Source organism: Salminus brasiliensis, chromosome 22 (assembly GCF_030463535.1).
Source record: "Salminus brasiliensis chromosome 22, fSalBra1.hap2, whole genome shotgun sequence".
Lineage (NCBI taxonomy): Eukaryota > Metazoa > Chordata > Actinopteri > Characiformes > Bryconidae > Salminus > Salminus brasiliensis.
Genome location: NC_132899.1, coordinates 18,456,769 through 18,594,601, shown reverse-complemented (window position 1 = coordinate 18,594,601; position 137,833 = coordinate 18,456,769). Strand labels below are relative to the sequence as shown.

At 40.0% G+C, this 137,833-nt stretch overlaps 18 protein-coding genes and 1 long non-coding RNA gene across 27 annotated transcripts in view; 11 read left to right on the top strand and 8 right to left on the bottom strand.

Annotated features, from left to right (window-relative positions):
* Positions 1-8,872, bottom strand: part of osbpl7 (oxysterol binding protein-like 7) — a 9,893-nt gene extending 1,021 nt beyond the window's left edge. The window contains exons 1-18 of the mRNA XM_072667188.1: positions 8,741-8,872; positions 8,258-8,401; positions 8,114-8,167; positions 7,897-8,010; positions 7,655-7,810; positions 7,252-7,387; positions 5,945-6,063; positions 5,759-5,845; positions 5,490-5,513; positions 4,575-4,725; positions 4,235-4,368; positions 2,124-2,286; positions 1,693-1,982; positions 1,424-1,561; positions 1,279-1,342; positions 461-539; positions 224-368; positions 1-124 (exon numbers count right to left, since the gene is read on the bottom strand). The exon at positions 1-124 is cut by the window's left edge and continues 27 nt beyond it. Coding sequence (XP_072523289.1) covers positions 1-124; positions 224-368; positions 461-539; positions 1,279-1,342; positions 1,424-1,561; positions 1,693-1,982; positions 2,124-2,286; positions 4,235-4,368; positions 4,575-4,725; positions 5,490-5,513; positions 5,759-5,845; positions 5,945-6,063; positions 7,252-7,387; positions 7,655-7,810; positions 7,897-8,010; positions 8,114-8,167; positions 8,258-8,401; positions 8,741-8,872 — 2,254 coding nt within the window. The remainder of the gene's footprint in view (positions 125-223; positions 369-460; positions 540-1,278; positions 1,343-1,423; positions 1,562-1,692; positions 1,983-2,123; positions 2,287-4,234; positions 4,369-4,574; positions 4,726-5,489; positions 5,514-5,758; positions 5,846-5,944; positions 6,064-7,251; positions 7,388-7,654; positions 7,811-7,896; positions 8,011-8,113; positions 8,168-8,257; positions 8,402-8,740) is intronic.
* A 3,262-nt stretch (positions 8,873-12,134) lies between these two features.
* On the bottom strand, positions 12,135-15,958 carry mrpl10 (mitochondrial ribosomal protein L10). The gene is made up of 5 exons (XM_072666998.1): positions 15,905-15,958; positions 14,806-14,975; positions 13,321-13,485; positions 13,077-13,221; positions 12,135-12,739 (listed from the first exon to the last, which is right to left on the bottom strand). Exons 1-5 carry the CDS (start codon positions 15,945-15,947, stop codon positions 12,519-12,521), a joined length of 744 nt encoding a protein of 247 aa, XP_072523099.1. The 5' UTR covers positions 15,948-15,958; the 3' UTR covers positions 12,135-12,518.
* A 108-nt stretch (positions 15,959-16,066) lies between these two features.
* pnpo (pyridoxamine 5'-phosphate oxidase) lies at positions 16,067-21,045 on the top strand. Its single transcript, XM_072666997.1, has 7 exons — positions 16,067-16,528; positions 17,775-17,899; positions 18,145-18,244; positions 18,633-18,686; positions 19,593-19,721; positions 19,826-19,896; positions 20,019-21,045. Exons 1-7 carry the CDS (start codon positions 16,340-16,342, stop codon positions 20,182-20,184), a joined length of 834 nt encoding a protein of 277 aa, XP_072523098.1. The 5' UTR covers positions 16,067-16,339; the 3' UTR covers positions 20,185-21,045.
* Positions 21,046-21,962: 917 nt separating this feature from the next.
* prr15lb (proline rich 15 like b) lies at positions 21,963-26,735 on the bottom strand. Its single transcript, XM_072667462.1, has 2 exons — positions 26,423-26,735; positions 21,963-22,784 (listed from the first exon to the last, which is right to left on the bottom strand). Exon 2 carries the CDS (start codon positions 22,747-22,749, stop codon positions 22,432-22,434), a length of 318 nt encoding a protein of 105 aa, XP_072523563.1. The 5' UTR covers positions 22,750-22,784; positions 26,423-26,735; the 3' UTR covers positions 21,963-22,431.
* Positions 26,736-30,245: 3,510 nt separating this feature from the next.
* On the top strand, positions 30,246-36,208 carry cdk5rap3 (CDK5 regulatory subunit associated protein 3). The gene is made up of 14 exons (XM_072667132.1): positions 30,246-30,362; positions 30,793-30,838; positions 30,987-31,118; positions 31,591-31,691; positions 31,769-31,817; positions 31,930-32,108; positions 32,712-32,848; positions 33,098-33,242; positions 33,356-33,463; positions 33,830-33,911; positions 34,023-34,111; positions 34,423-34,628; positions 35,067-35,238; positions 36,085-36,208. Exons 1-14 carry the CDS (start codon positions 30,357-30,359, stop codon positions 36,148-36,150), a joined length of 1,518 nt encoding a protein of 505 aa, XP_072523233.1. The 5' UTR covers positions 30,246-30,356; the 3' UTR covers positions 36,151-36,208.
* Positions 36,209-37,622: 1,414 nt separating this feature from the next.
* Positions 37,623-41,613, bottom strand: LOC140544005 (uncharacterized). 3 transcript variants are annotated; one of them, XM_072667352.1, is made up of 7 exons: positions 41,087-41,613; positions 40,861-40,959; positions 40,246-40,305; positions 40,004-40,112; positions 39,501-39,742; positions 39,084-39,270; positions 37,623-38,558 (listed from the first exon to the last, which is right to left on the bottom strand). In XM_072667352.1, the coding sequence occupies exons 1-7, from the start codon at positions 41,171-41,173 to the stop codon at positions 38,362-38,364; spliced, it is 981 nt and encodes a 326-aa protein (XP_072523453.1). In that variant the 5' UTR covers positions 41,174-41,613; the 3' UTR covers positions 37,623-38,361. The 3 variants fall into 3 exon arrangements, with proteins under 3 accessions (XP_072523453.1, XP_072523454.1, XP_072523455.1); XM_072667353.1 differs by having other exon boundaries at positions 40,004-40,109; XM_072667354.1 differs by having other exon boundaries at positions 40,861-40,994; positions 41,087-41,157.
* A 3,935-nt stretch (positions 41,614-45,548) lies between these two features.
* nfe2l1b (nfe2 like bZIP transcription factor 1b) lies at positions 45,549-53,232 on the top strand. Of its 3 annotated transcripts, none has more exons than XM_072667541.1 (6): positions 45,549-45,744; positions 46,549-47,397; positions 48,297-48,521; positions 49,004-49,093; positions 49,248-49,406; positions 49,484-53,232. In XM_072667541.1, exons 2-6 carry the CDS (start codon positions 46,846-46,848, stop codon positions 50,858-50,860), a joined length of 2,403 nt encoding a protein of 800 aa, XP_072523642.1. In that variant the 5' UTR covers positions 45,549-45,744; positions 46,549-46,845; the 3' UTR covers positions 50,861-53,232. The 3 variants fall into 3 exon arrangements, with proteins under 3 accessions (XP_072523642.1, XP_072523644.1, XP_072523645.1); XM_072667543.1 differs by lacking the exon at positions 45,549-45,744 and adding an exon at positions 46,208-46,325; XM_072667544.1 differs by lacking the exon at positions 45,549-45,744 and adding an exon at positions 46,208-46,367.
* Positions 53,233-53,714: 482 nt separating this feature from the next.
* On the bottom strand, positions 53,715-59,637 carry cbx1b (chromobox homolog 1b (HP1 beta homolog Drosophila)). Of its 2 annotated transcripts, none has more exons than XM_072667654.1 (6): positions 59,244-59,637; positions 58,166-58,235; positions 57,201-57,375; positions 56,862-57,021; positions 56,651-56,745; positions 53,715-56,485 (listed from the first exon to the last, which is right to left on the bottom strand). In XM_072667654.1, the coding sequence occupies exons 2-6, from the start codon at positions 58,212-58,214 to the stop codon at positions 56,341-56,343; spliced, it is 624 nt and encodes a 207-aa protein (XP_072523755.1). In that variant the 5' UTR covers positions 58,215-58,235; positions 59,244-59,637; the 3' UTR covers positions 53,715-56,340. The 2 variants fall into 2 exon arrangements, with proteins under 2 accessions (XP_072523755.1, XP_072523756.1); XM_072667655.1 differs by lacking the exon at positions 59,244-59,637 and adding an exon at positions 58,946-59,179.
* On the top strand, positions 58,680-65,096 carry phkg2 (phosphorylase kinase, gamma 2 (testis)). Its single transcript, XM_072667651.1, has 10 exons — positions 58,680-59,874; positions 60,593-60,695; positions 61,108-61,283; positions 61,396-61,450; positions 62,044-62,109; positions 62,394-62,557; positions 62,646-62,736; positions 62,970-63,123; positions 63,778-63,903; positions 64,066-65,096. Exons 2-10 carry the CDS (start codon positions 60,604-60,606, stop codon positions 64,309-64,311), a joined length of 1,170 nt encoding a protein of 389 aa, XP_072523752.1. The 5' UTR covers positions 58,680-59,874; positions 60,593-60,603; the 3' UTR covers positions 64,312-65,096.
* Positions 65,097-65,357: 261 nt separating this feature from the next.
* cfap119 (cilia and flagella associated protein 119) lies at positions 65,358-71,020 on the bottom strand. 2 transcript variants are annotated; one of them, XM_072667652.1, is made up of 10 exons: positions 70,845-71,020; positions 69,557-69,706; positions 69,412-69,446; positions 69,243-69,308; positions 68,984-69,147; positions 68,052-68,122; positions 67,844-67,960; positions 67,661-67,733; positions 67,459-67,569; positions 65,358-65,621 (listed from the first exon to the last, which is right to left on the bottom strand). In XM_072667652.1, exons 2-10 carry the CDS (start codon positions 69,572-69,574, stop codon positions 65,461-65,463), a joined length of 816 nt encoding a protein of 271 aa, XP_072523753.1. In that variant the 5' UTR covers positions 69,575-69,706; positions 70,845-71,020; the 3' UTR covers positions 65,358-65,460. The 2 variants fall into 2 exon arrangements, with proteins under 2 accessions (XP_072523753.1, XP_072523754.1); XM_072667653.1 differs by lacking the exons at positions 69,412-69,446; positions 69,557-69,706 and having other exon boundaries at positions 70,845-71,000.
* rnf40 (ring finger protein 40) lies at positions 70,132-83,699 on the top strand. Of its 2 annotated transcripts, none has more exons than XM_072667648.1 (20): positions 70,132-70,171; positions 70,895-71,035; positions 71,161-71,328; positions 72,981-73,302; positions 74,471-74,668; positions 76,492-76,613; positions 76,886-77,032; positions 77,551-77,625; positions 77,739-77,858; positions 78,189-78,368; positions 78,500-78,635; positions 78,933-79,054; positions 79,557-79,822; positions 79,971-80,088; positions 80,255-80,404; positions 80,668-80,880; positions 81,014-81,139; positions 81,332-81,472; positions 81,579-81,680; positions 81,839-83,699. In XM_072667648.1, exons 2-20 carry the CDS (start codon positions 70,901-70,903, stop codon positions 82,013-82,015), a joined length of 3,018 nt encoding a protein of 1,005 aa, XP_072523749.1. In that variant the 5' UTR covers positions 70,132-70,171; positions 70,895-70,900; the 3' UTR covers positions 82,016-83,699. The 2 variants fall into 2 exon arrangements, with proteins under 2 accessions (XP_072523749.1, XP_072523750.1); XM_072667649.1 differs by lacking the exon at positions 70,132-70,171 and adding an exon at positions 70,451-70,639.
* A 770-nt stretch (positions 83,700-84,469) lies between these two features.
* LOC140544135 (uncharacterized) lies at positions 84,470-92,021 on the top strand. The gene is made up of 5 exons (XR_011978220.1): positions 84,470-84,730; positions 89,082-89,183; positions 89,558-89,695; positions 89,839-89,891; positions 90,449-92,021. It is a non-coding gene; the product is annotated as an uncharacterized lncRNA (long non-coding RNA).
* Positions 92,022-92,140: 119 nt separating this feature from the next.
* On the bottom strand, positions 92,141-101,442 carry znf646 (zinc finger protein 646). Its single transcript, XM_072667002.1, has 5 exons — positions 100,527-101,442; positions 100,311-100,429; positions 96,179-99,126; positions 94,930-96,021; positions 92,141-94,713 (listed from the first exon to the last, which is right to left on the bottom strand). The coding sequence occupies exons 3-5, from the start codon at positions 98,893-98,895 to the stop codon at positions 93,813-93,815; spliced, it is 4,710 nt and encodes a 1,569-aa protein (XP_072523103.1). The 5' UTR covers positions 98,896-99,126; positions 100,311-100,429; positions 100,527-101,442; the 3' UTR covers positions 92,141-93,812.
* On the top strand, positions 100,470-104,044 carry znf668 (zinc finger protein 668). The gene is made up of 2 exons (XM_072667003.1): positions 100,470-101,019; positions 101,537-104,044. Exon 2 carries the CDS (start codon positions 101,544-101,546, stop codon positions 103,497-103,499), a length of 1,956 nt encoding a protein of 651 aa, XP_072523104.1. The 5' UTR covers positions 100,470-101,019; positions 101,537-101,543; the 3' UTR covers positions 103,500-104,044.
* A 270-nt stretch (positions 104,045-104,314) lies between these two features.
* LOC140544162 (gap junction beta-3 protein-like) lies at positions 104,315-107,076 on the top strand. The gene is made up of 2 exons (XM_072667567.1): positions 104,315-104,353; positions 105,212-107,076. Exon 2 carries the CDS (start codon positions 105,229-105,231, stop codon positions 105,952-105,954), a length of 726 nt encoding a protein of 241 aa, XP_072523668.1. The 5' UTR covers positions 104,315-104,353; positions 105,212-105,228; the 3' UTR covers positions 105,955-107,076.
* Positions 107,077-107,358: 282 nt separating this feature from the next.
* On the top strand, positions 107,359-109,605 carry LOC140544284 (gap junction beta-3 protein-like). Its single transcript, XM_072667748.1, has 2 exons — positions 107,359-107,385; positions 108,022-109,605. Exon 2 carries the CDS (start codon positions 108,039-108,041, stop codon positions 108,762-108,764), a length of 726 nt encoding a protein of 241 aa, XP_072523849.1. The 5' UTR covers positions 107,359-107,385; positions 108,022-108,038; the 3' UTR covers positions 108,765-109,605.
* A 94-nt stretch (positions 109,606-109,699) lies between these two features.
* cd37 (CD37 molecule) lies at positions 109,700-118,366 on the bottom strand. 2 transcript variants are annotated; one of them, XM_072667746.1, is made up of 12 exons: positions 118,267-118,366; positions 117,335-117,402; positions 116,855-116,918; positions 115,465-115,595; positions 115,030-115,104; positions 114,698-114,802; positions 113,707-113,865; positions 113,314-113,397; positions 111,230-112,167; positions 111,031-111,085; positions 110,081-110,212; positions 109,700-109,967 (listed from the first exon to the last, which is right to left on the bottom strand). In XM_072667746.1, the coding sequence occupies exons 2-9, from the start codon at positions 117,398-117,400 to the stop codon at positions 112,093-112,095; spliced, it is 759 nt and encodes a 252-aa protein (XP_072523847.1). In that variant the 5' UTR covers positions 117,401-117,402; positions 118,267-118,366; the 3' UTR covers positions 109,700-109,967; positions 110,081-110,212; positions 111,031-111,085; positions 111,230-112,092. The 2 variants fall into 2 exon arrangements, with proteins under 2 accessions (XP_072523847.1, XP_072523848.1); XM_072667747.1 differs by lacking the exon at positions 118,267-118,366 and having other exon boundaries at positions 117,336-117,374.
* Positions 118,367-121,155: 2,789 nt separating this feature from the next.
* On the top strand, positions 121,156-121,969 carry gall (galanin-like). Its single transcript, XM_072668075.1, has 5 exons — positions 121,156-121,239; positions 121,347-121,401; positions 121,499-121,600; positions 121,736-121,801; positions 121,914-121,969. The coding sequence occupies exons 1-5, from the start codon at positions 121,156-121,158 to the stop codon at positions 121,967-121,969; spliced, it is 363 nt and encodes a 120-aa protein (XP_072524176.1).
* A 14,526-nt stretch (positions 121,970-136,495) lies between these two features.
* The window catches only part of valopb (vertebrate ancient long opsin b), an 8,299-nt gene continuing 6,961 nt past the window's right edge, over positions 136,496-137,833 (top strand). The window contains exon 1 of the mRNA XM_072666886.1: positions 136,496-136,877. Coding sequence (XP_072522987.1) covers positions 136,496-136,877 — 382 coding nt within the window. The remainder of the gene's footprint in view (positions 136,878-137,833) is intronic.

Sequence of the window (137,833 nt, the reverse complement as noted above, 5' to 3'; positions counted from 1 at the left end):
GCAGCGTATCGCAGAAGATTCCCTCATTCCAAAATCCTCCAAATCTGTGCACCACATTCCCACTCTGGTCGAGCACTTGCCCTTGAACCTCATTTTTATTTGTATCTGAGCCCCAGTAGCGAGACTGAGGAGAAACCAATGGAGTGGATTACTTAATCAATACCGGAGTATGTGCGGTTTCTTCTTTTTATGCTCAAAATATGATCACATTCACAGGACGTACCTTGACAAATGTAATTTTACAGGTGCACACTGAGCTGTTGAGGTTGCGAATGATGACCTCCCCATAGTGCTCTAGATATCGCTGCTGACTGAGAACGTTGTGGATGCAGGTCACCACTTTATTCCATTCGTAGTGATCTCCATATCTAAATGTGCATCAAGAAGTTTTAGCCTTAGTCTTCTAGGAGTGTGAATGTTAAAATACCTTTACAACATAAAGGAAGATGGGTCTTCTCACTTTGATAAAGTCACATTGACCATTCCAGCTGGCATTATCTCCAAAGACTTTCCCCAGAACTTATTCTTCCACCTCTGGTCTGTACATAGAAAAGTTTAAAATCAGCACAAGTCATGTGTTGAATACAGATTTATTTATTTTATTTATTTATATATATATATATTTTTTTTTGGAGGCTGATGCTGATTTTGTCTTATTTTTATGAAAATACACTATATGGACCAAAGTATTGGAATATATGCTCCTTCCTTATTTCTTTCAAAATCAAGTGTATTAAAAATGTGTCTGTGCTCATTTGGATTTGATTTGAATTCAGTAACAAGAGCATTACTGAGGTCAGGATGATGGATGATCACCATCCCACATCATCCCCCAACTTCCCTACTTGTCCGTAAAGTATTCAATGGCTCATCGTCCTTCCAGAGAACACCGCTCCACTACTCTACAACGCACAACTCCACTCCAGAGAGTCCCATTCTTTTGGCAATACTTCTCTACCAGGACTTGACCCTGTGTGTGCATTTGCAGAGAGTGCAACCCAAAGCAGCTGAATGTATTAGAAGGGGTGTCTGCAAACATTTGAAGGGATAGTGTATATGCCAATACTGATGCCAATACAAACCGTTATTGGCACTGGGGAACTGGGACTACCTCCCAATGAAGTATTACAAGGAAAACTTATGCTTATCTGTAGATGATTTCAAATTATTGGGTATTTTAGTGCAGTAGTCCAGCAGCATCTAAACATTTATTATGATGACTGGTGTCCAGCAGAGCTTGGTGATTTTCTCTTCTTAGGAGTCTGGAATGTAACCTACCCTGCCAGAAGCAGAAGTTATTAGATGTAGCATGGCAAGCAGAGATGGGTGGATGGTGGCAAACCTGTGAACAGAGTTGTAGTGAATGAGAAATAGCCTAGTAGCACGTTTATCTGAGCTGAGATCAGTAACAACCATCACCTACTTGTTCGCTGATATAGCGAAAGCCTCTGTCCTCCCTTACACATTCAAACGTCTCACCCAGAACTGGATTAAAGGGCTTATACCGGTTGCGATATTGAGCTGTAGCATATCCAGAGATCGCAAAGGCAGCAATGTAAACCTAATGAGAGAGGAAAAACTTTATTTATTTATTTATTACCTGCAACACCATACCAACACCATTTCTGAAGATACCATAGCACTCAAGCACTCAATTCTAGTCATATCACTGAGCTGTAGAAAAATCATTACCATCCTTTGGTAGGGGTCATCAGTACGGTTGGCTATATCCAGTAGCTCTGAGTACTCCAGCTCCTCACATAGTCTCTGGAGCAGATTGATGGGCTCATTCAGGGCTGCTGGCATGGACACACGTGACAGGTCCTTGCCAATATTGTTATAAAGGATAGCCATGAGGCCTACATGGCTATTATCAGGGCAGACTGCAGGCAGAGTGGTCCGGCGGCCAGTGTTCTGCAGGACCCGCCTGGATTTGGAATGCGCCTTGGAAAGACTGGCGCGGTACTTCCGTGTTGCTGTTGCTGCAGATTTCATCAGGACAAAAAATGAGCTCAATTACAGCACAATAATTCACAGACATAATCATTCCTGCCTTATACACCCAAAGGAGAGCCTCATCATGACTAATCAAATACAAGATTCACAAGAGTACGATTACTAACCATGACCCTCGTCAGGCTCTGAGTTACTGGAGGCATCACTCAAACCTGACTCATCCGATGCTTCAGAGGAGCTTCCTCCAATGTCATCACATGCATCAAAGTACTCTGCCGCTGAGTCTGCTACTGAGGGTGGACGGCCAGAGGCACGCTGTCCAGACTCCGACTGAGAGAGAGGGATAAAGACAGAGCAGGATTAAGAGCCTGTGGTGCTCCTGGGCTTTAGAGTCATGGTGCCTCATCCCCATGAACTCTGTAAATTACACTAACTGTCATGCACACCTCTTATCCACTGATAATACCCTTGTGCTGATTTTTGCTAGAGACTTCTAATTCATTCTTCACACAGGGTATCTAAAGTGAACTAGCATTAGCTCCTCTGAGGCCTTGTCAAGATTGGCTAAGAACGCATTTAATTAAAATAACTTGGCCACTTTTTTTGAGCAATCTTTGGGTGGTCCGAGGCAGTCACCAATATGGTAGTTCTGGTCATGGATACGTATACAATGGTCAGTGTGAACTTTAAAGTCTTCGGATAAGGCTAGTAACATAGTAATGCAATCAACTGCTCAAGCAGATGAAGAACCAGAGGTGAAAGGAGAAGATCAAACAAGTATTAGCTTGCTTTTAGCTTGATAATAAACAACTTTCTCTGTTTCACAGTGTGGTAGGATTACTCCAAGGAGGCAGAGCACTCTGACCTTGCATGAAATTGTTTGACAGGACTGCACATCTGACTGAACATGCGCTTGCATAGAGTTTAGACAGTGAGGGATAACAAAAGATCTTGCAATTCACCACGTCATGATGAATGGACCAAAGGTAATTTGGTGATATTTCTTAATCCTAGAGAGTTTGCGAACCATGTTCAGGGTTTAGAACTGCAGTCATATTATTTGCAATATTTTTCAAATTGGAATGCTTGGTTAATGTTCTTAAAGTTATTAGTGGAATTGAGCATAGTTAGAACTTTGTTTTTTCAGGTGGCTCGTCTTACCCTATCAGCTGGATCAACTTACACTTAACATGGGGCAAGTTTAGTCACAAGACCACTTTTTTGGGACCCCATATTTTATTTTCTATATGAGTTAAGCCCAGTGCACAAGGTTCCAGATGATTGTCCATCACTAGGAACTTGTATTGTATGCATTCATTTTATTCATGTCTTATATTGTCTTGGTTGTAGATCAACTTCAGTAAAAAAAAAAAAAAGTCTCCTATTACCCCACACCCCACAGTGCATGTATCTGCACTGTTCAAAATCACAAAGGACATTTTCATGCTAAACATGTAATAAGTTCCATTTATTTTCTTGTCTACTTCTCCACAAGTTATTTCATTACTACACTTACATGAATACTTTTGTTTCCCCTTTTTATGTTACCAGAGTGCTCAATCTTTGAATGATTGCTTTAACATGGTCAATATTACAAATTTGTTTAGATTTTATACATTTACAGTTTCAAGTTTTTCAATGTGAAAATTCCAGATATTCAATGTGGTCCAAGACTTTTGGACCCCAGACCAAAAAAGTGTTACCATAAGTTGTAATGTAATGAACACCCTTTAACACTATGTTTGCTTTAGCGTTTACATCCTAGAAAAGTAACTTGACTGAAGTGAACTCATATCTAAGTAGTCAGTCTCTGCCAGCAGTAATCGTGAGATCATTACTGTAAGCTAGAATTTAGCCTACTTCACTTTTAAGCAATTGTGGTTCACTTAAAAGTTTACAATGTAGGCTGCCAGGACAAAGGTGAAATCATCACACCTCTATCTAGCATTAACTGGAAGAAGTCTGTGTATCTCTGTGTGGTTGAAGGCAGTTGTTCTTTGCCATAGGTTTTGATGAAATACTGAAATGCATTCCGGGGCAGCTCACATGCCTTCTTCCCATGAGTCAAGTCAAGGGTTCAGTAGGCTGTCAGTGGTAACATCCTATACAGAATACCAGGGTTTGTTGAGGGAGATGTCCCTCAACTGTTCTTTGAAAAACATTGCAGTTTTGGAAATTCTGTAGTAATCTCACTTCCTTTTTAGTTCTTGTTACAAAAGTATTCCTTAGCTGTTTGTTGGAAAACTTTGTTTTATTGATAAACCTCTGGCATGCTCACCTCAGTTAACGTGGAACATAGACTGCTGATCTGAGCAGAAGTGTTCTGACGGAGCTCCCCACTGGTCCATGCCTCTTGCAGCCGATGGCGCTCCTGAGATAGAGCATCATGCACTGACCTCAGAGAGGCATGCACTGTAAGGAAAAGAGGGCAAACCAATTCATTCCATTCTTGAGTTTAGGGATTACTTTTACTCTTTTGATGGGCTACACATTTCATATCTGACTATGATAGTTTTATGGAAACTCAAACTTTTTCAAACAGTAGGACGCTGTCAGTAGTCTTCACTGTCTAGAAGTCCATCCTATTCCATATTGGTTGGTGTCCTATTGTTCCTCACCTCTTTGAGAGACTGCACAAATGTCCTGGTGGAGCTTCCTGGTTTCAGGAGAGTTGTGGGCTGGGGGAGGAAGCTGTGAGTAGACATAGTCAGGGATGGAGGGCACTGAGGTGCCCAGATGGGATGAAACGCTCAAGTGGCTAGATGATAGCTAAAGAGGCAAAGATAACACAGAAAAGATTAAGTAAAGCATGCGTTCTCATTTCTGGGAAAAGGCTTCATCTTAAAAATAATTGTTTTTGAACACTTTGATTTCAGTGTTTGTTTTCTTTTGTAAAATTTTCCCAATTTGGTACTGCCAATTAACCCACCCGTTCCTAACTACCCCTAGCACTAACAATGCTGCCGACACTAGGAGAGTAAGGACTTAACACATGTCTTTTCAGATACATACAAAGCCAGCCATCACCTTTTTCCGGACTGCCGCCAATGCGGCATCACCAGGCAGCCGACACGCTTAGAAGAAAGATGCCAGATGCCCAGCTCTGCCGCACTAGCTAATGGACATGTGTGCTGGCTAACATTTGCTTTAAGAGTGATAAGGGAACCATCTACCCACCCGGAGAGAGCACAGCCAATTGTGCCCACTCTGACTCCGGCTGCTGATGGCAAAGCGACATGGCTAGGGATTTGAACTTGCAAACCCCAGGCCATAGTGGCAGCACATTAGACCTCTGAACCACTCAGAGTCCCACATTCAGATTGTTGAGGAAACATTTTCTAGAGTAATGTGAAAGCCATGCAGCGATCAGAGGCTACACTACAATCTATATAAGCATGTGCCTGTTAATTGAGAAAAGGAGGTATAAACCAGTGCTGTTGTTGATTCAGTTTCTGATCACTTTTACCACATTTATTTATGTGAAAGCAACATTTAGAGCTCTTAATCACAATCTCATACAAGTGTTGACTCACCGATTTAGTAATCCTACGCAGTGGCTTAATGTAAAAAAGGAATTCACTAAATTACTGAGAGGTCTACTTTTCTGCAGTAACTGACAAAACAAACAGGAAATGTTTCTACAGCAACTAACACAAAGTGGCACACACATTTAAAACCAAATTACATAAAGAATGATTATGCAATTCTCAACATAGCAAAATGTAGAATGCGCACAATGAAGATGATCCAGCAAATGTTAATTTTGATTCCCAGTATAAAGGCAATCATAGAGCAGCCTCACCATTCCAAGAGCCTCAACCCGAGAAAGCGTGCGAGAGTGGCCCCAGATCCTGCCACATTTCTTTTTGGGTTTTTCAAGTGAGAGATTCTGTGGGTTAAGCATTGCAGTGTAGTCACTTAAAAAAAAAAACTCAACTACCGGTCATAAAGACCGTGAATCCTGTGTAGGGTGTATTGCCCTTTTCACCTGCATGCTGATGATCCTCTGAAGCTCTCCATTGCTAAAAGCCTGGCCTGATTCCAGGCAGTGCAGCTTCTGGACTAGTCGATTCAGATCACTCAAGTCTATCTGACAGCGGTTCAGTTCTGGAAGTTAATAAAAAGTATAGCAAAGGAAATGAGCTCAACACATGTAGCCACAACCCAGATCCTGTTTTATTAAGTCAAGAGCTGTTGGCTCAAACACTAATGCTAATGTCTTAGGCCAGTGGTCTCCAAACCGGCTCTTGGAGAGCTATCTTCCTGCCAACTTTGGATCCAACCCTAATGGCCCCCACCTGATACGAACGAAGAGCTGCTTGATTAGCTGAATGGGGTGTTAGATGTGGGTTGGAGCTGGAACACTGCTGGAAAGAGGAGGTATGGAGACGACTGGGCCAATTTTCTTCATCTTGTCTAGGCTGTATCAATAATTTGTGTTCACTTTAGGATATTACTAATTTTGCCTTTTGTCATAGTTATAGGTTGCAGTCCATGAAATATAGGTAGACACAATGTTTCTATTTTTCTTCCAGAGGTAGCAAACTTCGGTCCTGGAGGGCCCTGGATTCCTGCATAGTTCTGTGGTCTTTCTGCTCAAGCACACTTGACTCAACTCCCCGTTAATTGCCAGGTTACGTATGCGTGATATAGCAGGGAATTAACAAATAAGGATATATTCTCTAAGAACTGTCTTCAACTGCTAGACGAACTAGACCACTAGAGCATTTAAATAAACTGGCACACCTGAAGATTGAACAGGCAGACCAGTCAGGCAGACCAGTGTAGGTTCAGAATGTCAGTTGTATGTCAGTGTCAGCCAAATGTCAGTGTTTAAACATCATTATTCAAATTCAATTGTTAAAGGGAGAGAGTGTAGTCAGGGGACTAACTGCTAACCTTACTAATAATATTTAATTTAATTTAGTTTTTTTTTTTTCATACAGGTTCTGCAATCAGTTTTCCCAATCAGGCATAATAAAGGCAAAGTCATATGGTACAATAAGGTTTATTAGAAACAAGAAAAACACCAAAATGTTAGGATCAGTGGTACTTTGGGACCAAAACTAAGAAATGCTGCTGTCAAAGAGGGAGGAAACTGATGGTAATTTCTTTATATTTAAAGACATTTAAAGATAGAAAATTTGTTTTATAGTAATGCTTTGATATCATTTTCTCTTGAATATGAAGAGTATGTGCATTTTTGTGCATATTTACAATCAGTGAAACATACACATGCAAGCACTGTCAATTTCAGAAGTTGAATTGAAAACCTGAGGGAAGACAACAGAATACCTTGAGTGTAGCTGTCAGGGTCCTGGGCCTGCTGGAGCCAAGCCGACACTTTCCCATTGATACCAGGGTTAGCAGAGGGCAGATCTGTACTCTGTGCTGCCATGTCAGTCACATATGAACCAGATATGCTTTGATACTGTGAAAATTCAGATTTTGCACACATTTTATAAAATCAAAGCTGTGTATTAATATTTTGACTATTTTCAAGATCTATTACAATCAGAACTAGATTTTATCTAGTTGTAATCAGTGTGCTTTTAGCATCTACTTTACTGAGGAGGAACTTGATAATAGTGTTTTTTGTACCAGTTTACAGTTCATATCAACAACAGATGAAGGCAGAACTGAATTGTATCTGTTTACAATAGAAATAAGGGAGTTAATATGTCTCAAACTGGCTCACCACATCTTGCACAGCTCCATTTCTCTGAGCTACGTTGCCGCCATGAGACAAGGCCTGCAGGAACCCATTGTGAACATGTGCTGCTTCATTCTTTTTATATATCCGATGAGCGCTCAGTTTGGTTACCCATATGTAGAACAGGTCGTGGCTCTTTGCCTTGATGAGAATCACAAGACACTTTGTGTTTTAACTGGCTTTAACACCGCATTGTAATATATATTTTACTAAACAATACAGCTTACCTTGATGTGATAGAGAATGTCTCCCGTATCTAGGTCTATACGTCTTGACTTTCTGTTCACTGACATCACTGCAAGACTGACCTCCATTGACCCACTTAATTTTCCCTTAGAACTCTGTTGGGAAGGTGTTATAAAATGAACTTGGATATGAAGTTTGTATGAAGCTTAAAAATGTCATAGGAAAAGGCACAGCTACAAAAATGACTAGCCTACTTACATCATATTGATTTCTTGAATACCTAAGGGTTCCTTTGTCCAACACAAAGTATCTCTGTAAAAGATATCGCAATCACCAATCAATTATCAAAACATAAAATAAATAAATAATAATTTAAAAAAGGTCAGCCCATGTTTTACTAACCTTGTGCCAGCCTTTAAGGGGCCATTTTCTTCTCTTCATCAGATAGCCTTCACAGATACCTGGAGGGCTCATGTCCTGCATGGGCTCTACACTGGGGCCCATTTCTGCCTGCAGATCATCCATTATCTCCCAGTCCTTTACATTCTGTTACACCATAGGAAAGACACTCACAACTACTGTATGCCTGTATCAGGAGGTTGAGAATGTTCTAATCTATTTTCTTTTTATTGTACAGATAGAACCACTCTAAAGCACGTGTGTATGCAGTAACAAAGAGCAAAGCGCATTTGTGGGACTCGTTAAGACTGGTTTGTCTTTAGACTTTTAATTGGAGATTTAGAAGTTGTCCAACAGGTTTACTACACCCCACGAGCCAGTACTTACTCGTCTTTACTCTTCAGTTCTAATGAAACCACTACATTGTAATGACAGAACAACTGGAAATCAGGGGTGGTTGTAGGTAAGGATGCAGCAGGAACACACCTGTCTTGAGTGGCGGGAAGATGCAGTGCTGCTGCTTCTGGAGTGTGTGGGCTTATGCCATCCGGCAGATGTCCTGTCAAGCCCACTGGTCTGTGATTGGTTGTGGTCTAACATGGATCCATAGGGCTCCATATTGAAAATGTACTCTTCTTCTGCACGCCTTAATTGAGTGTTGGCAAACTGTATGATTTGCTAGGTTTTTTTAGGACCATAGGAACACAAATCTGTAAAGCAGAAATGTTAGTGTTAATAACAATGACAATAACAACCCAAATTTGGGTGCTACTGATTGTTCAGGTTCTGTATGTAGATGCTACTGACCTAACAAAGAAGAGATATTTAGTTTTTTTTTTTTTGTGAACAAGATACATGAAGTACTCATGCTATTAACACACAGGCCTACAGTATCACTAGCTATTTAGCTAGAGCAATCTGCCGCCTTATTTGGCTTATTATTCGGCAACACAGCGGCACATTCCTGATTTGCACTGACAGTAACAATAAAAAAGTGTACATGTAAACAGTGCAAGCCCAAAGAAAACGCTTAATCTTGTTACCTAACACCAGAAAGCTCCTAGAGCCAGCATGGCTTAGGCAGAATCTAACCCTGCCACTCTCGTCTTCTTCTCACTGGCTCTTCACCTCATGTCCACTGGCCAAACCGCTTATTGAGTGAGACACCAAGTTCTTGTCCTATCCTGCCTTTTCATGAATGCAACTACTTTTAGAATCAAGATCACAACCCAAACAGACCAGTACTCTCTGAGGTCCAGAAAATGGCATTAAAATGTGTACTAAAACAATACTAAAATGAAACACTGAGCGTGAAACAATAAAAACAAAATTGATATCACAGCCATTTCTGAACATTTGTGTTTTTTAGGCAATTTTTTACTCATCGCTTCCTTTCATCACTACCTGACATGGAAGAATAAAGAGAATTAAAGCTTTATATATATTATATTGACAAGAACAGCATGTAATAGTATAACAGTAAATGCAGTAAAGCAATTCAGAACTACACGGAAAAGGAAACCGAACAAATGAGGTAAATTAAGTTACATTAAATACATACAGGTACCAAGTGTCATACTGATCATGGTCAACAACAAACTTCATTAGATATTTGTAGATCCCTTCAAGCTTGGGGTTCTAATTGCTTGTGTCCATATTTATCTTCTGGCAAAAAACAGATCTGAATTATCTGAATAGTTGCTTCTGATTATTTGTAGAAGCAGCTGGTATGCATGAAATAAATTATGGCTCAGTTGACTCTCTAGCCCATCATTGTAATACAAAAATGACTAAATATATTCAAAAAGTCCATAAAGGCATCAATTCTCATTCTTATAAAACATATTCATTCACTTCATACATTTTAATTGTCATGACATTTTGGTCCATATGGCTTTCATTTGTTTTTTGACATGCCTATACACCAAATAAACTACCTCTTAGGCTCCTTAATATTAGATAATTCATGATTTAAGGTCCACAAAAAGCACTAAATACCAATAACTGTTTATCTCTTAAATACCAGCATGTTCAGCAAGGTAACAGCGCTCCTACTACACCATCAGCTACAGGCCCGGGGTGGGAGGATTAACGCCATCATGGTAATTGGCTTTGAGCAGTCTTTTTTTAGCAGCCCGTTGCATGGATGGTCCAGGAACATGGAATAACAAGATCACAAGCCAAAGAAAACACAATGTCTGACTAGAAGATACAAGACTATAGCATTTGTTATTCTACTGCCTCAAACTAGAAAATATCCCAATGGAGATGAATTAACTTCTACTAAAATGATCAGATGTTTGGAGTGTTTACATCTTTTCTAGTTAGATTTTCTCTATGCCCATGCCAAGTCAGAGTTATGTAAAACCTGATCATTGAGGCAGGATTGACCTCAACGATAGGAGCACATGGTGGAAACAAGATAAAGAGATTTTAACAGTCGCCAAAGCTTTGCTCACTCAACAATGAAAAACACAGAATACTGGGCCATCACTTCAGAAGATGGCCATGCAAAACATAGAAAAGGAGGATGACCACAAAGATGACCACTGCTCTGTCCTTTGGGATGAAATTCAGAGATTCCCATTGGAAAGATACTGTTCCTGTTCCCTCACTGTTGAACATTGTCTCCTGTCGACCAGTCAGCAACTGACAACAAGATGGTTTGCAACACAGTTCACCACAGGGCAAACAACCTCTCGTCTTATCAACTAATGACCTTAACTTAGTGGCACAATCAATCTAAGTATCTTGTGACTGACACTCAGAAACCTTGTATCTCCATTTTTGTGGAGTTTCACTTTTTGACAATGTGAATCTGGCAGTTGTATTTTACATTGTGTCCGTTTCCTGGTGATTGAACCAACAGAAACGCTCAAATTACTTTTAGTAGTAATTTAATATTCATTTATTATTACAATTTATTATGTTTAATTTACTTTCATTGGTTCCTCTTTTGGAGATACAGCATTTTTGTGTGACAGCAATAATGTATATAAACAACTAGTAACATTCACCCCATAATATCATAAAAAATAAAATATTGCATTGTTAACACTGCTTAATAACAATTAATTAAATGGACAATTAAATGGAAGCAGTTCAGAAGTTCAACTATTTATAAAGGCAACATTTAAGTTTCCTTTTTTTGTTATACAAGCTTATAGCTTTAAAAATTCAGTTAGACTAAATTACACACTTATTTGCCAAGGGCTTGACTACATGCACTTTTTTTGTGTATTCTGTAGATAAAGCTGTCAGGCAATGTCCATAAAAAGCCATTAACCCTCAGTGTCCTAGAACCCTAATATGACAGACTTTTTCCTTTTATAAACAATGTACCCGCTTCTACAAAGCAAATCTCACGATAAAAAAGGGCTTAAGTAAGTACACCGTGTCTCCATCCAGAGACTATGGCTTATGTTCCTGTATCTTACCTGAGACTCCTATGTCCAACTGACCCCAGAGAAATCGCACAAGTAAAGTTTCCACGATCATTAGGCTTCCCCATTTGTGACAAAATATCGCTGATCAATGACCTCCAAAAAAGAAAGTAGTTCTTGTGCACACCTCCTCAAGCGTCTTCTACCAGCGAGTGGAATTAACTGCGCCAGGACCTGAAGTTCTCACCACAGTTCAGTCAAATCATTATCCGCATTAGTGACTAAGGAGCTATAGGAATTAGAGGTGCAGGCAGACTGGCTTTGAAGAGAAAGATATTATGCACTGGGCTACTGTAATTCAGTTGCTACTGTTTTCATCCGTTTTTAGAACTAGAAAAGACTAGCAAACCCAGATCCACAATACCACCATGTATTACTTTGAATCTTTACTTCCAAACAATCAGTATACTTGCCTTGAAACAAAGCAATAAACAAAGTGAATAGAGATATGACTTTATTGGCGTTATTGTTTGTTTGTTTTTTTATTCACATCTGCATCAAATGTTCTGCTGTACTGTAAATGTGATCAGTCAAATGTTGACTTGCGTATGAGAAAAGAAGAACCAGGTGAATTTTACATCTTGCATCAATTAAACAAGCATGAATATCTTCTTGTTATGTCAAACATAACATTTCACTGATAACTGCATACATACATGACATCTGCAGTGTCAAAAGAGCATTAATGTCCTTATCAAAAAATCCAAACACTGTACTTTAGACCTATTGACATAAAACTTTAAACAATTCATGCCAATCATGGAGCAGTGACATGAATAGATTTAGACAGCTGCCTCCTCTTCTGTCTTAGGGGTGGTCTCCTACATAGTAGACTCTGGGGTGTCTGCAGGCTGCATCTGTTTGATATACTGCTGGAGGAGAGCTGAGAGGTGGGCAGGGTGCCGCTGCAGCATTGACACAGTCTGTGAGGTCATTAAGGTCAGGCCTCCAACCAGCTCACCGTGGACAGTGGATATAGATGGCAGCTTGGAGTAGTTAAGTATTCCTTGTTGAGATAACAGCGTGTTTTCTATACAGCCTCCTAGAAGAGCAATGTAGAAGAAGCAATGCGATCAGTACCATTCAGAAGATACCACAGTGCTCGGGCATCTTTAATCTGTCTGCCGGATAGTGTGCATTTGATTACCACAGACAATCTGAAAACATCTGTGTGAAACATAATTTGCTTTATTATTATATATATATATATATATATATATATATATATATATATATATATATATATATATAACAGTAACAGTCAGAGTGTGTATAAGGGAATTAATGCAATTCTCTGTTATAAAGTCTTAACATTTCTTCAAGGAACTGTCTAGCGCATGTAATTCAGTCAAATAGCATAATAAGCATGGTAAACTCACCTAAGAGTATCATCTGAGGGCTACTCCTCAACACTCGTAACATTTCCTTAACTTTTGGCTCCTTACTGACAAACATAATAGTCTGTCCTATGAACAGAGGCAGCAGGTTCTTATATCGACTGTTGGGCAGAAAGGATCTCATTATCTGCAAAACACCACAAGTCATTGGTTAGCCACAATGAATAATGTATAGCTCTAGCTGTTTTATAGGGATGGTATGCTGTTTGCGGAAGCCTGACTTTACCTCATTGGGAAACCGTTTGATGCTGATATCATGTTTAAAAAGTCTGTGCCTCAGGAGAAGCATATCCTCAGAATTGGAGGCATTGTTCTGGACCACAGCAAGCATCTTACACTCTCTAAACGTGGTTTCCACCTCTTTCTTTAACAGCCTCTCCAAGCCACTTTCCTATTAAAAAGAAAACGGAACAGAATAAGCAATGTTTCAAAAAAAGGTTTGAGCACTCCTGGTAAAAAACTTTTTGCTCACATTTTCTACAGGGAACACACCTCAGCAAATTTAAAAGCTTATTTCCTGTTTAATTTATTTATTTAACATTTTGTTTTGTTGTTTTAAGATGTATTTAAATTCAGAAAATAGGAATTGTGCTCCAAAAGGCAGACTTAGATTTAAGGTTTTTCATAATTGGGATTTCTAACATATTTATTTTTTAATATATCATTAAAACAGGGGTTTCCTTAAGACTTTTGAATAAGACCGTACATGGAGATATTTTGGTCTTCTGGTAGATTAAACTATTAAACACAGTGCAGTTTCACCATCTTTTTTTTCTTATGCAGAGTGGATTTTACTGATTTACAAGCTTCCCACATGTGGTCACAGTATGATAATTTGTCATCTTTCACAACAGCAGATCAGAGATGCTCATGTAACTATAACAGTACATACAGCATCAGCACAGAGGTATGTGTGTGTGTTAGTTGTGGGTTTGTTTATTTGTGTAAATCATCCTAAAAAAATAATACACTAATACACTGATAAATACATGCATGTTTGCAGTCAAATGATCACATAATCAATCAAGATTTTTGGGAACTTTGGGACTTAGTTTTTATATAATATTTTTATGACTAAGCTAGATACTTTTATGTTCCATGCTTTTTGAGCACCTTCGCAGCTCTGTCTAAATGACCCTATTGTTCGATCAACTGAATTCTCAACTCAAATCCTGACCGTTGTACATGACCATTATTAGGGATGCACAGATAACACTTTTTCTCCCTTTCTGATTCCTGATTTTCAAGTATCTGCTGATACAGAGTACCACATTTGAAAATATTCAGAGCTACAAAAAATAAAATTGCCACAATGCAGACATGCAAATAAGGAAGCATAATCTTGCTAAGCTTCACCAAACAGCTTTTTAACTGGTGTTTAAAATTCACGTTTCAGAGCAGAGAAGAAAAACAAAAGTTCTCTTGCAGGAATTTTACATTTAAGGACCTTATGCCTTAAACTCAACTTTTGGTTTCACAAAAAAAAACACCATATGGAAACAAAAAGTGCTGTAAATAAAAGTTCCATTAAATGTCTTATGAAATCAAATGTTTAAACAACCAGTAAAAGCCAGTCAAAAAGTTACCATTAAACAAAGTACACAAACAAAAGTTTAATTACTTTCAATATGGCGTCTCTATAACCTATGATTTAAAAATCTATTTACAGAAACATCTGTGAGCATAATGGCAACCATAACGTAGCTCCTACCTGCTTGGCCTTCTTGGTAGGTGGAGCAAGAGCACCATGTGGAAAAGCCTGTTTGGGTGGATCGTACTCAGTAATAGCCAGCAACTTCTGCTTGAGAAAGTGCACAGGCTTTCGATGACGGGTGACCGCTTTGGAGCCATGACGGACACTCTGAGCCAAAGGCAGCCATCCTACAGGGATGACATATACAGATCAGCAAAGATTAAACATGGCCCTAATATAATAATATCCTTAATAGACTAATCCATTTTTTTAAAAATGTCATTTGTGTGTGGTTAAAGCATTTTTTTCTTTTTCTTGTTTTAGAAGGAACATTCAATGAAAGTCAATGTAAAATGATTTCATTTTGTAATTTTGGACCATTTCTATTGTCTAATTATCATGATACAGATTACATCCAAAAGTAGAAAAGGAGGAATACAATTAAAAAAAAAAAGACTTTTAAAAGGTTTTTGCATGACCGTATTAATGTACAGTACCATACAAAATGCTTTGGATATTTAAAACAGCAATATTTAAAGTCACTCATGAGTGTGTTAACTAATACTGAAACTATCCTCTGGGAAGCTCAGTATTTTCAAGGTAACATCTAATTTATCTAATCAATCCTTCATTAAAATAAATAAATAGATCATTTACAGTAAGTGGAATTCATAATTTACTGTCGTTATAATGCTTGATCATACACCAATCAATTCAATTACACATACGTGTATCATTTTAGCTTTTACCATATTTACCTAATGAAGGGCTTCATGATCGACTAACAAGGTAACATCTTAAACGACTGCACTGCTTCACGTTTTATTTAATTAGCTACTTCGCTCCCTGCTCCAGCTATACACTGTCACATGTATTCCCTGCTGTAAAAACAACGGATTTAGCTCCAGACCAAAACCCACATCAGGTTCATTACAGCAGAAAACCCCACAACTGTCCGACTGAGAGAAATGACACCGACACCCACAACTCGATAAAGTATTTTAAGATGTGCACTGATATATCAAACGTTCACATGCTCGTCAACTGTTTTACAAGGACTAAACCACTGCAGTGTCCCTTTATAACACATATTCAACCAGTTAATAAAGATTAATACCCGTTTTTGTTAGAAATATCCTGCTGCACAAGGTCGCTGCCATTTTGCGCCGGATGTGATGTAAAAAAGCGACGCGTTTCCGCGCAGATTACGCGAGCTTTAACTCATGTCCTCCACCGCTGGCCGCTGCGCATGATGTGGAAATCTGCACTTCAGACTCCTCGCATTGGACGAGGCATCGAAACCTAAAGCGCAGTGTTGTTAAATTAATCGGTGTTTATTCGCCGGTCGTTTAAGGGGAATAGCTTAGAAATGTTTACATTAATTAAACATGTTTGATAACTTCTCCGCATATCCTACAGATGTGCAGGTTTAGTCTTATGTAGGCCGATTCTACACACAACGCACAAACTCAGCGCTTCTGTTTTCGGTGATTTGCGTAACGATGTGGCGACGTGTTACGTCACGGCGAGGACTTTGCGTTGTGTTACAAGCATGAGACGTGTGTTGAGTTTCAGCACGTTGAGGTGCATCAGCAACGCTGCTCAGTTCGTCCCGTCCAGACCTTCTCTGTCACTTTATTACCGGTCGATATTATTCTCGTCTTTGTGCACGAAGTCGACGACTAACAACAAAGCGATGGACCTGAGTGACATGAGAAAGAAATACAAAGGCGACGAGGAGGTAACGTTAAAGACCCTTTCAGTCTAAGCCCACCTCGATCCAGACATTAGGCTGTGACAGCTGAACTGTAGCCTTGCGTTGCACTTTGACCATCCATCACGCATTACAGCCACCGCTCAACAGCCACGTTTCTGGTGGTGTCAGTTATGTGACCTCTGTTGGCTTTGGGGTTGGGGTGAGCTGTGCCCCTTAAGATCCACCAGCAACAGGACAGAGTCTTCAGTTATAACACTGATTTTCCTTGCTTAATAAATAAATAAATAAAAACAGCCTGGCCATCTCAAGCTAGGTAAAACTGATTGACCGGTTCATCTCTAGACCAGCATATGATATGTTTTGGTTTGAATTTGATGGTTTAACTGGTTAACCAGCATCACCAGCCTGAACAAACTGGTTAACCCGTATGACCAAGCTTGTTATCCAGTATGACTAAAGTGGTCAAGCAGCATGACCAAGGTGGTTGACCATCATGACCAAGCTGGTCCAACAGTATGACTAACTTAACCAGTCTTGTCAACCAGCTTTACCAAACTAGCCATCCAGCATGATCAGCTGGTTAACCAGCATAGGGTATGTTTTTGCCTGGATGACCAACTTTTCGATCACCTTGATCATCAAAGACCAGCTTAGACCATCTAAAACCGGTTACCAGCACAAGCTGGTCTTGTGCTGGATTTCTTTAGCAGGGTTGAAAGACCTGGTTCTTTGATTTTTGAAGACTAAAGTAAAAAGTATCAGTAAAGGAGAAGATGATCTAGATCATCTAAACATGATTCTGAAGGTTGTTCGGTAATTGTGTGGTTAAACCTATAAATTAAACTATATTTCATATGATTAAAAAATATATGCTGTAGATGTTCCATAATCTAAAGTGATGAATATGTAGTTAGTTTTTTTGTTTGTTTGTTTGTTTGTTTAAAATCATATATTCCATGTGATAAAGACTAGATTTAGTGGATTAATCCATTTTTTTTTTTTTTTTTTTTTTTTTTTTTTTTAACGATTTGTGTTCTGGCAAGTTCAGAACCCAAAGGCAATCTAATGCTTTAAACATGAACATTTAATTTGTTGATGAACCCTTTTAATCAAATGATAATAACAAACAAGCAAGATTATGAAACGTTTAAAATGACCTTAAGTAGTAATCAAAAATAGTACCAATTAGAGTATATCCTATCAGCCAATATAGAATGTATTTCTCTATGTAAACACATGTGATCTTAATCACATTTTCCTGGTCTTGCAGTGCTTTGAAGAGGATCACCTTGTTTCGCTTGACCCTATAAAGCAGTTTGGCGAGTGGTTTGATCAAGCTACCAAGTGTCCTGAAATCGGGGAGGCCAATGCCATGTGCATTGCAACAGCAACCAAGTAAAATTGTTGTGCACTATATCAGTGATGTAATTTTCTCAGAAGAACCGTTAATAGTAAGAAATCCTTCAGTTCTAGAAGCTAAAAACAATGACAATATAAAACTGTATCACTTATCACACTGTGGGGGTGGGGGTCAGCGCAGCTACAGACAAGACCGGCAAAGACCACTGGTTCACAAGCTAGACTGATAAAAAGGGCTGTTTGGTTTGACCCTGGCTTTTTATTCGCTATCTTGTCTAAAGGGACGGGAGGCCGTCTGCTCGTATGGTGCTGCTGAAAGGTTTCAGCAATGAGGGATTTCGCTTCTTCACAAACTACGAAAGCCGTAAAGGTAAAGAACTGGTGAGTCTTCAGCTAACAGCCTTCACATTTCATGTCTTCCTGTTTTGTTCCCCAGTTCAGCTAAGAAAAGCTTTGCTTAGGTGTGTTTCAAAGTCTGGGGTTCTGCAGGACCAGGGTTAGGGACCACTGCATCCACAGCATCCAATCACAAATTGGATATTAATTGGAGACATATATATGGTTGCAGGTTTTCTTTTCCGGTCTTTACAGATATTATTTGTGACCCCTTGCTCTTGAGTAGTGTTCGTCAAATTAGTCTTTAGGGGCCGCTAAGCAGTCCAGAGTTTTACTCGCAATACATTAGAATACAGCCAAAATACGACCCTTCAGTTGCAAAGATGTTTACTCGCATGTTCCTTACAAGGTCTTCTCCCATCTATTCCTATAGGAGAGCAACCCACATGCGTGCCTTGTGTTTTATTGGGAACCACTCAATAGGCAGGTGAGTTTTTTTTTTTTTTTTTGCATGAGGCCACTGACATTAAACACTCTCTGGCACCCTTGCATAAGCCACACTGGTCAAATAGAAGGAGTAAAATTGTACACTTGTTTACATCAGTGACCGAGCTGAGCTGAGCCCTTACTGCATTTTAATTAAAATGAGATGACAGAACCCTGGACAGCTACACTCCCACTGCCTTCTCCCTTTCTTACGGTCCATAATCATCTGTTACTCTTTTGTTTATGTATTTTATTTATTTATTTATTTTTGCAGCTGCATATTTCAATTACATGACTGGCTTTGTTTCTCTTCCTATTCGAACCATTTTCACTACAATGGAAAAGACCTTTTATGAAGTTTTAGTTTGCTACATACTTTTTTAAGTATGTAGCTAATTTGGCTAAGTGGTAGCTAAAACGTCTGCACACAGTAAGCTGACTTCATATTTTTTTCTATCTATATACACTATATGTCCAAATGTTTGTAGACACCTTCTCATGAATGCATTCAGCTACTTTAAGTTGCACACACACACACACACACACACACACATCTTGTCTAGTCCCTGTAGAGAAGTACTGCCAACAAATAGGACTCTCTGGAGCAGATGAACATGAACCTATTGGAATAAAAAAAAGAATAAACTCTTTTTTTTTTTTTTTTTTTTTTTCTAATACCCTTTTTTAGAAGAAATAATTAATGAGCATATGTATAGTGTGTGTGTGTGTGTGTGTGTGTGTGTGTGTGTGTGTGTGTGTGTGTGGAAAAGAAAGTCCACATTGTTTACATCCATGAAAGGATCTCCACAACCTCCTAAATCCAGATTAAGATCTGAGGTTCTAGAGAAGTCAGTTTCTTCTCAAAGGTGAAAACTTATGAGAGAATCTCAAAATTGTGTTCCCACAGGTTCGCATTGAAGGAACTGTAGAGAGAATTCCACATCAGAGTTCCTGCGAATACTTTCACTCAAGACCCAAGAGCAGTCAGATTGGTGCAGTGGTGAGCAGGCAGAGCACGGTGATACCCAACAGAGAGGTGAGTAGCTCCTGCTTATCCACTCAATTTGAATATTTGTTACATTCTAACAATTTGTCCTGAAGATGAAACCTGATTCCTCTGGAAATGTCCTCCATACACAGTACATAAGACAGAAGAATGCAGAGTTGGAGAAGAAATATGAGGACTCTGAGGTTCCCATGCCAGATTACTGGTAAATAGTAGCGCTGACCTAAATGACACGTTTTGGAATAATAAGTATGTATAATAAATCACGTGAGGAATCATTGCTGGCTTTATCCTAATGTGGTGTGCGTTCATGCCTGCTTTCTGTAGGGGCGGCTACATTGTGAAACCTTTGCTGATTGAGTTCTGGCAGGGCCAGACCAATAGGCTGCATGATCGCATCGTCTTCACAAAGCCCAAAGACGGAGTGCCTGAACTTGGGGAAATGCAACATTGGGCAGAAGGGGGCTGGGCGTACCACCGGTTAGCACCTTGACAGAGTGGATATGGTGAAGTTGGGTTCTTCATCAAACCTTAAAAAGATCACCACTGATGAAATGGACATACTTACGTTTCATTTTACAGTAACTGTCGGTTTCATTTTACAGTAACTGTCGGTCATTTTGGATGTTTGGAATAGATGAGAATGTTACTTTAAAAACACTGCTGATAAGCCATTTTATCTCTTAAATTCTTGACAAAGTCGTAGTTTTACTGGTTTTAAATGTGTAAGATGGTTTAAAATGTTCTAGTGTAAACTCCTTTCACATAGAATTATAATAATGGAAAAATATATATCAGTGTTGCACCTTCAACACCATAACCTCCATCTGAAAGCATAAGATTATTTTCAGTCACTTGGTGTGCCTGTAGGGTGCACTGTTAACAGAATACGATCTTTTTTGTGTTCTTCAGTTTGAAACTGTGGAGGAACCTCTCAAGGTGCGTTGAGGAACCTTCAAAAAGGGCTTGTAGAAGGAAAAAAGGACTTTGAAGATATCTCGAAGCACCTTAAGAGGTTCCTCCACAGTTTCCGACTGAAGAACCTCCAAAAGGTCCTCAACAATCTTGTACTTTTTAACAGGATCTTTGTTTTCTGTTAAAATGTTTTATTTTTGTTCGCATGCCTTTAACTGTCCTTACTTGAAATGTATTCTTTCAGCCTGTTAATGCAGCTACTAATAGTGTCTTGATTATAAGGGCACTTTTTAAATTGTGCCAAACTATCATTTTCTGTTCTGCCTGTTGCAGTAGTGAAATGGACATTGCCAGTAGTGGTATTTGTTAGTTTAAGAATAATGTGATGCAGAATAGTGGCTTAGTAAATCTATTTAATAAAAGTAACAACTCAGTGTAATATTTTGTCGCTGTGTCTTCATGGGTTTCCAGCAGATGGCAGTGTTATACCAGTTTGCCTCTTCAGCAGCAGGCGAGCAGTCCATCACCAGTACCTCTCATTCAACGTTTCCAGTCACGGATTTTTACGACGAACATTTTTACGGTTCACAAAGGTTTTTTATGCCGACTATGGAAACGGAGCCCGTTGGAAATGTCTTAAATTATGCATCGTTGGACATGCTGTTCGTTTTATTTTATTTCCAGTTTAGTCCTTAGTTGAGAGATCCCAACTCAGAGCTGATTGGGACCCTTTCTGTTTAGGGGTTCTCTCTCACTCTCACTCTCACTCTCACTCACTCTCACTCTCACTCTCACTCACTCTCACTCTCTAGTGAGCTATTTTTACTGTGCACTGTTAAGTGCGCTTATGTTCGGTTTGGGACGCAGCCAGTATGTTTGCTGGGAAAAGACCGTGTGGAAATGGGTCACATGACACTACACAGATGCCTATAAGTAATATTTTTGGCGGTAAAATATCGTTAAATATTACAAACTATATCCGTTTCCATAGCAACATCAGGTTAGAACATTTGTCTTTTGGATTTCTGGGTGGGAACTTTGCTCCTTTGGGACTTATTGTACAGTTAGGTCCAAATGTCAGAGACCGCATTAAAATTTGGGATTCTTTTTTTCAACCTAGAAAAAGCTTTTTTTTTTTTTATTACTATATTTTATTGTAGTATATATATATATATATATATATGTGTGTGTGTGTGTGTGTGTGTGTGTGTGTTTTCCAGGTAAACATTTAAAGGGTCAAGTGGGATTGTGCAAAGTACAATTACAGTACAAGTACAATGAAGCAAATGTCACTTAAAGTAAATATAATGTTAATATAATGTGTAGTGAAAAAACAGTAAAAACAGACATACAAGGTTTTGTGTGAAAGTGACAATATGCATATTTATCATTGTATAGTCGAACATTAAATATTGCTAGTACTGCAAATACATTATTTAATATTCACATTTCTCAACACATCACTGCTGACTGTTTTTTTGACATTTTGATTTTAACATGCACACAGTGAGCACCTAAAACCTACACTAAGCAATTTTTTGTTGATTAACTAACATTTAAAAGTACCAAATATACAAAAGGATGTGGGTTTTGAGGAGTAATGCTTGTGTGTGTGTGTGTGTGTGTGTGTGTGTGTGTATATATATGCTTCTAAAGTAGACCTGATTGGTCCTTAATCACTTTTTTGTATAAATGATAAGTCTCCTGATCTTGGAGCTGGATCAGGTGTATGTGTTGCAGCAACATTGTTCTAACCCATCATGCTAATTAACAAACCGGAGTGTATGTGTATGTTTTTATGTGTCTACTGATAGAAGAGTGGATGCTATTTCTCTACTACGTGGTTCTCGTCAGTCCTGTTGTACTCAGGGAAAATACTGGGATTTTCACCCAGGGTGGCTCGGATCTTCTTCTTCTCCTTGAAGCGGCCGGAGTGCGAGACTTTGACATGGCGACCTTTGTTGGCAGACTTATCCACAATCTTCTCCAGCCTGGCATCTAGCTGGCTGTCAGTGTTATCAGTGTAGGAGAGGTCTTTATTGCCAGTGTTACTTCCATATTCAGCAGGGATCTCATACAGGACCTTGGACTCTGATGACTTCTTCCTCAAGAAGGTAAGCTTCCACCAGGCAGGTTCAGCCATGACACGTGAAAATGGGCAAGAGGAATACCGTGGGCCTGCAATAGACACATGTGATTTATGGCTCAGGTTTTGATCAGCATGAGTTTTGATTGCTGTATGCCTTCATCAATGCCAAAGTCTTACGTAAAATCTCAGCTGAGACATGCTTGGTTGTCTAAAGTTTGCTCTTTTAGTCTTGCACTGGTGTTACAAAGCTAATGTAGCTAAAATGAAGTGGAAATGGAGGTCTAGGTGTTGTAGCATCAGTTTAAACCTAAAAAAGCAAAATGTAGACATGAAAAATGGCCCGGCTGGGCAAAATTGTCTAAATACCATTCAGCAAATCTTTAATGCTTGTTTTGAATGCCTTTTATCTACACTCTTTAAAAATGGTAAATTAACACACATGCAAAAATGGGTAGTCTAAACCCATGCTGAGGTTAATGAATTTGGTAAAATAATGGCAGTCAGGGGTAACTTGTAGAACTGCACTGAAACCTTTTAAGTGTATCCATCTGTGTCATTCTGTGCTGTCATTGATTTACTGTTGTTAAATTAAACAGAAAACAATGTATTAGTAACTCAATGTAGAATGTAGCCAAGTGTGTCTCATCAAGGAAAGCACCGTTTGTGTTACCTTCCATAACAGCCACTGGGTTGTCTTATTACCACACCTTATATGTGTGGTAATTACAGTCTGTGTCAGAGCTATACTGTGTTCTTGCTGCCTGACACAAAATGTGTTGTCATTCAGCACACCGTTCAGGTGGACAATGACTTAGCATGAAGTAGGTGACAATGAAGGCCACCTTCTTCGAATAGACCACCCGTATGCGGTAATACGGTCAGCCCTCTCCTCATTTCAGTGATTAGAAGAGAACAGAAGAGGACACTTGATTCTCTCGCTTAACTGTTGAATTAATGATCAGCACCAGTGGATCTTCTGTCTCTCCCTTGAGATCTGAGATGTGCTAAAAATACACACACAGTCTTGCATTTTCTGTGTTCACTGTCACAGTCATGCCCCTTTCAAATGTGAGGCAGGCCTTTACAGGTCAGGTCATTGTTAAGACTCCATGTATGCGTCTGTGTGATATTAACCAGTGTAAACATGGCAGGCTCACAAACACAGCCGTAGGATGGTAACAATAGCAGAGGACAGATAAAGGGATGGTTCTGCGTCTCCTTCTTTGCCAGAAACCAGGGTGTGTCTATGAGTCACTAAGCAACTTTCTGTCCGATAACATAATGCACTGAATGGTCATGGATTCATTATCAGTCGGACAGTTGGCCATCATGGTTTTTATTGGATGAGAGTTTAGATTATTTTCAATGTGCAGTAAAGAGCGGGCTGCCATGTGAATTTGTTGTATGGCAGTTTTGTTTAAGTACGTTTTTATATTGAGTTGGTTTCAAGCCTACTGTGTGGCTTGAGGAACAGAGCACCCCTCCCTTCAGTATAATGACCGATAACTAACCTCTAATAAATGAATGAGTGCAATAGACAATAACACAATACCATGTATCCCAGGTGAAAAAACAACTTCTAACTTGAGTAATTGGGCAAATTACCAAACAACAGCTAATCTCACATGGTATTGACATATGTAGAGGAGCAGTTATGGTTTTAGTCATCTATGAAAATGATATGCAAAGCCACATATCTGGGCTATCAGTGTAAAAAACACTGATATTGCAATAAATACAAAAACAATATACTATACCTTTCAGTGTAAGAGCATGTTAATCATTCCTAAAGCTCTCCTGCTGGAGCCTTAATATATACAGTTACCCTCCAATACCTAGTTTATCTCATTACACCTTCATTAAAGTAAATCAGGTGAGCTGCAGGTAGAACTCATCAAATGAATACAGTGGCTGGAGTTCACAGTGAAGCCAACAACCAATACTGTGTTCCTTTAACTGTGTTCTTCTACCTAACATATCAATTACTACACTACAAAGTGAAAAAGTCTTGTTATCTTTTCAGTATTTTTTCAGTATGTTTATTTGTATCTATTCTAGTGTTTAGTGTTCTAGTGTTCTTAAGTCAGTCATTCTCCAAATGTTTCATTTTTGTCCATCAAACACTGGCCGTTTATTTGCTCAGCCACATTGTCTTACGTCTGAATAGTTCCAAGTAATGACAAACGCATTGCGTAAGAGAGACACTCCACAACGCCATGCCACTGGTCTCCTGCCCTTACATAATGAGCAGGGCTCATTTACTTAATGCAACAGTTCTACTAGAACCAACACCTTCAAACAATTGCCTGTCCTTAATTGCACTTATTTCTGACCCACTAATCTTCGGATCTCCTGGAGAGTGTCTTCTTTCACTCAGAGAAGTCATTGGTTTTGTATTCCTGAGAAGGGCAACAAGTTCCTGACGTTGGCTGGAGTACAGTAAGCTGGCTAAAGAACAGTAACTAATGTGAGTGTGAGGAACACTCAGTGTAGATTACACTTGGTACATTGGTCGGTGATAGCCTCATGCATTTTTGGAATAAGCTGTTGGTTCTCTAGAATTATGTCTGCTAATACAACACTATTTAGTGTCTGATTAACCTATTAAACTGCTTCTGGACTTGTGCCTGACAACACATAACCAGCCCCTGCACTGACTCGTCCTCACACTTTGTTTAGTAAGTTATTCTATTTTGTCTGAGCAGCTTTAAAGATCACAGACAAGGTTCTCTGTGGCCTCTCTAAACTTTGACAATCAATAACCAAGTTCAAAGCCTGTCTGTGAAGCAGTGTTTGAACAGGAGAAAGGTTAGCCCAAGGGCAGCCGGGCCTAGCAATCTGCGGTGCGGTTAGAGTGGTGTTCTGTTTGCTCGAAGGGCTGAGCTTTTATGCCGCGTAACATCCCTCTCACCTGGGACTGGGGCAGAGATTGGCATGCTGGTGCTGTGCGTCCACACCGGAAGCCTATTGCATTTCTGTTTCTCTGACTAAGCTGTTCCATTCCTTTAAGAGCAAAGCGGTCATCCATGACCACTTTGCTACAACGGCTGGTGTCCCACGCTTCTCTTTTTCATTTGACTTAAAATGTTGATAGCATCTGGCTCTTCCTGCACAGCACAATCCACTGAAATGAAGATTTTAATCTACTCAAATAAAGATGGTCAGAACATAATCTACTCGTGTCAAAAGTTGAATAAATGTTGTGTTTTAATTCAGTTGAAGGTGGTTGCCTGCAACAACAGGAATGGAGCATCTACACAGTGCATAATTGAACAGGATAAGTGCAAAATTCAGTGAAAGGAAAGGACCATATCAAAAAATATACATATGTATAATATATATATCTATTATATGTATTTCTTTTGGCACATTAATTTAGCAGCGGCAATAGGTTATTCTTCATCTATAATGACAATGTATGTAATGCTAGCTATTAGTGATGTACACATGCAACAGCATGTCCTATATGCCATATATACACTTAAAATAATGCTTCTTATGCATTATTAGACAAAAATGGTCCCTTAAACTCATCGATAGAGTGTTTCTTCAGGGAACCAAAAGTGGTTCTTCTATGGGATTTTGGCACCTTCATTTTAAATAGTGTAGAAAATCTGATGGCCTACAACTAACTATATGTATATACCTCTAGATCCATCTATGCCTATATCTATATGACTATATAACTATATCTATTTAGAGTGGTTTTAATCGTTTTAAGATTTACCTGATTCAAAGGTAGTCCTGTTTCAGATGAATGGATGTCCACATAAAGTCAGAAGTTTGCTGCTGCCCTGATCATCTACCAGCTGTTTCCTGTCTTTTCTTTTCCAGTGCACGGTTTCTCTGTCAAGAACTTTGAAGGTTGTCTCTCTGTCTTCTTCTCCTTCCTTAATCAATCTCACTGTGATTGAATGCTTTCATTTGGTGCTCAAGTCCTGACATGATCTGCCAGATATACACTCACACACACACAAACACACACATGCACACAGACTAGCCTACGCAGCCTCACACAAGTGTTGCAGTCCAAGCTGAACATTAGGGACAGCCCTCAGCAACTTGAGTAAATGTTACAGCCATGTGAGTCAAAGGGGGAGGGCTGCATCCAACAAACTGAGCCAATCCTACGGGACTGTGATGTGGACTTCAGATTGGCATAGTAAATGAAAAGGGTGCTTAACCATGGGAATCCAAAGCACTTTTAAAAGTTTCTGTTGATTAACTGTCTGTCATCAGGTAGTCTGCACCGGGGGGTCTTACTTTGCACTTGCACTCAGGGTTGATTGGTTGCTGCTACGCTTATTTTTCTCCCTGCTCTGTCTCCAGCACCCAGAGAGAGGGGGAAAAAACCCCAACAACAACAGTGTAGTTCTTTGAACATAATTCTCCACTTTGGTCTGTTTTGAACTGTTTTGGTTGGAGTAAGTTTGACATCTCACATTACAGAAGAGACACAAAGCAGTGCAGACTTTAAAGGGCCTTCAAAGCAGCTGATGTGTGCAACGTATGTGCAAATACAGGTCTTGATCTCAACTGTGAGTTTTCCTACCAAGCTATGCAGCAACCGTTGTGCTTTTTCAGAAGCGTGTGAGGAGAGCAAACATTGCTTGAGCCACTCGATTCTTCAAACATAACCATAAAATGGAACAACATTTTTAATACCGTTTAAGGCTCATTTTGTGATTAAGAAGAAAATCTCATAAATATGCACCTCATATCATACGAAAAAAGGAAAGAAAGAAAAGAAAGGAAAATGCCAACTAACCACTTAAGACAAAGGCTGTTTGAGGATTATCATAAACCCCATTACTTTCTGCCAAAGCTCGTGAATAATTCAGCCTCATTCATGGTTTGTTTTGCGAGGCCTTCACAGTGCTGGCATGATGTGGGAGAAATCACAGGCAGATAATGGATCTCCAACTCTGATAAGAGAGTGTTTGCCTCCTCTCGCCTTCAAATGTATAGAAACAGAGCATCATTGGTTGCTCCGCTTAACTGTTCCAGCCCTTGTGCCTCATGAGACACAGTGAGAATTTCATCATTTTGGGATTCAAATTGTGATTTCTGCACTAAATACAATGCGTTAGGTCTCTGAACAGCTCTTTCACTCAGCTCATATTCAGAATAGACAGCAAAGTTCACCTCTACAGACAGCAGATGTATCAAAAGATTCAATACGCTAAATGTTGTACAGGTAAAACCACACCAACAAATAGGCTGGCAGGCACAGCACAGGAGACCAAATATCCCTTTGTGAGCTTGACATAATAAAGACAGGACATAGGTTTACACTGTGTCCCATGAGCGACAGTGTGTCTGCATGATTTGAATGGACTGAGTCAAACAAAACAATAAGGAAAGAAGAAAGAGGCAATGGATACTCCTGCACACGGCAAACCTAAGGGCCTGTTTAAATTCTTGACTACGCTAAGCTCATTAGCCTTGCACAAAGCCGTAATTAATACAGACAATACCAGAGTTCAAGCACAGACATGCCCAACATATCAAGGCTTCACAAAAATATTTACCACAGAAGGATTTTTGGAAGGAACTACACTTGCCAAATATACCCCCCTCATGCTATTCGCCATCGTTTAAACCCTTTCTGTTATTCATTCAGATTTTGGTCATTGTTTTTTTATCATTAATCAACCGATACATATTTATTCCATTTATCCGCTCTAGTGTTGATGTTTAGAGATATACTGTATCTGCAGAATAGAATCTGTATCTGTATCTATAGAATCTGATATGCCTTCTGACGGTCATGGGATTAGACCTCTGGAAATGCCTGTGGTTTCAAAAAAGCTGCAGCTACATTAAAAAATGCAAGCACACAAAAACCCAAAACACCAACCTCTCTCATTCAAACACAGGCTAAGAGAAAGCCAAGTATGTCATTTACAAACAAACAGTGTACAGTAAGAAGGGGATTATTCACTCTAAATGCAAAGACAAAAGAGTGAAGTTCACATTTACTTATTAAACTTGAGTCAAATATTAGAGGTTCAAGCCAACCATACTATTAGTACCTTTGATCACAAAGTGGCCTGTCTGTAATGATTTCCTAACAGCTTGTGTCACTGTCCAAAATGCTTGGAGGACGATGCCACCTTGTGGACAGTTTAGCTTGTAAAATAAGCAATTAGAACATTTCTCATTTCACAATCTGATATGTTAACTGCATTTCCTCCATTTGCAAAAAGATCACCACCACACATCATATCGGCACATCTCAAAGCAGCTGGCACACCATCCGACACATTGTACAACAGTTGGTACACCAACAGGGACCTCTCAAAGCAGCCGGCACACCAACCGGCACATCTTACAGCAAATGGCACATCATACCAACACATCCTTTCTGCCATATCTAACAGCAGCCGGCACATCTAGCAGCAGCCGGCACATCAACTGGCACGTCTTAAAGCAGCTGGCACACCATCCAGCACATCTTACTACAGCCTGCACAGCTGCCACTCTAACGGGCACATCTCAAACAAGCCGGCACACCAACTGCCACAACCTAAAGCAGCCGGCACATCAACCGGCACATCCTAAAGCAGTCAGCACATCAACCGGCACATCCTAAAGCAGCCGGCACAACAACCGGCACATCTCAAATAAGCCGGCACACCAACTGCCACATACCTAAGCAGCCGGCACATCATTTTTCAGCAGCCGGCTGAAACAGTGTGTTGTTTTCTGATTTATTTTGCATTTTTACGCACGGCGCGCGCTTGTACCCTAAAGTCCTAAAGCGCGTTTTGTGCGTTTTTAGGCGTTTTTACGTGCCTGGCTCATTTCGAGGCGTGAGGTAGGTTTTTATGTACCGTGCGCAAAACAAGGTAAAGACTGTCCATTTAATAATACAGGCTTCACCACCTATACGAAACTCTAGTAATGTAAATAATTCTATTATTTTAATGATAGAAGTACAATGCTTTAACTATGTATACACAGATATGTAAACTAGACATGTGTTTCAGTGTATTTTATAAACAAAACGATTATATATCTTTACAGAAACCAAAATGAGCTATGAATTTAAGCACAGTTCACATATCTGAAAAATTTGCAGATTAAAATTGTCAGAAAAAAAAACCCGGCAAAAATTGAGACACAATATATATTGTAAAAATAACAAAAAAAAAACAGCTTATTAAGTGTAACGGGTCAAGTTTGCCAATCAGACTGCTAGTCTGTAAATGCAAATAATATAACTAGCCAATAAAACCCCAGGGGGGAATTCAGCTAGCAGTCCCCCAGTACTATTAGACTATATTTAAAATGACCCTTTAGGAACTAAACATGCGTTGTGGTGAGAGCATTTTTTTTTTTTTTATCTTTATTTATTCATCCGAACTATTATTTTGTGGCAAAATATAATAGTCTTTTATTTTGACAAGTGTAAGGAACTGCACCAGACCACCTCTGACTTCGCTCACAGCGGAGACCCCCTCAGTATCGCTGTTGCCCATTGGTGTATTGTAGAAAGGGACGTATGAAGTCGCTCTCTGATTGGCTACATGTGGAAGACGTGTCAGTAGCAATGTAAACGAAAGCTGCGTTTATATCAGGTCTTAAGAACGTGATGGACATGTAGCTTATTTTACAGCTGTTATTAAAAAACAGAAATACAAGAAACCAAGGATATCATGGAGGTAACGTGCGAATAAGTTCACTTTGTGTCTGTACATTTTATTTTTTCTATATAGCTGTTTGCGAGCCTCACAAAGCTCAAACAACTTGTCTGCAGGCCAAACGCAGGGGTCTAAGTAGCTAGCGAACTGAGTTCATGGTTAACAGTTAGTCCTGTAAAAAAGATCAGAGACTATTGCATTGATGAATACTCAGTCTGACCCCTCTGTCTCCATCTGGCTCATACACGATCATCCATATTCAGTCCAGTTCTGTTAATGACAGCCTGCTGTCATCCCTGCATAGGTGTCAGTAACAAACCCTCTGTCATTTACACTGACAGATTTAGATTTACACTAAATGCTGAGGACTTCTATTTATTTGTACAGCACAGAGTCTTATTTAATCTTATATTTCAGTGTAAACACAGTTTCTTGTCATTGATACTTGCAGAATATCCAGAGTCTCCCTATTGACATTCAAACCAGTAAACTTTTGGGTAAGATCTCAACTTTTTTTATTTGTAAATTAAAAATTATTGTAAACGTATGAACCTGTTCTCTAATCCAGTAGAAAACACATGCAATCTGTGAAAACTAGTAGATTTTTAATGTGCTGCTGCTGGGTTGCTCCCTTCGACTTTTCAGACTGGTTGGTGGATAGGAGACACTCTTCTCTGAAATGGCAGAGTTCAGTAATGGCCATCAGAGAGAAGATTAATGCTGCTATCCAGGATATGCCAGAGAATGAGGAGATCAGACAGCTGCTCTCAGGTTCATGTAAGTGACATTCATGCTTGATTTGTCCTTTTTGTTTAAACTGTTGGTTTTAGGGATGGAAGAGATGGGATGTGTCCATCTTCCATGTGTCGATCATTAAACTATGGAAATGTATATACAATGGGAATTAGGACTATGTCTAAATGAATTAGCATTATAAAAATATTTTTAGGGGATTACAAAAGCAGGAAGATAAATAAAATGTATCTTTAGTACAGTGGTCAAGCATCACCTAAAAAATCTACTCTTTCTGTGTTGAAATGTAATTGTAATCGGAGTAAAAATGTTATTAATACATTTTTAAAATATCAGTCAAATGTTACTAATATGTTTATGATGTATTCTGTTATACCTAATGTTAGCCAGTAAGCCTTAAATGCCATGTGATAAAAAAAAAATGTTAGTGACTCAAATCTGCATTTGAATAAATGTCTTCTGTGTTTTAATGCTTTCGGTTTTTTTTCTCATCCAGATATTCACTATTATCACTGTCTAAGGATAGTTGAAATACTGAAAGGAACAGAAGCCTCTTCAAAAAATATTTTTGGCAGATATTCATCACAAAGGATGAAGGTGACTATGTGGTTCTCGCTGCACATGTATGTATAAACTTTTTATTATGCTAATTTTGTCTTTGGCATTGTCAACAGGACTGGCAGGAAATAATATCCCTGTATGAGAAAGACAATGCTTATCTAGGTAGGACATGATTAAGGGAATTGTCCCATATTTGACATTTTCTAGGCATACTTTGAGAACTGGTGTAAACAATCATTTTTATGTGACATGATATGTTGCTCTGTGTGTCCAGCGGAACTAGCCAGCCTGTTAAGCCGCAATGTGAGTTATGAGGGTCCTGCTCTGAGGAAGCAAGTGGCTAAAGCCCAACAGCTGCAGCAGGAGCTGAGCAGACGAGAGCTGGAGTGCCAGAGTGGGGCTGCAGACATGAGGGAGCGCTATTATGCGGCCTGCAAGCAGTATGGCATTGCGGTGAGCATCCACTAGATGTACTTTTGTCTGAGAAACTGTAGAATAGCAGCAGGTAAGCGCAAAGGCAGGCATGGATAAGGGACATTCTGCTGGGTTTAAGCATTTGTTTTCATGTGATGTTTAGGTGTCCAGTTTCAAGGAGCATGTAAATCTGCACAATAACAAAAATGGCTCTGTTTAATTGCTATGTAATTGAATACAAAACACACGGTTGCATAGTTGATCGCTTTTTATGAACGATAGCAGGCTAATTGGCTTCGCTGAGCCTTCTTCAGGGTAAGAGGCTGAGAAAAGCACAGTAATAACCAAAGACAGGAACGACTTGTCTTCAGTCTGTTTGAGCTTCAAGTATGGCTTGGCTTTTAATTTTCAAGATTAAAAGTGTCATTGACTTTAATTTCTGGAGGAGTGGTGTTGAGTACAGGTTATTTTATGCGTGTTACACAGCCATAGACAGTTATAACGAATTGTCAGATGCTAGATATTTTCAGGTTTAATAGGGGTGTTGGATCAGGTAAATGACCAAACTGTGCTGAGCTCTAATCTTCCAAGACCAGAGCTAATGACTCCTTGCTATGCATTGACCTGAGTATTTTTTTTCAGGGGGAAAATGTGGCAAGAGAGTTGCAGGCACTGGTTAAGGATTTACCCACAGTACTGGAGAATACCGGCAGACAGGCCCTCTGTCTGGAGGGAGCCATACAGCTGTACACAGCTTTCACAAACTTTGTCTGTGACTGGTGAGTTCCATAGCTAGGACCCTTGAGAATGAACACTCAACGCAAACCATGCATGTATAAACCATGCATTTTCTAACAGTTTTTTTTCTTGGTACATGAACTGCTTGGTCCTCACGTTGGCTATCATAATGATTTTACTCAACGAACACAAGGATAGCGCTAAAAACAATGGTTCTAGTGGCAGGTCAGTGTTTACTCACTACAACAAACCATCATAAGAAGCAATATAGTGTGCTTGTATGTCCTCAGGTCTGAGCCAGTTTTACCTATGTTGTCGTTCGTTCAACGGAAAGGAAACACAACAGTGTACGAATGGAGGACAGGAAGTGCACCAACGGTTATTGAGAGACCTGTGGTGGAGGAACTGCCATCTGACACAGTCACAGAGGAAACAGTGAGTTAGGCATTAAAGATTTGCTTTTGAACTGAAGTACCGAAGTCTATTACTTGTAATCCAAAATAAATGTGTGTTCAGACATTTGTGTGTGTAACTTATGCTCAATACAGATTGACTGGGGTGACTTGAGCAGTGGGGCAGGTGCTGAAGAGGTGAATTTTGGGATCACAGTAGAGGACGGTGTGGACTGGGGCATCAGCCTTGAGTCTGGGAAAGAGGTAAGAATACAAATAAGTGTAAGCACCTACCTATTTTCCTCCATTTGTTTAGTCCTTGATGAAGATCAGTTTAGGGTGTATTTTAACACCTGCACTTTTTGCGATCAGACGTACTGCATGTACTGCACAGAAATTTAGTCCAGAACTAGTCTGGAACGCAGGACCTTCTTCCTGTGTTTACTTTCATGCTCCCAACCACAGCAGGTCTGACCAATAAGTGGAGAGAACACATGGTTTATTGTAAGGCATTTTGGTGCGTTTTTGCATGTGAAAATAAACCAAACCAGGGGGAAAATGTTCCAAGTTTACAAACTCGTTGATCGAAGATATTGTTTTGAAGATTTTTCTTTTATTGATCAATTTAAGGACACAGGTGCTGGTGGCATTGACTGGGGAGAATCGGATACTGCCACCGTGGAAATCGAAGTTGTTGATGCAGGCACCAACTGTAAATAAGGCATTTATGTATTTAATAGTTACATAATGTTGATGCCATCTTTATTTTTTTCATCCTTCTCATGTTGTAATGAGACACTAATCACCCTGCTTGGATTTGCAGGCCCTGAAGGTGTTGCCAGAGGTGAGGATGCACTCTCTCTGCTTGAGAATCCAGAGACGCGCAGCCAGTTTATTGATGAATTAATGGAGGTACTTTAGCTTTGAATACTATGAAACCATTTGATCTCTAAAATTTAACAGTTTTGAATTTCTTACCATTTTGTACATACATCTGAAATTTAAATAATTAAAATGATGACATTTTTATTATTTTTGTTGCAGCCACAGTAACTCATTTTTGGCTGCATTGCTTGGTCTCTGTTAAAATTATGACTTGTGAATCCCTTCAGACGGTGAAACTTGTGAATCGCTTCCTCTCTGCTGGAACTGTAGAGACAGTTGTATTTGAGTGTGTCTGTCTTGGAGTCTGACTCCTCTTGTGTCTGTGCTCGGCTGGCTAGTTGGAGTTGTTCCTGTGCCAGAGGCTGAGTGAGATGAGTGAGGAGGGGGATATGGTGGCCATGAGCCAGTTCCAGCTGGCTCCCTCTGTCATCCAGGCACAGACAACCCAGCGTGTGCAGGCCACACTGGCAGATGTGCGCCGCCTCCTGGAAGGGCTGACCTCGCTTCGCATGCAGCATCTGTTCATGATCCAGGCGTCGCCACGGTGACTGCTCATATACATGCTTACAATTTCTCTCTTCCCTTAGAAATCTGCTTGGTCACCTGTTTAGACTTTGGATGATAACATGAGGACAGAATGCAAATAGGAAATCTGATCAAATGGTTTTCCCCTGTCAGTCATGGGGAAATGGGATTGGTTTTCTGGTTTCAGTCACAGAGAACCACTAGCAGTGGTTAAAATGTGTTTTTCCAGTTCTGATTCACCTGGGGCAACTCTTTAGCTAACTAGAATTCCCCTCATGAATGGAATCAGGTGTGTTGGAGCTGACAAAACGTGAATCTGTGCTGGGTAATGAATTTCCACATCTGGAATTTAGAAGCACTGATCTAGCAAGTGGTAGTTTTGTTTCATATAAGTGTGCATGTAGGATTGTCAGCAATAAGTCTTGCTGAAAGATAATGAAAAATGGCTGTGTTTCAGCTATGTGGAGCGTGTGTCTGACATGCTGAGGCAGAAGCTGAAACAGGCTGATATCCTGGTTCTGAAATGTGCTTCTCTGGCTGAGCGGAGGCAGGAAGCTCTGGAGGAACAGGCCAAGCTGGAGCCACGCATCGACCTGCTGGCTGCTCGAACGAAAGAACTACAAAAACTGGTACTGTGACCTATAAACTAATAAGACTTTAGGTGGCCTTTTTAGATCTAGTAATATAGGGTGACCATACGTCGTCCTTTTGGGATCTAAAAAATGAATTTACTTTACCACTCATTCAGTGTACAGATTACACATGTCTTTAAGATGGCCTGTACCTACATTTACATGCAGCCACTGACCCAGCTGCTTCCCACCACAGCGTACTGACCACAGCCTAAAATGCCTAAATACAAATGTAAATAAGCATAGATTCTTGGAAAAAAAAATCAGCAAGTGTACCAAATATTCGCAAATTTCTAAAGTTTTCAAATCAATGTCACACACACACACACACACACACACACACACACACACACACACACACACACACACACACACACACACACAGTTAAATCGGACTGAAAATGTTCAGTGAAAGTGTATTTTGTTTTGGCAATTGAATATTTTGAATATGTACTTATTGACATATTGGCATGACATTTTAACTTTTTCGCTTTATTAATTTTACTTGTCAGAAACGTAATGCTTTAGAATACATTTATGTAATTTATTAGGCTTGATTAATAAATACATTTATTGTAATGTTCATTACCATAGTACCTGGGCCACGCCAGCCACAATATCTCAACCATGGTGGATACCCGTGTCTCCAATATCCTCAATTTTAAAAACTAAAATATGCTCACCCTAGCCTATATGAGTGAATCACAGAGTTACCTTCATTTGTGTGACATATCAGCATAACATAGACAAAGTAGAGACTACAAGTGCTTGTGCCCTGACAGCTATCCATACAAGAAACATGACATGTACATGTTAACATTTGTGGGGTTTTTTTCCTCACAGATTGAAGCCGACCTCTCAAAACGATATAACCAGCGCCCGGTCAACCTCATGGGTGTTCATGTGTAAACTACCAGTTCCTGAACAGCATCACTTTATGAATAAATGTTTTATTTCATTTAAGCAATTTGTGTAATTATTACTCATCAAAGCTTGTTGACCAGTTTGAATCATGTGGTACCAGCAAGCAGTGTGGCATTTGCGATCTGGCAGCAGACTTGATCAATTTTCATTCCCCTGGTTCAGATACGCGTCGCCATTGTGGATTTCACATTTTTCACAGAACACAAGTTCATAAATTTTAATATCACTTAAATGTTTTCTGTATTAAAAATGACCAACCACGCATTCAGCTGTTAATCAAATCCGGGGTTGGTGCGGGTCTTACTTCATATACATATACTGGAAAGTATTGCTGTGCTCACAGTAAACAAAGTAACAGGCAGAAGGGGTCATCTCCTGCCCATATTCTATTTAAGCAACACTCCTCCCTCAGAGCTGTGTAAAATCTCCCAGCAGCCTTTGGTGCTCCATCACTGTGTCATCTCTCTCTTGCCCCAGGGCAGGCAGAGTAATCACATGTCTGAAACACATTATGCTCACAAGATTGAGGACCTAATGGCCATTATCTTGCTGCTGTGGCGCATCCCCCCTGCATACTAGCCAAGGAATTTGCGTGAGAGTAAAGGGCACTTTCAGATTAAGGCTTGAAAATGCTCGTTGCAAATAATGCCAGTGTTGTTTTCTGCATGAAGTTTTGGTTATGTGACTCCTCCGGTCTTATCTAGGTCACATTCAACAAAAACATATTTATTAGCCTTAACCTCTCATCTGCTATTTCACTGTTATTCCTCTAGCTTTTGACACGCACAGATGTCTGTCCCCTCTCTTTGTCTACCGCCCCCCCTCTCTCCCCCACTCTGATGAGGCTTATGATAAGCAGAGGGGCAGAGCTCTGCCCAGTCATTGTCTGAGCTATCCATCAGGCCAGACTCACCAAAGCTCAACAGCAGCCACAGCAAACACTTTGTTTCTCCACCAGACAAGAGCAGAATAACAAGACAAAGGGCCAGATATTAATCAAAACAGCCCGTCACGCAAGCATCCTAATCTTGATTACAAATTAACTGCCTACTCCTCATTGGATGACGGACCTAATTTCTTCAGGTCCCTCAAAGTCTTTGCGTTCTGCGTTTCATTCTTTATTTGTTTGCCGCAATTCCCCTTGTCCCTGTAGTGGGCAGATGCTCTGAGGCACTGGCCAGGGTAAGACCCAGACTGCTGTGGCCCAGAAGGCTGGGGTTGCCAAGACAACTGGCTCAGCACCCCTGCTGTTGTCACTCTGCTTGTGTCGCTCAGTCATTGATTACCTCCATCTCACCAGCTCTCCACATGCAGCACACATTGTTCTCCATAGCCCACATTCACAAGGGTTTTACACACTAATACACCCAGTATCTCTTGCATTTCTCTCGCTCATGAACGTCCACACTCGCAATCAAGGGGGGGACACACTACAAAAACCCAAAAAGAACATCTAATTGGCTTGCTTTTCAATGATTTAATAACAAAAGAATACATACATAAAGCTACGTTTGAGTCATAGGGACCATAATAGAGTAAGAAATACATTTAAAATACAAGGAAAATAATGTTCACACCTTCTGACATTGTGCAGTGTAGCAACTGCATATCTGTTAAATACAAAACATAAAAAAAAGTTTACAGTTAAAGTTTACAGACTCACATTGTAATTTCTAATCCTATTGACTGTGCTCTTAGGAGACCTTGGTGAATGCAACATCTGAACTCGATTTCATTTTTTTAATTTGCATTTTGACATCAATACTGTCACAACGATCAGCATCCAAACAACTATTGCAAGTGATCGTGACTTTCTTAAGAACAACCCAAACATAACTGGAGATAAATATATTATTTATAGTTGCTGTCACACAAAAAAAGAACTTTGTATCTCCATTTCTGACATTATTGACTTGACATAATTTGAATCTGTTGTTCATTACATTGTGTCAAGATTACATCATGAATGGACCAATAGAAATGGTCCAAAATGATATTGGAAATTAGAAATAAAGGTTTTCTCATCCTCCTGTAAAGTTGTCATTTCGGAAACACAAGGTTTTTGTGTGACGGCAAGAATTATACATATATCATCTCTTATCAATTTTGTATGAGTCAAGAACCTTTGATCTCCTGACCATATTTAACACTGAATTAGGCTATCTCATCAGACGACACACAACTGTTGACTACTAATCAAACATTTGACTTTTGTCCAATCAATTCCAAGTGAGGAGCACTCGATCTTGGGCCAGGCAGATTCAGAGCTCTAGATTCTGGGCCGGAGAGTGGAGGCTTTTTCCTCAATCGTTTCGCCTCATTTTGTAGTTTCTGACGGATGTAGCCCTTAATCTCTGCGTCAGTCTTCCCAGGAAAGAAATACTGGACAGTTCCTGTAAGAGATTATTACATAGATAACACGCCATGAATAGCAAACCTGCATAATCTAAATGATGATCTACTGAATAGTGTTTCTGAGCTTCCACAGAGGAGAATCTTTCAACGTTTTCATCTAAATACAGTCAAAATGCCAAACTTCTCCAGTTTTATTTATTTAACTTCAAAAAGGATGGCTCACTGGCACTTCAATTCTCAGAGTGGCAGTGCTTACCTAGCATTAGGTCGACCTTCCACATCCTACCAAATACTACATGTTCAAGGTCAGCATGGCCAACTCAGCTATTTTAGCCACGCACAGTTATTTTTATAATCGTAATCCAGTGGTCATCAACCTACCTCATGGAGTTCTACCTTTCTGCACCTTGCAACCACACCTCATTTACCTTACAGGCAGGTCCGGTGGGGTCCATTAGGATTGGAGCTAAGTCTGCATGAAGATGATCTCCAGGAGCAGCATGGTTGATGAGCACTGTTCTAAGCAGTGTATAAGCAGTGAGGCAAACAGTGAGGATTCTTACTCAGGATGGCCTGGACCTCTTCAGTGGGCAGGGCAGGTTTGGGCTGACCTCTCTTGTTGTATACAACACCGGAGATGGAGTGAGACGCCAGGCAGTCTCTTTCATAAAGTCCACGGAGTAGATCATTGGTCAGCTTCTGGGCAGTGGTTCCTGTGTTACATCTCTCCAAAAGTTCAGGAGTGATAAACTGAAATAAAGCAATGTATAAATAAAATATAAATAAATAAATAATGTTTTAATGAACTGTACAACACCAAAAATGTCCAGTCTTCCAAATATACCAAATGACATATTTGGTGTCCAGAACTTTTGCAGTAGATTTTGGGTCACCATGATATTGACGTGTGTGACACTGGCTGTTATAACCATTAAGGCTACATTAGCTTCGGTAAAAATAAATGTGAATAAATGCACTACCTCTGAGAAGAGCTCGTCCCTGTGGGAGGTCTCATTAGGTTTCTGTGTCACAGTCTCCTGCTTGACCCACTGCCCATTCAGAACAGTTGGGGCACACAGCATAGTTGGCATCAAAGCATCCATTTCCACAGGCACTCTCACTGGGCTGGGGGAGACGGCGAGAGAGGGCTTCTTATCCCCATTAGGCCACATCTGGGTCTTCTCGATCAGGGCCTCAAGGTTTTTGGCCAGCTTTCCGCATGCTGGTGTTGAAAAATCCAACAAGAAAGCAAATCATTCCAGACATTTTATATTGCAGATGAAATGTTGCTTTACAGCCTGCAATGTTCAGTTCTGGTTTTGCAGACCCAGAGTCATCTTAAGTCATTTCAAAGGCGAAAGACCATCGAAAACGACTATTTGATTCTGACCTCCTCTGCACTTAAAACATACGGTATGTTGTGAAACATACAAAAAAATCACAAACCACTTCACACATCCAAAAACACAGCCATGTGACTCACCTGTAAGGCACCGAAGTTGCTCCTTCAAGCTCTCCATTTCTCTCTGCATGCATAGGACCATGGCAATTAGCTCCATCTTCGAATAAGACTGCAAATAGTCGGCCTCCTGCTACACACACACACACACACACACACACACACACACACACACACACACACACAGCAGAGGGCTGTCAGTCAGGGGCTGCAGATCCTGAGAAGGTCGAGTGCTGAGCGCACCTGTGCTGCAGGTTTCATCTCACCTCGGAAGTGGAGTGAGTGTCGCTGAAGTTGTCTGCAGGAGAGCAGTCGAACTCGTAAGCCTGTCAGAACAAGGCAAACACTGAAATCAAAAAAAGACAAGACCTGCAGAATGCAAGAGCCTCACAAGAAGACAGGGCATCTAGTACTGAAACTTTCTAAAGTAACTTCCTAAAATCATAGCCCTGCTTGGTCCGACCATAGCAAAGCAGTTAAAAGATCGTCTAAAAGCTTTTTGTTTTATGTGTTTTAGTGAAGATGTCTGCCGGGCTGTTGATGGTTTGCTGTGTACTTGATGTACACCATGCTTTACCCTATTGTTCTCCATTAGCACGCAGGCATGGCTGCCTGCCCTGCCTCACACCACTGCTGCTGGAGATTGCTGCGATTGCTTTCACTGGGGTTTACACGGGTGCAAGAAAAGTACAAGAGCGAACAATAAATACTCCATAAGAGACCACAGTTCTGCCTGGGCTCGCCTACAGACCCCTCAAGCCTCATAGAAAGTGCGGTCTCAGTCCGTACATTTCAATTGGCCAGATTACTCCCCAAATACAAACCAGCAGCAAACACCAATATTAGTTTAAAAGAAAAAAGAAAAAGAAAAAAGCTCAAACCCTCATGTCCAACTTCTGGCGAGCCGTGGCTGATGATGGATTCTCCTCTGCTCGCTCTTTGGCAGGATACATTTGTTTTCTTCGTTTCTGCAGCCCGTGCTGTTGGACAGTCGATTGGTGTGATTCTAATTATTCTTTTGAGAGCAAATTATTCCAAATAACAGCAACAAACCGAAAGAAGAGCGGCCATAAAAGACGCTCAGAAAACGTCTTCATCATATCTTACATGGAATTCGTCCGCTTTTTGTTCTTCTTCCTCGTCCTCTTCATTTTCGTAGTCAGGAATTCGCTTGGCTTTTGTTTTCCTTCTCATTTCTCTCCCATTATTTTATTTGCGCTCAGAGAAACTGTGCCCCCTCTGCATGATGCACAAAGCTCCCTCAGCGAATCGTAAAAAAAAAAAAATTAAAAAAAAAAAAAAAACACACACACAGCAAGCCCCGTTTTCTCCTTAGGGTTTCACACTCGGTAATGACACGGTTCCTGAGGAGAAAACTATGTGTGTCCTCGATTTTTCTACTTTAGTTGGAGCACTTGGCTGCTCAGAGAGACGGCGCTCAGCTCACGCGGAGGAGAAATCACAGGGCACGCGCTGGAGCAAATGCACCGTAGCGTAACGTGGCACAGGCTCGGCTCCATCTCTTTAAAGAGCTCTGATGAGATCCTCAGCGATCAACAGGACGTGGACGTGATCTTACCCTCCGCAGGCTCGGCAAAACCGCTCGCCCAGCTTTAAAGTGCCAGTGGCGCCCGTTTCTACACGGATTCCCCCCCCCTGTTTTCTATCCCGGGGTATCCGTGTTAGGGTGCACTTCTACCTGCAGCTTGGGGAAGTTAGATTCGCCAGAAACGTGAACTCAAAAGCCTTCAGGGCGTCGACAGAAATGATTAGTGGCCCACGCAGGCCCACTCACACACCCTGAGTTTCCACGGGATCCCTCTGCATGCCCTGTACTGGTGTATTCTAGTTAACTGCTTCAGCCCATTAAACCGACTTGCACTGTGATCACTGCATGGTGTCGTGTACTCGAATCTCAGTTTGTAGTCTTGTTCGGCAAGCAGGTTGTTCCACATGCCCAAGGCCTTTGAAGAATCATTGAACTTAAAAGTACTCCAGGGTATTTTCAGGGGTATGCCCAGGGACGTTCTGGGCATGATTTGTTTCATTTTTACACTTTGTTTCCTTTCAGTTCATTAGCCTGCCATGAACTTCCACATGCACATCATTGAGACAGATGAGACAGGCCCACTCTCACACCCTGAGCTTCCACAGGATCGCTCTGCATGCCTTTTACACTGTGTTTTAAGTGAGACTATTATAGCTTCAACTGCTTCAACCCATTAAATCGACTTGCACAGCGATCAGGGTATGGTGTCATGTACTCTAATCTCAGTTTGTAGGCTATTTCAGCATGCAGGTTATTCCACACGTTCAAGGCCTTGTCAAGTACCAGTCGATCTATTCACTGTTTACAAAATGGTGAATATCTTTAGGGGAACGCCCAGTGACATCTTGGGTGTGTTATTAAAATGTTAACACATTTCATTAGCTTGCCACACACTTGTAATGTAATGGAGACAGATGACACCTACCAACTTTTGAAGAAGAGAGCCTGACGGAAGTAGTTGATATGAATTTACCGTACTTTCACTGTTGCTTGCATGGTATCCTATCTTGCAAATTGGGCTGTTAATACGTAACTGCCTATGTTATTTCCCCATTCACACACAGTCTAATCTTCTTTTTCTTTTCTCTCCCTGTTTTTTTGTTCATATTTGTCTATCCACATGCTTTTTTTAGGTGTTTTTAGACTTGTAATACTGTTTCACCGTCTATATTTACTCTGATAAAGACTTCTCGACTTTGACACAGATATTTCTCCCATGGGGAGGGTGTTCTCAATCTGGCCAATTGTTGTCAAAGGTATTTCATCAAGGAAATAATTCATTCTTATGTCATTTAAAAGTTGTTTTCTGGGATCTTTTGGGCCTTTAGGTGTTTCCGAGCTCACCAGTGTGTTTGTTCTGTTTAAGACTGTAGCAAACAGGCTCAAACTCACTGTTATTGCTGCCTCTGGTGGGTTTTGTTTGGATTTTTAGCGTAAGACTCTTTGGACTTTATATTGAGAGCAAACAGATCCAGATACCATATTTGAAATCAACTCTAGACCTTTACGGTAAAACAATAGGGGAATGACATACATTTAACTTTGTAGCTTTTGGCTGAATTGTATTACATAGGTAGGCAAATATAGCATTAGGACCCTTACTGGTGTAGTGTGCTATCCCAGCCGGGGACTCGAATCCTAGTCTGCCACAAGGAAAGCGTTTGTTTTGTTTACAAACCACTATCTGCACTATAATTATTCAACCCCCATTGCAAAATAGGTTTTTTAGCATTTTACAAACTCATGGGCTATATTGGTTGAATAAGGTGTGCTTGAGATAAAACACATCAAATACCTGTACTGGCTGGGGGTTTGTTGACATAAGTCTTGTGATTTTGTTCTGTGGAGTGATGAAACAAAACTACTCATGCTTTGCTTTATCTGGCTCTGGAAATCTGCAGTGTGGGGAGGGCATTTAATGATGGATTTTATCAAGTATCAGGGAAGTGTAGAAGAAAACGTCATGCCTTCTGTGAGAAAACTGAAGCTTGGGTGTCATTGGGCCTTTCAACAGGACAATGATCCCAAGCATACTTCAGAGTCCACCGAGGCTTGGTTTCAGAAGAAGTCCTGGAAGATTCTGGAGTGGTCGTCACAGTCACCTGACTTGAACCCCATCGAAAATACTTGGTGGGATTTGAAAAAGGTGGTTGCAGCAGCAAATCCAATAATATTAGTGAACCCAAGGCTGTTGTCCATGAGGAATGGGCTAAGACTCCTCAGGAATGCTGCCAGATGCTGGTGTCTGGCTTTGCACCATGTTTACAGCAGGCCATAACAGCAGAAGATGCACTACTATGTACTAAAGGCACTTTTCATGAAGGAGTTGAATAATTCTGAGACTTCAGTAGTTATTGAAAGTCTCATTGAGTGTTGACCATGATGTTCTTTAAACTCCTTTATGAAAAAACAACACCTTTATTGATGCCCAAATATTTATGGACTTGTGTATGTGTGTATGTATGAAGCTTGTAGGGGCACAAAGCATGTCCAATGAGGTATAGAACTGTAAAAAAAAATAATAAAAGGTTTGGGACCACTGGGACCAGTATTAATGGAAACTTAAATTAAGTGCATGCTAGCCTCCAGATCTAAACCTATTTTATCTATGTGACCTTCAGCAAAGCCTACAGTGATCCTGATCAGAAAGTGTTTGCTGTTTAATGTTATATCCACATGATGACTTTTTCTTTTTAATGCACTAGACATGAATGAATAAAGAAATGTGCTTCTTAGAAGAAAGAAAAGGACCATGGCCAAACACAATCACGCTAATTCTGTTTTCCCGGAAATTCAGTTGTTAACAGATGTCCTTGGAAGAGGGAGATATTTCTGTGAAATGTTGTGAAGCAGATACGGAGATAACCTTAGGCAAGTCTGATGTCTGTGGTGCAGCAGATCATCCATGGTCTCATACCGGATTATAGCTCAAACCTCAGTGATGCCACAGCTCTGGGCAACTCAGCTTTTAAAGATCTTAAATGGGAGTTCTTGTGAAAGTGATCAGTGCTCCCTTCTTTTAGTTCAACACCTTTTTCTAAATGTGAAACAATGGCAATAACATTTAATCACTCACAGTGTTTCATGTATTTACAGTGGTGTTTTGTTGAGCTTCTTTTGCACTCTTGTACACCAACCCATCAGTGCCATCTGGTGGCAGCTATTCTAGAAGCACACTATAGATCAGTAACAGGGCAGGTCATATTTTCGCTTCACGTAAGACAAATCATTGGTTAATCAATCAAGTTCGTATTAAACCACATAAAAGAGCAAGAAAACAAGAGTGCAGGTGGATACAGCACTGGTTTTACTAACAATGTAATAAAGGGCCACTCATAAGAACACTCGTTAGCTATTGCTCACTCAGGTAAGGCCTGAGTCTGTAAATAAAGAATAAATTAAATAAATAAATAAATAAAATAAATAAAAAAAAGTAAATAAATTTTTTTTAGCAAGGTTTTGAAAAGTAATGACTGACCGAAGTCACTATTTACACCACAGTATTCGCAAACATTTACAATTTTGATATAAACATGGATTTGGTTTATGCATTTATGCTTTTCATGCAATAATATTCATTAATTGGACCAAATTATAAGCAATAAATAAACAGTAAACAAGTTGAAATGTTTAAAACTAGTTTATTGTAGTGTAGAAAAACGCTCCATATTTTAAAATTGTTTATAAATTTTAAAATATGGATTTTAATATAAATTTTGCTAATATTTTTAATAGTTGTTTATAATTAGGTTTGGAAATGTTTTATTTTAGTAGATCATTCTGAAACGCGCATCTCATAGAGTTTTGGATTGATAACTTCTTTCAATTAAAAATAAATAAATAAACAAAGCTTTAAAATGAAGTTAAGGGAAGACCCTCTCCCACGTGTAATAATTCGACAGCTACAGGAGAAGAGTGTTTTGTCAGGAGGGGCGGACACGGTGTTTGTGTATTTTTCCTGATTAATGATCTCACTCAGACCTGCGCCCTGGAATATTCTACGCATGCGCTCTACTCAAACGTGCTCCTCCAGCAGGGAACTTGTCGGCGAGGGGGGAAATTTTGCAAGTCATGGTGGGCCATCTAAGACGAGTGGACTATGACAACATTGGGAAAATCTGTGGACAATAAGTTTCTTTTTTACAGAAGTGATTGACGAACGCTGCCAGTGATTGACGTCCAGGCTCTGACATCTTTTAATGAGTGAAGTGTTCCAGTAAGTATGAGAGAGGAGGCAGGCGCGGCATCCGTTAGCCGGTTAGCCTCACAGACGGAGAGCTGTCTGAGCAGCTAGCTAGGCTAGGTGCTGTCAAAAAGCGAGCGCGTGATTGATAGCAGGGCGATGTTATATGAGCATTTCTCTGCTTTGTCTGAATTAGAATAAGCGTTGTCTGTGAGTGTGGTCGGGTCTGCACGTAATCGACACACTAATGTTTATGATAGTTGAAGTTGTTTTCATTTATTCAGCGGCCCCGGTAGAATGCCCTTTGTAAAGCCCGCCTCCGGTGCGATTCTATTGGCTGAGGGGTGAGGCCGACGCTGGCGTGGCTGCTCTGATTGGTCCGTGGGAACCTCCAGAACCAATCAGTCACCGCTGCGCCACTTGTTGCTAACGTTGTTGCCGAGTCCTCTTAGCGGAAGTGAGTGAAAGAGCGCTTCCTGGATGTTGGGCAAAATAAATCGTGCCTTGTGATTTTTTTTTTTTTTTGGAAAGAGTGAAGAGGCTCGTGGGTAGCGGCCATTGAGCAGGAAGCGATGTGTAACTTGCTCTTTGTTCATAGCGGACGTGGAAAAGTCGTACGTGTGTTGTTGTGGTTGCTGGTGCTCAGTGGGAGGCTGGTGGGTGTGATGATGAGGGTCGCGTTAACGCCGCTAGATTACCAGCCTTCATAACTTCCAGCTAGTGATAATCCTGCCTTCATCTCACACTGCCTCTCTCTTTCTCTCTGACATCAACCCAGTGTGCTAGAGCTGCTGCTGATGTTGGGCTGATCATTGTTTATTATCTCTTACTCTGCAGGTTGGAGGAGCTTCCAGAGTGTGAGAACTACACGGTTCATCCAGGAGTCTGACAGAAACAGAGGATCCATCATTTATTTACCTTTTTATTTTTGTTGCTTTTCTGAAAGCAAGCCAATGCCTCTATAAAAGGTAACAATTTCTGTGTTTTCCTTACATATTCATTCCTCTAATGGAGTCTGCAAAACACTGACTGACACTTCCAGCCAACCGTCATCTGTGTAAGGAGTTTTTTTTTGTTTTTTTTTTCCTTTTTTTTTTTTTTGTACATTTTCAATTTTGTTTCCTTCGCAAAGAAATGCTTTACCTGAAAAAGTACTTCACAGAGGGTCTGATTCAGTTCACTATCCTCCTGAGTCTCATTGGGGTGCGGGTGGACGTGGACACCTACTTAAGCAATCAGCTCCCCCCGCTACGTGAAATTATCCTGGGCCCTAGCTCAGCCTACACACAGACGCAGTTCCACAACCTCCGCAACACCCTGGACGGCTATGGCATCCATCCAAAAAGCGTGGACCTGGACCACTTCTTTGCCATCCGCCGGCTGCTGAACCAGGTGCGCTCCCTTGATCACCTGCGGGTGCCCAGCACCGAGCTGAGTGCTTGGCTGGTGCACCGTGACCCAGAGACTGTGGTGTCTGCAACCAGCCAGTCCAGTCCCAGCATTGCCCTGGACAATGGGGGTAGCCTGGAGGACGTGAACAGCCCTGAAGCCTCGGCCATGAGAGGGGCCGGCAGTGCTTCTGAGTCAACGTACAGCCTTAGTGGAGAGGACAGTTTGGGTGCAGTGGCACCTGAGAACAGCCAGGAGCAAGCAGACAGAGAGGGGGGTGATGATCTGTCTAAAGAGGTACAGTATTTATTCAGTAATAGTTGTCTAAATCATAGTTGGCATGATATTTGTCAGTGTTCTCCCTTTCTGATATCACGTAGATGAGCTACAGAACAGTGCTCTTAATCTAATCTAGCTGCATTTTGACAATGGCTTGACAGGGTGTGGCTACTGTTGTCTCCCACTGTGAAGGAAATAAGTTTACAGCTGATACAGAATTTTGTGTATTAACCTAACTCAGGATTTGAATATGCTGAATATGGTTCACAATATTTCTTACAGTTTTGATGATGGTGAAATGCAGTGCAGTGTATCTGTATGATATGAGACTGAAACTCTGAATTATTGCTATGAGAAACATAATGTGTGCAAAATAAAACTTTTTTAGAAGTAGACTGGAACAGTTCTGCTCTCATTTTGAAACCTCACAGAGGTAATTGTTTTATATAGGCTGATGCAGCTGTGAAGTATCGTAGTGTAGGGCTTTAAGGTTAGGATGAATAAAATTTATGCAGTAGAGCGTCAAAACCAGCAGTCAAATTCAATCACTATTGTTTGGAGAATTCTATCATTTCAAATAGCAGACAAATGAATATGATAACAACATGGGTCATTTTAATGTCAAACGCCAGCTGTAATTTTTCATTTGGCTTGTCCTTCACAGGAAGGTCACATGCCTGTCAATTGACCTTACAATATGGTTGTGAGGCCCTGTGGGAACACAAAATCTACATCTCAGAGCAACTGCTTATTGAGCAGTGGTAGAGTTACTGAACTGTGGACATACCACATCTGTTTTCAGAGTTTAGGCTGAATTGCTGTATAACATGTTTTGGTGTCTGTTGGGATTTGTACAATGGCTTCCTTTTAACAGGAAGCTTTTTCTTTACGCAGTCTGTGATGTATATTTTCTGTAGGACATAGACCTTATAGATATCCTTTGGAGGCAAGATATTGACCTCGGGGCTGGGCGGGAAGTGTTTAACTACAGCAGCAGACAGAAGGATGGTGAGGCAGATAAACCCAGTGAGGAGAATGAGGAGGCAGGTGTGCGAGAGAACTGGAGAAATGGAATCAATCTGCAGGAGGGTCAGAGTCTGACTATTGTGGATGGAGAGACTGGAGAAAGCATACCTGAGCAGGTAACATCTGCTGAAAGTTCAGTCATTGACTCTGTGCCAGTTATACGACATAGATGATGATGATTACCAGTGTTGGTGGTGTTATAATAATCATTTTTATTATAACTGCTATTAATAGTAGTGGTGGTAGTAGTAATGACAGCAGTTATGGTATGTGTTAAGTTGGCCCAAGCTAGATTGAAGCCGCCTTCTCTGTGAGACCATGCATAAGTTACATCAGACTCAGTATTGATAAATGTGGGATGTGAGGGGTTGTAAATGTCTGCAGGCCTAAATAGTGCATATACAGATGCTTAGCTTCATCTAATGCTGTATTTTTTGCTCTGTACTGTGATTGGTGCTGTGATTAGTGTGACAGTCTTAGGTGTTTTTGGTGGAAGGCATTGCAGTGTTAATAGACTGTGTGGTATAACTGTGTAATGTTACCTTGTTTGTGCATTGACCTCTCTTGTTATCTTTTTTTTTTTTCCTTTTTCCACCAGCTCTCTAGCCTTGGTGCACAGACTTCAATGTCCCTGCAGGAATGCTTGAGACTTCTGGAGGCCACCTTTCCTTTTGGAGAGGAATCAGAGGTACCGGTTTCATCAGATGCAAAATCAGACTTATTTGATCAGTCCTCAAGGTGTTACCAGTTATGGCTGGAGTTTCTTAAATCAACTTTTTTATTTTATTATTTTTTTATGAGAAGGTGATGTCTTAATTTTTTGCTTGTCCATTTTCCATTAGTTCCAGGCTACAGATGCTGCCTCTCCGTTGAGAAGTCCAACTGAAGATGTTCCTTCAACATCTCAGGGCCTTCCGTTGCCAGACCCTCTACCCCAATCTGATGTACCTTTGGACCTGGAACAGCAATGGCAGGACATTATGGCTATCATGGAATTGCAGGTTTGTACTGTCTGCACACATTTGTCAGACGCGTAAGGCTAAACTACCGTAATTCCTCTCCATTTTTCCATTTCCAGGACATGGAGGTGAATAACACAACAGAGAACAGCACCCTTAACAACAACCCAAATACCACTGGCCCTAATACCACTGAATCAAGCACAATGGCAAGTTTTGGTCTTTCACGATCCAGTCTTATTAACCAGGATGTGAGCCTCCACCAAGCCTCCCTCCCAAGCTGCAGCCAGGACCTCCCCTCTCTTTTCAATCCAGAACTAGATTCGTCGGCGGGGCAGCAGCCTCCCCTGCTTAGGCTTGCCACCAGCAATTCATCTAATGTTAACTCAACATTTGGTGGCACTAACCTTACCGGGCTCTTCTTGCCACCGCTCCTTAACAGCACCAACAACCTAACTTCCACCCCAGTGTTGCCTGACCCCTTTACAAGTCTCTTAGAGGAGTCCATGCTGGATGAAATTAGTCTACTAGACCTTGCCATGGAAGAAGGATTCAGCCAGGCCCAGGCCTCTCAGCTGGAAGATGAGCTTGACTCGGACTCGGGTCTGTCTTTAGACTCTGGCCACAGCCCGGTTTCCCCCAGCAACTCTGAGACATCCTGTTCCTCAGCTGCCTCAACCTCCTCCACCTCTGCCACTTTCTCAGAGGAAGGAGCAGTAGGCTACAGTACAGATTCAGAAGCAGCCACAGCTGAGGCAGAGGAGGGAGCTGTTGGAGGCTACCAGCCAGAGTACAGCAAGCTGTGCCGCATGAGCTACCAAGATCCCTCTCTTTTCCAGAGCTTACCACAGATGGAGAGCATTAATCACAACCACACCTACAATCTACCACTGGCATCGTCATACCCTGAGCATTCTCAGTTGCTTGGATCCTGCAGTAAAAAGGGCAGAGACAAGCAACTGCAGCAAACAAAGCTCCAGCCACCACGAGAGTTTATTGACAAGCAGTCTAGTCGCGATGAACGTCGAGCTAGGGCTATGAAAATCCCTTTTTCCAATGAGAAAATTGTAAACCTTCCTGTTGAGGAATTCAACGAGCTTCTGTCAAAGCACCATCTCAGCGAGGCCCAACTGTCCCTCATTCGTGACATCCGCAGGCGTGGGAAAAATAAAATGGCTGCACAGAACTGCCGTAAACGTAAGCTGGATACCATCATCAACCTGGAAAAAGGTGTGCAGGATCTGCGGCGCGACAAGGCACGACTGCTGAAGGATAAGGTGGAGTACCTGCGTTGTATCAGACAGATGAAGCAGAAGGTGGAGAGCCTTTCTCAGGAAGTATTGAGCCAGCTGCGGGATGAAGAAGGTAGACCTTACCCTGCCAGAGAGTACTCCCTGCAGTATGGTGCTGATGGCAGTGTTCTGATCATGCCTCGCAGCATGGCTTCAGAGGAAGACCGCAAGCCCGACAAGAAACAGAAGGACAAAAAGAAGTGAGAAGCTTGACCTGCTTCGTTCTTTTGTTGCAAAAGGCCCCACCACCAAAAAAAAAGATTTTTAAAAGGTGGAAGAAAATGTCCTTTTTTCTTTGAGAAGATTCTAGCAAGGAAAAGAAAATTGCACTGTCGGTTGCTGTTCCTGCATTAGGTTTTCTTCTTTTTTCTTTCTTTGGTTCAGAAGTTTTCTCCAGAAAACAAATTTGAAGAAGTGCTTTTTAAGTACTGATTATTTATTGTTTTACTTGGAATATGAACAGAATGAACAAAGGATAGGATGGGGTGGATTGATTTGAATCTAAAGAGAGGGAAAGCGGCAAACTGCCACTGTGGAGGACATTGACCGAGATACTTAAAGAAGTAAATAAATTGAGGAATCGGCCTTAATTTCAGCCACGGTCCCGGAAACCAAATGGAATGCGGGCTTGCTGATGATCAACTTGGGAAGATCATTAGAATCTTTAGCATTGGCCTGTGGTGTGTGAGCATACCCCGGTGGTAGAGGTGTGGTGTTAAAGAAGAAGGCACTTCTTGAGAAAGAAGGTGGAGGAAAGCTCGTAAGTTGGAACCTGAATGTTTGAGGTGTTGTAACCAAAGGCAAAGAGAAGCATGCCAATACTAACCAAAGGTGGTGTTGTGCATTTTCAGTGGTTCCCAATTCTGTCATGGTGGTTCTGTCTTGGCGTACCCAAACCAAGGTTTTTTCAATTCCACATACAGAAAAAAAACAACCCCAAAAAAACAACAAAATTCACTGGACGGTTATTACATGAAACTCAACATGGCTTTCCATGGATATTATGCCAATTGCCGTGGAACTGGGAAAGTGGGGAGTGATAAAGAATGAATCTGACTTGATTCTTGAGGCCGGACTGAAAGTTTGGGATACAGAGTAAATACTGAGTAAGGATGCACACTGCATTACTAATAAATTCTGTGCTCTGCTCAATGCTGTAAATCATCTCTGTAGCTTGGCTGTAAGCTCTCGGTCTTTAGCAGTCCTTCTTCCTCTGCAGGTTTTAGGGCGGGAATGCCCTCCTTGCAGCCTTTCATGGTTATTCTCCCATGTGCATAAACTGTTGAATAAGCTGCGGGGCACGTAGGCCTGAATTCAAACATGTTGCTCCTGAATTCTGTCGAGTGTTTCACTTGCTTTTTAAACCACTGGGTAATGTCCATCCTGGGAAAAGAAAAAAAATCTGTACAGATTTCAGCTGAACTTCCAGCTTAAATCATCTGCTTTTTCATTTCTGGCTCATTACTGGACTGCTGTGTTGCTAAAGCAACTGGCGCTAGCTACACAACATGTTCTTTCTGTTGCGGTGGTTACTTCTTGAAGAACGATTTCTTTTTTCTTCTGGATGCTTATGTTGTTTGATTATGACACAGGACAATGAACAAGATGCTCATCATCTGGAATATAGAGATAGCTGCAGGATTAGTTCACATCATGTAGAGCACAGTTCTGTAGTAGCTGCGTCAAACAATTCGACCGAACCGATGTCATGTGTATGTGTGAGGTGAATTCTTGTCATTATTTTTTTCGTCAGCATATATTTTCCGTTTCCATGCTCGACTCCCCTGTGTTAAATCATTGCGTTCAGAACACTACAATCCTCTCCTGTTGATTGGAGAACTGAAAGCTGCTTAGCATGTACCTCAATCAAACTGGATCATGCTTAAATGCAGCACAAAAGATGCTTTTGAACTATCCAGGAGACCGACCTGCTTCTGAAATATTAGCTCTCTTAAAGGGGAGTGCGGAGCTTCAGCGGTAATATGAATGCTTAACCTTCAGCATCATCGGAATAGGTGCATCCTCATAGTTCATTCTCTCCTACTGGTTTCCATTGCTCACATCTACACTGAGCACATAGCCATGCAGCACTGTCTCTGTCTGGTTTGGTGCAAAGTGCAATATGCAAGGGAGAAAAAGTCATCTTGTCTCTAAAATTGACCAAAAAGAGACAACCTTTAGGATTATTAATAGGGTTGAAGTAGATAAAACTGGGGTGGGGGTGGGGGAATTGCATTATTTAAAAAAAAAAATGGAGAAAAAAAAGAAAAGGAAAAAAAAGATCAGGCATGGTGATCATGCTTCAGATACTTAGGTGACAGATATGTACTTACAGTTCCTGGTCTTATGCTAACACTACTTGTCGTCATGCACTTTTTTATGTCTTGTTTGTTTTGTAAATATGTTTTTGTGTTGATTTTACGAATATTTTGTCCTGTGTTTTACCAGGCCTTCTTTACCCTGCTTTCATTTCCACTCCCCTTTTTTCCCCTTTTAGTTTTTTATTTTGAAATATTTACTGGCAATCTGGAATTGTTCTTTTGTTCATTAATAAACTTTTATTTTTATTTTCAACAGTGATCTGTTGCCTTGTGGTTATTACGGTTTAGGGAAAAGTGTGTTCGGTTTCTTAAAGCAACATTATGTAGCAATTTTACCTAAGTCACGTTTGTGCCAGTCGGCATGGTTCATTCACCTCTGATGTCAATTCTGTATCTTTCAGCTTGTTAGCAAAGGCATGTGCACAGCAGTCCATTAGGGGAGACCAACATGTGATCTGTTTTTACACCAGTAGCGTCAAAGTAAATTAAGCTCCCTGGTTGTTGGAGGAGCCCAGTAGCAATAAATGCCAAATCTAGTATAATCTAGTATAGTTTTAAGGAATTCCATCAATTTCCAAAATTCCTGTACAATTTAATCAATATGACTAAGACAAGCAGAGTGTTTTAGTTGTGAAATAATGCAGACACCACAAGCAGAGATGCGATGTCTACAACTTAAAAATACTGACCATTTATTTATTTATCAGACGAAATAACCAATTAACCTGACCTATGTCTTCCAAGGTTTTACAATGTTTATTACAGTGAAATAGTGAGTATTTGAAATATTGTAAAACAATGCTTCAGGCATCAGGCAACACGTGACCATTTTTTGTGTAATAACCTTCTGTGAGAGAGCTTTTAGAAGGATTAAAAGCTTTAGACATCTGGTCCCTGTCACCATCACTGTGAGCACTTCTGATTTTCCTGGTTTCTCTAGAATGGAGCATTTCACACAGTACTACTTAAAATTACTTTGATCACACCTCAACATGACAATTTACAATTGTGAGTTTTCTGCATGAATTTTCTATGAGGACATTGGGTTCAGTGATCAGTTAGATGAAGCTGAGAAGCTGAAAAATGATTAGAAAGGATATAAAGGATTAACTTGTGCTAATAAAAATAAAGAAAACAAGAAATACATCAATCCTATGTTTATTAAACTAACACAAGGTGGTAGTGGTTTTGCTTTAAAAAAATCCTAGGTAACAGTAATTACATAATTCATAGAACTGGCACATACACAACTAAGACTGAATAAAGTAACTAAACATTTACTTCAAACTTAAAAACACTGCTACTACATTTTACTACATGATATTGTAATAAACCAAGAATATAAAAGTAATGCACCAACCTGTAACATGTAATGCAATGTCCAGATATATTTACAGTGTTGTCCAGACAAATGGGCTCATTCAATGATAGCACCTATACTGTGACCATAACAATGATATTTATGTTTTCAAATTCAAAGCTATGTTTGCTGGTAAGAGTGAACATTCTAATAAAGAGCATCTCGTACAAACCATTTACCACAGGACTCTTGGTCTCGCTACAAGCCGTTGTCCACATACTCTTTATCTTCAATGGCCTTTCTGGATTTGCTTGTGCATTTACAGACCTGCTTTTTTTGGCAAATGTATAAAGTTTAAATGTGTTCTTCATAATCTTAGATAAGGCAGTATATTCAAATCAGGTAAATGCACTCAAAATCTGGGAACATGTTAAATTAAGCATTTCTGAAACTGTAATCTACACAGAGTCTAGAACACACTGTGTGGAAAGCAAAGCAGTAAAGCATTGGCCCTGGACACATGGTCATTTAACTACCTTCTATTAGATACATCTACAATCAACGCAGAGAAACAGCAGTAGTCTACTAAAAGTATTTAGCTACAGTACCATGCAGTGCCATGACTGAAATATACAGTGTCATGCAAATGTTTGGGCACTCTTGGTCAGAATTTCTGGTGCTGCAAATAGTTTGATGAGAAGATTTCCAACTTTTACCCAGGCCAGACGCTAAAGTGCATGATCAGTACTTAGTAAAACCACTCTGGCAAGTATCACAGCTTGTTTCTTTTGTAGCCAGCTAAGGGTCTTTATGTTCTGGTTTGGGGTTTTTGACCATTTTATTCTTGCAAAAGGCTTCTTGGGCTGTCTTGCTGCACTGCCCTTTTCTTCTGAGGTCTATCAGAATTTTTTTATGATGTTTGGGTCAGTAGACTGTGAGGACCAGGGCAAAACCTTCAGCTCTTTAGGTAGTCTATTGTGGATTTTGAAGTGTGTTTAGGACCATTATCCTGCTGTAGAAGCCATTCTGGTGAAAATTCTATATTCTATATTTCTATATATATTTGTGATAAATATATATCGCAGAAACAAAGAAAATTGCAGCCCAAGCAACAACACAGGGCAAGCATAATTGAGCAATCAGGACATGTGTTCTTTTCATAATACTTCACACCCATTTTCCTCCAAACCTTTGCTCGTTGTAGACAACGATATATAAAAAGATTTGTGGGCAGCCGTTATTGTAATAGAGAAGCCCATAGCTACTTATTGTTGCTTTGACGTGGTTTGATGGGTCTTGAGATCAATCTTCTTCATGCTTAACCATTCATTTTGACCAGGGGTGGGTGCACACAATTTTGCATGCCACTGTACACTGAGCTGCTAGTTTATCAGGTACACCTACCTTGTATTTACACTTTTATGAATTTTAGGATACACTTTGTAACACTGGGTACACTAAGTAACCCCACAGATACTGTGTCTGAACACCTTTAGGTGTAATCTTCTAATCTTCTTCCAAGCACAGTTAGTTAGTTATATATTTTTTATCAAAGCCACACTTGGCTGGATGTTGTGCAGTGACATTAGGATGTTTATGAACCCCAGCAACACTGCAGTGTCTGATGCACTTGTGCCAGTGCAGTATACCCTGATGAGACCGCTATGCCAGGAATGGTCTAAGGGGTAGTGGTTTTACTTAAAAGAAACTCCAGGTTTACATAATTCAAAGAACTGGCACTAACACAACTTAGACATATATTAAAACTTCCAATCATGGATGGAGTAGAGAGGGGTTGGTAAACCATGCAGCAACAGATGGGCTAAAATCATTAACTGTAAACACATATGTTAGATGTACATGATATGAAAATGGCAACTTGGCATACCAGAACCTATGTAAATTACAGTTACCGTTGCTTGAGATGCTGGGACTGTCAGCGGCATTTCCACATAACCTTATGAACCTTCTTTTACTGCCATTTCTTTTTGAAAATAAAAATTGGGGTGCACATTTCAATGACCGCCGTTTACAGTAAGAACTCCCAATAGCTCCTCGTTCGCCTAGTTTTTCTCATCCTTCTTCTCTTCCTCGTCAGTGGGGTAAGAATGCCAGGTGAGGCGTTCCTCATAGAAAGAAATGACCACTTGTGGGCACTTCACATTCGCCTCCTTGGCTGGTACAAGATCCGCCTCATCAGAGTTCTTCCTGTGAATGGAGAACAGAAAAAGACAAAGGTAGACAGATATTTCCTTACAAGCTACCTCATCTGAGATAACTATATTTCTCAGTGACACTGCACAGGGATTGGACACTGTACTCCAACACCTGAACTGAACCAGTGTGAAACCAGGCATCCAGTTCCATACACACCATTTCATCAGGAACATGAGTTCTCCGCTTGAGTCTGTAGCACCAATAATCCTCTCAGGATCCAACCCACGAGCAAAGCCTCTGAGTTTCTCAGGCTAAATTAGGGGAATTGCAAGTAGGACATGATTTAGCTGAGTTAGGCTCTGCTAAAAAAACGGCTTCCTCTGATGAAAATGGAGACATAAACTTTTCTGTTCATCAGAATCCTTACCTCATCCTTGCGTTTTTTAGACTGGCTCTCCTTTCCGTCTCCATCTGCGTCGGACCGTCGTTTGCCGCCAGACTCGCTGGCGTTTCTCTGGGACTGCAGGTATTCTGCGATTAGATCTGGGCAGTCCAAGTTTTCTTCTGGCTCCCAGGTGTTGTCTTCGCTGAAGATGCATTCATACAGAGCAGATATCAACCATCATTATAAGTTTAATACAGCTTTGTAAAAACAAATGCATTAGAAGTGGCAAATGGTTTGATGGCAAAACTGAAGTCCTGACTCAATGAGATATAATGTACAGTCAGTGTGACTTCAGCAGTGCATTACTGAATGTGCACCCACTCTGTGAAGCCCTTCCACTTCAGGAGATACTCCACTCTTCCCTTCACAACACGTCGGTCCAGGACTTTCTCCACAACATACTCCTCCTCTTCTTCCTCTACTACCTCTTCCACTTTCTTTTTATTTTGTTTCTTTCCTCCTGTTGGCTGCTTTGCTTCAGTTTGAGGGGGAGGAGCTGTGAGCAGTGGGAAAGAAGAATGAACATGATCATGTACATTGCCTCAACTTTCCTGGGTAATTTTATATATATATATATATATATATATATATATATATATATGCCTATTTTTTCTTTTTTTTTTACTTATTTCTAAAATCAATAAGAATGCGGTTGTGCAAACGTATGTCCAATGTACAACCATATGTCTAAATGTGTGTAGACTCCTGCTCCTGTTTCTTCCAAAAGCCAAAAGCAATGGTATTAATAGGGGGTTAAAGGTATCCCTTCTTTGCTGTAGTAACTACCTGCACTCTTCTATGAGGCCTTTACACTACACGTTGGAAGATTGCAGACAGGACATTGAGAATGTCCTTGTATTTAATCACAAGAGCATTACACCACTCTGAACTCTAACTTATCCCAAAGGTATTGGATGGTGTTTCATCAGTCCAGGGATTACAGTTCCTCTGCTCCACAGCTTCATGCTCCTCTAGTTGATGCTTGGCATCACTAGTAAGGAGGTCATGTCCTCTTGACTTTTTGACTCTATGTTAGAAATACTTTGGGAGGTTTATAATGGTGTGTAATCATGTTCTCTATTGTTGAGTTATTTTACTATGTCGTTTGTCGTAACAACATACTCAATATACTTTGCACCCCTGCGAACCCCGGCTCCAGAGCGTCCCATTCTATTGGAAGATCTTTTCCTTGGGCTAGTTGCTTGTGCTGTATTAGAAGAGGTGTCTACAAACTATTGGACATTCAGTCCATATCATGCATTGCAAGCTTGCATAAAAAAACAAACCTTCTGTCACTGCAGGAGTCTCGACAGGGGTCTCTGTAATCTGGCTCATATTTCCCAAGGGTCTTAACACCTGGAAACATACGAGAATGTGGTGAAGAGCAATGGTACCAAACTGCAGTCCTGGAGGGCCACAGCACAACAGCATTAGAGCTTTCCCTGATTTGACACAGCTCATCAGGTTGCAATTAAGCCTTACTGTAGCACCAGACCCTTACAAAGAGAGGGTTATTTAGTAAAGTCAATGAGTGGTTCTATATAGAACCTATACAACCCAAAGAACCATGTGAATATTTGCTACTTTACGTGGTTAGGTGGTTCTTGATGTATATGATCATTTCTTTCCAGGGAAAACACTGTAGTTTGAAGTGGCCTTCCAGTGCCCGGATTTGACACATCAGATACAAACAACCCTTCAGACTCTAGATTACCAGCTGTGCTCATGGAGGTGTGTCTTAATGCAGTCTTAAACTCCACGACAAGTCTTAACACATCTAACTAAATGAAATAAGTGTTAGGAGATGGAACTGGAGAAAAAGCTGGCCTGGGCAGGTTCTTTGAGGGTCGAGACTGATACCTGCAACCCACAAACTGCTGCGTATTCATGAACTTCTTGTGTGCAAAATCTGGAATGCACATCTGGACGCGCGCTCTACGGCACATGCAGAAACGCATTACGCAGAGAAATGAGCACTACAGCCTGTTTGCGTAGGCTTCAATGATACGTGAAATGCCTGTTTTACGTGGTATGAATGAGGATGGATGGGGAGCGAAACGCTGTACTTATTTTTGTGGAATTCAATACATCTTCCGCCATGTTGATTCCTCTTCTGCAATGTAACGTTTCTTAAACCTCGTGGTGAATGGACAGTATGTGTCTGGCATGCAGGAGTCATACGGTGCAGGTTACACCCCAGCCACTGTACATGCTCCACAGACGGGTAACGTGCAAACCAATAGCTTGATGGTAGAGACGCAAATCAGCAGCGGTAACGGCACCGGCAGCAGCAGCAGGAGGAGGAGGAGGAGGAGGAGGAAGACGCCGCACGTAGAGAAAAAACAAACATCACAAAACACTTACTTGTAGCTAGCTCGCGTGTAAAACGACGCTGCAGTGACATATATTTGGGTCCAGCTTCAATCACAGCTGTAACTGACCGCGAACGGCTCGACTGGGGCAAATGCTGTTTTGGGGGCTACAATGTGGATCAATTACAGAGGCAGCAACATGGTCGGCTAGTTCAGCCTCAGCAGCCCTGCAGCTCAGCGCAGGCGTTCTGTGACTCTGCCTTCAACAACAACAAGTACTGTCGAGCTAAGAGAGGATTAACTGTGGGAATATGGGCGCAAATTAACATATTCGCCTGCTTTCTGTTCGGTTTTCTGCAAATGGAAGAACTATGGAGTAAATTTTTTGGTCACCAAGCAAATATCTAGCACTTTTCTCCGCTCCGTTCCGGTAGATGGCAGAATCGAGCTTTAGTGGGAATTCAGAGCCACAGGCGAGTGATCGCCCAGCAGAAGTTAGCTAAGGCTGTGGTGTTTGTTTACTCTTTAGGTTCTGAATTTCATCCTCGTGGAAAACCGTGCTGTCAAGGTCATGAAAACTTCCACCTCGCCATTAAACCGCCGTTTTCAGTCGGACATCTGAATATACTGTCGTGGCAAATGACAGTGAAGTCCTTCTGAATCGAAAAACCGCACGAAGTGAGGTGAGTTGACGTTAGTTTTGCTGTTCGGGGACATCCAGCTGCTCTTCAAAATAAAGTGAATACTCCTGTAACTTACAGACAACATAGGGTATTATCCGTAAGGCAAGGCAGTACTTCACGTAAGGACTGTGCGGTGTGGCGCTGGTGAGTCCTATGAGGCTGCCTCTTCAACATGTTGAAGAGTCGTTAGCTGAGCTGTCTATAGGCTTCAGAAGTTGCTTAATCATGATTGAGCAATCAGCTTCCTTCAATGCAGCGAGTGCACGTATATGATGCCCAGAGGCACGTAGCTAGAAGTCAAGATAGTGTGATGAATACACATGAATACAGATTAGGTGCTGAGGAATGGCGTTTCTCAACTTCACGTAAATAGTGATGTGTAAGAGGTTAGAGTTACTCAGTTCACTCAGGCTACTCGAGTTACTTGTCCACTCGAATAAACGTCAGATAGATGTAGCTATATCATAATACCGCCTTGCTTCAAGTAGCTACTGCCCACGTAGTGCTAGCTATATAATAAGGAAAGTGGGCTGGTCTTCTTCATTCCTCCAACGACGGTGTACTGCTTTGAGATTGCTCACACCTCTCTGACGTTTGAGGTTTATCATTTTATTTTTAGACCACAAAAAAATTAAAAATCGAGCTTTTACTTTGTAATTTTGTTTGTTAATTAATTTATTTATTTATTTATTTATTTATTTATTTATTTATTTTGGAGGCACTGCCATCATGACTCGAGATGTGCTTGGAGATGAACTACCTGACTGGGTCGGTGCAAAGGAGTTCCATCAAAAATATGAGCCCAAGGAGGTCATTGGCAGGTAGGTACTTACCATAGACTTGTCCTACTTTCTTGTGTTCATTTAATTCTATTTAATTCAGGTTGGATGTAACGAGGAACATATTCAGTCTTGGTGTCATTTTTAATTCAAGTATTTGATGTGTTACAAATGTCTACAGAACTTGAGAACTTACAGGATGAGCCCAGATATCTAGTTTTGCTTCTTGACTGTGATTTTCACATAAGGCATCCAAAGAGAGAGAGAGAGAGAGAGAGACTCTAGGAAAGGTGGAGGGGCTCAGGAATGTAATACTGCATCGCTGATCCTGTTCAGAACATTACAATTGTTTTAGACATTGTATTAAAACTGTTCCAACCTTAATGCAAAGCACTATTTCATTTGAAGTTTGGCACAATGGTGTTCTTGACGTGAACCATTTATCCATGTGCAGAGGCGTGAGCAGTGTGGTGCGCAGGTGTGTACACAAACACACGGGTCAGGAATTAGCAGTAAAGGTGATCGAGATCACAGCAGAAAAAATGACTGACCAGCAGTTGGAAGAAGTGAAGAGCTCCACTCTGAAAGAGATCCATGTCCTCAACGTGTTAAAAGGGCACCCGTCAATCAGTGAGTCAGAAAACTTGTGCATTGTAACTTTTGGCCATTTGACTGGTGTTGTGCTCATGTTATGTTTTTAGTTATTACTCAAAAACAACCATTTTCTTTACTCTGTTTCCAGTCACACTTGTTGATTCCTACGAGTCAGCAACATTCATCTTTTTGGTTTTTGACCTGTAAGTAATTAACAGTTAATACACTATATGTACAGATGTATTCAGTGCTCCCATTGCTGACACAGGCATTTAGTTGTACATGCACAGCTTGTTTATTCATCATAGAAAAGCATTTCCAATATAACTAGATGCTCTGGAGAAACTACGCATGAGTGGTATATATATTTAGCCCCGCAGCACTGGGCAATGGAGCAGTGGAACTGACTTCTCCAGAGTGCTGGAGTCCCAGCCAATATATCTAAGTGGCAGTCGTACATTTTCAGTATGTGACTTTACTAATGCTCTCATTGCTGAATGCTGTCAAATCCTCACAGCAATGTTCCACAATCTAGTGTAAGGCCTTTGCAGAATAGTAGAGGCTGTTACTGTAGCAGAGAGACAAACTCCCTGTTATTACTCTTGATTTCAAAAGCAACCCTGGAGGAGCAGGTGTCTACTAACCTTTGGACATATAGTGTGTCATCTCATCATTTCTTGGTTTCTTGAGTAATGGAACAGCATAAGATATTCCATGCAATATGCCTTTTTTGGCAATTACATTTTTGGCATGCTGCCATACCAAGGTTTTTATTTCTACTTAATTTTCACCACAGCATGAGAAGAGGAGAGCTGTTTGATTACTTGACAGAAAAGGTCACTCTTAGTGAAAAGGAGACCAGGTGAGTATTTATACAAACAAACTTATGTACTTCTTATAACGGGTGGGCAACAGGGGCCGGAGTCCAGCACAGTTTGCTGATTTCCCTGCTCTAACAGACCTATTAAACAAGGCAATTAACAGATTAGTTGATTCAGGTGTGTTTGAGCAGGAAGAGCACAAATCTGTGTAGAACTCCATCCCTCCAGAACCATAATTAAACGCTCTGTATACACAAAAGGCTGCTCCACGTCAAACAGAAATAAGAATAATGCACTATTCCTGATTCCTGCATCATGTTTTAAGGTGTATGATGCGTACTCTTCTGGAAGCCGTCCAATATCTCCATTCCCTTAACATTGTACACCGGGACCTCAAACCTGAGAATGTTCTTCTGGATGACCAGGGACACATAAAACTTTCAGACTTTGGTTTTTCGGTGCAGCTGCGGCCTGGAGAAAAGCTGAGAGGTGAATGGTTGATAAAAAAAAGACAACATAGTATATCTGTTCTTTTCTTGAATGAAACTACATTCAGACTTTTCGTCTTTTGTGTTAGAGTTGTGTGGAACTCCAGGCTATCTTGCACCAGAGATTCTGAAATGTTCAATGGATGAAACACATGAAGGATATGGGAAAGAGGTTGACCTGTAAGTCCCAGTGTAAAATTGTCCAAAAGAAAACAAAAAACAAACACACCCACAGGTGCTTTCTGCACATATAATGATTAGATCATAAGAGAACAAATATTCTTGCACATTTTGACATAAGTTTGCTGTTGAAAGAATTAAATAAACACATCCACTTATTTTACTGTAAAAGTCCTTGTTTATAATCATAGTGGGTTCCTAGTTTGCACTTAGTAACTCCAGATTTTCGCCAGGTGGGCTTGTGGTGTGATCCTGTTTACACTTCTTGCTGGATCCCCACCCTTCTGGCACCGTAAACAGCTGCTGATGCTAAGAATTATAATGGAGGGTCGTTATCAGTTCAGCTCTCCAGAGTGGGACGACCGATCTGATACGGTCAAAGACCTGGTAAGATTCTTTGTTTATAATAAGCATGATCTAAAATAGATACTAATTAAGTTTTAGATATTATGGTTATGTTCTTTTTATTGTTTTTCTCCACATATTTCATTCTACGTTTTCCAGATACCCACACTGTTTAAACTCCAGATGTTCGGTCTGATAGTGTGATATGGGCTTGCGTACAGCTTCTTGATACCCCCATAGGAATGAATGACATTGAAATGTTTTGGCAGCCTTTAAATGTAATGTACAACAGCAACACCCGAGACACCATAGCAACTGCCTAGTAACCACCTAACAACACCTTAGCAATCACTTGGCAACATCATGGAAAAAGCCTGAAATACCACAGCAATCACCTATCCACAGTGTAGCATCTATTTAGTAACCACCTAGCAACACCATAGCGACCACCTTGGATACCATAGTAACCACCTAGCAACACCATTGCAACCACCCGGGATGCCATAGCAACTACTTAGCAACATCATAGCAACCAGCTCCCAACACCATTGAGATGACCTGGAATACCATGGCAACCACTTAGCATCAGCCTACCCACTGTGCAACCAGTAGTCGACTAAAAACAGGTTCTAGTTTTAAAAGATATCATTTTTAAAAGTATGTTTTGGTATGTTCGCTCACTGCTGCTAATTTTAGATCTCAAGGCTTTTGGTGGTGGATCCTACACTTCGTCTCACTGCTGAGCAAGCCTTAGCTCATCCCTTCTTCCGCCAGTATCAAAAAGAGGAGGTACGACTCTTCAGTCCCAGAAAGACATTCCGGGTGAGTCTATCCTGCACTAATAAAGATCTGTTAAAGCTAGCTTCATTTTTTCATTCTTCAAATGATCATTTTAAGATGAAACTATTTACATCTAAAGTTTAGTTCTCAGAAGAAGTGTAACTGAGTTGGTTACATTTATCACTGTATATTTTCTGTCACCAGGTCCTAATCTTGACTGTATTGGGCTGTATCCGTATGTACTGCCACTACCACCGAGCCAGGCCCCTGACCCGAGAGGTGCTTGCTAGAGACCCTTACTCATTACGGGCTGTGCGCAAACTTATTGACGGCTGTGCTTTCCGCATATATGGACACTGGGTGAAGAAAGGGGAACAACAGAACCGGGCTGCTCTTTTCCAGAACACCACTAAAATCATTCTTCTTGGTCTGGAGGACCTTGAGAACTAGATGTTTTTTGTTTTTGTTTTTTTTTTTCTTTTCTAAAGATACTTCACAGTTGTCCATTAAGCGTTCTAACACAGTTCAGGGACTATAGGTATTCATCCGTCCAGAGGCGCACAAACCAGATTTAAGCATATTTATTCATGATTACTGTTTCATTAACACTGAGAGGTGCTATATTCAGTCAATGTTACATATGTCAAGTAATCTGACCTCACTTTTACCGTCTCGCTATACTATGATCAGGTTGTTCTTGAATGTATGAACGGACCTACTAGGTAGCAGGTTAAAAGAACTGCATTTATAAAATATAAAAATGTCTTCTGCAGATTGGGGAAGACTTCTGGGTGGGTTGTTGGTGATTGTAACTCTGCTTCCATTCCAGCAGACCGGCGGCTATTACTATGTGTGATATAACCTTGCTGAATTCGAACACTTGAAGTGTCCTGCTCATTGTTCAAGTGCATTACCAGAGGTTTATTGACAGGCTCATTTGTAGGTGTTGTAGGTGACCAGGTTACGAATGATGGGTGACTACTGTGGAGGATGTCTTGGTTTAGTCTTTGTTGACGTCAACGGTAATCTTAGCTCTTAACATACTCTGTGACTGCAGCAGTCGCATCTTCCTGATAAGAAACAATGTATGTTTGCATTCCTGATCACTGTCAGATGATTTCTTTTAATATATTTAACCACTTGTTTCTTTTCATCTGTGACCAAACGGCATGTTTTTATGACAGTACTGTACTGAGTTTGACTAAAAAGCAAATATATTACTATATTATTATTTACTAGTTTTGCTGTTGTCTGTTTTTATTTTCCAACTTTTCAAACATTTGAGCTCGTATGATTTACACCGAACAGCATAGTTAGGTGGTATCAGAATTTTCATAAGCATGTATGGAGGAAAATTAAACTGCGGTCTGTTTCTCTGTAGCTAAACTGCAGTTTTTGGGCCATTCCTATCATGTAGAAAATCATACATGTAATGTGTTCTTCTTTTTAAATATAACTGGTGAATTGTGCATGTTTGAAATATATAACTATAACTGTTTTTAATGAAAGGAAATGATGAAGGCATTTATTGTGAGATTGGTTGCAAGTTCGAATACAGCCGTTTGGGAAATGCTGTCCAGATGAAGTGAAGACGTCTGGTCACTTCTTAGACTGAATTTTAGCCTCCAGTGCAGTAAGAGCATGGTTCAGCTGGTCAGTGCTTTCTTGAAGCCGCTTTTCTAGCTGAGTGGTCAAACGCATCACTTCGTCCTTTACTTCCTTTTCCACAATTGTCCGGAGCTCTGTTTTTGGGGATGGACCTAATAATGCAAACAAGAGAACTCAAAGTTAATAAATGAACAAATAATAATAAATAAATAAAATAAATACAATAGCTTCACCAAATGGCCACACATCTTTCACTCTAGACTCTATAGCATCTCTAGTGATGATACATGCGTCTGCACACCAGGTTCTTTTTCTTCATTTGTTGCCCATCTGCCTTTTATTTCAGGTCTATCATCACTTTGTTATGTGTACCGTATATGTACACAGAATGGTAAAGTAAATGTTGGATAATTTACTTGCTGTGATTATTTGATCTCATTCAGCCACGAGAGCATTAGTGAGGTCAGGTACTGATGTTAAAGCCCAACAGTATTAGGTGGTGCTCATTCCCTCCAGAGAATGCAGTTCCTTTGCTCCACAGACCTGTGCTGGGGTGTTAAAATAGCTCTCTAGTTTGGCATTCAGCATGATGACTAGGTTTATGTGTGCCTGCTTTATGTGAGCATTCAGTTTGGATGCCAATGCTTTTCTACAGAGTTTAAACAAGCTGTGTGTGTATGTGTGTGTGCAAACACCTTTAATAATAAATACAGTGCCAAAATGTTTGGGACACAGGCATATATTTTATTTGTAGTTTTAAATTATATTCAAGCCATTTAAATTTGGTTGAAATCCACATTAGTAAAAAAAAAATAATACATTTTAGTTTAGAATGTAGAAATAACCACTTTTTATATATATATATACCCACCACCCACTTCCAAAGCCCTGTAACTGTTTACAGGTAGTATATTAGTCATGTTAAGTACTTTGTTGCGTATTCTTTGCATACAATGACAGCTTGAAGTCTGCAGCTCATTGAAACAACCAGATGTTCAGAATGCTTTCGGGTGATTTATCTATTTAGTCAATCAATCAATCAATCAGACACTGGTCTTGTCTTCAGCACATGAAAGGAATACTCAGTAAGCCTTAAATCAGCTTACTGACTGGGCCAGTTAAGCATATTCCATTTTGTTGCTTGGAAAAACTCCTTTGGGTCTTGGGCCGGATAAGAAAGACATTCTAAATTCTCAAGAATTTTCACTTAACCTTTCACAAAAAATCTTGACAATGGATATGCCTCTAAAATGAGCAGCTTAAATAGTTGAATGACAGAATTAATGTCTGATTTAAGTGAATCAAAAGAGATTACAAAGTCCTGTCAGTTTCTACATAAAGAAAAATCACCTCTTGCTCTTGTTTTCTGAAAATGTTTGAATGCTTAGTTTCATTCTGGTTTTCCTACATTTTGCTCTCTATTCACTGTGCGGATTTAACTCCGTATTAGAAAATTACAAATGCTATTTCACATTGTTTATGATTAGATGTAAAATGTAGCTTAAAATATTATGTTACAATTGACTTAAAAAAGGACAAAATCCTTAAAAAAAAAAGTAACATGAGAATATTTGAGAAGAGTTTTTGGAGAATTGTATTTAAGAACATTCTTATGAACTTCTTAGAATTTACTTTAAGTTTTTGCTCTAGAAACACCTTTGTGAATCTGACCCCTTGTTATGCTGTGGGATGAATCCCAGGTCATAACACCACCATGTTTTACAGATGAGGTGGTATACTTTGGATCTTGGACTTTTGAATCTATTCCTTTGTATCTTCATGCTTTGATCTTGCGATTGATAAGTTAAATTTGGCTCATTAGTACAAGTCACAGTACAAGTGCTGTAATTTCTACATGGCAAAAAACTAAAATGCATATAAATGCCATAAGTGTCCCAACATTATTGATGTTACTGTATTCTAATGACTACATTACACAAATTCACAGTTTCAATAGTCATATACAACAATCTAATATCACATAATTACCTTGGTTAAGTGTCTCTGCACCTGTGGTCAAAATCTCTGCTGATGCTGGCTCTTGCTCACTCGCACTGTCTGCTTCCTTCCCAGTTTCATTCTCTGCACCTGTAGCACACTCTTAATGTAGGGATAAGAATCAGCCTCAAAACTGACCTCTAATTCTAATAGGAAAGCAGTAAACTTGTTTAATAATACTGAGTTATTGTACCATCACTGGCTTCCTCCTTTGTATCAGCATCCTCAGACAATCCAACATAAGATAAGGATAAGTCCAAATACATCTTCGCCGACAGTGAAGGGGTAAAAAAAAAAAAATCCCATCAGTGAATCAAGTTCTAGCACGGCAGAAATTCAGCACATTTTCTGTACTGCATTTGGAGGTCCAACATACCTGCGGTGTGAATATGTACTTGTACAGCACGTAGTGCCTCATATATGTGTTGATGAGGTATTTTAGAATCTGTGTCACTTGTTCTGCATTGAAAAGACTGACACTGAAAGGAGGTCTCTAGGAGGGACAAAAAAACAATGTGTTTTAACTGCAACAAATCTTTACCCATAAGCTGAATGTGTTTACTTTGTTATTATGATGTACATACTCTGACAGAATGACAAAGCAGAAGCTCGCTGCAATAGGAAAAACACTGTTCCATGTTGTTAAGGGGGGTTTCTGTAGTGTATAATAGAAAAGATTATTAATATACGTTATATATAATAGTCACAAATACAGACAGTAAATATTAGATTTTTTTCCCTACTAATCAGCAAAAACAGTTGGTTTAGAATTCACTGTTTCTGCAAAGTCATGAAAATAAGTGCATTAGCTTCACCTGCCTAATGAGTAGATCCCCCTTGTGCCACTACAGCAGATCTGGCAATTCAAGGCAAGAACTCCACAAGACCTCTGAAGGTGTCCTGTGGTATCTGGGCACCAATCTGCTAATTTTTCTGCTTTTAACAGGAATCGCCTTCAAGAACTGACTGTTCACTTGCTGCTTAATATATCCTAACCCTTGACAGATTCCACGGTGGATGAAGATAATCAATGTTTTCCACTTCACCTGTACTTACTGTCATGGTTGGTAGGTTTATAGCCTCTCGTTGAGCATACAGCAGTTAAACTCTGCCCATTCGTGGTGAAGATATAATATAATATATCATAAAATAGAACAGCCAATCAGAACAGAGGTCACATATATCAATGTTAAATTCACAGTAACCGTAAAAACAACCTGTTTAATTATAGGAGATAATTATAGTTACTCTTCATATACATGCACAGCACATAACCGCTCTACATATTTATTCCATTTTACTATTAGAATAGTAACTTAGTTTGGATCTGAATCACACATGTATATGCGCAGATTTTTATATTTTTTTATTTATTGTCTTTATACTGTATATATTGTCTATGCAACCGGTCTTGTGTCTATTGTCCCTGCACTACTGTATCATGTCCTACCTGATCGTGACCCACACAAATACCATAAGCAGACTTAAAAACTCTAGAAATTGGAAATTATATCACCTGTGTTAAGTTGATGCACATTCTTTACAATGGAGAGAAGAACAGATGTTTGCTCTCGGTTGAAATGTTGCTCCCTGCAAAACCTCACTACATTTGTGAACAATTCCAGCAGAATTCCCAGCCGTGGCTCGGGCAGGTTGATGCCTAATGCATGACACAGAATCCTAAAAAAAGAACAGAAAATAAACTATTTTTATGTACAGAATATATTATTTAGAATTGCTAAAAGGAAAGGGAATATGTATGAAATGTATGAAACCTTTCTATGTCTGGTATTGACTCTGCCTTGTCAATTTCCTCCATATCACTGTAACTCAGGTCTGCCCTGCAAGGTCAACATTAATAATGATGTTTGATAGCTGACAATTGTAAGTTACTTTTTGCTACTTAATTGTCATTTAATTTCATAATGGTCAGCTAGGACATACCATAACAGGACTCTGGCTTTTGGTAGACATGGCTCCTACAATACAAGTCAATTCTTAGAGTCAGTCAAGGCAAAAACTATCTAGGTTAGAAGTTACAGGATCACTGTTATTTAGCTATCTATCCAGATGCTTCCTAATACCATACCGATGTTTCAGTCTTCATGGTGGTCCTCGGAGTTAGACTTATAAACACAATTTTAATCCCAGTGGTCTCTTAAGCCCTCTGAACCCGCAGCAGAAGACGGTCAGTGAAGCTGCTCTGTGTTGTAGTGTATCCTAGCAACAACAACCGGATCTCCCCCCAGAAAAGCAGAAGAGTCAGATACGTAAAATAATTAAACTTTGTAGTTAAACTACCAATTACTTCAAAACTAAACTAGGACAGAGACATTTTTATATTCCAAACCCAGGCTGTGTTAACGCCATTTGGGTTACAAAAGTGCCGGGGAATACTTTTATTGTGAAACGTGGCATTCCTGAACGAAGCCACTGCTACAGTGCCGCAATAACTAGCCAGTAAAAAACAGATTGCAGTCTCGCAGTATGATCAGAACCTTTACCTTTTTATGTTATGTTTTATGTTTAAAATAGTAATAAGCTTATTAATACAATATTTTACTCGTCTGTGGAAATAAACGGTTTATTTTTGTCCAATTTTTATAGTGACTTTTATTGTGAAGCTATCCGCTCGCTTCTCCAATTTTCCTCCGTAGCCGTTTTCGTACCGCTACTGCCGTTCCTATCTTTGCGGCTAGCGAAGGTTTGTCGCTGTGCTCAGATAAATGTGTCAAATGTATTATTTTAATTGACAGACTGGGATAGGTTTGTTTTTGTTAGAACGCGCACACCGAGCTAACATTATTAATATATAAATTACGCATTTTTAGTGTAGGGAAGGCTTTCGTTTTTACTGTAGCTACATGGCGAGCTAGCTAGCTGGAGCTAGTGCTAGTGCTAGTGCTAGTGCTAGTGCTAGCTGACGTATCGAGACGTAATGTTAAGTGTTAGGTAGCGCTAGCTAAGCTCGGTCTCATTAGCAGCAAAGCTAAGGCTAGCAATTACAGTACAAACTGTTGATTATAATAGTTGTATAAGACTATATACACACACATATATATATAGCACTAGCTATATATAAAGCTGTTGTATGAGCCACTGTCGTACTTTGCGAGCTGTGCTCTCCGTTTTGAACGTCGGTCCTCTGCGGTTGAGAAGAGAGCGTTAGCAGGTTATAAAGAGCGATTTAGTCTTAAAGGGTAAAACTGATGAGGTCGATTTAGTTACACGACGCGTTTTTTTATTGAATAGGATTAAATTAATAACATAGCCAAGAAGACATAGTCATGAACTCATAAACTCCTCTGTTAGGAGTCGGTTCCTAGACTGTAAACATTAGCTAGCTATTCTCTAACTGCACACAGCTGCAAAGATACCTGTGTTTTGTGCTTGTTTTTAGTCCATATCTCTGTCTTCTTAAAATAAGGTAACCATGTCTGGCGCGGGGGGTAAGCGTGCCTCTGGAGGGGACAGTCCTCCTGGCCCTCCTGAAAAGAAGATGAAGAAAGAAGAGAAAACTACGACAACCCTCATCGAGCCTATTCGTATCGGAGGAGTTTCATCAACTGTGAGTCTCCTGTCGTTAGCAGTCATGTCTAAGTCTCTTCAGACATCTGTACAGTGATACTGTTGATTTTGGGCTGAACACATTAAGCCAGATGTTTACGTGTGGTATCACGTTGTGCTTTGCAGGAGGAAATGGACATGAAGGTTATTCAGTTTAAGAACAAGAAGCTGTTTGAACGGCTTGAGCAGAGACAGGCAATTGAAGATGAGCTGAGAGAGAAAATTGAGAAGCTGGAAAAAAGACAAGCGACTGATGATACTACACTTCTCATCGTCAACCGCTACTGGACTCAGGTACTACACATTACACACATGGTTATGAATACGTTAGGTCAAGTGATTTCATTGTCATTCCTTAATATAAGTTGTATACATTGGCACTAGGGCTGCACAATATTGGGGGAAAAACTGAATTTGCAAAACATGTAATATCACATATTGTGATATTAAAACAATAAGTGAAATTTCACCAGAACTCATTATACTCATTTATGATTATTGATCATAAACATGTTGTGCTATTAATAATGCCCATGGTGTATCCAAGATTAAAGTAAAATAAATGATACTGGGCAGATAAAACTGTACAAGAATGCACAAGAATTGTTCTTAAGGCCTCATGGTGCAACAAACGGCAGCACCATGAGGCCTTAAGATGCTGGACTACACTGAGAGCAGATATGACATCACATGTATAATGGTGTGTACAGGGGACAGAAGAATCGTATAAATAAATATAAACATATAAATATGTACCTATTGAGAAGAACAGGTTAGTTACTGTACTGGTTACTCAGGGAGTTCTCCAGGGCTCTGTTCTTGGTCCCCTGTTATCATCTATGTACTGCCTCTTGGAAATATTCGTCCCATGCCCTCAATGTCCATTGTTATGATAATGACATTCAGATTTATTTGGGCCTTAAACTCACTGAATCATTCCCACTATCCTCTCTGTTGTCCTGTATTCAGGAGTTTTTGTGTTAATTGGTTGAATGCTAACTATCAAGTTTAACGCTGATTGGTTTTAAATCAACCACCTCTGCCTATTCAGACTGCATTTGTGTTGTTGATACCCCTGTCAGCTCATCCTCTACTGCAAGAAATCTTGGTGTCCTATTTGACCCAATTGTCAGTTTTGTTTCTAATATTAAATGTCTGACTAAGTCTGCATCTTTGCAGTAGAGGACTAGACTCCACCCTTTGCTCTTCTTTAAAGATGCTGAGATTCTGTTGCATGCTTTCATTACTTCGGTCAGATTATTGCAGTTCTTTGTTTTTTGGCTTACCTTCTAAAACTATGCTCTCTTCAGTACATTCAAAGCTCCGCTGCCAGAGTGTTAGTACACCTTAAGAAATCTGCCCATATCACCCCTGTCCCTCATCAGCTACACTGGCTCCCAGTTACAGAACACATCCGTTATAAAATTCTGCTGTTGACCATTAAGGCCTGGCATGGACTTGCACCTACTTATCTAGCTGCTCTTTTATATTCTTATGCATGTAGGTGCGCTCACCTAATTTTTATTTATTAATTTATTCCCTTCAATTTTCTGCCCAATTTGCCGATTACCCAATCCATACATACTCTCCCCCATCACATGCAATGCTCCTCACACAAAGATTGTGAAAACTGATACACCTCCTCCGACACACACACAGCAAGCCAGTGGCTCTTTTTCGGAAGTACTGTTGATGCAACGTCAATAAGAAAACAGCACTCTCAAAGGAAAATGCTCTGATGCATCGGTCAGCATTCACATTGGAGTGATGATGTGAGAAAGTGCCATCTACCCACCCTGGAGAGAGCAAGGACAATTGTGCTCGCTCAGGGCTACGGCTGCCAAAAGCTTGCAGCATGGCTGGGGTTCGAACTAGCGATCCTCTGGTCACTTCGTTATTTTAGAGTAAACCTTAATGTATTCAACACCTTGTCTTTCTTCACACAGCTGGATGAAAATGTTCAAGAGTTGCTGCAACGTGTTGAGCCTGAGGTTACTCCACTGCCTGTGAAGACTCCTGCTAGTCCCCCAGCCTCTGCCCCTGCCACTGTTCCTGCAACAGCCACCTCACCTGCCCCTGATTTCCCTACCCCTGCAGTGGAAGGAGAGGATGGGCTTCCTCAGCCTCTGCCTCCAACAGCAGAAGAGGATGAAGAGCAGCAGCAGCCTGAACCAGTACAGCAGCAGGAGCAGCAACAGGAACAAGAGCAGAATCAGCCTGATGCTGTGGAGAAGCCTCCTGAGGGTCCAGTAGAGGATGGAATCCCTGGTAAACACACTTATTCAGTGCCTATTTTTAAAAAAGGTTTACAGTTCTGTGTCAGTTATGTCAGCTAATGCAATTTAGAAAGAATGTAAGAATGATTCAGTGGATGGAGTGCGTTTAGGGCTAATGGTTGCTAATCTTGTTTGGTAGTTTTTCCTAACGTCTCATAAGATAACAAACATTTTTGAAAACAATAGTTGCTCAGATCATTTTTATGCACTGTTCTGGAGAACACAACCAAAAATATCAGCTACAATGACATTTTTCTTTGTGTGCATCTAGAGATGCGAGGGGGTGGAATGTTTCGATTAACGATTAATTTCCAGTAAATTACCGGTAACCTTCCATGGGAACTTTAGCTCAGGAACTTTGGAAATATTCCAAAATGTAAACCTTCCATGGAAATTTGGGAGATTATGAGAATTTATTGCAATTAATATGAAATATTGAACAATTTAAAGGAACTGTGTCATACACTATAATCAGTGTACCTTTTTTTTTTGTCAACACCAGACATGAATGTATAACAATACAAATAATAACTATAACACAGTTAGTTGCAAGCAGAACTTTATAGATGCTTAATTATTTCATTGAACAATCAAAAGTTCAATCAAAAGAAGGCAACTCCTGGTCTCAAATGAAATTGCTCATTAAGCTTTTTGATTTACCAGATAGCAAGCAACTGTGAGATTACACCTTGATTTAACAGTTGCTGAAATGTTTCAGTGCTATTACTGTCAACTAAATGATGAACATTGTCAAAACGTACCTGACTTTAGGTAGCAATTTGGTCCAAATGTATGCTTTCAGTAGTGATGAGTGTCAGGTTTCTAGAAATCATCTGGACATATGCTGTACATGTGACGAAGGAATGAACAGTGCATGCAGGGGTGTGGTCTCAATTCCTTCAGTGTAATGTGCCAAGTGTCTGGGATGAAGGAGCTGCTTTGCTGTTCAACCATTTTACTATCATATCTAACTATTTTAGCCAAGATTATGCTTTAGTATATGTTTTTTTTACCAACTATATGTAAGCTGCTCACCTTTAGCTTCAAATATTCCCATTATTTCACATTAATTCCCGTTAATTCCCATGGTAAATTTCCCAACTCTGAAAATTTCTGGAATTTTGCAAACTTACCTGCATCCTTCCGATTTATATCTACAGCCCCTCCTCCACCTCCTCCATTGAGTGAGAGTGCAAAGGCCTTTCTCTCCACTTTGGATAACAGTAGTGAGGAGGAGCTCAGTTTGCAGCTTCAAGACCGGATGCAATTCAGCAAGGGGGCAGTAGCCTGCATGGTTTGCATCTTTGATCGTCTGCACAGCTCTATTGAAGAACTGTGTACTCATGCACACTCAGCAGGTAAGTAACCAGCAACCCAATCACTTAAGTTGTTTATTATATTTCAAAACTCCTGCTGAATAAAGACCAAAGTTATATGAATAGATTTGTTTAAAGGCAGAAAATAGTGAAATAGTGACATTAAAAGTTACAGTGGGGAGAACAAGTATTTGATACACTGCTGATTTTTCAGGTTTTCCCACTTGCAAAGCATGTAGAAGACTGTAATTTTTATCATAGGTACTCTTCAACTGTGAGTGATGGAATCTAAAACAAAAATCCAGAAAAATACATTGTATGATTTTTAAATAATTAATTTCCGTTTTATTGTGGGAAATAAGTATTTGATCATCTATCAACCAGTAAGAATTTTGGCTCTCACAGACATGTTACTTCTTCTTTAAGAAGCCCTCCTGTTCTCCACTCATTACCTGTATTAACTGCACCTGTTTGAACTCGTTACCTGTATAAAAGACACCTGTCCACACACTCAATCAGTCAGACTCCAGCATCTCCACAATGCCCAAGACCAGTGAGCTTTGTAAGGACATCAGGGATAAAATTGTAGACCTGCACAAGGCTGGGATGGGCTACAGGACAATAGGCAAGCAGCTTGGTGAGAAGGCAACAACTGTTGGTGCAATTATTAGAAAATGGAAGAAATGCAAAATAACGGATAATCTCCCTCGGTCTGGGGCGCCATGCAAGATCTCACCTCGTGGAGCATCAATGATCTTGAGGAAGGTGAGGAATGAGCCCAGAATTACACGGCAGGACCTGGTCAATGACCTGAATAGAGCTGGGACCACAGTCTCAAAGAAAACAATCAGTAACACTCTACGCCGTCAAGGATTAAAATCCTGCAGTGCACGCAAGGTGCCCTTCCTCAAGCCAACGCATGTCAAAGCCCGTCTGAAGTTTGCAAATGACCATCTGAATGATCCAGAGGAGGAATGGGAGAAGGTCATGTGGTCTGATGAGACAAAAATATAACTTTTTGGTTTAAACTCCACTCGTCATGTTTGGAGGAAGAAGAATGATGAGTACAACCCCAAGAACACCATCCCAACCGTAAAGCATGGCGGTGGAAACATCATTCTTTGGGGATGCTTTTCTGCAAAGGGGACAGGACGACTGCACCGTATTGTGGGAAGGATGGATGGGGCCATGTATCGTGAGATTTTGGCCAACAACCTCCTTCCCTCAGTAAGAGCACTGAAGATGGGTCGTGGCTGGGTCTTCCAGCATGATAACGACCCAAAACACACAGCCAGGGCAACTAAAGAGTGGCTCCGTAGGAAACATCTTAAGGTCCTGGAGTGGTCTAGCCAGTCTCCAGACCTGAATCCAATAGAAAATCTTTGGAGGGAGCTTAAAGTCCATGTGGCCCAGCGACAGCCACGAAACCTGAAGGCTCTGGAGGAGATCTGTATGGAGGAGTGGGCCAAAATCCCTGCTGCAGTGTGTGCAAACCTTGTCAAGAACTACAGGAAACGTCTCATCTCTGTAATTGCAAACAAAGGTTTCTGTACCAAATATTAAGTTTCTTTTTCTGGTGTATCAAATACTTATTTCCCACAATAAAATGGAAATTAATTATTTAAAAATCATACAATGTATTTTTCTGGATTTTTGTTTTAGATTCCATCACACAGTTGAAGAGTACCTATGATAAAAATTACAGTCTTCTACATGCTTTGCAAGTGGGAAAACCTGAAAAATCAGCAGTGTATCAAATACTTGTTCTCCCCACTGTATATGTAATTAAAAAGCATAAATATAATGAAGTACTAAAGCATTTTACATTTTCATAACAAAATGCATTGTTTTTGTTTCTTTGTTAGTATGTGAGGAGGACGGTCAACGAGAAATTATTGCTACAAATCGCACGCTCCTAGAAGAAAATAATAGACTACACGATTTGGCTTTCTCCTTGCAAGGGAGACACCACAAAATGTCTTTGGAGGTACTCATTGGTTCAGTCTTGTGCTTTGATCTTTGTTGGTCGCGTGTTTTGTAAACAACTGAAGGGGCTTTTTCCTTACTGAAAGATGCCTACTATGTGGTGGTGATCTCATCTGTAAATGAAATGTGGAAAAAAAGATGTAGAGTTTAAAAAGGTGCCTATGTCAGTGAAGCAACTGGCTGTTTTAATGTCTTGACATTGTCGTCATTCAGAATTTTAGCACTGCTTGGTTCGTTTTAGCTTTTTCATGTGTTCTGATGTTGTTCCTGCAGTATAACGAACTGGTTGATAAAGTGACAAGCTCTGAGACAAAAGTTTCTGAGATGGAGACTGCTGTGGAGGACCTCCAATGGGACATCGAAAAACTTCGTAAAAGAGAGCAGAAGCTAAATAAGCATCTAGCAGAAGCTCTTGAGCAGGTTAGCTTTTTGACATTGTTTGCATTAAATGAAATACTGCATAATCCAGTTTAGAAATATGTGTATTAAATGAACGTGATGAAAAGCTGCAGGAGTTTAGACATGGTTCATAGACGAATCAGATATACATAAATAATGTTGAGACCAGTATTCAAACAGGTTTAAATGGCTCCCCAGTAGTTGATTATAACAACCACAGAGTGTGCCATGCCTGGTAGACTACAATACACATGAAAAACAGGAAATTGGCAACTGTATTCAGATCTCTTTTATTCTTTTTGGTCATAAAGGATAGATAGGATGTTCTACTGACTAACAAGCAATGTTGGACACTAAACAGATACCAAAGCAATATTTTCCTGTAAGCACACAAGCTTAATAATCAGTCTAATCAACTAAATAGTCTTGCTTTTTGAAGCGGATATGTTCTAGATATGTTCCAGATATAGAATTCAAAAAGAAGATAATATATGTGAGTTTGTTGATTCATTTATTTTGTTTATTTGACTTTTTCTCAGCTGAATTCGGGCTATTATGCTTCTGGCAGTTCTGGTGGTCTCCCGGGTGGTCAGATTACTCTAAACATACAGAAGGTAATGTTTCATCTTTGAATGTGTTTTTCATAATAAGTACAGGTGTCCCTTTTTTTTTTTTGGTACATATTGGCTTCAAGTTAAAGTTTATGTTATACCAATTTTCTTGTCAGTTTGAGTGTCTGAATGCTGAGCTGGAGCAGAACCAGGAATTGGCCAATAGCCGCATGGCAGAGCTGGAGAAATTGCAGCAGGAGTTGCAGGAGGGAGTCCGGGAAAGTGAGAAACTAAAGGTACTGGTGCACTGGTACTTTGCACTGGAAGTGCTGAGTCCTTAATTATCTCCGATGCATTGCTTTGTTTAAGGTCACTTTATAATTTGTTTCCTTGTGTATCTCTTATCAGGTCTGCATAGTTTAGGGTTGCCCAGTTAACAACCCTTTTATTTTGTTATGTTGATTTTTACTTTTATGGGAGGCTCTTTGAAAAAAATCACAGAAACGCTCTGCTTTTTTGTGGCTTTTGCTTTATCTGATACCGAGTGTTAATATTCCAATATTTTGATAGCCTTTGACAATCAAAAAATCCTTTCTAAATTACTAACTCTAATGCATTTCTATAAGATGGACCTGCGGAACATTCCAGAAGAGGTGGTGAAAGAGACTCCAGAGTACAAGTGCCTCCAGTCTCAGTTCTCTCTGCTGTACAACGAGTCTCTAGGAGTGAAAACCCAGCTGGACGAGGCCAGGGCTCTGTTGCTTACTGCCAAGAATGCTCACTTACGACAGATAGAGCACATGGAGGTTAAAAGCATGAAAACAAAATCTGGGTTCTGTACAATGAACCCTTTTTAAAATGTAATTTCTGTACTATCCAAAATACAGATAGTTATGTTTTCTTTTTACACATTCATCTCTCATGTATGTGTTTGTAGAGTGATGAGTTGTCTCTTCAGAAGAAGTTACGAACTGAGGTCATCCAGTTAGAGGACACTCTAGCTCAGGTGCGCAAGGAATATGAGATGCTTCGAATCGAGTTTGAACAAAACCTTGCAGCCAATGAGCAAGCAGGTAAAACCTCTGTTCCAGTTTATTTATTTCTTTATCAGGTTTATTCGGGTGTCATTATTGAGTTGCAGATGGCGTTTTAGTTAACATTTAATTCAAGTGAATTTCCCCTGGGGCAGACTTGTTTTACTGTAACCGTGGTAGAAGAGAGGAAGTCTGTGGGGGTGGTGTATCCTGTCATCACTTTTCTTATTGTTCATTATTTTGGCTGGAGTTCAGTGCTTACCAAGCATCAAATACTGAAACGACTACCCAGTTATCAAAACCACCATCTCTACTCTACTTCATCTCCTTCTACAGGCCCAATAAACAGGGAAATGAGACATCTAATTAGCAGCCTTCAGAACCACAACCACCAGCTCAAAGGGGATGTGCAGAGATACAAGAGGAAGTTGCGCGAGACCCAGATGGAAATCAATAAGGTTGAGCTCATATTCACCCCTCGATGTCTGTGAGGTTTCTGTGTAAACCGAAACTAGTCTCTTTTTTTTTTTTTTGGTCCTCTTATGATTAAATTGCACATTTCGTTGTAATGACGTAAACACGTACATCAGTCGGGTTTTGTTGAGGTGAAAGGGGGGGACAAACATTTAGCAGTAAATGAGGAGTTGACGCTATGATGATGGCATTTGGGTGCATTTACTTATTTATGCCTGTTAATGTTTGTTTTAAACATGACGTCACAAGCATGAAACAAAATGACTTAATATGATAGGCCCTCTTTTTTCTGTATAATCTATAAATTAGATGAAATGGGGAAAAAAGTCTTCCAACATTAAACCAACCAGTAAAAAAAAAAACTTTTACTTAAACATGTTAGCAGCAGAATAACCCCAATTTTAGAATATTTTAAGTGTTTTTTGTTTTTCTGCCTTTTTATTTATTTTTTTAAATAATTGTTTTAATTCTTACTTTTTTCGCCAGCTGAAGTGCCAGAGTGGAGAATCCAGCAGTGTACTGATGTTGGAAGAGAATGTAAGTGATGGAGGACTGGATGTAAAGAAAGAGGAGGACGACGACCAAGAAGAAGAGGAAGAAAGGAGGCGAGAGCTGGAGAGACAGCGAGCCCGGGAGCGTGAAAGAGAGGTGGAGCGGGAGAGGGAGAGGGAAAGAGAACGCGAAAGGCAGCGTAGTGAGGAGCTGAAGAGAAAAGACTCTGACACACTGAAGATGCTCAGAACAGAGCTCAAGTAAGCCTTTTCTTTCTTACATTGGGATTTGCAGTGACAGCCTTAGATAAACCTCTGTTTGATGAATCATCTGAAATTCAGAACAGTATAATGTGGAATATATAAAGGCAAACTGTGCTTTTATGGTTGCATCATATCCCCTAACTAGGAAAGCACAGGAGTCTCAGAAGGAGATGAAGCTGCTGCTAGACATGTACAAGTCCGCTCCAAAAGAGCAGAGAGACAAAGTGCAGCTCATGGCAGCTGAGAGGAAGTCCAAAGCAGAGGTCTGTGTTCCCTCCAAATGTAACAAAATAAACAAAATGAATTTAATCAACAAAGACATATATTATCTTTTATTGACATCTATATATATATATATATATATATATATATATATATATATATATATATATATATATATATATATCATTGTGCATCTTGTTCTTGCAGGTGGACGAGTTGAGGCAACGGGTGCGAGAGCTAGAGGAGAGAGAGAGGAAGGAGAGTAAGAAGCTGGCTGATGAAGATGCTCTGAGGAAGATTCGTGTGGCAGAGGAGACCATAGAGCATCTGCAGAAAAAGCTTACTGCCACTAAACAGGTCATTCTTTATATCTGTTTACTGTTTTCCACCAGTATGACAAATCGTGTTTAGAGTGAGCTAATAGTCTGTGATAAAATGTAGTAGATTTTAGATAATGACTCCTGGTTATATATTATTATACTTATTACTGCAATTGCATGAATATTAACCTCTTAAACACTAGCCTTTATATTCAGGTGCTAGTTATGTGAGTGAAGAGCTGACGTATGAGCCCACAAACAGACTCTCAACGAGAACTTCCGTGTGTGTTCTGTGCTCAGGAGGAGGAAGCCCTGCTAAGTGAGATGGATGTAACGGGTCAAGCTTTTGAGGACATGCAGGAGCAGAACAGCCGGCTCATGCAGCAACTTCGAGAGAAGGATGATGCTAATTTTAAATTAATGAGTGAGAGGATCAAATCCAACCAGATCTATAAGCTGCTACGAGAAGAGAAAGAGGAGCTGGCTGATCAAGTGCTCACCTTCAAAACCCAGGTATGGAGTAAATTTGAGTTTATTATTAATTATTAATTATTAATTTTTTATTATCATCATTTTTTGCTGTTGACAAATTTTAAGCAGTACTTTTATACTATTCGTTAAGGCAATTGTACTATTTTCCTCCAAGGTTGATGCTCAGCTGCTGGTAGTGCAGAAGCTGGAGGAAAAGGAGGGCATCTTGCAGAGCTCATTAGCTGCTCTGGAAAAAGAATTGGCGCTACGCACACAAGCGCTAGAGCTCAACAAGCGCAAAGTAAGTGGAAGCTCACAGAAGTTCATTACATCCTGGATCTCATTTTTGATCTTTTTTTTTTTTTTAACATGTTTTAAATAGTTTATAGTTATTAGAATGTGATCCTGAACTATACCAGTTTACAACTACACCTCTCTAGACCAGTGATGCAAGAAACAGCATAAACTGCATTCTTTCTTATCTTGTACTCAGGCAGTGGAAGCGGCACAGCTGGCTGAGGACCTTAAAGTGCAGCTGGAACACACCCAGGCCAAATTGAAGGAAATCCAGACGTCAGTCCTAGAGAACCGTACTGCACGTGAGCGGGAGAGTGGCAACCTTAAACGTGCACAGGTCCTAAAAATGTTCTTACTAACGCTAAAAAATAAAAGCATTTTTAAAAAGTATAAGAAACTAAACTATGAGAAACTTATGTAGCATTTGATGTTTCTTTTTTCAGGAGGACTTGTCTAGACTCCGCCGAAAGCTGGAGAAGCAGAAGAAGGTGGAGGTATATACAGATGCTGATGAGATCTTGCAGGAAGAAATCAATCAGTATAAGGTAAAGGAACCACAGCTGCTGTGGTGGATGACGTGGTGTTTCCCCAAAATAAATAATTACTGTCTGTTCTTTAGTCAGTTATTTTTACTTCTTTTTACTCAGACTATGCATTCTCTGTTTTTGATTGATTGATTGATTGATTGCATTTTTGTCTTTAGGCTAAACTACGGTGTCCGTGTTGTAATACCCGGGATAAGGAGACTGTGCTCACCAAGTGTTTCCATGTTTTCTGCTATGAGTGCTTGAAGACCCGCTATGACACTCGCCAGAGGAAGTGTCCAAAGTGCAACGCTGCTTTTGGCGCCAATGACTTCCACCGCATCTACATCACTTAAGCTGAAGCTGGGACAATTAGCAGAAAGAATAGTAAAAACATGGGAAGTAGAAGAAGAGTTAAGAAAGTACACTGTTTTTGTGACATTATTTTGCTCACAAAGCTGCTTCCAGTACGTCTGTGATGAGTTGGTGCTAGAGACCAAATGGACAGTATGTTTGCAGATTGAAAGGGTGATGAACTGAGTGAAGATTATAGCTAATAGCACACAACCAGTGCTTGTGAATAGCTGATGTGTCCATCACATCATGTTGTTTTTTGTTTTGTTTTTTTACTTTTGTTTTCTAGTGTTTTTTATGTAACTTAAAAATTTGATTTTTTTTGTTTACTTGTTTGTTGCTTTTGAACATGTACTGAACTTTGTTAAAAAAGAAAAGAAAAAAAGAAAACAGCAAATCACCACAGTCCCTTCCACCAAACTTCCCATACCCGACTCGGGATGTAATGTGTTGCAGACATCATAACAAGCTCACAGAAAATGTGCATCTGTAAAACATATTGCAAATTTGTTTTCCTTGTGGTAGTGATGGGTCTTATCCAAATGAATAGCACAGTAACTCCTTTCACTAATAGGATCCAGCTTCTGATGTAACGTGCTACTCTCTGGCTACTGACGTACAATAAGAATATGACGGACAGACTGAACCATGAGAAAAGCTGAAGACAGCTATCTGGTGCAAATGCTGTTCCAGAGCCCATGCAGATTTTAAAAAAGTGCGAACAATGTGAAGGTTCATTTTGGGAGCAGATGAGTTCTTTTAGAAATGAGTTTGAGGATTTAGAGTTTCAGCTTGTTTGGCTTTTGTAAATGGGGATTCCTATTCAGTTTTGGGGGTCCTTTATAGTCAACACTCACGGCGTAGTTGCTGAGCCTATCTCTAGGGTGTGGAGAATAAAGACCATAGCTCTTCATAGTATGGCTTAGAAAACCACACACGTTTGAGCACTGTTTTTTTTTCTACAGCCTGTGCGAGCCAGCAGTTGAGGTGGAGTGTCTTTCTGTCCTCAATTAAGATGTCCTGCAAGAGAAGATTTGTTAGCGACTGTGCAGGTGCTTACACAAAGAATTCACAACGTAGCTGTGGGGTGACTTCAGGATGGACCCATGGGCCTAGTTAATCAGATCTAATCTGGGTTTTTGGCTTCTACTGAATCCTGAAGCCACACAAACTGAATACCTCCACTGTAAGACATTCTTGTATGAGACAGTTCACTTCCCTGGGAGCCAAAATGAGGTTCTTAGCATTGTTTTTGCTTCATAGGAACATGGAGGGTGGTGGTCTTGGGTTAAATGAACACTCCTCATAAAGAAGTACGCTTTCTTTGGAAGCATAAGCCAGATTTGGGGTTTAAGCGCTGTTTTCCCTTTTTTATTAACATGGAAAAGGTTGGGCTTTTGAGTCAGTCTGCTAAAGTGATTGTTTTGCACCGTGACAGGCGGAGATTTTGCCCCTGGGCTTTTCATCAGAACAAACTCATGATGTCATTGCCATATGAGCTGAATGCAGTACACATGCATGTAGGCAGTAGTGAGTCTTCTCTGCAGCGGGGTTTGGTCTGAATAGTCCATGATCTGTCATTCAGCACGTCTGAAGAAACTACATGTTATGTATTGTAGATTTGCAAGCATGTGTCTTGTTACAATAAATGCAAATAAACTTGGACGGTATGAGTAAGAGGAACAATGTCTAAAAAAATCTGACTGAATCCTGAAGCTGCAGAAACTGGAAATACTGTATAGCATCTAATTTCCATAGTGAGTGCTTGTGTGCAAAAATTGGGTGTTTGACATGGTATGTACAGTTGTATGGATATAGAGGAGGGTGGTCTGCAAATAGGCTGCATGTAAACACACCTAACTGAGAAAGCTGAGTGAGATCATTTAAGAGGAAAAAACACGTGTATTTAAACTTCATTTTTACTTATAAAATTAAGGAGAAACGTTTTTTCGACGTTGCTCTAGTTTTCTGTTTGCTTACGGTGTTGCCCTGCCACCGGTGTTAGTAATTCCAGCACACTCTCACACTCACACACACACACACACACACTCACACACACACTCACTGCTCCCTGACTGCTCTGTTTGCGCTCTTGGACCGAGCTCCAGGAATGACGTCGCTGGGTGTGGTGACTTTCATGAGCTCCGAGCCCTGTTTGCTCAACATCGTTTTGTTGGAGACTGGGGTCTTTCACTCCTCCAGAAAAAAAACCCCCAGACTTTAGACACGATTTGCTCGACCAAAGTAACGAGAAATACTCATTTATCCAGGACAGACATGCTCTCACTCCATGTAAATGAGTCTGAGTGTGTGTGTGCTGAGGCTAGCGGCGGTGTGTGCGAGAGCTCTGAGCTTCAGGGATGCCCTTCCTCTCCACTGTCGGGCCCCATTAAGAGAATCTCAGTACAGCACATAGGAAATGAGTCAGAGGAGCTAAGAGCCCAGTGCGTGGGTGTGGGCTCCAATAAAACAAGGCCGAGACTCGCGGTGACTCATTCACATGCTCGGCCTCTCTACGGCTCAAAAAGAGAGAGAGAGAGAGAGAGAGAGAGAGAGAGAGAGAGACAGCTGCGGTTCTGTATCTCCCCACACTGTTTCAGAGAAGATTGCGGCGCCTCACGACAGCAGCGCGATGGATCTCCGCTCCGTTTGTCGGGTCTTTGGCTTGGTCTTCGTGGCCGGGACTCATTTAAGCGGAGGGATACACGCGGAGAGAAGTAAGAGCAGCTTTTGGGTTTCTTCAGCAACTTTCCCACGAGTTAGCTCCAACCCCCCCGACTCCTTATTCTAATTCTCTGGTCCACCTTAAAAGCGCCAGCGTGCGTCCGAGGCATCATTTAAGGTGGATCTGAGAAATAAAATCACAGTCTGGAGAATAAGTAGAAAATGAGAAAATCTGCTTCGTGACTTAATTTCCCTTTATTAAGGGTCAAACTGACAGGCAGTTTAAGTCACGGATTTGTTTACAGCAGCCTATCGCGTCGAAGGTGTGTCAGCAAAGCTGTGCGGTTGCTTAAACGTGTAGCTTGAAGTTTAGCCGCTGGGAAAGAGTCGCCCAGCTTCGTGTTGGATGAACATGGCGTGTTTAACTGGAGCGCAGTTTCACTAAAGACTCGCTTCCTCCAGACTTCCCACCGGTTCCGCATTCCGATGTCCTTATTTCACTCCTCTCGCGCGGAGGGAGCTGAATTTCAACAACCCCTGGAGTGGCAGACCTTTCTCCTTTCCACTCGCAGTGTGGGTGTGTGCTCCGGACCAGTGTCTTTAATGATGGAGATACAGGGGAATGTCTTCAGTTGATCTGCTTTATACTGAGGTGTGTGATTTCAGTGTGAGGGAAGCGCTGCTGTGAGCCTGCAGTCATTTGGGTGACCCTGAGGACGTTGTTTAGGCTGCGGCTGAGTTATGAAACACTTAACACTGAATTGCATCATGTTAGAGGCAGTCAGTTCACACAAATCACAACTTGGTATTGGACTGGATGTAGACTTTTCGGTTACATATGAATACTCAAATTCTAGGCAATGTATTGGTAGATACTGCTGCATATAAACACAGGTGGTTAACTATAGGCTATATATAAACACAGGTAGTTAACTATAGGCTACATATATATATATAAGCAGGTAGTTAACTATAGGCTATATATAAATGCAGGTAGTTAACAATAGGCTATATATAAATGCAGGTAGTTAACTATAGGCTATATATAAATGCAGGTAGTTAACTATAGGCTATATATATATATATAAGCAGGTAGTTAACTATAGGCTATATATATAAATGCAGGTAGTTAACTATAGGCTATATATAAATGCAGGTAGTTAACTATAGGCTATACATATATATATATATATATATATATATATAAATGCAGGTAGTTAACTATAGGCTATATATAAACACAGGTAGTTAACTATAGGCTACATATATATATAAGCAGGTAGTTAACTATAGGCTATATATAAATGCAGGTAGTTAACTATAGGCTACATATATATAAACGCAGGTAGTTATCTATAGGCTATATATAAATGCAGGTAGTTAACTATAGGCTATATATAAACGCAGGTAGTTAACTATAGGCTATATATAAACGCAGGTAGTTAACTATAGGATATATATATAAACGCAGGTAGTTAACTATAGTCTACATATATAAACGCAGGTAGTTAACTATAGGCTATATATATAAACACAGGTAGTTAACTATAGGCTATAAATATAAATGCAGGTAGTTAACTATAGGCTATATATACAAACACAGGTGGTTAACTATAGGCTATATATAAATGCAGGTAGTTAACTATAGGCTATATATATAAATGCAGGTGGTTAACTATAGGCTACATATATAAACGCAGGTAGTTAACTATAGGCTATATATATAAACACAGGTAGTTAACTATAGGCTATATATATATAAATGCAGGTAGTTAACTATAGGCTATATATAAATGCAGGTGGTTAACTATAGGCTACATATATATATATATAAGCAGGTAGTTAACTATAGGCTATATATAAATGCAGGTAGTTAACTATAGGCTATATATATATAAACGCAGGTAGTTAACTATAGGCTATATATATAAACGCAGGTAGTTAACTATAGTCTACATATATAAACGCAGGTAGTTAACTATAGGCTATATATATAAACACAGGTAGTTAACTATAGCCTATAAATATAAATGCAGGTAGTTAACTATAGGCTATATATATAAACACAGGTGGTTAACTATAGGCTATATATAAATGCAGGTAGTTAACTATAGGCTATATATATAAATGCAGGTGGTTAACTATAGGCTACATATATAAACGCAGGTAGTTAACTATAGGCTATATATATAAACGCAGGTAGTTAACTATAGGCTATATATATACGCAGGTAGTTAACTATAGGCTATATATATAAATGCAGGTGGTTAACTATAGGCTATATATATAAACACAGGTGGTTAACTATAGGCTATATATAAATGCAGGTAGTTAACTATATATATATATATATAAATGCAGGTAGTTAACTATAGGCTATATATATATATATATAAATGCAGGTAGTTAACTATAGGCTATATATATATATATAAATGCAGGTAGTTAACTATAGGCTATATATGTATATATATATATATATATATATAAATGCAGGTAGTTAACTATAGGCTATATATATAAATGCAGGCAGTTAACTATAGTCTACATATAAATGCACTATTGGCTGCATGCAAAATGCACTATTGGCTGCATGCAAACTATAGGTTACATATAAACAAAAGTAATTAACTATAGGCTTCATATAAACAAAAATAATTGACTTTATGCTTTATATAAACACATGTTATTAACTATAGGCTTCATACAAACAGGTAATTAACAGTAGGCTACATATAAACACAGGTAATTAACAATAAGCTATATATAAACAAAGCTAGTTAACTATAGGTTGTATATAAGCAGGTAATGAATGATAGACTGCATATAAAAAGGTAATTAACAATATGCTGCATATAAACACAGGTAATTAACTATAGGCTGCATACAAAAACAGGTAATTAACTATAGGGTTCGTATAAACACAGGTAGTTATCTATAGGGTTTATATAAACACAGGTTATTAACTATAGGCTTCATATAAACACAGGTAATTAACAATGGGCTACATATAAACACAGGTAATTAACTATAGGCTGCATATAAACAGGTAATTAACCATAGGGTTCATATAAACACATGTTATTAACTATAGGCTACAAATAACAGGTAATGAAGAAGTTGATATAAACACACATGATTACCTATAGGTTACATATACATGCAAAGGCAAATAACTTAAAGTTGTGTATGAACACTGGAAATGAACTATTGGCTACATAGAAACATTGCTAAATAACAACATGCTGTATATAAGTGCACAGGTAATTTACTATAGGCTACATATAAATACAGGTAATTAACTGTTGGTTACGTACCAATACAGGTAATGAACCATATAAATACATAGATTCTTAACTATAAGGTACATGTAGCCCACATGAGCCTATGGATAAGGTCCTATAGTGAACCTCTAATGAGCAGATTACACATGTTTTTCTTCACACATGTTGCTGTTGTGCAGCATACGGCATCCGGATGATACACAGTGCTTGGGCTTTACGTATCATTGTACTCTAGTCAATGCAAAAAGATAAACTTGCACAATATACATATAACTGACCTGAAATTTCATTAAAAAAAAATACATAAATAGCATTGTATATGAATTTCATAAAGAAAATCAGTGTGCATTGGAGTGGGTGTATCTGAACTCCCGAACTGCGTTTTATCTAGATGTTCACAGGATATGACTCAAAAGTAGCATTTTCACTGATTCATTGCTCAGCTGATTTCATACCCAAAGACCAGATCTATCATGAAGGGATTGTGCCTGCAGTAAAATCGGTGTGCTGTGTTGTAAAGTATATCGTTTATCTGTTTTTCCCAAAGTTTACTCAATTCTATAGAAAGGTTGCCTTCACTGACTCTCAGTGCTCATTTAAGAGTGAGGGTGGTTTCAGAGAGATTCTGTGGTGCATGTCTGACCACAGGCTTTCATATTTCTGCAACGCCTGCATCAGAGGTTTATGTGAAAGGTGAACTGCAGCTGCAGTGCCTATGTTGCTTCTCACCAACCCTAAGATTTTCCTGAAGTCATTTCTCCCAGTGATTTGCACTCTTAAATGTTTCGGTGTAAGAGATTAGTGGCTGCATCACAGTCTGGGTCGCTCTCAGACTCTCAAACAGATGATACACTGCTTACGCACTCTGAGCATGAGTAATAGCATTTCCCCACAAGTGCTCCACCACATCACTTGAACGGAATTTCCCAGCTCATTTCAAATGAATTACAGACAAAAGCAGTTCCTTAGATTTCCTTGTTTTTTCAGGTAAAGACTGTAGTTTGACTGTCAAGAAACACCAGATATTTCCACCAGTTACATTTCAGAAATGCAGAAATTAGCACCATACCATGTAATGTTTGACTAATGTTTGATTTCTTCTTCTTTTTTCTACTTACAGACCCCTCCTGTCAACACAAAGAGTTTTTCAACAACGATCTTGGAGAATGTGTACCCTGCTCTATATGCATAAAGTACCCCAAAACCCCATCATGTGACACATGTGAGTTACAGAGACATTTGCTTAATTACATCCATATGTTGGCAGAAATCAGTGCTTTAAACCTGCAGTACATTCTAATAAACTCATACAGTTTGTACTGCTAAGCCCTGGTTTCCCAAGCAGAGATTAAACCTATTACTGGACAATATTTCCTTTCTAATGGGAAATCTTTATTCAAAATGCTCTGCAATCCAGGACTAGGCTTAATCCCTGTCCAGAAAACCTAAAATGTTTAATGGACTGAACACTGTTTTTAGCTTTTTGCTTAAGGACAGTGGTGCAGTAGCTCAAAGCGTATGCTAACATCAGGAGTGCTGTGAGTCTCTGAACAAAAAACTGGAGTTCCTCCAGTAACAACGTCCTCTGTTTAACAGGCCCAGCCATCGAGCCTCAGGATTCTTGGAGGGTGGCAGCCATCACCAGTTTATCTGTGCTTGCAGCTTTGGTTGTTTTTGGAGCATTGCTCATAGGAGTTCTAGTACATCAATGCAGATCCAGAAGAACTTTACGTGGTAAGAATTAAACACACATATGGTAGCATATTCACCATATAGTTTCAACAATAAATATAAAAAAGTAATTATTTGATAATGCTGCTAGTAGTCCTGTCAGGAAGACCTTAGAACTGATCAGAATTTTCCTGTGCATCGTTTAGAGCCAATTGAGGAAACTACGGGACCTCTTTATCCAGTGTAGGCACTTCATTAAGTAGGTATTCAGTCTCTCTGTTAATGATTTTATTGATCCACCCTGTGTCGGATAGGTTTTCAGGATAACGCACATCACAATACCTACCTACTACATGCTTCTAGTACCTCACCCGAATCTGTTCTAACTGATCTCCATATACTTAAGTAGCACCATATCACGTTAATTTGCTCACTGGTCACTAAATAAGCCACACATACATTTATTGTTTAATATTTCTGTGTATTGCAGAATTTTGTGGCGGTATATGTTCCTCACATTGTGATGTGTCTGGTGTATGCTGATAAGAACTGGTCAGATTACATGTTTAAAAATTGTAAATATGAACACATGCTCTACAGAGCACTCTTCACCACCACTTTTTCAATGGATAATTACAGTTTATTTGCTTTAGGTAACATATTTTTGCATGTACAAAGGTTATGTTGATGTTATGTTTTTAAATGATTTTGAATCAAAAATCTGCTGCTTATCCAAATGTTTGCATACAGTTATGTCTAGCTTGTTGCCGAGATAAGGTGTTCTAAAAACTGTCTGCTTTCTACTTGTCTCTCCAGCAAAATCTGATGAAACCGAAGAAGACAAGACAACTATGTTAGTTCGGTCAGTGAACAGCTGGCTGATACAAATTTAGTGTTTTTTGAGTAGCATGTAACTCTTCTAATTTATTATGTTTGTAGATCAAGCTAGAGGTGTTTAATGCACTCCGGAGTAAGCCTGTCGTACTGTCACCGTGCTCTCAGAAGCCGCACTGAGACCTCGTCATTCACTGTGCAGAAGGTGCCGGCAAACTAGAGGTGTTAGTTGAGTACTACCCTTGACATGACAGCGATGACATGGAAGCCTGAAAATGGATAAATGAATTGCTTCTAAGCTTTGTGTAGATTTTCAATGGTCACTTCTCTGACAGGCATTACCTTTTTTAAGCGTTACAGTGAGGGCCCTTGCTTTTGGTTTTTATATTTCTTTTTAAACCCCTATGCACTTATGTCCATTATGTCCATAAATGTCCATTTGTAGATTCTGTTTAGTTATATATTTTTTTATTTATGGAGATTTCCAGTGAAAACTGCCTTAACGTGCCAGGAGAATAGTGTACATAAATAAGGGCTGTACGTCACACAGCAATACATTTTGTACAATACCTATTTACCTCCATGTTAGATTTATTCTGCCATATGGCATATTGAATGTATTGTGTAACCAATGTTTTATAGATCTGTGATCTGTTTTATATTTGAGTACTATGCACTGTTAGTCTTTGTAGTATCAAGAATGTTCTGAGACTGACTGGCGATACTTATGCCCGTCTATGGTGTTAAACGTTGTAGGACGCATCTACAGGAATGCCAGTGGAAAAACATGTTACCTTATTAAGGCTGCTACAGGTGCAAGTAGCCAGTTAAAGAGGTGGAATTGGGCACAGAAATATCTGAAATCCTCAGAATTCACATTAAAGACATCCTGCAGCTCGTTTCATCATGCTTTTACATTGTGTGTTGTTCAGTTGAGTGGCATGACGCTGTTGGGTATCCAGACTCATAACAAACTAGACCATCTACCAATTTAGTCATCAGTGGGTTCAACAAATGGGGCTCGTTTGTGGTAGCTATATTCAATGGGCTGAAACTGTTTTACCAAATCTTGTGCAACAGTTTCTCAAATGCCAAGACCAGAGGATTGCCATAATGGATTTTAAGACTTCATGTGTGCTCTTAAAAATTAAGGTGCTTCAGACGGCTCTTAGAAGAACCATGTGCAAATGTGAAGATCCTTTCAAAGATGTATAAGTTTAAATTTAGAGGTTCTTCACAAATCATTAAAAGCATCTCTCATTTATATGAGTAGCTTACATACATCTGGATATCTGACATGTTTAACATAGGCTGTGGATCCAAGATTCAACAAGTATGCAGTATTAAATGTGTATGGCCTTTCATCCTATGGTCACTGTCACAGTTTTGAATAGTCAATTTCATGGAAGACCAGCTCTTTGTCCCTTTGCAGCAATGAACTGACAACTGATGCATATTCAAGACATATGTTCATTTTGTAGAAGCATAACGATGTATGACCTTTTTCTTGAGATGTAAATAAAACATCTGGAGTACCAACGCCTTATTATTAAAATGCAGTCTAATCAGTTATTTGCATGTCCTAAATTGGCCACCACTGCCTCCTTGACGATAAGCAAGCAAATTTCCACCACTGCTTGCTGGTACCAAGATAAGACGAACTAGGCAGTCAAGAACATTTACACTGTGTTTATTCAGTTCCAGGAAGTGAGGGCAAGAACATCTACAAATAAACAGTATCTGCTTAGTCCCCTACTTGAGAAACAGAAACATCGATTATAAGAACAAAAATAAATATTCTGTATTTTAAGATATATGCAACTGATTACAGAGAACCTCAAAGATTCAGAAGTCAGTGGAGTTTCATGTCAAATGCACTTACGCCATGAAGGTCTGCAACTCCTACTCTTGAATAATCAGTAAGCACTGAAATATAGGCATACATGGAAACTACTATTAACTTTATCCTAAGTAGGGCTATGATATGAAATGGCACGTAAATCCAAGCTGGCATCTTTTCCTGGACAAATACAGATGCCTTCTTATGAAGCTTTGTTCATCAAACAAAAACATGTGGTTTAATTATTTCGATTCTTCCTACTGATTGAGGTGTGAAACCTGAGCAATTTTCAAAACTACTGAAAAGTGTCCCCATCAAGGTGTTCCTGCCCATTGTAGAGCCCGACCGATCAAGGATTTTAGAGTCCGTTACCAACACAAAACATTCTCATTCACTGTCTAACCGTCTTTTACTCAGCAGTCATTTCGAGAAGAACACATAAACTAGATTAAATAAAAGTGACATACAAGAGAACACATTTAAATTACACATTGAGAAAATAACAGCAAATAACCTGATCCCCTGGTTATTTCAAATACATCACCTTGAAATGCTTCTGGAGGAGGTATCTTATAAAATGCTTTATAACCATTATCTACAATACCCAAGTAATTACTGATGAAACACATCTAATACCATGCATTAGGTTTACCACATTAAACAGTGATAATGAAGATCCTTTTTCAATTATTAAATGGAGGGTATAAATAGATTGTTAAATAAATAAATAAATATCTTTGAGAGGTTTCAGGAAAATGCTACCAATTCTACCGTCGCTGTTTAACAGCCTTGTTTAACAGTGTCAAAGTAAAGGACTTTTACAATGGTTTTAAAGTTGCCATCAATGAAGACATTGATGAAGTGATTACAAAGTTAATTTCTATAACGAGAAGTTCAACAACCTGAAAACATGAAAGCACATTAAGGACACGGACATCCTTCTCATCCACTACAGTATCAAAGTCAACAAGTCCACAGCCAAGGTGCATCCTGTTGCGCTGATGGCTCCCTTTCTTTCATCAACCAAATAATCGGTCGGACTCTACGCTTTGAGGCGGTGCTGGGGTAAACCTGGGGGAAATACACTCTCACCCTAGTCTTCAGTTTTAAACCTACCATAAGTACCATACAATTCTTTAGTTTTTGTGCACTCTGTGAGAAGACAAGAAAGTTAAAAAAATGAAACATTCAAATCTAAAATGGTTTCTGACAGGCACCATCACTTATTCTAAAGTTTTCTACAGTATCACTGTCCCTACCGGAGGTAGTATCGCATCAATGCCAGTCTTAAGTGTCCTTTAAAGAAATAGATTTAAAAATACAACAGTACAGGAGGCAACTCTTGCCAAGATCAGCATCTGGATTGGACACCGTCTTGACTAATACAGCAGAAAAACCTGATGTTTTACGATTATTGGCATTGGGCCTTGGGTGGGGGAAGAGGTTCATTCTGATATCTTCCCTTGGAACACAGGGATTAAGAGTACTGGACCCGCAAATCCTGCCTCAGAGGAAAGGGTCCACACCCAGTCCCATGAAGGCATTTGGATCCATGTTGAAAGAGGACTCAAAGGACTGCTGGGCGTTCTGATGCATCTTCTGGTGGTGCCGCAGGTTGGACTTGCTCGAGAAACGCTTCTCACAGAGAAGGCAGGAGAAGGGTTTCTCTTTGGTGTGTATACGTCTGTGACAGATGAGCTGAGTGGACACTCGGAAGGCCTTGCCACATTCCAGGCACTGGTAGCGCTTAGGCTCAGTGTGAATACGTCGGTGGTTCTTCAGTGCCATCAGGTTGTTGAACTTCTTCTGGCACACTGAGCAGATGAAGGAGCCAGTTTTGTGGCTGTTCTTGTGGTTGAGCAGGGATCCGGCATGTCTGTAGGTGCGTCCGCAGTGCTCACACACGTGGCTCTTCTCCTCTTTTGCAAACTCCTCGATGCTTTCATGCGGATCCTGCTGTTCAGACAAGCCTGTGTGCATTTGGCCGAAAGCTGGATCCATCTTGGGCAGATCTTGTAGCCCCATCTGCTGGTCCAGTTCAGAGCCCCAATCCAAATCCTGTGGCATCTGCATGCCTTGCTGATGTGGCTGGCCCTGCATGCCACGGTGGACTTCTTGGTGCTGTTGAAAGCTGGCCATGTTGGGGAAGTTCTGCTGACACGGACTGCAATAGTAAGGGAGCCCCTTGCTGTGCACCTCCATGTGGCTCTGCAGGTGTGCAAATTCACAAAAGGTCTTCCCACAATCTGGGCAGCAGTGGCGGGCCATCTGGGAGTGACTCTGTAGTTCCAGAGGATCAGTGAACGTTTTGAGGCAGAGAGTACAATTTAGGAGGTCAGCAGAATGACTCTTCTTATGGTTGAGAAGGGAGCCAGCATGTCTGTAGGAGCGTCCACACTGATCACATCTGCAAAGAGGCGAAAAGTGAGAACTAAATTAAAATGACAGATTACCACATAGCCAAACTTAATCTTGTGGTTGAAGGCTTAGTTTGATTTTATGATCATTAAAAAGATAAAATGCATACAAATTTTAACATTGCACATATAAAACAAATAAAAAACATGCTGATTAAAACACAATCCTCAAAAATCCCAAAGAATAGCTTTTAAAATGTACTCACGTGTAACACTTGTCTCCTCCATCCTGGCTCACAGCAGAGGATGATGTGCCACTTCTGTAACAGCGATGCCTCTTAAGTCCAGATTTTCCTTGGAAGCTCTTACCACATGTCTGGCAACTATAATGGGTGACTCCCCTAGCATGAATCTTTTGGTGGTTGTAGAGGATACTAGAGAGTCGGAAAGCTTTACCGCAGATCGGACAAACATACTTTTTCTTCTGTGTGTGGATACGAGTATGGTTACGTAGTGCCATGGGATTGGAAAAAGGCTTGGCGCAGAAAGAGCAGGTGAAATGTCCAGTTTTGTGTGTGTTCTTGTGGTTCAACAGGCTGCCCGCATGGCGATAGCTTCGGCCACAAATGTTGCATTTGAATGGCCGTTCTTCTTTAACTAAAGGTGCATTGCTGTTGCCGTTTTGCTCAGGGGCAGAATGAGTGCCAGGCTGTTTGCTACAGATGTGGTCTGCAAGTTGGTCAGCAGTGGGAAATGCCAAGCTGCAGTCCTTGCATGTCAAAGCCTTTGCTCTTCTGCGACCCCTACCCTTTCCTCTCGATGCTGCTGCCACATTCTTGCGGTTGTGTGAACAAGTGTGGTTAAGTAACTGTTTCTTTCCACGGAATGCCTTCCCACAATCCTGGCAACAGTGCTTTTTGACCGAAAAGTGAATACGTAAATGATTCTTCATTGCCAACTGGTTGGAATAGGTATTGTTGCATACAGCACAGTAGTATTCCCCCGTCTTGTGTGAGTTTTTGTGATTGACTAGGCTTCCAGCATGCCGATAACTTCGCCCGCACTGGTCACAAACAAAAGGCCGTGGGTCATTAGGATCCTCTGACTGGCTGTCCTTTTCTGGGCTGGACTGGTCACTACCAGGGGTCTCTTTTTGCTTGCGCCGGCGACTGCTCCTTTTTCTGCTGGTACCCAGCGTGTGCATTCCACTCACAGACACATTCCCACTCATCTGCATAAGCGTCTGAATTTGTTTGTTGAGTTCTTCGATCTTGGCCTTGTTTTCCTGATGAACTCTCTGGTGGTTTAACAATTGTTTGTGGATTTTAAAAGCTTTCCCACATTCTGTGCAACTGTGCCTGGTGGAGAATAAAAAGAACATGTAAAAAGGAATTGAGTGACAATACAAGATCTATTGACAAAATAAAGCAAGCATGGTAACAGTTAAGTAACTGAACCCAAACAATACCATTTGAAATAAATCTATTAACTTAAGACCGTCTCATTTTCACTTACTTTTTAACATCGAAATGTGTTCTCTGGTGGTTCTTAAGAGCCAGCAAGTTGTAAAAGCGCTTCTGGCAAACAAAGCAGCGGAACACCCCTGTTTTGTGCGACTTCTTGTGATTTAGGAGTGAGCCAGCGTGTCTGTATGAACGTCCACACTGCTCGCATTTGTACTGCTTGTCTCCACTGCCTAGACACTCCTTGAAAAATCCAGCTTCTTGTCCATGAATGCTGCCAATATCTGGCTTTTCATCACACTGTTCAAGTTCTTCAGTTCTTTGTCCAGTGCAGTTGTGGCTCTCCAGTTGATGACTGCTGGCACAGACTACACCACACTTCCCACAGATGATGCTCTCCCTTTCTTCTTTTGGCTCGATTTGATGGTGGTTTTCTGTAACATACTGTTCAATCGGCCCAACCACGGTATTGCTGTGCAGGAGCTGATGGGCTAGTAGGTCCTGTTTTTTTAAGAAACTCTCTCCACAAGTGCTACAAATAATCAGACTACAGTCACCTTGCTGGATCTCACTTGGCTCATCATCTTTCTCTGCTTCGAGTGAGGACATAGAGGAGGGGCCAGATGTTGATGGTGTACCATGGGTCTGAGTGTGGCCACGGAGGTGGCTCCTCAGTGCCCGCATGCTGGTGTAGTGATTACCGCACACAGAACACTGATACATCTCTCCGTCTTCTTCCTCCTCCTCCTCCTCCTCCTCATCACCATCTTCATCGTCACCATCTTCACAGTGACCGTTATCCTCATGGTCACTCATCATTTGGCCATGCATAGTGTCATGAAAGGTTTGCCCTGCAAAATAAGTGTCCACTGCATCGCCATTCTGTCCCTCAAAACCAATGGGCTCCTCTGAATCTCCCAAGGGCTGCTGATGATTTTCAGTCTTATAGTCCATTTGACCGTCTAAGCCATTTGGCATGGCCTGATACTGCTGATTCAAGAGGGGACACATGTGCGACTTGATCCCTGCAATATCAGAAAATGTCTTTCCGCAGTCTGCACACATGTGCCTCTCCATGAGGGCTTCACCCTGAGGTAGGTGCATTTGTCTGTCCTCAGAGAAGGAACTGTGAAAATGCTCTTGGAATTCCTCCAGCTCCTCATCAGAATCCATGCCCATTGAGTCTCCGAGATCCTGAGGGAGGCCTAGAATACCGCTCACATCACTTTCATGAGACGGAAAACTACCATGCTGATTTTCATGTGTCAAGGGCTCAGAGGAAAGCCAGTCACCTTCAGCAGTGGCGGTTAAAGAGGAAGGCCTGCCCTTATGGATTCGAAGGTGGCTGCGCAAGGCGGCCAGATGTGGGTAGTTCTTGCGGCAAATCGAACACTGGAAAACGCCTGTCTGATGGGAGCGTTTGTGGTTAATGAGACTACCTGCATGTCTGTAGCTTTTGCCGCAAATGTGGCATTTAAAACGGCGGTCAGAGCTAACAATTTCATCTTGTTTCCCGTTATCAGTAGCTTGCTCTGATGGTTCAGGGTTGAGGTTTTCTGATGGCAGAGCCAGAGGCTCTCCCTGAGTGTCTAAAACAGCTGAGTCATCACCTATGGGGTGAGGTACATATATATGACCATTTTCCATTGGCCCCTGGGTTTGGTCATAATCAACAGCTTTATCGAGTAATGGAGGCAACGGTGGAGTGTCACTGGAGGATGGATAGGGAATAGGTTCGGGAGACTGAGTAATACTATGATTATATGAAAAATCATGGTCCTCCGGTAGGCTGGTAGGGAGCTCAAAGGACACTGAAGAAGAGTTATGCAACATTATGTGATTCTGAAACTCATCATCAGTAGCAAATGCTACCTGACAAAGGTGACAAAAATGGACATTTGCGGCCCCGTTCTGCAAAACACTTGATACTTGCTCTGACTTAGAGTTTTGATAGGGAGCCTCAGAGGTTGCTGGGGTACCTGTGCTGGGGCGACCTCTGATCTTATAGTGGATTCGTTGGTGACTGTTGAGGGCAGCGAGGTTGTTGAACTGTTTGAAACAAACTGTACACTCAAATATTCCCATCTGATGACTTTTCTTGTGATTTATCAAACTTCCATGGTGTCTGTAGGTCTTCTCGCACATGTCGCATTTAAACGGCCGGTCCCCGTTGTCACCATTAGCTACGGTGTCGCTTTCAGGGGTAGCGTCCGAAATGAGCTCCGACATAAGACCATTGCTAAAACTATTATCAGGGGTGACATCTAACCCCATGTCTGGTGGCAGATCTGATATCAAACTGAAATCCTGCTCACCTACTTCCTGCAGTTGGTCATCTTCACAAATACTTTCTGCCTGACTTTGTGTCACATCATTGCTCTTGGTCCTTCCCCTTAACTCCCTATTGCGATGGACCTTTTGGTGAGTAGCCAGCTGAGTTGCCAAGCGAAATGCTTTCCCGCACTCCATGCAGGAATATTTCTTTCGCGACGTGTGAATACGCAAGTGACTTTTAAGAGCCAGCGCGTTGGAGAGCTTCCGGGCACATATGTGACACTGGAAGGTTCCGACCTCATGTGTTTTCTTGTGGTTCGCCAAACTGCCAGCGTGCCTATATCCACGTCCACATTCATCACATTTAAACTTCCGATCACCATCCGACTGCTGGCAAGTTTCTGTGTGCTCCAAAAGACTGGGCATGTTTGAACATACTATACCACAACTCCTGCATAAAAAGCCTTTGGTCCTGTCTGGCTCTTGGATATCCATGATGGTACAACAGAATGACGCAAAATATTAGTATGAGCCAGTTCGAGTATGGTAGAGGGGGACACCTTTTTTCAAAGGTGAGTTCCTTGTCTTCACTTTCATCAAAGTGGCGTAGTGAGCAATGTCCATTTGCAAAGGCAACATTTACAAAAGAGCCAGTGAATACATTCTCTTCCATGCCATTGGAAATAAGACAACTGGGCTCACATGGGCGCAAACACAGGATAGATGCTGTGGAGACAGAGAAAAAGGGAAGAGTTGATTCAATTCAAATTTGCACAGTAAGACCTGTATTGAGTGTATACAAATAATGTCTTACACACACAAAAAGCACAGTAACTTTAGCAGAAGGTTAAATGCTTTTCTCTTTGAGGGTCACTTGTTTATAAGACAAATTAGTTAATATATTGACATATTCCATGCAAAACTTTCATACGGTGTCAGAATTTATTAGGATCAACAGAAATGCTCCAAAATGACTTTCACTGAAAGAGATATAAGGAGATAGAGTGCATTACAGTGATGATATAGTTTAATGTTAGCAATGTGTGGCATCATTTAATGGTTACAACCAGTGTGTCCAAGGTTATATGTCATGCAAAACACATGCATAAACGTTTCAGGAGAAAAAGGCAGATTACACAGACAGGTTACCAGAGTCCAATAACCAGTGCTAGATCTGTCAAACTGGTCTTTATGAGATGTTCTGCAAACACAGGGCTAATCGCTTAAAATCTTTGCCCTTTGAATATATCAGCATTTCAGCAAATTGTCAAACAAACGAACTTAGATACATTGTGTGAAAAAGAAATATACAGATGTAATAAATCTGTCCCTCATTTTCTTTAAAGTTGGTCCCCACTAGTTTAGCTAGCAAGCTATGCTAACTACAGCGTTCCCTCTAAATTAAAGGAGCGATTAATTAAACTGAGGTCTCTAGCTAGCTAAATATAACATTTCGCAACACGACACTTTAGGGAATCCATATATAAGGAGATTTTACTACATGAGTCGGGAGGGAGATGTCTACTTAAAGAGTTTTGAGTTTTTAGCCAGTTAGCTGCTAGCTAACACAATGGACGTCTATTTACACAGTAAACAGTCCTCTCCATGCTAACTTAGCTAGCTAAACAAATATAACCTTGTCAGTGCGTTTGCTGGCACTGTATCATCTAATTGCCAACTGGCTGCCATCTGCAGGAGCTGACTGCATCGCAATGACAGTAAGATTATGCTTTATTTGACGTCATATCGACATAAAGAGCTGAACGGTCAAGTTTAAGCATCCACACGCGTTAGCGCACATAGCCCGCAGTTAGCCTGGTAGCATTCCGAGCCCAGCCAGCGCGGACGCCCTCAACAACACTACAAAACGAGGTCTGCCCGTCGCTAAAGCAGTGTTAGTGAGTTCATACTTAGGCTGGTGCTGCAGAGCCTTTCAGAGATCGTGTTATATCCATTAGGACCGAGGGCGTTCTCCTCTCCCCAATTGTCTTTTTTCCATTCTCCCCCTCCAACACACCACTTCCTCCTGCTGTTGCTTAGAAACAGGAAATGTGCAACAGTGAGAAAAGATCCGACAGCGGGAGTTTCGTTTTGTTTACAAGAGTTTAATCTATCGACGTCCTCACCTGTAGCAAATCACTGTAGCTATTAACCTGCGGTTTCTTTACTAGTCTGTGTCTCAGTCTACTTAGCGCTCAGGCACGAACACACGGCTGTCTGAGACACAGTCGGGCTCTGAGCGCTGTGTTTATCCTGAGCGCAGGGCTGTGGACGCGGCTATCGCTACACTACTGTCTCTCTCCTCCCACAACACAGTCTCTCCTCTCCTCGGCTCGCTGGCTGCCCTCGCACACTGTGCACATTTAGCTAGCTAGCTATCATGAAGCCGAGACGCCCAAGCTGCATTTTACACAGAATGCCTCACTAACATCAGCTAACTACAGCGTCCAGGACCCACGGAAGTGCTACATCCCGCTTCATGGTGCGGCAAGTTGGGACAATATCCTTTCGTCATGGTCCTAAAGCCGCCCTCGTACTGAAGAATTCACCTCAAATACAAACTGTGGTCTTGGCTCGAGCAGGCAACGCCACGTCCAGGTCTTAATTTTGCAGTTATTGGTAAGAAGTGATCGATAGTTCATGGATTTGGACAGAAACTTGCAGCAACTTCAGCTATCTAATTGCGCACGGTGCGGTGACGGAGATGTGCACCTAACGTTATGTAGCCTCGCTTGTTCAGCGGTCCTAAAGCCAGCCATTTTGTGTTAACGTTAACACGCAATGTAGCTGCTTTATGCGCTTTAAAGGTCTGTCGATGTAGTAGCGTAAATACCTGCCGCACTACATGGATATCACCAGTCTACCAGGTCATTCAAAACACGGCGCGGCACTGCAAAGCCCACCGTTTCAGGCTGGATGCTAGCTAACTTCCTTTCACCGAGTGTTTTGCCTAATTGTCCCTGAGGTCCTAATGCCGGCCATTTTGAGTTGTGCAGTAGGCATTCTCCACTCTCTGGCCTCCTAACTTTTTTAACTTAGGCTGACAATTGTTCAAAGAATCTGTGCTAAGAAAGAAGCACCATTAGAATAGAAACTCATCAGTGTGCTCCTGTAACGCAGCCTTTTTAACTTCCAGCAGAAGCATGGCCTCCCCTCAGCCAGGCAGCCCACCTACAGCAGAGCAGGACACCCCTCCACCTCCTGAGACCAATGAAGAGAAAGAAGACCCATCAGAGCAGCCAACGAGAAGAAGAGGTAAAGGGAGACCCTCAAAGTCTCCGCACACGTTTAAGTGCTCAGCCTGTCAGGAAGCATTTTACAGCCCGTCGACTCTGCGGAGTCACAAGCTCTCCGCTCACAGTAAGGAGAAGCAGCAGCAGCAGCAGCAGCCATACACCTGTGGGCAGTGCAGCAAGACTTTCTCGAATCGTGCCCAACTTTCTAAGCATCAACGCTCCCATTCTGCCCAGCGCCCATTTCAGTGCACACAGTGCCATAAAGCGTACAAGACTCCAACAGAGCTGCGCAACCACAGCCGTTCCCACACTGGAGAGAAACCCTTTGTCTGCACAGAGTGTGGCAAGGCATTCATGCAGGCCATCTGCCTGCGCATTCACATGACCCAGCACAGTGGCGAGCGGCCTCATTCCTGCCCTCACTGCTCCAAGAGCTATCCTACTCTGTCCAAGCTGAAGGTCCACCAGCGGTCACACACGGGAGAGAAACCTTACTTTTGCGCAGAATGCGGGAAGAGTTTTGCTGACCCGTCCGTGTACCGCAAGCATCGGCGCAATCACCAAGGCCATCGTCCATATTCCTGCGACCAGTGTGGAAAAACGTACACAGAGCTCAAGGACCTGAAAAACCATGAGCGTTCGCATACTGGAGAGAAGCCGTACCTCTGCTCGGACTGCGGCAAGGCCTTCTCACGCTCCTCGTCTCTGGCCTGCCACTTGCGCATTCACTCTCAAAGCAAGCCCTATCAGTGTGAGCAGTGTGGCAAGGGCTTCACTCAGCTCTCTTCCTACCAGTCTCACCTCAGGACGCACTCTGGAGAGAAGCCTTTCCTCTGTCCCCAGTGTGGCAAAATGTTCTCTGACCCATCCAGCTTCCGTCGGCACCAGAGGGCACACCAGGGGTTCAAACCTTACCCCTGCGACAAGTGCAGCAAGCGGTTTCGGCAGCCGGCCGACCTGGCGGTGCACCAGCGCGTGCATTCAGGCCAGAGACCGTACAAGTGCCAAAACTGCGACAAGGCCTTTGTCGCATCCTGGGATCTGCGGCGGCACATGCTGGTGCATACAGGGCTGCGGCCTTTCTCCTGCACAGAATGTGGCAAGTCTTTTGCCGAGCGTTCCAGCCTCAACAAGCACCGGAGGGTCCATTCTGGAGAGCGACCGTTCAAGTGCCAGATGTGCTTCAAGTCGTTTGTCGTATCGTCCAGCCTGCGAAAGCACGAGAGGACGCACTTGGCGGAGAGGCCCGTGCAGCAGCAAGAGCCGGCGCCGGAGTCTGCACAAGTCTTTGCTCAAAATGCCAGCCCGCAGTTTTCCTGCGCTCAGTGCGACATGGTTTTTGGAACATGGGAAGAGGTGCAGGCCCACGCTGGCCTTCATACCATTTCCCCACCTTCCGACTCCACCACCTCATCTCTCAACATAGGCCCATACATTTGCATGACCTGCCAGGTGGAGTTCGCGCAATTGTCCGCTCTCCAGGCGCATGAGAAGATGCACCCTAAGCCGCGACCCCATGTCTGCAACGACTGCGGCAAAGGTTTCCTGAACAAAGCCGGGTTACGGAAACATCAGCGCATTCACTCCACCAGCCGTCCGCACTGCTGTACGGTCTGTGGCAAGGCTTTCCTTTTCGCTGCATACCTCCGTAAACACTCACGCACCCACCGTGACAGTGAGACCTCAACGTCTCTGCCGCACACAGACATAGCACACACCCAGCCCCTTCCCTCCCCACCCAGTGCGGCTTCCCCAACAGGCTCAGAGCCCACCATTTCTCTGACTGTACCCGTTACTGTACCAGTGTCTGCATTCCAGACTATGTCAGCCCATGTGTATATAGACAAGGAAGAGGAGCTTTAAAACTGTTGACTGTGTTTTGAGCAGTGATTATGGCGATCCTTCGAGAAGGATGTGTTGCAGTCCAGGAAAGAAACACGTACGCACAGATTTGTGTTTCTTGTTAAAGCGAGTTGTCTTTAAAAAAATCAAACCAATTTTTTGTATCATAAATTTACATTGACTACCTTTGTACACTAACAGTTGTTGTAATACTAGTGATTTAACTGTAGTGAAAAACGGCTCACTATTTATATGAATGATTAGATTGCCTGTAAGAAGCAATGCATTTTTGCTTTTCCTTAAAATTACTCACCTGTGATCTGATGGGAGGAGATGAACCACATTTCTTATTGAAAGTAATTATTGTCATGTTTTTTAATCCCATTGTTTAGGAGGTTCTTGCAAAGGCCCATTTCATCTCCCCGACAACCTACAAGTCAATATTTTACATACAAATGATGATGTAATTTGCCTTCTCTTGGGTTGTAGCCACTACCTGCACATGCCAGTTCATCTTTGACGGGTTAAGCACAAGTGTACTATAACGGTTTTATATTAAATGACATGACCCGTTCAGTGAGTCAGTCTTTATTTCTTTCACATTCACAAAAATATGTAAGTATTTGAATTGCTTAAAGTGATGTTTAATAGGCCTGGAATTTGGCTACATACTGCTTGCTACAAAACAACAACAGTTTCTTGCTAATAACTTGTGTGACCTGCAGTGTGGCGTAAGCAGTCAAGAGTAACACATGTTTTGATGATGTTAGCAGTTTAGCACATTATATACTGAGTGGCTTAAAATAGCAGAATTGTCAGTGTTGCAGAAACACGATTAGGCGGTACGCTTGACCCTTCCACACATTTTTTCATAGGTAAGTTTCTTATTAATAGAAATATAAGGATGGGTAAAACCTTTTATCTCTAAAATGAGAACATTTTGAGAGGGAGAGGAAAAAATAATAATTTAAATCAATGTAAAAATGTTAGTAGTAATTTTGGATCGTTTCATCTTGAAATTTGGACATAACTGCCATATTCATATTGTGGGGAAAAAGTGTAAAATCGCAAAAATGGAGATACAATATTTTTATGCCGATATTTGGATCCCTAAATAATTTAATTACTTATTTGAGATTTAATGGTATATGTGTGTTTTGGTTAGTGTGTTTTATTTGAATTGTCAAAAAGGAAGCATATAAAATATATAAAGTGAAAAAAAAAAACGTCAAGTCAGAATTTATAGCTGTAGTCTTTTGGTCAACTGACAGCACACAGCAGCTTTCCAGAAATCCAAGTATGAGTTGCTGTAAACAAACAACTTAAAACCTTAAGAAATATCTATGATCAAAACAATAACTGGGGAATTACAGAACAGTATTTTTTAGTGTTAGAAGCAACTGATTAAAAAAACAAAAAACAAACATGCGTAGGTAGCATTTCATCGTTTGTTTACATTGGGGCTGCCCACAGAGTGACCGATTGGCACACAACCAGAGGTGACAGTCATATTATATATATATATATATATATATATATATATATATATATATATATATATATATATATACAAGCCATTTGTTAACATTTTTTAAACTTAATTTGTTATATATATATATATATATATATATATATATATATATATATATATTTATTTGTTGTATGTATTTAAAGTAATTTAATAAATGAAAATGTTAAGCAACTAAACATATTAATATGGGTTTCCACTCCAGGACAGGATAAAAGAGTGATGGCGGCCATAGTTACTGGGCTTATTCCAATACTGCGCACTGCTGTGGACTCCACCACAACATACAAAGGACGCGTAGTGTGGTTCGGTCTCCTCTGCGTTCGCCTTTTGACCCTTTTTGTGGCCCAAATGCCCTGGTTCAAGCTGGACTCGGATTTCAACTGCAACAACACAAACACCATGTGCACTAAAGTCTGCTTTAACAAACACTTTGACAAACCTGTGGTCATGGCCTGGAACTTTCTCTTCATCCTCCTCGTCCTCTCAGTTATCCTGATGGAGCTGTTCACTGCCCATGTGCGCAATGTTCTCCAGAAGCAAATTTTGAGGGAGAGGAAGATGGTGGAGGTAGAATCTCTTGGCGAATTAAAAATTGCAAGTGCTGCTGGTGAGGTGATGATCCTAGACATGCATGGAAGCATGACCGCAGTATTCTCCTACCTTTTCAGCATGATACTGCGAATTGTGGTGGAGGTTTGGTTTGTGTATGTTTTACTTCAGTGGAATCTGCCTAAACTGAGCGATGAGCCGTTCCCGTGCAGTGTTGCTGACCATGGATGTCTTGGGCAACAATGCTTGGTGAGGGCCGCAGCAGAGAAGCGCATGTCCATCTACGCACTGGTGTCCGTTTCTTCCATGGTCATTGTCATCAGCTGTCTCTTCTGTCTCTACTTTGTTGGCCACTACATCTGTAATTGCTGCACTCAGCGCTCAAGATCTGTGTAACTAAGGCTAAGGCTATTTCAAATAAGCATTAGAGCTTCCTTTTTTTGTCTTACTAGATTGATGTTTTTTTAAGTGTCAATGCAGTGTTATTTTTTGTGCTGAACAAAAGCCGCAGCCTTAGTCTCACTGAATGTGTGTTCTAATACTGATGGATTTTGCTCTCTGGCTCATTCAGATATGCATTTTTTACCCATCTCTGAAGATTGAGAGGACGGTTCTCTGCTAAATAAAGATCTACCTTCATATCCAGAACAGAAAGGTTCTGTGAGCAACGCCAAAGAATAGTGGTTCCCAACCCTGGCTCTGGAGGACCCCCTGCCCTGCACATTTGAGTGGTTTCCTTACTTGACACACCACGTTCAACTCAGGAAGGACTTGTTAATTAACCTATAAGCTTGATCAGAAGTGTTGGGGGCAGGGTAAACACAAATGTGCAGGGCAGGGGAATTTCCAAGACCAGGGCTGGGAATCACTGCAATAGTAATGGTTCCCAACCCTGGTCCTGGAGAACTCACTGCCCTGCACATTTTAGTGTTTACCAAGACCAGGGCTGTTCCAGGACCAGGGCTGTGAATCACTGCAATAGAAGTGGTTCTCAATCTTGGTCCTTTTCTTTTTTATTTTTTTAAATAAAGTTGTGTGAGTGAAAAACGATCCCATCAACTTAAGGTTCTCTAAACATGGTTCATTATGTAACCATTCTTCTATAACATCCTTCAAAGAACCTTTTGTAGCACCTTCATTTTTAAAGAGTGTAAACTGTAAAAAAAGAGTTTTCAACTTTTCTAGCGTGTATTATGTCTTTTGAAACTGTGATTGCACACTTCTATCTGGATGTACGTTGGGGAGGGCATCAAAAGCAAAAGCAGCCCCCCTGTGGAACATTAGTTAAATGCTGTTAATTTAATGAAAGTAATTATTGTCATGATTTTTAATCCCATTGTTTAGGAGGTTCTTGCAAAGGCTCATTTCATCTCCCCGACAACCTACAAGTCAATATTTTACATACAAATGATGATGTAATTTGCCTTCTCTTGGGTTGTAGCCACTACCTGCACATGCCAGTTCATCTTTGACTGGTTAAGCACAAGTGTACTATAACGGTTTTATATTAAATGACATGACCCGTTCAGTGAGTCAGTCTTTATTTCTTTCACATTCACAAAAATATGTAAGTATTTGAATTGCTTAAAGTGATGTTTAATAGGCCTGGAATTTGGCTACATACTGCTTGCTACAAAACAACAACAGTTTCTTGCTAATAACTTGTGTGACCTGCAGTGTGGTGTAAGTAGTCAAGAGTAACACATGTTTTGATGATGTTAGCAGTTTAGCACATTATATACTGAGTGGCTCAAAATAGCAGAATCGTCAGTGTTGCAGAAACACGATTAGGCGGTACGCTTGACCCTTCCACACATTTTTTCATAGGTAAGTTTCTTATTAATAGAAATATAAGGATGGGTAAAACCTTTTATTTCTAAAATGAGAACATTTTGAGAGGGAGAGGAAAAAATAATAATTTAAGTCAATGTAAAAATGTTAGTAGTAATTTTGGATTGTTCCGTCTTGAAATTTGGACATAACTGCCATATTCATATTGTGGGAAAAAGTGTAAAATCGCAAAAATGGAGATACAATATTTTTATGCCGATATTTGGATCCCTAAATAATTTAATTACTTATTTGAGATTTAATGGTATATGTGTGTTCTGGTTAGTGTGTTTTATTTGAATTGTCAAAAAGGAAGCATAGAAAATATATAAAGTGAAAAAACAAAAACGTCAAGTCAGAATTTATAGCTGTAGTCTTTTGGTCAACTGACAGCACACAGCAGCTTTGCAGAAATCCAAGTATGAGTCGCTGTAAACAAACAACTTAAAACCTTAAGAAATATCTGATTTAACTGATTTTAAAAATGTGACTGATGGGCACACAACCAGAGGTGACTCATATATATATATACAAACCATTTGTTTAATTTTTTTCATGTTGTATATATTTAAAGTAATTTAATAAATGAAAATGTTAAGCAAATAAACATATTAATATGGGTTTCCACTCCAGGACAGGATAAAAGAGTGATGGCGGCCATAGTTACTGGGCTTATTCCAATACTGCGCACTGCTGTGGACTCCACCACAACATACAAAGGGCGCGCAGTGTGGTTCGGTCTCCTCTGCGTTCGCCTTTTGACCCTTTTTGTGGCCCAAATGCCCTGGTTCAAGCTGGACTCGGATTTCAACTGCAACAACACAAACACCATGTGCACTAAAGTCTGCTTTAACAAACACTTTGACAAACCTGTGGTCATGGCCTGGAACTTTCTCTTCATCCTCCTCGTCCTCTCAGTTATCCTGATGGAGCTGTTCACTGCCCATGTGCGCAATGTTCTCCAGAAGCAAATTTTGAGGGAGAGGAAGATGGTGGAGGTAGAATCTCTTGGCGAATTAAAAATTGCAAGTGCTGCTGGTGAGGTGATGATCCTAGACATGCATGGAAGCATGACCGCAGTATTCTCCTACCTTTTCAGCATGATACTGCGAATTGTGGTGGAGGTTTGGTTTGTGTATGTTTTACTTCAGTGGAATCTGCCTAAACTGAGCGATGAGCCGTTCCCGTGCAGTGTTGCTGACCATGGATGTCTAGGGCAACAATGCTTGGTGAGGGCCGCAGCAGAGAAGCGCATGTCCATCTACGCACTGGTGTCCATTTCTTCCATGGTCATTGTTATCAGCTGCCTCTTCTGTCTCTACTTTGTTGGCCACTACATCTGTAATTGCTGCACTCAGCGCTCAAGATCTGTGTAACTATGGCTAAGGCTATTTCAAATAAGCATTAGAGCTTCCTTTTTTTGTCTTACTAGATTGATGGTTTTTTGTGTCAATGCAGTGTTATTTTTTGTGCTGAACAAAAGCCGCAGCCTTAGTGAATGTGTAATCCACTGAATGTGGATTTCCAAGACCAGGGCTGGGAATCACTGCAATAGTAATGGTTCCCAACCCTGGTCCTGGAGAACTCACTGCCCTGCACATTTTAGTGTTTACCAAGACCAGGGCTATTCCAGGACCAGGGCTGGAAATCACTGCAATAGCAATGGTTCCTAACCCTGAAAAGTGGTTCTTCTATAGCATCCCTCAAAGAACCTTTTGTAGCACCTTTATTTTTAAAGAGTGTAAACTGTAAAAAAAGAGTTTTCAACTTTTCTGGCGTGTATTATGTCTTTTAAAACTGTGATTGCACACTTCTATCTGGATGTATGTTGAGGAGGGCCTTAAGCATTAAGCAAAAGCAGTCCTCCTGTGGAACATTATTAAAATTCTGATTAATTAGGGAAGAATGTAATCTAGGAAATGTAACATTATCTTATAGATTTGTGCTGGTTGTTATTGTTTACCTTTGAAAACATTAAAACATTTAGTCTTATTAGTCTGTGTATATGCATTGTGTCCTCATGTGAATGTAATGTTAGTTTCTTTTGTCATAAAAAATAATGGAAGTAAATTCACAAAACATGTGCTACGTATGTGTGAAGTTGTGAACATGACAGTTGGTCAGTGTGATCCAGTTTTGCCTCTGTGCTTAGCAGTGTTCCTGAGTTAAGCACTTTTGTATTTGATGGTCAGGGTGTAAAGGCGTTGTGTGTTTGTGAGTACATGTAAAGCAAATGCTGGCTCTATTAAAGCATACAGTCTTTAAAGTCTTTAAAAAAACAATGCAATTGTATTCCTTTGCAGACTCTAGCTTTTGCAGATGTGCATGTTATTTATTTTGTTTAATAACAAAATTAACTTTTAGACATTCAGCAAGGGCTACGCTCCGACAGCTATTCATTTGTTAAGTTAATTATAAATAATGCCGGAGATTATTTGGCTAAGTAGCCTCGCTCTTCTGTTCTCTCTAAGTATAGGAAGGTCAGTTGCAGAGGTCTGTGTTGCAGCATTTTCTCTCCACCAGGTGAGGCACTTTCGCTTCACATTCATGGTCAGAGGCACATCTGCGCACTTCGCCATCTGAAAGGCCAGATGCAAGAATAGCAATGTTAGAGAGCATTTGTGAAGCATTAGTGGCTTTATAGTAAGAAATATATTTTATATGTATACATATACATTTCTGGTCAACGTACATGCTGGCTCATGCATTGAGATCGTGATGCAGTTATTGAGACCCATGCTGCATTCTCGTTCCTCTGTTTGCTCGCAGGCAGGATGGTCCTTGTCAATGTTCTTGCAGTAGTTACACTTCAGGCCCTGGGCGACTGACATGGCCACAGTTTGGAGAATGAATGTTTCACAATTTTTTATGTTGAGGCTACCATCAGGCATAGTCAGTATTTATCAGTTCAAAGCATCATCTTTACAGCAGGAAATTTCAGTTTATACAATGATCAGCCATAACATTATAATCACCTGCTTAATATTGTGTAGCCTCCCTTGACCTGCCAAATTAACTGACCTGGCAAGGTACAGGGTCCTCAAGACCAACCCAGCATTAACCTTTTCAGCAATTTGTGCTAAAGTAGCTCTTTAGTGGGACCAGACGGGCTGACCATGACCCTGTCACCAGTCCACCAGTTGTCATTCTTTGGACTTCTTTTGGTAGGTACTTACCACTGAATACCAGTTACACCTCACATAAACTGCCTGATGTTTTGGAGATGCTCTGACCCAGTTCTTAGTCTAGCCATCACAAAGTGGCCCAGAGCTGACTGTTCACTTGCTTCCTAATATATCTTATATTATAAGATAATAAAAATTCTTTGCTTCATGTCATGTGATTTTAATGTTATGGCTAATCAGTATAAATGTGTGTAAGTAGGAATCCTCCACAGGATATAAACTTATAAAATATGCACATTTTATTTTAAGTTCCTTCATAAATTCTTCTAATAATTTATAGACAGCAAATACATTTAATATAATAGAATTTAAATGAAAGGAAAAATTAACAAATTAAAGTACAACTTATTTGCTTAATTTAACATATGTAGAGCACGTGTACATATCATCAACAAAATGTAGCATTAAACTAACATTAGGCCTGAGGTTTACTGCAAGGCAAGATTTGTGAGCTCACCACAGAGGATAGCTACAATCACAGTCAGCACCAGCACTCTGCGTCCCATCTTTAGCTAAAAATGGGTGGACAAGTGATAAATGCTGTTTAAAGAAGTAAATTTATATAATGAATTAATTTAAAAACTAATTAAGAATATGTCACAATAAATACAAGCATGTTTAGGAAATTGATAATACAGATAATAGATTCCTCTCACCTCCTCAATCCAGATGGCTTTGCTAGGATGTGTTTGAGAACTGTCCTTACCACATGGGTATTTATATGATACTTGATAACTAGGGAACTGTGAAGACTCCCAACAGTTATGGTTTACTCACGAGTATCACGTATCCACTATGAGCTTCCTCACTTCCATGTGGCATGTGTGACTGTGAAATGAATATACTAAATGAACAGAAACACAAACATTTCTTTTTTTCTAAATATAAAATAATTATTTAGCTTACAGATAGGTGTGTTGTATGTGAATGGCTGTTGTTAAATGTATGTTAGAGTATATGTGTGCTTATATGATCCATGAAGATTTACCAGCTGTGGACTTTGGTTTGATTCACAAACTCACCACTGACCTGTTGAAGCTGAATTAAAATCATTAAAAGATAAGACCTTAAAATAAACAAGGTAGCAATGTCTTTAAAGCCGGAGTATCACTGCATCACCACAGGATTGAGGTCACCCTTTGTGTGCATGGAACAATGGGAAAACATTCGGCTGGTGAAATATTATATATATCTATTCTGTCCTCTGGCTGGAGGATGGGCAGGACAGACAGGAAAATGAAGAGGTGTAACAGAAATCACATGCACTCTTCATATCAGTCCTAAAGGCCTGTTGGAAGGGTAGTATCAAAAATCAACCATAGGTTACATTTATGGAACATCACCACAGGCCATTCTCAGGAGTATGTATTTATTTACATCGAAAATGGAGTTCTCCTTTTTTTATAGAATAAAACAATGTTCATGAATGAACTAATATACAGCAATCAGCAATGGTCCTGCTTTAAAGATTGTACAATCATATCCTTTAGTCAAGGTTCTTTCTCCATCCTGATGTGGTTTAATAGTAGTAAGGAAAGGAGTAATCCACAGAAGCCTGTCTATACAGACACATCGAAAGGATCGTACCACATATCTGTGAAGACAGAGCGCATACACACACACACACACATAATAACACAATCAATATCTCACAGTTCCCCAGTACAGTATGTTCACATATTATACTGTATAGGCCACAGAGAAGACTGCAGGCAATAAATAAATAACAGGGACAGATACACACACACACACACACACACACACACAGACACTACAACCAGCACAAGCAGTATACCTTGCCAATACTCCACATTGAAATCTCTGTTAAAATTTGAAAGATATAATAAGTGTTTAGTGAAGGCATCCAAACAGTTTTCAACTCCAATTTTTCAATTTACAACTTTCACAGTGAAACTGGACCGATGGACCAGGAGAAATGATCCGCAATTACTAGAATAAAAGCTTGACATAATTCTATTTTTCTTCTCTTGCAATCTTAGCAAAATGGGTTCCTTGAACTAACTATACAATTTTGTAATATATAAAAAGATTTCATTGCTTTTTTTTAAAGAACCATTATATATATATATATATATATATATATATATATATATATATATATATATATATATATATATTCACATAACAATATGTCTTTACTGAAGAACCCACTTTTAAAGACCGCATTAACAACACAGCACCACTGCACAACATCAAATTCACACAGAGACCTGGAGAGCTGAACATGGCTGCCACAGGACTTTCTTAGAGGGCAACACCGACAAGTACGACTAAGGCAACAGAATGTGACAAGACACACCCACTGGAGGCACTAGGACACACACAAACCACATAAAAAGTTTAAAAAAAACATCCCACATTGCTGCATAATATCATTGTTGTCAGGCAAAAAACCTTCTTAACATTCAATGGAAGTCAATGTATTTTTTATTAATAATGTAAATTATTTATAATGCAGCATTTATATTGGTCCATTCATCATGAATGTAAAGAGCAACTGCCAGGTCCAAATAATGGAAAAAAGGACAAAAATGGAGAAGGTTTTTGCATGACATCAACTATATATAAATATGTATATAAATATATACGCTTTTCTTTTTTTCTTATATTCTTTTTTATTGTATAGATTATAATATATTTTTTGTTCTGTCTTCAGTAACTTAATTGCAATGCTCATCGAGATTTCAGACAGAGAAAAGCTTTTGCAGGAAAGTCTTACCTCCACCAGAGCTAGGGCACAAACCACCATGAGAATGGTCAGAATATGTTCATCAAGCCAATTCTCCACAATGGTTTTGCATCCCTATATAGAGAAAAAATGAATAAAAACATGCATGAACATGATGACAGGAAAGGTTTTTGAGGAAGACAATCAATTTCGTTTATTTAAAGGTTAAGAAAATAATATTTCTACATTTTTGCATGACGGTTTGCTATGACAAATACACTAGTACATACATAGCACTGTAAAAAAGAAACAGCAGTTCACACAAAGCAATGCAACTTCAACTTCACTTCACTTTGTAACTCTGAAAGCTGAGTAACACAATTTGGGCATTTTTCCTTCCTTAATGCCAGAGAAGCAAGTCATAACAATAACATTGTAACACACCTGTGCATGCTTTTCACATGTAAAGTTTTTTGGCTCAGCACAGGGGCAACTCTCTGAGAGAAAGTGATTGGTAACATTAGCTGTGACATTGACAGGATAAAAACAGGAGCAGGGGGTTGTGGTCCATTGTTCTGGCCCAGTCCAGCCGCAGCACTGAGCCTAAAATAATCAGAGCAATACATAACTGTGAAGGAGATGTAAAGATATAGAAATCAGCAGATTTGTCACTTTACAGGAGGTGAAACAAAACCTCTTAACTTTCAAAGGAAATCAATGTAATTATATTTTATTTCTAGCCAATTCTAAGCATTTTTATTGGTCCATTCATGCATAATTATTTACACAGGGTACTGGGCAGCTACAGGGTTCAAACAGACCAAACAGACAAATAAGGATACAGTACATGTTTTTCACTGGACAGCAGCGGTACAGTTATTTATGTCAGAGGTTCACAAAAATAGAAGACGTCCCCACATCAGCCAGAATCGCTGTTACTTATAAGCCCTAGTTATCTCAGCACTGGCTGATATTTTTGGTGACTTTTTTCCTTGTTGTACACTTTGTAGATGTGTTCGTCTGTTGTACCCTGTTGCCTGCTGTCATGCTCTGGGGCCCTGCACTGGTTAATTCACACCTGACTACATGACTATGTTTGTCACTGTTCATCCACTTGGACTTTAACATCTCACTCATCATCTTCTATGGCTTGATGGCACATTTGCCATTTTTCACTTGATTCAGTATTGTTTTATTGTTGTTTTTTCCTGTTTGACTTATTATTGTGCTATTCGTTGTCTACCAGAGGAGGATGGCTTTTTGAGTCTTGGTTTCTCTCAAGGTTTTGTCTCTTGATCTGCCACTGTTGCCACTAGCTTGCTCAAAAGGGGCTCGGACTCAGATCTCTGTAAAGCTGCTTTGTGACAATATTCATTGTGAAAAGCGCTATATAAATAAATGTGAATTGAATCCAATTGGTCAACTGTGGTCTCACCTCATGTTGTATGGCCTCTAGAGTGTGTATAAAATCCAGACTTGAGTCATTCTTCTTAAAGCTCAGAATAAGTTTCGTCATGTGGTCATCTAAAGAAGTCTGAAACTGGTGAGAAAAAGAAGTCAGTATATAAAAGGGGACTTAATCTTTGATCTCTTTAATCTGTCTTTTTAAAATGAGTAATTAGTAATTTATTAATGTATAATCAAAAAGCTACAATGAGTCAACCAGACTTCAGATGTATCACCCTTTCACCCCCTAAAAAGGGAAGAAAAACAAGAAAGAAGAAGTAACTTAAAACGGGTGTGACTGTTTTTTCATGCTTGACTTACTAAGCTCCTCTGTGTAATGAGCAGAACTCCACCAACTGTTTGAGCCGCAAGAAGCACAGTGAGCAGGATGAAGTACTGCAGATAAACATGAGGCAGATCAGCAGAGAAACCCCAGCTCATTGACGTAGATCAGTTGATTTTGTACTTCTAGGAATACTTTAGCATTTTGTCAATTTGATTTATCAATACAGTTTTGATACAGTCAGTTACCATTGCCTTTCTGAGGCCTTTCTATGTACTAGTAATTATAATACAATAATTTCATTGTCCTCAGAAAAAAAAACAGAAAACCAGTAACTCAAAATCTATGTATAATAAAGGTTAATGGATGAGTTCTGAAGAACCCTCCCGCTGGCTTCAACCATGATTGTGCGTCATTATTTTCTATGCATATATATTTATATAATAAATCATTTATCATGATTTAGAACTCACTATTGCCAGCATACATTTGACCTCCTTCAGAGCACCCAGGCTGCCAAAGAAGCCTAGTAATATAGTGACAGCACCACTGATGATCAGAAGATAGGAGAAGAGAGACAGGGATATGTAGCGCAGGTCAGGTACTGCAAAAAATAAGCATTCAGTTATTATACATCTTATAGTCTTACAGATAAAGAAGTTCCATAGGCTCATAAACCACATTCACAACCTGCCTTCCTTGTCTCTTATGAGGACATGACATTATGATAGATCCATACTTGTTTTGAATGACATGTCATAATCACTATTCAGTCTATCTCAGTTTCTATTCATATTTTCGTAAAGCACTGTTGTTTTACACTGTGCATGTACTGAATACAATTTGACATGTTCTTGTTCTTACAAAGTGAATGCAGCTCTTCTTAGCATTTTTTAATGATAGAAAAAGTAGATACAACAACAGAATACCAGAATAATAACTGTTGAATACCAGAATGGGAACCATAGAAATGGTAATCATTGAAAAAAGAAACTGGGAATAGTAAAATGGTAACTGTAGAATAGTAGAATGGTCATTGTGTAATAGTAAATTAGTAACTGTAGAATGGGCAAATAGTAGAATAATAATGGTAGAATGGTAATTGTAGAATAGTAGAATAGTAAAATAGTAACCAAAGATGTTTTACTGTAGAATAGTAGAATGATAATGGCAGAATGGTAACTAGTAGAACAGTATCTGCTAAATAGTAGAATAGTAACAACATAAAGGTAACTATAAAGTATCAGAATAGAAACTAGTAATGTAGTAATAGAAAAGTAGAAAAGTAGAAAATTAACAGTAGAATAGTAGTGTAATTATGGTACAATGGTAATTGTAAACTAATAGAATGGTAACTGTTGAATAGTAAAATAGTAACCGTGGAACTATACCTGTAGAATGGTAATGGTAGAATAGTACAATAATAATGGCAGAATTTAAACCAGTGGCACAATAACAGTGTGGTATAGAACTATATAGAAAATAGAAAATGTAAAATGGTAACTGTATAACAGTAAAATGATTTAGAATGGTAATAAGAATAGAACAGTAGAATGGTAATTATAAGTAGTAGAATGGTAGCAGTAAAATATTATAATAGTAACTATAAACTAATAGAATATTAACACCTGTCCTCATACAACTGCATAGCAATTTATGTTGTTGTTCACAAACTACTTCCTGATCTTGATACACATATACCCTGCGGTTAGCAGGTGCTACAAGTCACAAATAAGAAGGGGAAATGAAAACATTGCACTAAAATGAGGCATGTGTCTTTGAGGAATGATAAGGCTGTAGTACAAGCAAAATAATATGTTTGTATTAGATCCTGATTAGATAAGCCAGAGTATAAATACTCACTGAGAATACTTGTCTCAGAAAACATGATCCATAATCCCAGTGACAGCAGAGCGGACCCTAAAAACTAAGGGTAGAAGTAATTTACAGATCAGAGTTCAGATTTACAGATTAAAACACAAATAATCAGGGCTGGACATATTGATCTGGATTCATCTGAATTAGGTCTAGCCTACACTGTAAGAACTATAGTACTGTAAAAAGGGTATTTTCTAATAACCCATTTGGATATTCTGTAGAACCATTTTTATGACTAAAACTGCTTCAAGATGGATTTACTAGTATTTGAAGAATCATTTATGCATTCAATTAATACTTTGAGTTGTCTTACTTCTATATAAACTAAAGAACCTATGAAAAAACCCTCTTTTTGAACTGTTAAAGGTGAAAAAATAAACAGATTTCTGTGTTTGTATTCTCTCAGTTAATCCAGACATATCTAATGTATTCGAGGTGAAGTGAAATTTTCTATGCACAACTCACAAAAAACACCAGGTTGAAGACAAACAGGAAGTATTTGCTGAGACTAAGGCAGAACTCAGATGCCATATCTGCAAAACGAAAAAAGGTATTAATGCAGATACAATTGTAAATTGTACATTTCACTCAGCATCTTAAATCCTTGTCAAAATTATGTGGTCTGGTATCTCAAAACAAAACAAAACAAAACAAAAAACAGGACGTGAAGCTGATGACACAGTTCACTGCTCTTCTAGTGAATTTGTTTACGGCTGATGCAGTGCATGTTAGCAAGACTATAGTCCCACACCCATCAAACTAACAAAGGGAAAAGAACAGACAGTCCCTCACCTGGAGCTCTCTCACATTACTCTTGCCACAAAAAGGAAACAGAGCCACCAGATCACCTTTCACAGCCACAGCATTAACTCTCCACACACCATGATAAACACATCTTACACAAAGTATGTAACAATGGAAACACACATATTTATATATATACCTCTGAACATATATCTATCTATCTATTGCTGCCGTCCAATGAAAACCATGTATCTCCATGTTTGTCTGTTTTTAGTTTTCTCCATGGTTTGATTCCTGAAGCTGCCTCTGTACACCGTGTCAATAATTCGGAATGAATGGACCAATAGAAATGCTCTAAATTACTCTGAATAAACTCGTAGTTTACATTGACTTCCATTCAAAGCTTATAGCATTTTGCCTTTCTTGTGTAAAGTCACAGTTCTGGAGATACATAGTTTTTATTAGAATCTTTTTTTTTTATTAGATTTTTTTTTCTCTCGTTTTGTGGCTTAAACTATAAATCACACATCCTATAAATCCCCATTTCACTTCAGCAACACAAGAGTTGATAATCTTCAAAAAGAATTTGACTGCTGTCAGGACATTAAGTACTTCTACAGACTTTTCACCATGCAATCAAATCCACCACTTACCTTATGTACTGAAATTCCAAGTTAAATCAATATCACAGTATCTGAGCGAAATATGGCAACCTCGTAGGAGAGCATGTGAAAGAATCTTTGCATACAATGCTAAGCATCTTATGGTGACTTCTGAGCTCCAGATCACATGCAAAGCATCTGAACTGAGCTGGTTTCGAAAGCACTTCGTTCACCATCTATAAATAATATATCATCCGCCCCTACCATGCACACAGACAAACTGAATGAAAAGCAGTCAACAGTCTGAAACTTGAGTATACACTATCTACTGTTAAGGATAGTGGTATTGTGTATTCTTTACAGCTTTATGATAATATATTATATGTAACAAGGACTGTGAGAACGTAGTGGCAGTCCAAATATGATTTGTCTTTAAACATCAATATCTTTTGCCATCAAACATCATGTTCTCGCCATGTGGAAAAATAATAGCATTTGTCATCAAACAGCTATATCAATTCTTATCAGACATCAAAGCCATGTGTCATTAATGTGGACAAATATCGCTTGTTACGCATGTCCTGTCTCATGATTGTCCATTGGTTGTTTGATATTTGAAATTTTGGTGATTTACAGTTTTACTCATTGTACAGCCTTATTAATATGGTTGTATTCGAACACTGTGACTGTATCCAGAGAACATCCACGTACATCAAGTCTAAAAAAAAGACTCATGGACATTCTCTTGTTCCTGGGCAATTGATTCCAGGGTGACTCAGAAATAAGGACTATGTATGTAAGAGGCTATGAATGCAAAAAAAGGAGAAATGATGGAATATGAGGGTCAAAGTTAAAAGTTAATTGACAAGAGGTCAAAGCGAAGCTCCCAAGAGGACAGAGATTTTAGACGTCACTCTCAGTGCTGGAAAAGGCCTGAATGAGCAGCGTGAGCAGACTCCCCGCAGTTCTACTGAAGCTCAGTATATTATTAGTGGTCAGTAATTAGGTGGAGTGTTTTAAGGCCTCTCTGTTAATGGATTGTAGGGGGGCGGCGGGTACAGTAATTACACCTGGGGCAAGGTACAGCCATTAGGTAGAGGAGCGCATCATGGAATGAAATGGATCTCTGCCTGGAGAGAGCGTGAGGGATGTTGACTTACGTGTGTAGCCAGATAAAATGAGTTTGAATGGACTCTGCTAATATTTTTAAAGGTTGGATAGAAATTACTAGATATGAGAATAAGATGAGGAATTATTTTAAACATATCCATCCACCTCACTATCTACCAAACCATCCGTCCAGGCTAGGAAAGGTCTATTACTATTTGCGAGTATCTTCACGCACTCTTAAAATAGTTCTTGGTTTGGATATAGGTAAAAAAATAGGTTATTTTTGGGAACGTAAAGTGTTTTTTGTGTGGCATTGCTCCAAATGTTCCATCTGAGCTATCCTGTTCTATTTCTCTCGCTTATGTGTGTGTGTGTCTGTGTGTGTGTGTGTGTGTGTGTTCATGTGATTAACTTTGTAGCATCACTCCCCCTCCACCCTCGCTCCCCTGTCTCTGTAATAACACCATCAATTATGATAAATGAAATTCATACTAATAGACTTTCATTATGTTAATATGGTGCATGTCCCTGGCTATATAAAAGGCAGTCATTCTGTCCCCCAGACTCATACGCGCAAAAGGACACATAGATTTACTCTAGCACTGCTGAGACTTATTTAACAGAATCTAAATTATAAACTGAGAGGAATAAAAGTCTGGCTGATCTCGCACCTGGGATTTGCACTGCGGTATTTTTTAGCCCTTTCTTCAAAGGTAAGCTTGTTTTTTTTGTTTTTTTTTTCATTTGGAAAGTGTGGTACAGTTTGTGTGAGGAATCTTGTGCCTGACTTACTTTGGCTTAAAATTCAATATTTTAAACTATGAAATTATGATTGTAGACTGGAAAACGCAGATACACATCACTGCTGTCACACAAAAAAATGTATCTTCAATTTGGCAACTTTACTGGAGAAGGAAAGTCACTTGGAGCATTTCTATTGGTTCATTCATCATGACATTTTGACACAATAAAAAACAACTGATCATTTTAAATTATCCCAGAGGAAAGAAATTCTCAAGATCTCCTGTTAGTCTCAGTATTTGTACCTAAATACAATTAAGCCCTGTTTGAGAACAATATGAGACTGTTTCTGAGAAACAACCATGGCTTTTCTCACTTTGGTGAAAATAATGGCTCACTGGTGGTTTAATCTAATCTGCTTAATCTCTTTTGGGTCAAATTGATTCCACCTCAGTTTCAACTGATCAAGTGAAAGATCTCCTCATTTCTTGTAATGCTCTTCCACATCTCAGAGATCCTTCAGCAGTCTATCAGAGCAGAAGGAGATCTCATGCTTTTCTCATTTGTGTCCAAAATCCTCTACAGTTAAGAGTTGATAGCAGATGGGGTTTGGAAGAAAGCTTTTAGAAAGCAATGAAACAATATTGAGATCTGTCTTATTTCACTTTAGACAAAGATAAGAAAAGGCATTTTTCCTTTGGGATGTCAACACGTAAAAAATAAAAAAACAGAGATGCAAGGGTTTGTGGGACAGAAACAGGGTAGATAGCTGTTGATTATTTACAGATAAAAAAAAACAAAACAGTTCAACAGATAGAATGTGACTAATTTAATGTTGAAGATTCTTAAATGGTATCATACTTAGCCACAGCCTTGTGAATTGTATATTACACTATTGATGTTCTTCTTAATAGGGTTGTCTAATTTTAAAAGACATAACATGGGAATTCCTTGTGTTTAGTCAAGTGCATTTCTCTGAATTGTATTTCATAGCTTTCATTTTATGGAACTCATCAGCAAATAGAAAAAAAAAATCAAAGTTAATATCTAATTCATCCTGCTTTTAGTTCTATATTTTCTCTTTGGCAGATGCAGATGAGCTTTACCCTGCTTTTTGTCTCTCTGTGGGTCTTGTCGGCTCAGTTCTCAAAGACCCATGGCATGGCTTTTACGGTACCTTGAACTACCTTGAACCCTTTTCATTAATAGCTGAATACCATAAGCAAATGTCACTGATGTAGATCTTATGTAACTCTATGCTCATGATATTTCATATTTAGGGTCCAGAGAAAAGAGGCTGGACACTGAACAGTGCTGGATACCTGTTGGGACCGTGTAAGTGATCAGAGGAAGTGTTGACATAGTTATGTAGTGGTTGTTCTGTAAGTATCTGTTAAGCTGTTGATTAAACTAAATCATACCTTCCCCACAGATGCTCAGAGAACTCTCACTGTTAGACATGGAGGTGGGGTGGGGAAGCGGAACAGGTGGGAGGAAAACAACTCCAAGCTGCCAACACACCAGCCTTCATACAGTGAGTGCATGTCCTTGATGTATGGCATGTTGTCCAGTTCTAAATGGCTTCAAGCTGCATTAGCACATTCAAAGGATAGTTTGATTGACAATGGAGCTGAAAATGGATTGGAATTTGATGTTTTTGTCTCTTTAGGGTCTCTTTCAGATGAACCAAATTTCCATTCACTCATGGATTTTCTTGTATATCTGCGCATGAAAGGTTAGCTGTGCCTATTCTCATATTCTGATGTGAACTTTCTCATTTAAAATTATGTTTCTTTAAAATTTTCTTACTTTTCTTATGTCATTATTTATTTTTCCCTCTGTTTCAGAGAATGGAGTTGCTGAGGACTCGAACAGTTCTATATTCAATGACATGACACGATAGAAGAAACAGACACCACTTTTTTCATCATACCATATTTTGATTCCTAGTTTAATTTATGCAAAATGATGTGTAACTCTTGAAGGTGCAGAAATGTGCACAACAGGATTTGCAATTTTACAAAATTACATGTTCTAGTTTTGTGATATTATTACCATGTCAAGTGACTTTTTAAGCAGTTTATGTATGCGTTCAAAGCTTTTTATGTTGCAAAATTACCCCCTCCCTACCTCTAGTGTTTGCAAATGCCCCCCCACACACCCATAGAGATAATCACTTATTTTCACTTTATCAAACTGAATAAAGATAAAAGAGGAAATAGACAGTCAGCTAGGAGGTCTGTTTATATCAGAATGAATGGACCAATAGAAATAATACAAAGTGACTTGGAATAATAAAAAAAAAAACACTGAATGAAGTTAATGCTTTTTCCTTATTTTATAAAGCTATGTAGTTATATAGTACCACACACATTGGACACACCTGGTAGAATGTGTGCTAATCATTTTAAAAGAATATTCAGGTTTTCAAAAAAACCCCAAAAAACACTGGGGACACACGGGTATCCACCGTAGCTAGAATGTCATGGTTGTTGGGTTTCAAGGAGGCCTACCTCTCAAACCATGCAATTATAGCAACTACAGCATGTTCCTTTACATTAATACATAAACATTTACTAATTTAGTAAGACCAATAAATAGCCTTAATAGCCTACATGACCAAATAATCTCCTTTCAGTTCAACCCAGCTAAAACATCCTAACTAGGGCAGACACCAGTGTGTGCCCAGTATTCTAGCATTTGGAGACATTAAAACCAGACGGCAAACTTTTTGCTTTTGACCGGTACTGTATATACACAGTTATATTGTGACAATGACGATATACATACACATACAAGTAAATAAAGAATGGCAGACAGAGTGTTTCCATTTCTGCATCCTGCTTATTGTGATAAGGGTGTTACAATCATGAATTTGAAAAAAGACAAAAACAGCGACAGCACATCCTCGATTCGTCACCGTATACAGATAACAGGGACATTGTGCTTGTGTAATTTTGTAGCATGAAGCCAGACCCATTTGGCTCAAGTTACAGGGGAAATACAAAAATGACTCTGACTGGAAGGCCTGCTCGTCTTTTGCAAAGGTTATACTAAGTGCTAAGGGGCAAGTATGGGAACAGCTGTTATTATTATAAAAGGGGAAGTCTGCTTGCATACACGAGTGATCAAGCACAAAATGATGTTTTAGACCTTGTGACAGACCCCTGTAATGGTAATCATGCCCAAACAGAACATCTTAATGCTGTTTTGATTGGGAATGTGTTTATTGTGATGGTTTTGGTTTTTGGTCTTGAGATCTTGGGAAAACAGTGTTTATGTCATGATAATGATACATGTAACTTGATCTTGATAAACCATATTATATTTAACTTTTTATTACAAGAAAAGAGAGGAAATAAGAGAGGTTCTATTGTATCAACCAGAATTTTACACATACTATAGTCTCTATAGTTTTCTTTCTGACAAAACAATGATATCTCTGCTAAGGTTTTACTACAAAATACCAGTGGTACTATAGTTTAACTATTGTTACTATATTGCTACAGTATCACTACCATGGTATTCTTACTATGCTTAGTAGGTTAACATGAATGTAATCTTTGCAATTCCCATGGTTTTCTTTCACACAGAGGTGGTTATAAAATATTTGTGTATTATCTTTTAAGTACACATTGGCTGCAATTAAATCTAACATTTAGACCGCAAGCTCTATGTCTTCTAAATTTTTTGATGCCACTCTTTGAACTACAAAACACAAATACAGAAACTAGCACCTTTTTTTTTTCTTTTACCAACGTATTTGATAACAAAATATTTAACTAGCCCACAAATGCACCCTCTTTGGTCCCAATCACAACCAAGCAGGAACAATGCAAAATGTGCAGCGGTGGTTGATTCCTTGTGTGCCGGGTGCCGGCTGACACTTTAACTGGCACTTCTTTAACCAGCTGGCACGCCCTGAACTTGTATTGCCGACCAGGACATCAGGACAGCTGGCACATCAACCGGCACATCCTAAAGTAGCCGGCACACCTGCAGGCACATCTTAAACGAGCTGTCACAGCAACAGGAACATCCTAAATCAGCCAGCACACCAACTGGTACATCCTTAAGTGGTATGCACACCAACTCATACATCCAAAAACAGCTGGAACATCAATAAACATATCTTAAATCAGTCGACACAATATTAATGTCTCAGTGTTAAGATTTAATCCTCAAAATTAAGGTAAATCAGCTGGTTAATGCTGGGTAACTTTTTTCAGTAAACAACAATGCTGGTGTATTGTGTTTTCCTATTTTGCTAGCAGAAATGCAGTAGGTACTGGAACAGTAGGGTGAATTTTGTGTTTTTGCTCTACACTGAAGACGTTTTGGTTGGTAATCATAAGATGCACATAAAAAAAAGTATTTTCATTTTTATTGCTTATATTTAATGTATATCTAGATGTGTTAAACAACTTGAAACATGGAACCACTTTTGAAAAAATATCAGAACATATGACTGATGTAGCATTTCTGGTTGATCAGGTGTGCCCTGAGAGATGGACTGTTATTTACTCTAGATGTCTTTTGGTTTGAGTCCTTGGTTTTGACATAATGTGATTGATATAATTGGGATGTGATTTAAGGCTTGAGGGTCATGGCTTGAGATTTCCTTTTGGCTTGAAATTCAATGACTGGTTTCCACCTCTTTACTAAGTAAGGGTGCACTTGGAATCAGCTTAAAATTAGCATCAAAATTTGAGATTATTAGCTGGTCCACTCAATGTTCAGACTATTGTCTTCAGCTACAGTGCATCTTCACATCCGCTGCATTTTCGCAGTCTAAGGAGTTGTGTGACCCCAAGTATCTTTAGGTCTTTAACAAACAAGGAGACATCGAATTACTGCCTCATCGACCATGGGATCACATGATTGACCTTTTCCTTTGGACCACTCATCTAAGGTTCTGTATATATCCACTTTTGGTATCTTATTTTAAAATAATGATGTAAATTCACTGGTCTTTAGCACCTGCCACTGCGGGATGCTTGTTTGTAGACAAGAAGGATAAGGGACATATATTGACAACCAGGGTTTTAACTTCAAAGTTGTGAAGAAGTTATGCTATTCCCTGCCTTTGGTAGGGTTGGTGTGGCGCAACAGATAACACCATCACCTACCATTGCGTTACAACACCACCATGTGGGAGACCAGGGTTCGATTCCCGGTCTGGGTGACTATGCAGCGCTACACCAATAAGAGTCCCTGGGCAAGACTCCTAACACTACATTGGCCTAACTCTGTAATACGAGTAACCTTGTAAGTCGCTCTGGATAAGAGCGTCTGCTAAATGCCATAAATGTAAATGTAATGTAACGGTACCTGTCACAATAGAGCCATTGCATATAACATGCATTTGTACCAAGCTGAATCTTGTGTGGATCTGGGAAGATTAAATCTTGGTGTATCTTGGTAGGTTGATAAGAAAACATAACATGAGAAACATGGAACTCCTGGCCATCAAGCTGGCTCTGGAAGAGTGGTGTCACTGGCTTTAATCAACATATTAATCGTCACTGAAACCAAGCTGTTTACAGTTCCTACAGACACACCCCTGTGAATGGAAAGACAGATGCCTCTTTCTACCCAAACCTGCCTAAACACAGTATAAGCCCATCACTGAGCACCTACTTGATCACTCCAATCCTCTGAGAGATCAACCAAGAGTCTTTAGAAGCTTCAGCAGTTGACCCCAATGCATGTGAAAAGCCTTCTGGCAATATGTTTTTATTTCTGAGGTGATTTGGGACCTATTTCTTGGAAAGATATCATCCTCAAATAACAAGAACTGTGCAGATTGCCATTAGTGGCCCAAACTTCATCCCAATGTCCAGAGTTTTGTGGAAGGTTTTCATGTAGTGTATGAGGGTTAATGTATGCCTTACCTCAGGTCATCACCTAGAGGCTAATGGACAGGTGGAGAGGCTGAACCCAGAACTTGGCTGATCTCTTTCCAATTACTGTGAAGACTGTCAGAATGGCTGGTGTAAATTTTTACCCTGGACTGAATGTGCAGGGTCTACTCATCCTCTGGTCTTACCCTCATTCCAATGCTACCAGTCAAAGTTGTTTCCTTAGATCCAGACGATGGAGAAGTTTCCGGCAATGAATTAGTGGTTCCAGGAAAAGTAAGGAGGTAAAGGAGTCTGCTCATATGCATCTAGAGATGGCTCTTACCACAAAAACTCTGAAAAACAACTCAGGAGAAGGAGTTTGGCTGTCTAATTGGACACTTAACCTGGGTTTTCGCTCCAGAAAGTTGTCTACAATTTAGAGTGTCCCTCTCTTTCCATGTCTCTCTCCTTAGGCCTGTTGTTCCTGATCCTGTGAAGAAATGCCTCCTGGTCTCACAGTAAACAATGAACCTGCATATGCTGTGAAGGCCCTCCTAGATTCCTGCAAGAGAGGTGGACATCTCCAGTATTTTGTTGACTAGGAGGGGTTTGGTCCAGAGGAGAACTCCTCCTAGACCCCATGTTGTTGCCCAACTGATGGCCTGATTGTCCGGGGGCCGGAGCCTCCCGGCTAAGTGGGGTAGTGGCACTTCTGGAAAGGCTCCTAGGTGTGGAGTGCGGCTTTTGTAACAAGGTCCATTCAGTCAACCCCTCAGCCCTGCTCCAGACTGAAACAACTCTGCACCCTGGACATTCCCTTCTTTTTGATTGTTTTTGCCCTGTTTATGGTCAGTTTGTTTGCTTCCAGGTCATTTGTTTCTCTTTTGTACTATTATACAGTAATTTGAGGCTGTGCTGTTTTTTTTTTTTTGTTTTGTTGTACTGTTTCTTGTTTTTACATCCATTAAACCTGCATGAGCATTTGTTCTCGCCCCAGTGTATTTCGTTACACCAGGTGAGCTGCTGCTGAGTTCATTGAGAAGTCAATTAAACCTGTGCATTCTTCTAACCGTAATTGCTTTACTGGCAAACAGTTTTTTTACTGAAAAAACGATGACTATTACTCATCGTTCTATTGTTATATATATATATATATATATATATATATATATATATATATATATATATATATATATATATTTACAGTATTGAAAATAAGACTTTCGCCCAGTACGGCCATTTATTTATATTTTTACTGCTGTAAGCTGGTACTGTGAAGAAAAATGTACTACCTTTTTCAGTGTCGTTCTACAGTCCAGGAGCGGTTTTCCCAAGTTCACTGTGTAAGTCACCCAGTTGAATGTGTCAATATACCATAATGAGATACATAGATAAGGTTACGAAAGCAGGAAAATGCAGTCCTGAGATCCAGGCCCCTGATCAATAGGGATGCCCACATATGCAGCTTTGGCCACTTGGTGGCAGTATGTTACCAGATGGCTTGAAGTGAAAGATGACACCATGTGGTGAATGTGCCTGACAACCTTTAATATAAAAGGTCTGTACATATATTTCACATACAATTGCAAACCGACACATACCTTTTCGCCCTACCACACATTTAAAAACTAAAACAGGCCTATTGTAACAGGAGCAGTCCCTGTTGTAAGAAACATAATGTTATATAATGTCTAGCAGACATGTATTCATTTGAAATGATTATAGCCTTACAATCAGTCAATCAGTGTTCAACACTATACAAGTCCTTTGCTGCCCTATAGTTACTATTCAAGGTTTTCTGTTCGACTTTTGTTTTATTTATTGTATCTACTTTGCTGTCAAAGTCTCACCCAGACTTATACGTTTACTGTAAGATGGATGTAATTTGTTCCGTTCTGCATGCATCAAGGGTAGGCACTGCCTTGAGAAAAGCAAAAAATAGACTCCAGCAGTCAAAAAGCGATGAGCGCCTAAACGTCAGCTCCCTTACCATGGCCAACTTTTGCTTCTTTGCTTAATGTGTGTCTGCATGTCCTGTACCTTGACACAGTCTACTTGCCTGCACAACTCTGCATTGTCCAGTAACTGACAGATACTCTGACAGGTATGAATTGCTGTGAAATACAAAAATAGATTTCCTAAGCAGTACATCCAGTACTGTGCAAATATCAGAAAAATGTGTGTGAGTATATGTACATCATACACATCAGGGTTTAATTGATTTAAACAAATCCATGCACTAGTTAGAAGCGTCAAAGATAAATCTGGAACTAATCTTTGTTCTTAAAAATAGCTCATAAGATCTTAACTACTTTCTTCAAATTTAGTTTTTTTACTTTTTACTGTATCCTGCATGTTTACTTTTCTAATGTGAGTAAAAGCAAAAACACTTTTATTAATGGTTAAATAAAGCGATATATATCATTTCTGTATGCTTAGGTGCATAAAACCTCTGCACATTACTGTATACATTCACCAATCAGCTATAACATCAGCTCCACTTACCATATAGGAGAACTTTGCAGTTCTATAATTACAGACTGTAGTCCATTTGTTTCGCTGCATACTTTGTTAGCCTCCTTTCACCCTGGTCTTCAGTGGTCAGAACGGCACAGGTCACAAAAAAAGGTATTATTGGGTGATGGGTCATTCTCTGGGAGTGAAACTGACGTGGTGGTGGCATGTTAGTGTGTATTGCACTGGTATGAGTGAATCAGGCACAGCAGTGCTGCTGGAGTTTTTAAACCAACTCGTTTTGAGAGAAAAATCATGGAATTATTTACTATTATTTTCCCTGAATTAATAACTTTTGACAAGAAATTGTCGGTGAAATATGATTAATAGCATTAAAGCACATAACTGTCAAATGGAAAACAGATATGAAGAGAGCCTGAAGGAAATTACTATGTTAATTTGTGATATTTACATACGGTATGTGCAGGATGTGAGAATAGGTGATGGGCTTTTGGCACAGTGATACATTACAGTGCAGATGATCTATTTTGAGCAGAGTGAGGTAAGCACAGTAAGGGGAGCTATAAGGTTTATTCTTTCTTCCTCATCTTTTAAATGAGTTGCAGTGGTTTCTGCATTCCCTACCTGCTCCCAGGGGATCTACAGAGTTTTCTCTCAAACAGAGTTTCTCCTATCAGTAATGTGTGGTGGTAAATCAGTCTGGCTGAGGCTTGTGGGATTCCTCGCCATATGCGTGACAGCTGAGGAAGATAGCTCTACTCTCAGTGGGCCATGTGACTGTGACTTCGCTTACAAGGGAGATCTTGCAATTTGCCTTCAGGAGTGAATAGTAAAAGCTGGGAGCCAGAAGGGGGCAGATGGGAAGGGGCAGTTTGGGGCGGAATGGGGCAGATGTGGTCCTTATGAGGATGGCTGCCGAAATACCTTGTGGGGTCTACCATGGTCATGTGACCAAGGAGGAGCTCCCAGCAAAACATCTGAGCTCATCAGTTTTCCAAGAACTGTTTCAAACAGTCCAGCAAGCTCTAATACGTTCATCTGCCTCCACTGTGTAAGCCTTAAACAGTACCATTCACTTCCTATTCCACTGAAAAAAAGTTTCCAAAAATAGCAGACTGCTCCTCCATATTTTATCCCATTCATTGGTTTTGTGCTGGATTTTTGACCATGACAGATTTGACGTCTAATGAGATTTCAATCAATCATTTCCTGGAAGGACAAATGACATTTTTCATCTTCGCAGAAAGCACTTTAAAAGCCTGAGACATCACGGTGTGTCTGTGTGTGTGTGTGCGCTCAGATTCTGTGGTGGAAAAGGTTGGCTGACAATCATTGTACAGACTCTCTCTCCCCGTAACAACACTGCTTTTTGGATCCCATTCCACAGATACCGAGCGCAGTTAAATATGTTATGACATCTTGTGAAAAGCTACACAAAGCTACACAGCAAAGCGAAGCCCATTCTGTGATCACATACACAGCTCCAAAAGAAGTACAGTACTGCTGTATTAGCTACCCGAATGTCACTTAAAATGTAATCAAGTCAGATTTTTCAAAAGAACATTATAAGCTATTGGATTAAGTGCTGTTTATTACTGCCACTGCTATCTGCCTAAGAACTATGTTAAAGTATTTGCCAAAAAATAATATAAAAATAATATGTTTTTATGTAATTACTGGACAATAAGCTTTAGATGATAGGGCTTTGTTTTAGTTTTGATGTGTTAATAGCAAGTATGTGACTTTGGCTGGGGTGAAAAATGCTGAGACAATCCTTTTGACTACCCTGTTTTTTTGCCTCAGGATTAAACATGCTGTTTTCCTTTTATGGAGGGCTTGTGAAAACAACAAAATTTGACTTTTACTGGCTGGTTAACATCACTAGGAAGGCCCACAACTGACACATAGCCACAGTCTAACCTAAACTAGCTTAACATGACTTAGTGAAACAAGGGCATAGCATAGCATAGGGCAACCACATAAACACATTTTCTGTAATTATTTTATAAACATTTTGTAAATATTATATAGACTGATAGAGTGTTGCAGTCCTTTCTGGGTCCGCTCTGTGTCCAGTTGGCATGTTGTGCTGTCACCCAGCTGTAGAGATTAATGTAGCTGTCACCGATTAGCTAGTCTAGAGGTTCCAGTATGCTGGATAACTGCATTGGTCTTTGGCTTGACCTTGATTAGATTTTTTGAAGTAACGCTTGCATTTAGCCTTGAAAGACTTTCACTGATGCGCTGGAGATGTATGTACATTTTGAGGGGCTAATAAAAAAGGGTTAAGAGTGTTATAAAATGGTCTTGTTGCTTTTGAATGGGCCTGTCTTATAGGTCTGTTTTACTTACATGGGTTTGCTTTCAAATGAGGTCATAACAGTGTTTGAGATTCACAGTATGTCACATCCAGGTACTGAAATCTCATTTGTCAACTTTTGCCAATGTTTTTCCTAGAACTATTGATCCAAGTCAATTAGCAGGGATTCCTTCATTTTAAACATGTATCACAACATATCTCAGGATTCAGGGATGTTACTTGCATTTAATTGCTACTCATAACTTTACATGGTCACTGCATATCATAATTATTAATATCTATTTTACCCTGCTTATATGCAAGCATAATGTTCATTTAAATAACAGAGAACATTAATGACTTGATCCAACAGAGGCTAGTCAGATGACAGACAGCTTGCCATCTGTGGCCTAAAGGTTGCCAGGCAGGGTCTGGAGTGTGATAAGAAAGTGCAGGGTAAATGAATATGTTTCACGGCTCAGCAGGACACAGGTCATTTTAATGCCAAAGCCACTGCGCATATGAAAGAGTCTGGCTTACTGGTAAAAAAATCAGATGGCTTTTTTGGCATATCCTGTTACTCTTTAGAAGGGGCTGAGAGACATACTGTGACTCATCCAATCACGTCACCAACTAGACATGTGCACAAAGGTAGGCTGGAATTTGAATTACTGTTTTTTGTGCAAGCAAAAGAAACTCAAATATGATTGCAGCAGTGAAAGCACACTCAGAAACACACATACAATGAGAAATCTAGAAGAAGAAAGCGTGTAAGTGACTCAGATCAGTTGATCTTTGCTTTACTACTGGTTTAGCTATTGGTTCACTAGTCTGCAGACACTATTATCCTCTGTGTGAAAGGTTAACTACAATCATAGGCAAGCAAGCATGTAAATTACATCAGCAGTGTTTACATGATTTATGCCTGCAAATGAGTCATCATGTGACAATTTTCGATTTTAACATGTAATTTTTCTAAATACTATTGGTGATTGTTATTAACATTCTTTTTTTCATAAAATGTTTATTATTTTCAGGATTATCTATGGATTTCTGTTTACATCATATATAATTATTTTAAATAAAATGCTTTTTGTAAATATGATGAAAAATGATTTGTTTGTTTAACTTACCACCCCATCACACTAACTTATTTTATTTTATAGTTATAACTTATTTTAGTAAATAAGTAATGTACTGTGGAAGTAACCTCATTCATGCCTTTGGAGCAGCCAGGAAGTTCTGGTGTTCTTTTACATTGTTTATTTGTTGCTTTTTCATGTTACATGCCAAAAGTCCCAGGATAGCTATGTGTAAAAATAAACACGAAGTGTTACCTTAGGGGATGGCTTGGGACTGCCCACAGTTTACATTTACATTTACATTTTAGGCATTTAGCAGATGCTCTTATCCAGAGCGACTTACAAAAGTGTCTCACTGTTCACTCAGAAAATACCCTTAGCTAGTTTGTATCAGCTAGGATCCAAAATATACCTCTAAGCTTAGATACTGCAAAATACAGAAGTCAGTACAGAGACTAGAATACTCTGCCAAGTACTGGGCAAAGTGCAGTGGAAGAACTGCGACTCCCAGGGGTAGTTCGTTCTACCACTTCGGTGCCAAGACAGAAAAAAGCCTAGATGCTTGTCTTCCTTGGATCTTAAAGGATGGCGGGTCAAGTCGAGGCATACTTGAAGCTTTAATGGTACAGATCATATTTTGACCATTGACAAGTACGGAGGAGCTGGTCCTTTCTTGGCTTTGTAGGCCAGCGCCAGGGTCTTGAATCTGATATAGGCAGCAGCTACAGGAAGCCATTGGAGAGACCTCAGCAGAGGAGTTACATGGCTGAACTTAGAAGACAACCGGTCCTGTTGCTTTCTGGTTTAATTGCAGGGGCCTGAGCAGGCTGGTTGTGATTCCATACTGGTGTCAGGTGAATTCCCATGGCACTGGGTCCACTGGTCTGCTATTGACTGCTTGGTGACCATTTGCAGCCCTTCATGGACTTCATGTGTCCCCACAATGATGTAATATTTCAGCAGGATAATGCACTGTGCAATTGGGCCCAAGTTGCCCAGAATTGACTCAAGGACCATTCTGCAAAGTTCAGATCAATGTTCTGGCCTGCATGTTTGCCCAACATGAGCCCAATCCAGCATTTATGGGATGTGGTGAAGAGGTCAATTCAGACCAAAGATCCTGCACTTACAAATACCACAGTGATGTGGGTGACTGTCCAGACACCATGGCTCAACATCCCACCAGAATGCCACCCCAAGTTGCCACACTTTGCTGGGCTAGAGGGGGGCTTACACAATACTAGTTCCTGTCCCGTGTCTTTTGGCATGCGGATTTACAAAAGGATGCATGTACATTTATTATGTAAAAAAAATGTATCATGTTACACAGGTAGGTGAAGTAATATCAAACATCTTGCCCAGGGACTTTTTTTTTGGTCTAACATCGTGTGCTTGACCAGCTGGAGAATCGAACCCTAGTCAGCCCAGGGGAAGGCAGTTTTGTTCACTTTCATGATTTTAACTTTAAAGCATCTGCAATCAGAATGTATGTGGGACAGTACTGAAATGTCCCTGATGGAGACCGGAATGTCACAGAAAGGCGCCGTCACTCAAGTGGATGATAAGATCTGTCTGTTTACCGTGGTTGTTGTGGCAACATGCAACTATGATTTCTTCCCTTAATTGTTTTTGTAGGCATAAGAGGATACAAAGAAGAAGTCAGTTTGAGAGGTCTGGGCTGCTGGGAATAAATCAGTACTGGTATTTTCACTCTTGTCATTTTTTTCTTTTTAAAAACTGTAACATTTCAAGATTGGATGTGAAAACAGGTGCACTGCCATCTGCCCTTTTATGCATTTCTTGATATAGCATTTGTTAACAGCAAGTGTAACAAACACACCCACTTTAATAATGTGGTTTCTAAAGATTAGTCCCAACCTCACAGTTTTCAAATTAAATCCAATACCAAGATTTAGGCTGTTTTGGGGAAAACAGTGATTCAAAGACTGTTAAGGTAAGTAGATTCTAAACCCAGCAGTATACCCAAAGAAAGTGATGTATTTTCTTCTGGTCTTGGTTAATAGTGAGCCCTGTTTCATTTATTTCCAGCATCTAGTCTAGTCCAAATTTGACTGGCAGGCCTGTGACTGGCAGGGACCCTATGAAATGTATTAATTGAGAATTTTGGCAGAGATTGTGAGCCCAAAATCCCTGGGAGTGCCCCTGGTTTTGATAAAAGCGTGCTAGTGCAAACTGGCTGCCACTTTATATCATTTTGTGTTTGTATTGTTTTTGTACTGTTGCCTGTGTGTTTGTTTTATGTTCTGGCCGAGGGTGAATTGTCCTCTGGATTAGAAGTTTCTCACTCCAGTATTTTTACACTGCAGTCATGGGGCTTCCTGTGCTGGTTGCTAGAGTGACTTTCCTTTTTTTTTAGGTCCCAGGCAACTTTACAATCGAGGCTCAGAGCATTGCTGGGCTGGCCACCAGGGTCATTCCATTTGGAAGACTTTATCTGGGACAGTCTTATATCACAGGGGGACTGCACAGTGGGGTGAAGACCTTAGCTGGACCAGATAAAGGGATTTAGTGAGTTTGAGAAATCTGCTACATAAATTAAACATAGTATTATTGTTATTATTATTATTATTATTATTATTATTATTATGCATAATATTATAATACTATTGTTATTAATAATAATAATAATAATATATCCCACAAAACTCACAAAATTATTTAACCCTCAAAGCTATGTTCACTTGTACTTGCCTCTAAAGCACTATTGATTGCTGTGAGATAATAAACATATGTCGCAGTGATCAGATTTCATGGTAAAAAAACAGAACACAGGAATCAGTGTATTTTTCTGTTTAAAATTCATCACATTGTTATTCCCCTTTTTTGATATTACAACTACATGTGATTAACTAATCAAGTTTTCAAAACTTTTAGTAGGGCCGCCATCTATTGGACGTATAACAAACTACATGTTTAAAAAACTCACTCACTTGAAAGACTTGCTGGTAAGAAGCAGAGCAAGAGGACACAAATCCTTGTCAGCAAGCTCCGAAATCCACATTACATCCAAATGGTCTTCGGATAAGAACCTCCAAGGGTAAAAGGTGCTTTGGTCTGATACATAAGAGTCTCTCTACTGTTAACTAAAGGAAACAAGCCTTTACATGTAACAGCTCTCTCTCTCTCTCTCTCTCTCTCTCTCTCTCTCTCTCTCTCTCGCACACACACACACACACACACACTTTCTTATTTATATATCATTCAGGCTGATGTAGGTCTTGCTCTAATACAGACTGAGGCAGTTCACCTGGGCAAAACAATTATAAACCAGCGATTATTGTAATGGTAAAGCAGGCATCATGCTGAACACACTCTCTACCTGTTAAGCTCTTAATACTTGAAAGCTTCTCAAAACCTGGGCAGTTTTATTGTTGTCTGATGCACATTCACGGAAAGTATGTTTTTCAGTGTTTCTGGATACAGATTCTTAATAAATACAGGTTTATGGCAATAAATGAAAGCAATCTTATAGAGAATCTTGTACAGCTTTCACTGTGCTGTCTTCACTGTAATTCAACTTCTTCAGGATGGCTAATAAAAGCTACTAAAATGGTGATAACAGAAGCAATGTATGAATGTACACTTTAAAATACTCTCTCAAAAGAGCATTTAAAAAAATCTGTAAAATGATTGGTTTGATTGGAATGGGTTTGACTTGAGTTTTAAGCTTTGTGTTAAAATCTTTACACTTATTAAAGTTTAAAACTATTACATGACATTCAGATAAGCTTAACATTGTAAGTTTTTTTTTTTTGGGTGAAAACATTTTATATCACAACCCAATTTTACATCACTATACACTTCAAATCATATACATAAAGAATTAATTTACAGTAAATTGACTAAGTAAAAAGAACTTTTTACAATGATTACAATGAGTATTATCACCCACATTTGTAGTTATTTTTTGGATTTGAATTATTATAAAATATTGCTTTCACGTTATTTGATTTACTTTCATTTCAAAGTATTTCTTTGAGTACAATAAACCAGTAATAAATCAGTTTTACTTAATACTTTATTTTATTTAATAAAGACACACATTACAGTGCAGCGTGAAGCTGGCGAGGTGGACTGATGTGAAGGACGAAGATGAAGGAGCTGATGAATAAAACTGTGCTGAACCTAAAGGGCTTTCATCTGTGTGCTACCTGGAAGGGGGCTTTGGGTGGGCAACAGCAGTGGCACACATCCACGCCTCCTCACCTAACGCTCCGCTAAGTTGACCGATGGTAAAGAAAGCGACTGACTGTATAGCGCACACCTTCGGGGATGGAAACATAACACACACCTTAAGGGATGGAAATGGCAGAGTGTATAAAAAGGAGCCCACGGTGGACATGCCCACGACGAGCTGAGGACGGTGCGCGAAGGCAAGCTGGGAGCTCCTTCAGCTTTACGCAAACACACCTCGTGACTTCCACACTCTTCTCCAACTTGGATTCTCTCCTTCTTTAAGAGACTGGAGTATCCCTGACCTGCTTTAACACTCCAGAAGATGTTTCCAGCAAACCTTCACTTCGTCTCTCTCTGAAATCCACGGCAGTGAGACAGGCAGCAGACGCGCATCAGTTTCTGTTAGGTTAGATAGAAGCTCAGCGCCTCTCTTTCTTTCTTCTCTTCCCTGACGCTTGGTGCTGGATCTTCAGTGATGGTTTTCTGAACTTTGTCTTCACTCACTTTCTTCAGTGTCCGTCCCTGTCTCAGCCATGGAACCGCACTCCGCTTCAGTTAACGGGGTTTTATACACAGAAGCCGCAGCAACCCCGGAGCCTGGAGACGCTTTAGAGTCCACAGACCCCTTTACTGGTCCCCTGAAGTCCATCGCCCCGTGGAACTACACTTTTCTGGCGTGTCTGATGTTCGTGGTGACTTCTCTATCACTGACTGAGAACTTCACCGTCATGCTGGTAACCTACAAGTTCAAGCAGCTGAGGCAGCCGCTGAATTACATCATCGTTAACCTGTCTGTGGCGGATTTCCTCGTGTCTCTGATCGGAGGCACCATAAGTTTTCTCACTAACGCGTGTGGCTACTTCTTCCTGGGCAAGTGGGCATGTGTGCTGGAGGGATTTGCTGTTACTTTCTTCGGTGAGTCTTTCCTACCACACTGTTTGGTGAGACAAGTTAGCATCCACGTCTCCTTTTTGCACCATGTGATCTGAGACCACCTTCAGCCTTCCAACCTGTGGCTCAGAGATGTTCTACTAGGGCAGGAGTAGGCAATTTTGGTCCTGGAGGGCCGGATGCCTGCACAGTTTTGTGGTTTTCCTGGTCAAGCACACCTGATTCCACTCACTTGTTAATTGGCAGGTTTAGGAGGTCTGTAAGAGCAGGAAAACTCTGTACTATGTCTATAGACGCGTCTATAGATATTTTATAGTCTATCAAGAAATTATGTCCTATAGGATTTAGGTACACACTGATTTAGTAATTCACACTCATGTACAACAACAGTTTAACCATCCATCAAAAGGTTCTTTCTGGATCTGGTTCTCTAAAACGTCAAGGTTTATTAATATTTTGAAATGTTTTGTCATACTTTAAAACACATCCTGAAAGGTTCTAAAAATGTGGAGCTTCTTTAAACTTTTGATTTTGTACTCACACATCTCATTGACAAAATCAGTTCTTTACAAAACCATCCATCGAAAGGTTCTTTTAAAAGGAAGTGTTCATAGATCTTTGACCAACTATCAAAATGTTCTTTAAAACATCCACTTAAAGGTTCATTGATGGACCAAATGTGGCATCAATCCAAATAACCCAATTTGGCACCTTTAGCGTGTCAAAGTATCAACTGTTTATCTTCTTTTGCTTTAAGTGTAATTTGAATTCCCTTTGCATAGTTCAGCTGAGGACTAGAATATACGTTATTATTACTTACTCATAATTTACATACAGCAATAGAGGGCTGGTATAGAAAATTGACACTGTAAAAAAAAAATGACCAAATGACTGACAAGTCAAATACCCTAATTCATATTCTGTGAAACAAACAATACATGTACATAAATGATCATTACAGTTTCTTTTGAAATACACTG

Coding starts and splice junctions, on each gene's coding strand:
- mrpl10 (XM_072666998.1), bottom strand. CDS start 15,947: ATGGCAGCGACCTTGTGCAGCAGGATATTTCTAACAAAAACGG. Junction 14,976..15,904: donor GATATTTCTAACAAAAACGG/GTATTAATCTTT, acceptor TCATCCCTGTAG/GATGGCTGCCTTTGGCTCAG. Junction 13,486..14,805: donor CTACCAAGAAGGCCAAGCAG/GTAGGAGCTACG, acceptor TCTTTTTAATAG/GAAAGTGGCTTGGAGAGGCT.
- pnpo (XM_072666997.1), top strand. CDS start 16,340: ATGAGACGTGTGTTGAGTTTCAGCACGTTGAGGTGCATCAGCAACGCT. Junction 18,687..19,592: donor GGGAACCACTCAATAGGCAG/GTGAGTTTTTTT, acceptor GTGTTCCCACAG/GTTCGCATTGAAGGAACTGT. Junction 19,722..19,825: donor CGGTGATACCCAACAGAGAG/GTGAGTAGCTCC, acceptor CTCCATACACAG/TACATAAGACAGAAGAATGC.
- prr15lb (XM_072667462.1), bottom strand. CDS start 22,749: ATGGCTGAACCTGCCTGGTGGAAGCTTACCTTCTTGAGGAAGAAGTCA.
- cdk5rap3 (XM_072667132.1), top strand. Junction 32,849..33,097: donor ACAAACTTTGTCTGTGACTG/GTGAGTTCCATA, acceptor GTATGTCCTCAG/GTCTGAGCCAGTTTTACCTA. Junction 34,629..35,066: donor ATGATCCAGGCGTCGCCACG/GTGACTGCTCAT, acceptor GCTGTGTTTCAG/CTATGTGGAGCGTGTGTCTG.
- LOC140544005 (XM_072667352.1), bottom strand. CDS start 41,173: ATGAGAAGGAAAACAAAAGCCAAGCGAATTCCTGACTACGAAAATGAA. Junction 39,743..40,003: donor GCAACTTCGGTGCCTTACAG/GTGAGTCACATG, acceptor TTTCAACACCAG/CATGCGGAAAGCTGGCCAAA. Junction 39,271..39,500: donor GGGACGAGCTCTTCTCAGAG/GTAGTGCATTTA, acceptor GCTTTATTTCAG/TTTATCACTCCTGAACTTTT.
- nfe2l1b (XM_072667541.1), top strand. CDS start 46,846: ATGCTTTACCTGAAAAAGTACTTCACAGAGGGTCTGATTCAGTTCACT. Junction 47,398..48,296: donor GTGATGATCTGTCTAAAGAG/GTACAGTATTTA, acceptor TATTTTCTGTAG/GACATAGACCTTATAGATAT. Junction 49,407..49,483: donor TGGCTATCATGGAATTGCAG/GTTTGTACTGTC, acceptor TTCCATTTCCAG/GACATGGAGGTGAATAACAC.
- cbx1b (XM_072667654.1), bottom strand. CDS start 58,214: ATGAGCCAGATTACAGAGACCCCTGTCGAGACTCCTGCAGTGACAGAA. Junction 56,746..56,861: donor CTAAAAAACGCAAGGATGAG/GTAAGGATTCTG, acceptor CCCCTAATTTAG/CCTGAGAAACTCAGAGGCTT. Junction 56,486..56,650: donor CTCATGTTCCTGATGAAATG/GTGTGTATGGAA, acceptor CTCCATTCACAG/GAAGAACTCTGATGAGGCGG.
- phkg2 (XM_072667651.1), top strand. CDS start 60,604: ATGACTCGAGATGTGCTTGGAGATGAACTACCTGACTGGGTCGGTGCA. Junction 62,110..62,393: donor CTTAGTGAAAAGGAGACCAG/GTGAGTATTTAT, acceptor TCATGTTTTAAG/GTGTATGATGCGTACTCTTC. Junction 62,558..62,645: donor GCCTGGAGAAAAGCTGAGAG/GTGAATGGTTGA, acceptor CTTTTGTGTTAG/AGTTGTGTGGAACTCCAGGC.
- cfap119 (XM_072667652.1), bottom strand. Junction 67,734..67,843: donor AGTACATATTCACACCGCAG/GTATGTTGGACC, acceptor CTGTCGGCGAAG/ATGTATTTGGACTTATCCTT. Junction 65,622..67,458: donor TGCAGAGACACTTAACCAAG/GTAATTATGTGA, acceptor TTGCATTATTAG/GTCCATCCCCAAAAACAGAG.
- rnf40 (XM_072667648.1), top strand. CDS start 70,901: ATGTCTGGCGCGGGGGGTAAGCGTGCCTCTGGAGGGGACAGTCCTCCT. Junction 78,369..78,499: donor GACAGATAGAGCACATGGAG/GTTAAAAGCATG, acceptor ATGTGTTTGTAG/AGTGATGAGTTGTCTCTTCA. Junction 81,473..81,578: donor GCAACCTTAAACGTGCACAG/GTCCTAAAAATG, acceptor TTCTTTTTTCAG/GAGGACTTGTCTAGACTCCG.
- znf646 (XM_072667002.1), bottom strand. CDS start 98,895: ATGGATATCCAAGAGCCAGACAGGACCAAAGGCTTTTTATGCAGGAGT. Junction 96,022..96,178: donor ACACATTTCGATGTTAAAAA/GTAAGTGAAAAT, acceptor ATTCTCCACCAG/GCACAGTTGCACAGAATGTG. Junction 94,714..94,929: donor GGAGGAGACAAGTGTTACAC/GTGAGTACATTT, acceptor GCCTCTTTGCAG/ATGTGATCAGTGTGGACGCT.
- znf668 (XM_072667003.1), top strand. CDS start 101,544: ATGGCCTCCCCTCAGCCAGGCAGCCCACCTACAGCAGAGCAGGACACC.
- LOC140544162 (XM_072667567.1), top strand. CDS start 105,229: ATGGCGGCCATAGTTACTGGGCTTATTCCAATACTGCGCACTGCTGTG.
- LOC140544284 (XM_072667748.1), top strand. CDS start 108,039: ATGGCGGCCATAGTTACTGGGCTTATTCCAATACTGCGCACTGCTGTG.
- cd37 (XM_072667746.1), bottom strand. CDS start 117,400: ATGGCATCTGAGTTCTGCCTTAGTCTCAGCAAATACTTCCTGTTTGTC. Junction 113,398..113,706: donor CATGTGAAAAGCATGCACAG/GTGTGTTACAAT, acceptor TTCTCTATATAG/GGATGCAAAACCATTGTGGA. Junction 112,168..113,313: donor GTGCCCTAGCTCTGGTGGAG/GTAAGACTTTCC, acceptor CTGTCTTCACAG/ATATGTGGTACGATCCTTTC.
- gall (XM_072668075.1), top strand. CDS start 121,156: ATGCAGATGAGCTTTACCCTGCTTTTTGTCTCTCTGTGGGTCTTGTCG. Junction 121,240..121,346: donor CCCATGGCATGGCTTTTACG/GTACCTTGAACT, acceptor TTTCATATTTAG/GGTCCAGAGAAAAGAGGCTG. Junction 121,601..121,735: donor AACACACCAGCCTTCATACA/GTGAGTGCATGT, acceptor TTGTCTCTTTAG/GGTCTCTTTCAGATGAACCA.